Below are 105,281 nucleotides of genomic sequence, written 5' to 3' on the forward strand. Positions count from 1 at the left end.
TAATAGAAAAAGATATGTCTAGTAATATAAGATAACATATATTAAATATTTCATTCTGACTCTGATTCTAACTTTCCATTTGTTGCTTCTTCACAAATAGGTTGCATTGATTGTAAACGAGAAGGTTGAAAGTCTATCTTTTCTATCATTTTTTGTAACAATTGGTTATTCAATTGAATATCTGTCTCAGTATTTGCCACCCTAGTATGAAGGTCATCCCTTTTAGTTTGAATTTCTTCTAATTTCTTTTTCAATTCTTGAAGTTTCTCTCTTCGTACCTACTCGGATGATGAAGAACTTGAACCATGATAAAAAGGTCTCCCATCTACCATAATGGACTCCAATCAAAGGCCATATACTCTTCCCTTTTTTGTTCCAGCTACCTCACACCACACATCTAACTCATTTTGTAGAGGAGTTCCTTGAAAATATGATATTTGTCTTGCTTCCCCTTATGTGCATGTAAATTTTTCCTGTTAGAAACAATAATAAAATAAAAGCCTTAAAATTGTACATTAAAAATAATTTTGAATTACACAAAAGTGTGACTTACATTTATATGCACAGATTTCTTATCCACCTACGTCTTATCCTTCTTATGTTAGTGTGTGTGACGAAATAACTTTAATGTAGTAGGGACATTTCCAGTTAACTTTGTCTAAGACAAATACAATAACATATTAATACAAAGTGTGTATAGAGATAAAATACAAATTACTACATGATATAAAACAAATTTTATAATAAAGTTTAAAAGTATAAAGACAAAACGTAACCAAATTAGCTCTATGTTGAGAAGGCGTAATGGAACCACTAGTGACCCTCCAAATCCTCCACAATCAGATGCACGATTTATTTTTGCTTGTGTGCTTTTTTCTTAAATTGTTCACTTCTCCAATGTTCGTGTAGTTTATCCCAAACATGATCTCTAAGCCAATTTGGTTTATTCATATTAGCACAAATCTTGTTAAGAGAATTTTTCAATAATACTACACTTCACATTTCAAAATTTCTTCGTGCCCATGTGCCATCTAGCGTACAAATAGAAATTTTTCTCTATAATAATAAAATGTGAATAACGAATTAGAACAAATACAAACATTAAATTTAAAACATAGCAATTCATATAAGATCATTACCATAAACTCTGCAGACCACATGTCTCTTATCAAAGATGGCACCTTCTTCCATGATGGCCATAGATCAGTGTAATGACTTTTGAAGATATCAGTTATACCATTAGCTGCAGGGTGTGAAGATAAGAATCTTCAACAAATATTGTATAAAAATAGTTACAAGTTTATTCAACATATTAGAATAACTTAAAATATTATATAATTATTTTTAATTTTTATTTTAATAAATCATCTTTCAGTCTCTAAATTTGTCACTACTAGTGATTGATAAATCAGTTGCTAATTATATAAGAAAATCGATCACTAAATTAGTTACTATATCGATTAATAAAATTTTGGTATAATGAATCATAAATTAGTTATTAAATTACTTATTAATAATGACAAAAAAAATCAATCATTAATTAAAAAAAGTCACTAAGTCGTTAATACTATTATTTTTTTATTTTACTATTTAAAAAATTAGTTACTAACTGGATACTCCAACTTGTAATTTTTTAAGAAAATTGGTCACTAATTTAGTCACTAAATTAATTAATAAATATTTTTAACATGTATATTAAATCAGTCTTTAAATTAGTCACTAATAGAGACAGATAAATCGGTTGCTAAATTTTAAAAAAAATTAGTCTCTATTTCAGTCACTAAAAAATAAAACATCATTATTATTATTAATAATATTTTCGGTCTTTAAAATAGTCACTATAGTGACTAAAAATTTTTGTTACTAAAAACAGTCACTAAATGATGATTTTGTTATAGTATTTGAAAAATAGAAAAAATGCAAAAAGTGAAAGGGACCTTAACAACGAAGCAATAAGTCTAGGACATAATTTAATTGTGATCCATCCAATTGATCTATTTTAAAATGGTTGTCCTATAAAACATATTCTTTTTTCTTTATCAGGTAGGCCAAAGAAGTGGCGGGTTGTTTGGTTAAGTGGAGAATTAATGAATGATTAAAAGCAAATAATATTTTTTAATTGATCCATGCACTATGATGAGATGATAGAACACATTAATATGTAATATTATCGCCAAGCATGTCAACAAATTTGTTCAAAAATGCCTTCTGTTGTATTTTCTAGTTTTTGGTATACCTTGGATATCTAGGTTGAGTTTGCATAGAATTTTTAAATAGAAAGCCCAAATGTGAATGCCTTTTATTATGTTATCTTTTTGTTAATCATAAAGTATTTTCAAGAGAAAAAAGAAAGTAAAGTATTTTACTTGGTAACCAAAAGTCCAAAAGATGCAAAGGGTTATATCACCAACTATGATTTAAATACATCATCGCTATTCTAAAAAGTTTACTTATTAAAACAAATTATATTTAGTTTAATAAAATTTAATATGATATCCCTTCATTCTTTTGTATTACTTTAACTTTTTCTTGTTCATACAACAATTGCATACAATAATTGAGAGAAGTTTGTGTTGCTAGAAGGATATACTATGTCATGTTGTTATATGAATTAAGAGAAAATTATATAGGATAAAAGAAAGTAAAAGTATAGAATAAAATTTTATTAAATTTCAAGGGGTTTATTCTACTTATTATAATCAAACTGATGTTTAAATCAGTTAATAGAATAATATACATGATTAAAAGAGAAATTTTAAATGACATCAAGTTATTTGAAGTCAAATTCCAATATACCTTAATTGTGTTTTTCTCGCACTTTACTGTCTCTAGTTCTCCCATTTTGTATGGGAAAAAAATGCATCAATTAAAATTCAAAACAAACATTGCTTTGCTTAAAATGTGGGCCTAACAGAAAGGTCAAGGCCACTGCTATCTATAGGACTTCTTTGTAAACACAAATCATGGTCCCAATAACTAAAGTCCCTTAATTATTTTGCCTTTTCCTATTTGACCAAAATACTTTGTTGATAGAATTTGATCAACAAAGCTCTTAAAAAAATATTTTCAACTTTTATAAGTAATAAATTATAGAACTCACTTTTAAAAATGAAATTATTTCTATAACTATTTTTCTTCCTACCTTGCCACATGTCCTTTTTCATTTTATTTATATCTCATGAACTTTCATGTCAAATTAATTAAAATAATATTTTTTTGTAGTTTCTTTAATTATCACTCAAAATTCCTCATCCAAAAAATATCTTGTACATGGTACAAGTATTTATAAACATCCATGAAACATGATAAAATTTATACATTTTAAAAATATTTAAGTGTGCTATATGGGTATTATTATTTTAAAATATTAAATATAATTTTAATTATAAGATAAAATGTAAGAAAATTTAAAATAAAAATATCCACATAATGCATAATATATAATATTTAAATATAAAAGAAAAATTTAGCAGCAAAGATGATTATAAAATTTGTTATATACTATAAAGGATATTAGTGACTCTAAGATTGATTAAGTCAAGAACAAAATTAGTAGTTTATTAGTTGACAAACTTTATTATTTTCTGTTTTAGTATTAGGTAACTATATATATTTGTGTCCTTGCATCTGATTAATTAATCAATAATAATTTCTTCTTGAGTTAGTTTCTCCATATGGTATCAGCATAGCCTTTCGAACCTTCGAGTTATGGCAATAGCTTCCGTATCACAACCCTTTCTTTTTCAAACATTTTCTTCTTCCATCTCCACCAAATTGAGCGATGATAACTTCCTTACCTGGTTCGAACATGCCAAATCAACGGTTAAGGGCCACAAATTGAAGCAACACATCATCGGTGTAGATGAGATTCCTTAAGAATTCCTATCGAATGAGGATAAAATCAACAACAGGGTTAATCCTCTCTTTGAGAACTTTGAACAACAAGATTATCTTCTCAAATCATGGATGTTAGAATCCATGGAATCCTCATTCAAGATTCAGGTAGTAGGGTACACCTGGTGTTACCAGATTTGGAGTGTTCTGAAAATGTATTTTGCTTCCCAGACGAAGACAGGGTCAAATATATCAAGATTTAGCTTCACAATGTTTGTAAAACTGGAACAATGAGTCAATACTTATCACAGATAAAGTAATTGACGAAAACATTGGCTATGATTAGCTCTCCGATGTCTTCGAAAAAGTACATCGATTTTATTTTTGATGGATTGCCAGGAAGAGTATGACCTTTTTGAAGCCTCGTGCTTAACGGGGAGTGAACCTTATACAGTTCCTGATATTGAAGCTCCCCTTCTTCATCAAGAAGAGAGGCTTGAATGTCGCAAACAGAGAGAATATGAAATGATTCAGTCAAATCTTGCCCAAAATTCCAGAATGACAAAGAGGGGAGGTCAAACTCTCTAAGAGAAAGAGGCTCTGGTCGAGGACAAAATCGAGGAAGGGGTTGTTTTGGAAAGTCCAGATACAACAATGGAGGACGTGGTTCCAAGATTCAGTGTTAATTATGTGGCAAGAATGGGCACTTGACTTTTCACTGTTGGAGATAATTTGATGAGGATCTTTCTGATCCAGCCACACAACAAAACAAAGCAACAACTCACAACAATGCAGAGAGTCAATAACAAGCTACGTTGGCCTCTTTTCTTCATGTTCAAGCAGATGATGACATGTGGTATCCAAATTCAAGAGCATCCAATCACTTGACAAATGACATTTCCAACCTGATTACAAAGCAGGAGTACCAAGGTAAGTAACAAGTTCTTGTAGGTGATGATCATAGCCTTTTAATCTCTCGTATAGGACATTCTAAAATGCATGCTGTCAATTCAAATGTTGTTTTCTCATTGCACAACATCATGTATGTTCCTAACATAGCAAAGAATTTGCTTAGCATATCAAAATTCACTAAAGATAACAAGGTATTTGTAGAATTTCATCCTAATGAATGCATTGTAAAATCTCAGCAAACAAATATGGTGCTTCTCAAAGGGTATCTTAAAGATGGATTATATGTTTTTGATGATCTTTAGCCTGTTCTCGCACACACAGCACCTGTAAAACCATCAGGCACTGTCACTGCTCTCTATAGTACTGTATCCTGTAATGATGTGTCAATCAGACACTCTAGATTAGCACATTGTTCCTTTAAAATGTTAAAACGTGTAATGACATCTTGTAATATTTCTATTTTTGAAAATAAAATACCTTTTTTTTGCTCATCTTGTTGTATTGGTAAATCTCATAAATTACCTTTTCAATATCAAACATTGTTTACAAAGAGCCTCTTGAAATGATCTATTTTGATATCTAGGGCCCTTCCCCAACACCAAGTAGAGATGGATTCAGGTATTATATCATATTTGTCGATGCTTTTTCGAGATTTACATGGCTTTATTTCTTGCATCTTATGTCCGAAGCTCTAAATTGTTTTATTCAGTTTAAGAATATGGTTGAACTATTGAAAAATAAAAGCCTTATAAACTGATGAAGACAAAGAGTACATTGTTTTTTCTAAATTTCTCAAGCAAAATGGTATTCAACATAGGTTTAGCTCATACACTCATGAACAAAATGGTTCAGCTGAGAGAAAACATAGGCATTTGATTGAATTTGAGCTCACATTATTAACTGATTCTGCTTTGCCTTTCCAATTTTGGAGTGATGCCTTTGCTACAACTATGTTTGTAATAAATATAATACCTTTATCTGTAATAATATGAAAATTCCCTTTTAAAATGTTGTTTCATAAACCTCCTGATTATACTCTCTTTAAGCCATTTAGTTGTTTGTTTCCCACATTTAAGACCATACAATAAGATAAAATTGGATCCTAGATCTTAATTGTGTATTTTTCTAGGGTATAGTACAACTCATAAGGGTTATAAGTGCATGACATCATCTGAAAAGATTTATGTCTTTAGACATGTGATTTTTTATGAACAAATTTTTCCTGCGAAATAATTTTTTTTTTTCAAAAAGAAGCATGTAATCATAACCCTATGAATACATCTTAGCCAACTATACTTGTTGTACATAGTGTTCCTCATCTTGTTAATGACATAATTGTTATGGCTTAAAATTAGGCCACCGTACCTAAAAATAGTAACAACAATCAGCTAGCAAGTGAACCTACTCATACTAAAACTAGTAGCCCTTATCCACATCCTAACATATCTAATAGTACAGGTCAACATACAATTGAAAACACATATCATATGATAACTAGGTCTAAGTCTGGTATATTCAAACCTAGAGCCATCATTGTTGAAACTGAACCTAGTACTGTTGCTTTAGCTATTCAAGATCCAAAATGGTTTAATGCTATGAAAGAAGAGTACTTGGCTCTAACTAAAAATCAAACATGGGATTTAGTCCCTCTACCACCACATCGAAAAGCCATAGGATCCAAGTGGATATTCAAACTAAAATACAAATATGATGGAACAATATCTAAACACAAAGCTAAACTTGTGGCTAAGGGTTTTAGTCAACAAGAAGGCTTAGATTATACAAAAACTTTTAGTCTGATTATCAAACTTGAAACTATAAGAATAATTCTCTCTATTGCTCTCACAAAATGATGGCTAATAAGATAAATTGATGTCAATAATGCTTTTCTAAATGGTTCATTAAAAGAGGATATATATATATATATATATATATATATATATATATATATATATATATATATATGAAACAACTTAAGGGGGTTCAATAATCAACATCCTACTCTTATCTGCAGGCTTAAAAAGGTCATATATGACCTTAAACAGGCCCTAGAGCTTGGTTTGCCAAGCTAGCCTCTACTCTAATCACTTTTGGTTTTCAACCAAAAAAGTGTGATACTTCTCTCTTTATTCTTATTAATATTGTTCACACAATATATATATATATATATGTATATATATATATATATATATATATGGGATATGATTCATTGACACAAGGTGTACACTAAATCACAACCGTACAAATCAAATAATCTAACGGTTAAAAAATTACATCTTTTTACGCATTTGTACTTTATTGTTTTGGTTAAATAAGGTAACTTTTCAACCGTTAGATTATTTGATTTGTACAATTGAGATCTGGTATAAGTATTTTAGACTTACACGTGGTGTCAATGGATTTTATATATATATATATATATATATATATATATATATATATATATATATATATATATTAGTCTATGTGAATGACATTTTGATTACAAGGAGCTCTCAAGTATTCTTATAGAATCTCATTAACAAATTGAATACTATGTTCCTCCTAAAAGATTTGTCAAGGTTACATTATTTTTTGGGACTACAAGTTCACCATGACACACAAGGAAGTATGCTTCTAACTCAATCAACATATATAAATAACTTGCTGACTAGAGTTAACATACAGGATTCAAAACCAATAAAGACTCCTCTACCTCCTAGCTACAGAATGCCACCTGATTCAACAAAATTTTTTGACAATCGTAGTCTATACAGAAGTGTTATTGGAGCTCTATAATATACTACTGTGACACGACCAGACACAGCCTACTTAATGAACAAATTGTGCCATTTCATGCACAAACCCCTGGAATTTCACCAGAGATATGTAAAAAAACTGCTACCATACTTGAATGGCACAAAAAAAATCAAGGATTACACTTCTAGAAATCACCCAGTTTGACAATAATTGGGTTTGCAGACTCTGATTGGGCAGCAGACAGGACAGACATGAGATCTACATCATGATACTGTGTGTATTTGGGAAAAAAAATCTTATATCATGGATGGCTAAGAAGCAACACATAGTTTCAAGGTTAAGTATAAAAGCAAAGTGTAGGAGCTTGGCTGCAACAGTAGTTGAAATCACGTGGATTCGGTCTTTATTAACAGAGTTGCATGCAAAACATATCAAGCTACCATTAATCTGGTGCGACAACTTAGGTGTTGTCCTCTTTACTGTAAATCATGTGCTTCATTCCAATTCAAAACATTTTGAACTTGACTTGTGGTTTGTCAGAGAAAGAGCAGCTCAAGGTCTCATTCAAGTCAAACATATACCCTCACAATTTCAAGTGACTGATTTACTAACAAAGTCACCTTCAACAATCATTTTTCATAGCTTAAAACTCAAACTAAATATTGTTTCCACAGACAAGTTTAGTTTGAGGGGGAGTATACAAGATATTAGTGACTCCAAGATTGCTTAAGTCAAGATCAAGATTAATAGTTTATTAGTTGGCATTTTTGTTATAACAAATTTTATTATTTTTTATTTCTATATTAAGTAGCTATATATATTTGTATCTTGTATAATTAATCAATAATTTTTTCTTGAGTTAGTTTCTCCACATACACTTATAATTCATTATAATTTTCTCTTTCCTTCTCTATATGACAATGGAATCTCACAAAAGTAGCGAATGTTTATTCATGGATGCTTCTGTGCTAGAGCAGCAAACTCCAATCAAGAATAAAGTTTGGCACATGAGCATTATCATCAAGAGTCAAAACAAATAAATTGAAACTGAATTACACTCCAATATCAAGTTATCAACTTATCATTAACGAAGAAAGTTTGCTTTCTCAATTAATTATTTTGCCTTTGCAGCCATTTTTTTTCATATATCTCTTAATTACTGGTTGTGATTAAGACTTAGTTTAGGAATATGATTCAAGGACAAGGGAAATAAAAGGAAAGATTTTTTTTTAAAAAAAAAAACCTTCAAATCTCCTCTCACATGTAAAATTTTAAGTTTCCTATTCTATTCTGAGAGATGTTTTGTCAAGTAATTAATATTAAAACAAAATGGAGATTTAGGATATGTTTGTTAGCATTTTTAAAAAAGAGTTTTTTTTTTCCTTTTTCTTATCTTCCTTTTTTATATAACTTTTAAACCAGTAACTTTTTTTTTAAATCTTTAAACTCTTATTTAAGGAAATTATAAAAATGTATGAAATAAAATATATTTATCTTCAAGAACTATATTTATGTTTATATTTATCGGGTTTTTTTTTTTCAGTATAGTAGGCCAATACACCTCAAAACCCAATTATGTGGTAATTCTATTGCATTTGCTTTATCCATTGTTTTTGGCAATTGTTTATTATATTTTTAAGGAGGTTTTCAATTGACTTCAGCAACTTATTTGTTTTCTAGATTCGCTTTGTGATCCTCCAAAATGGTACTCTTTAAATGCTACGGTTTAACATTTTTAAGTGCGCATATACGTATCCATCTAGAAGCAATTCAGATGGAAAAATCCAGCAATTCAGCAAGCATACTATCTCTTCTCAGTCTTCCTCCATATCTAGCCCCACTCCCCTAAAATTAAAAGAAAAAAAGACTCAAGCAAAGTTTTATCAGGTTCCTCGTCAAACTTTGAAGAACTTTACAACTCTAACTCAACTTTGAATTGTTTTCATTTAAAACGAGAAGAGTTTGGAAAAATTTTATTATCGAAGGACATTCAATACCAAACTTGGTTTTGTCTTCCTATCGATACTGTACAAAACCCCCCCCCAACAACACGAAAAACAAAGATGGGTTCAATGTAAACACTTTTCTTTGGTCAAGATTTCAAACCACGTGAAACAATCGTGGCAACCTTCTACTTTCTATTCCTCGATCAAGACATGTATCCCGCACTTATATTTTATTTTAAATCTTCAATATTAACAACTCTTTCTTGATCTTTTGGCAAGAAAAGAATTAAAAATTACAAAGAATCATGCTTTGACATGTTGGCCAAGAACATGCCATTTTTTAAAATATTAAAAATGTCGTAAGTTAATTTGAAAATAAACCTAAGTAGAAGTTTTAAAAATCAAAGACTTAACAGGTCCTAAACAATTCATAAAGGGGAAAATAAAGTTAGATAATAAAAAATAGAAACAAAAGAAAGTGGGGTGAAAAGTCAAAAACAAAGACTGGTATAGGACTTCTAGCAACTGTGGGACCCAGCAGCTTCATCAACATCCGATCTCATCGGATCGTGACGTCAAATACAAAGGAATTCTTAACAATGTTCCAAAGAGCTTACGTCATCTCAAGAGAAAGTGTCTACGGTGATGGCCTGGATGACGTCACTTCCAAATATGCATGAGCCAGCCAGCTGCTGAGCTGTCATGTTCCCTCACGTTTGCCATCCGATTTCCCCACTAATTACAAAATTATCCCCTTCTCATGTATATTTTTCATATTCGTACAAATAAAATTAATAAATCCATGTCATTTCCATTTTTTTAAAACTGTTTTCCATCTTGCTTGTAAACTTAAAAAAGTATTTTAATATCTTAAAAATTAAAGAGTATTTATATTTTTAAGATAAATTATTAATTCTCATAATATATTATATTTAATATAATATTAAAAATATAATTATTTTATATATGAAAGATATTAAATGTCTTTTTTAATTTTTAAAGGACTTCAGAAATTACTTTTTGTAATTACAAAATATGGTGTTGGGAGAATTTTGTTCTCTTCAATGAATTTATCTAACTCAACTTCAAGTAGGAGTAAATTACTTTCAATGAATTTTGATTTTAACTTATCTAACGTAAATATTTATTTTATGACTATTAAATACGTGCAGTTGGCTTTGCAGATGAGAGAAAGAGGATCGAAATAAATAAAAAAAACTAGGTTTTGGGTGAGTGACTCGACCGTGTGTACTAAAGATATTTAATTGACAGCTAAAATTATTTTTTAAAATAAAAAAATTGTAAATATAGGTACATTTTCTTTTAATGGAGCTTAACAAAAAAAATATTTTAATGGAATTGTTTTCAGAATTAAATTTTGATTATCATATTTGAAAGGATAATTATTTACTGATTATGTCGATTTTTATTGTGAATGATTGTAGTAATATTGCTCCAAAGATTTTTCTATGCCATTTCATTCAAAATTTGTTATTAGTCAAATCCCTTTTACACATTAGTGCGTCAATGATGTGTTAGATCCTTTTCCCATCAGTTACGCCGTGAAGGAAACAATCTAATTACGTCTCTCCACACTTTGTACAATCCTAAATTTTTAGCGCCTATTTAATAATTAAGATAAAAACATGATATATTTATTATCTAAATTAAATATTATTTTGTTTATTTAAATTTTTAGACCCACTCATACAATAAATTTTATATTAAAGAGAAAAATAAAATATGTATTGTTTACAAGAAAAAGTGTGGATGGTATTCCATTTTCTGGTAAGAAAAGTTGTTAGATTCAAAAAGTGATAATACAGATTTTATATTCGCCTAACTCTAGAAAGATGAGTGAAAAATTAAACCTGCTACTTGTGAAATGCAATCTTGTACTTTTATAACTTAATAGTTATATAAAAATAAAATAAAATAAATTGTCCTATTTTAAATGACAATCCTGCTTATATAACACTGTCGCATATCGCTTAAAGAGAGTTTGACTGATTCTCAATACAACCGAGTCCATATTTGAATTTAAGTTAAAAATCATCATAAATTTATGTTTATTTTCAGGTTATTGATTATAACCTATACAATAAAATAAAGATGCAAAATTCAACATTTTAAAAGTTACTTAAAACCTTTAACTTTTGATAAATAAAAACACGTTCTAATCAATAAATATTCAACAATATAAAATTAATTATACTTGACTTTAATCATCAAAACAAATCAATTTTAATTTGAGTTTTTATTACTTGAAATTTACTATTATTTTGTCTCTGTGTCCTGTTTGTGATCTGGCTTTCTTTGTATCATTTCCAGCTCAGGTGGCACGCCTAAACCCCAGCAAATGAAAAAGTATGAGCCACGTCACACTATGTTGTCTATTCATTCATTTTAGAGAATCCTTGATTAATCCTCTATACAAGATTTTGTGTTCCTTTAAAGCTGGGTTCCCAAATATTGTGAACCTATTTTGACACAAACAAATTTCATAATAGATGACGTGTCCTTTCGATTTCAAAATTCCACAATCAAGTGGACATCAACATGTTCCTTGTCATTTTCTTCCTAATTGATTAGTATAACAATCTAAACTTAATTGATTTTTCAAATTTATTTTACATTCTTCGTGAAAAGCATGTACAGATATAATTGCGATTGTTAAGGTCGTGTACACAGATCACCAATTATCACAGCTAATTATCTCTATTTGTCTTCTTTTTACTTAGTGTGTCTAATGTCTTTTTTAATTGTTTTTCCTCACTTTTTATTTAGATGGTTTTTATCATTTTTATAATTGTCAATAATAATAAAAATTACATGATTTTTATATAAAAAATTTGATACATGAAAATAGCAGCAAACATTTTCATCCTTTTAATAACAGTTTGGAACAAAATTAATTTCAATTGAATTACTTCAGGGTATTACTCATTCTGGTTTAAAATAATAGGCTTTTAAACACAAGAATCAAGAAACATACTTAATAGTTTTGTTTTCATAAACAAAAATACCATTTTTTTTTTATTTTAGCTTCTTTCTATTATAGTTATTATTAAATATTAATTAAAATTTCAAATTGAATATTATTTCAAAAGAATTAAATTTGCTAGAGTAACTATTATTTTGATTCAGAAGAAGAAGTAGTGTTGTCTAGTGTTATTCATTTTAAGAAAACTAAAAGAAAAAGAAAAGAAAGGCAGATTTATGAATGAGTAAACAAATAAAATGATAATTTGATCTTTAAAATTTATATTATAAAGTTACTTAATTTTTAATTCCACTAAAATAATAATTTGGCCTCTAAAACTGATATTATAAGTTAGAATTGAAAAAGATTTGAGTGGAGTCAAAACTCAACTCCAGCTATACTTTAATTTGACTCATTTAATCAACAAACTAAATTTTAAATTTGAGTTCGACTCATTTAATTCATGAGCTCAAATTAATCGATGAATCAAAGTATTAAAATAGGCTTTTACATTATGAAAACGTAAATTTAATTCATAAATTCAGCAATTATTAGATAATTTAATCATTAAAGTTAGGGTATGTCAATTACTTAGTCTTCTAGATTATGTCACAGTGGATTAAATTAATTTATCTTTCTATAGTAATAAAAGTTATATTGATCAAATTGACTCACATTTTTAAAATATAACTGACTGGTTTTTCTTTTTGATAATCTCAACAATCAAATTGGCAAATACTTATATTGACAAATTATCGTCTCCATATGTAGTATTTGATCTAATATGTTTCAAAAGCATAATTTTTTTTTTTCACTTTGTTTATAAAAGAACTTAGAAGAAATAAAAATTTTGGCAAATAATCTTTATCCAAATAAGCTTAGAGTTTTATGAACCACAGAAAGTGCAATATTGTAAATATGAGGAAAAGTGAAGACAAATATAAAACTAGCCCACCAAACAGCAAATAGGAAAGTGAAGTCCACTCTTCCCTCCGTGTCCCAAAAACCATTCATCTCTGCCACAAAATATTCTGTGACCCCACGTTTGCCCATTTACTCCATAGATATATGCCAAGTCCAACACCACTTAACACACCCTTCGCAACTTGCAAAACCAAAGAGAGAGACCCTCACGGAAAAAACAGAGCAAGCAACAAAAACTGAGAAGAAGAGGAAGAAAGAAGAAGAAGAAGAAGAAGAAGAAGCCATGGTTTTATTTTCCCAATCCCAAACAGATTTACCCTTTAACGAGAATGACTCACAGGACATGGTCATATACCAAGTTCTCAACGAAGCCAATGCTCTCACCAACACATTTCTACCACAGAGGCTCCACCAACCACAGCACGGCTTAGAAGCCACAAGAAACATAGCCAAGAAGCACTATAGAGGGGTTCGGCGCCGCCCGTGGGGGAAGTACGCCGCCGAGATTCGCGACTCGGCGCGCCACGGAGCCAGAATATGGCTTGGCACATTCCAAACGGCTGAAGAAGCCGCCATGGCTTACGACCGAGCCGCTTTCAAAATGAGGGGTGCTAAGGCCTTGCTGAATTTCCCAGCTGATGTTGTTGCTGCAGCTTCCAAGGAGATGGAGCTATCTTCTAAGCTCGATATGAATAATCACGATTCTGTTTCTGATTCAAGTGCTAGTAGCTCTTGCACAAATTCCACTCAGGTAAACAAGTCACAGTTAGAAAGCACAAGTAGCACAAGCTAGGAAATGGGTCTTTGGGACACTGCACAATTGTAGAGAGATCTTTTTCCTGAAATGGGTTCGTTCATTTGTATCTGTATGACAAACAGGAGAACCAAAAATAATCAATTGAATGTGTTAAAATGGTTGGTGATTTTTTTTATTTTCTATTTGTTAAATCCTTTTTGGTTTAATGTTAAGTGCTATTTGTTTTCTCGTCTTTTATGGGTCCCCAGAGCCTGTATATAAAGATAGGCTATAGTTGTTCAAAGTAATGGGAAAAGTGACCATAGTATCGCCAATCCAATAATTGCAAGTTAATCTCCGTTTTCGGAATGGTTGGTTTGATTGATAGTGCGGCCTGGAATGGGGGCCATAATCAATTCAGAATAAGTCACCAATTTTGCATTCATTGAGGGTAGTGTTATTAAACATAAAGTCAATGTTTGATTCTATTGCAAGAATGAAAGCCATTATTATCTAATCCAACAGTCAAATTTGATCAATTGAAAATTTTGTTTTCCATTTGTCCTTGTCAAGCACATGTTTTGAATTGTAGGTTTTTCTTTTCTATATTTTGTTAAAAATTACCACACTTCTCTCTCAAATTTTCATTTGTTGGTGAAAAGTAAAATAATATAATAAAATAAGCATTCACCATTATCATTTTATATTCATAAATGCACGGGCAAAGCTTTAAGGGGCGGTTCTTAGGTGAGTTGGTGCGAGGATTATAAAAAATAAGAAGGTAACGGGCAATGTATTAAACTAGAACTTGGCGTCAATTTCACCGATGGGCCTTTCTCATCTGTTCACTGTTACTACATGTTATAAAGCTAATATGCCACACTTATTTCTCCCATTAGGTCTCTCACTATTTTAATAGAAGATTAATTCATGTTCTGGCATTTGATAGTTTGACATTAATCATGACAATCAATGTGCGTTCAATAAGATTTAAACCCCTGCAGTATACGTAAAGCCAATTCAAATGACAGTTTATATTATATATCAACGAAGGAGCTCTTTGTTTTATCTTCAAATTTAGATTCTCCCACCGCTTCAACACAAATTTTATGATTGAGATTAATTTAGTACACATTTCAATTATGATGAATGATTCAAAATTAAATTTATTAAAAATTTAATTCTATATAACATTGTGTAAAAACTTTATTTTATATAACAAATTGCAAAAAGGTAAAGATCTTAAGCTCTTAATATGATCAAAATAATAATAATTAAAATGCCCAAAAAAATTAAAATAGCCTTTCAGCATAAATGATTCCTGATTAATTTTATCCGTTCATCTTAAATATCTCACAAAATTCTTAAAACAACATTAAAGCTATAAAATATTATTTAGGAAAGTAATATATTCCGAGTATTCACAAAATTGTATTCATTTTTATAAGAAGTATACACACAATTGAAAAGGAAATAACATTAATAGTGGATGAATCGATGATATGTGCCGTGAACATATGTGCATATTGACATGGACACAATTGATTAAATCAAAGGCAAACAAGATTGGCCTAACTCAGAGCAACTTGGATGGTCCCGAAAATAATCATCAGTCACATTGACAATTTTATTCACACAACTGTTAGACGAAATAACAAAGATTATTTTGAAGTCTTTCTTCGCATTGAAGGCTCTTTGAAGAGAGCTCGCTCCTAATAAGCTGGCAATAGAGACAAGTTTGCCCCCCAAATGAGAAAAATCAGATAGTATGAAGCAACAATGGGGAAACGAGTATAATAGTCTCACCCTCTGAGACTTTAGAAAGATCAAAGAGCTTTAGAATCAAACAAGGAATTAATTATATAAAATGTGAAATAGTGGCTCCACCATTTAACAAATCAAAAGAGTAAAATGTGCGTTTTATTAAAAAATATTAAAAATAATTTTCTAGTTTTAAACCAAAAAACTCCTAAATTCTCTTGGATAAATTATATTTTAACACCCTAAACATCCTATACAATTACAAGATAACTAATTTTTAATTTGTACATGGTATATATCTAAATATAAACACTAAAATTAGATGATAATATTCTAACTAGTATATAGAACTAGGGCCATTCCTGGTGTTGCTTGGTTTAAATTAAAAATCCTGCAACAATCTTGACACCAGTCCAATCCCAAAGATACGCAGGATTGGAGATGATGGAACCGCCTTGAGTTAGAGTTCTAGGAGGACAAGCAATATTGGTCCCGCCAATTGTTCTTTGTCGTTATATTAATTTCTTCTCCCTTCGTTTACGATTTTCCCACTGTATATGAATATTTCATAATAATTGACTTTGCAAAATAACTGTGCTTGAAAAAAATATTTTCATTCTTAATTGTAATATTTTAAGATAAGATAAGATGTGCATAACTGCTGACGTGACTGCGATTAAGTTTGATAATAATGATCATTGAGAGTCTTTATACTTGTATGAAACCAACTAGTTTGTAGATATCTTATAAAACCCTGAAAATAATTAGAAAAAAGTTATGAGCTAAGAAGTAATAAGGGAAAAAAAACATAAATGATAAAACTCTATATTCAGAAATTCGATTGTACACATTAATCATGATATTAGAGACTTAGTTCTGCCAAACCATTAACTCCGCAGTTGGATAACAGATATACACATATAAGATAAATGGCTATAAAATTTCTACACATGGTCACCTTCTAAGTCTAATCAACTAATGCAGTGAGCACAATGTCAAAAGGAAGACAACAAATTGTCCAAGTAATCACTTCCTAGGTCCTGAAACACAAAAGCATTTACTTCATTTTCTAGCATGTGTTCCAAGCCAACCATCTTTTTTGCCGCAGGTTGTTCATTCATCGTATCAACGAACACTTCCACATCACGTGATCTTCTCTTGCGGGAGTTGAAGAAACTTTCTTCTTTCTCAATGCGTGAGCAAGCATGGCAATACATGTCACAAGTTGTAGAAGCACATGCAGCAAGATCAGTTCCTTTGTTGTCACATACAAAAGTGTTTGTGACCCTCTCAAGTGGGAAATTGAGGTATGCCTTTGGACCTCTAATTCTCAAAGCAGCTTTGTCATAAGCTAAAGCTGCTTCTTCAGCTGTATCAAATGTACCAAGCCAAAGTCTAGCACCTTTCTTGGATGAGTCTCTTATCTCTGCTGCATATTTACCCCATGGCCTTCTCCTTACACCCCGATAGTGTTTTGCATCTGCTTTCTCTCTTCTCACACCACTTTCTACCTTATTATTGGATTTACTAGCACTTCCAAGTTCCAAGTTGTTATTGCTAGAATCTTCTGTATTGCTTGTGTAAGGTACAATACCTTCTAAAACTTCTTCCCAAAAATCAGCTCCCATTGATATCCACCTCCCTAAACTTGGAAGTCTTTGTAGAATATCGGTGGACCCATCTCGTCCATCAAGATTAGGAAGTTCCTCCCAAGAATTAGAAGACTTTGCTCTATCACTACTGATAATTTTAGCCCATACATTCTCAAGAATCCCATCAGAAGTTGCATGATGAATACCCATGTTGGGTAGTCACATAAATGAAGGGGGAGGGGGGAGAAGGGATTATGATGAGTGAAGATATATAAAGATATATATCATACAGTGTGAAGGCTGTTTGACAGCTCATTAGCTTTGCTTTAGTTTGATATAAATGAATGTGAACCCAGTTGGAAATTTGTGCATTAATATTTAATACACTGATCAACTAGGTTTATGGAGGATTTCAGGATTTTCAACACAAAGACACGTTTAAAAAAAAAAAAATGGGGTACTTTTTAAATGCTTCCCTCTTGACTTGTGTACTTGATCAATCATTTGGGACTTTATCCCATGTTGATTTTGCATGCTCTATGCGTTGTATTCGAATACGTTTCTTAAATTCATGGATAAAAACATTACGAAACAGAGAGGCAGAAGCATTTGAAAGCTGGCAAGGGTGGACTTTGATGCCTTTTATTGGTGTTGGAACCATTGCAAGTTTGGCACAACTAATTAAATTTCATAAGTCAAACCAAAACCTATAGCCCAAATATAATGTACAAGAGATGCTAGTTAAATAAAATTTAGTTGCTTTGCTCGTTCACCCTCCTTAGGATTGGATTACTAGGCTCAATGTGGTATAATAATAAGTCCTTGTACGAAACCATGACATCATTTGCCTCGAGTATACAGAAAATTACTTGAGTATCAGCAAAAAAAAGTAAAGGAGTGAAAGGATAGTTAAACTACCACTTGTATATTTATTTCTTACAAAATTGATGACATAACCATATATTACTAAATCCTTGGTGATAAAACAGGTAAATTAATTAATAGGAGTTGTTTTAATTTAATCAAGAATTCAAGTTTGACTTCTTACGACTACTTAAAAACTTGAAAAAAAGGGGTTTTTTTTACGGTTCATAATAATCTTCCAAAGTTCAGATTACATATGGCATTTAAATATCGTAGTCATAGACTAAAAATATTAAAAATCCTTGGTCTTTGTAAATTTTCCAAATCTAAGAAAAAAAGTGATAACGTTGCTTTTATTTTCTGTTTCCCTTTATTCTCCCTGGTGAGGTAATTCTAAAGTATAGCTCATAAATAAATGTCTGAGCTTAGTTAATTTCAGTTCCAAAATGAAATAAAATAAAAAGAAAGCCGTCATATAACACTAATGTGAACAGAGTCCAAATCAAAATATGGTGGCGTGAAGGAATCCGCAAAGGAGAATTTCTTGGAGCGCAAGAATGGCGGGTTTGACGAAGGAAATGATGGATTAATAGAACGATGATTACAAAAAACAAATAAAAGAAATAAAGAAAACTGAGCCACACGATTGGGCCTTAAAAAAATATGAATATGTGCAATTGAACGCCGCAACCGTAGGGCTTGGAGGCTTCTTAGCATCGAAGCAAAATGGTGGTGCATGCAAATGCGGCGCTACGCTCTTGATTCGATGAACTAAGCGCACGGGCGTTGGGGAAACTTATCTAATTGGTCAATAAGGGTGAGTACGATTTAATTTTTGGTTTATGAATATTTTATTTAATTTTGCTTTCTCTATAGCTATACAATTTAAATTCGGTTGTCATCAAATATTTAATTAAAATATAATTTTTTATTTTTTTATAAATTATGTTTTTAATTTTTTGAGTTAACATAGACTACCAAAAAATTGTCACTTAATAGTACTTTGATAGATCACATCAGTTAAAATAAATAAAAAATAGATATTATATTATAACAAAATATATTAAAAAATTAAATTCAAATTATACAACTTTTATAAAAATTAAATACTTAATTAAACATTTTTTATAATATTTCCTTACAACATATCTTAGATTCTATGTTTTGGTTCGACGTCAAAATTCTTGTGGCATGTACTTTTAGAATTCATTTAATTAACATGATAGCATAGAAAATAATAAAATAGAAAGATAGATAAAGATAGAAGATAATAAAAGAACGATAAATCCTTAATGATAGATTAAATTAGTAAGATAAAATATCATTTTTTATTAAACAATAAACATCGAAAATAAGACAGGATAACAGTATAATCTATAAAGAAAAACATGAATAACACATTTATATACATATATATATATATATATGTATATATATAAATGTTTAGCTATTAATTAAAATTTATTAAAAATTATATCACTAATAACTGAAAGTGTGTTTATAAAAGTTAATGTTTGTAACATTTCTCTTTATAAAAATATCAAAAAAGTATCATCACTTATTTATCTCGTTTTATCATTCATCATATTTATTATTTTTCACTCTTTAATTTTCTTTTTCTATTTATTTTTACCATGGATGATTGATAAAATAAGGTCAAACAATACGTAGAGAATCCAAAACGTTAAAATACAATAATATTACAACAATGCATAACAGATAAAAAAAAAAAAGCATGCATGTTGAACTGTAAATAAAAATTAACATTTTTAATAGTCTAATGTTAAACTCAATAACAAATCCTATAATCTCATATTTCTCTTATAAGATAATCTAAAAAGAATCTTAAGAGAAAAAACTTTTCTTCTCTTCTCATTTTTTTAATTCCTTTTTAAATCTTATAACACATTTGTGGTCAAACTCTAGGTGTACAGAAACATTTTCCCAATTCTAGTGGGCTTGGGCTTTGTCTGTTTTGTGTCGGCCCGGCCCCTTGTTTTACCAATGGACAACGATATGAATAAATCCTCAACAAAAAAGAGACATCAGTATGTCTCTCCCTCCAAAAAGAAGAAAGAGAGACCAGTGTCCCTTTTGCAAATCTCCAAATTAAAATTAATGTTATTTTTCGGCCCATAAATCACAAATATGTTTGGGGACCATTTCATGATTAGACTGGTCAGAAGATATGACATGCTCTCATCCTATCAACAACATTGCCCATAAGTTTGACATAAAACCAGGGGTCTCAAAATAATGTGAATCAAATAAGCAACTTCGAATATGTTGATAGAGAACCAAAAAAAGAAAAAGAAAAAGAATAATTAAATAGAGGTTAAAATATTTTAAATTTTATTTTTCAGTTTTCGAGAATTTAGTATTTAGTTTGGAGATTTTGTTTTAAACGTTACGATAAATACTAAATTGATTAAGGATGATTCAACTTGCTCAATATTGACATGTGTTAATCACTAAAGATATGATTGGTAGTTACAATTTTAACACAATCACGAATATAGCTTCTTTCTATGACAGAAAAATCATGCTTTATTTATATTAAATCCATTGATTCCAAGATAATGAGACATCATTATCTCAGAAAGTAAAATACAACGACTAATTTAAGTCACGTAATACAACCAAGCAAACAAACATTCTTAGCTAAAACAATACAACTGTATGGTTTTTCCTCTTATGAATTACTTAAGAAAGATTGAAAAGTATTAAAATTAAATGGCAAGTAATAAAAATTAATATAATGTCATGCAACAATTATAAGTACAACATTTTGACTCGAATGATTGTTTTGAAGGTTGACCGGTGAATCTCAAATGAATGATAAGATTTAGAGATAGTATTTAAATGTAATTAAAAGTCTCATTCACAAATAGTGTGAAAAGTAATATATAGTGCTTGAATCAGTAACAACATAGGAGAATTGTAATTTTCAATTTTCTTATATAATGTTAAATTAGAATGAGAAAAAATTATTATTATTGTGAAAATAAGAGAGATAGAGTGTTGTGTTTTAGTAATTATACTATCTTAAAAATATTTTGTTGTCGAACTTTCAAAGGTTAATATGTGCTCATAAACTCCTGTACTTGAAACTAAAAATACAATAAAACTTCACAATTAATTATTCAAAAAGAAAGAAGAAGAGGAACATGATAAGAAGTAGACACAGAAGAGAGATTTTGTTGTATATCTCAAATATTTATGCTGGCATCTCTTTTGTAGTGGGAAGGCATATATACATCCATTGAATACAATCTATTTAAAAAGAGTAATATATTATAAAAATCTTAAACAAATTAATTAAAAAAATTAACGGTTACAAGCTTAAATAAGAAAATAAAGATAATAATAAAAGTAATATATTTGAATAAATCAATATACTTTTATAATAATAATAATAATAATAATTTTTATTTATCTTAAAATAAAAAAAAAAGAAAAGAATACTCTTGAATAACATTGTTTTAAACAATTACAAAAGGGATGAACGTGAGACAACTTAAGATAAGTAAACTACAACCTTTAAGGCTTTAGAGTTGAGTTTAACAACTAATAATAGTACAATTTTGTTAATAAAATTCAGCTTGAAAAAATAAAGGTATGAACAGATAAGAAAAGTAAATGCAGAATCTCATCTTTGACAAAGGAAAAATATGTTTGCTAATATATATTTCTTTGAAACAAAGCACGTGGAAAAATTGTAGGAGATGGGCTACAACAATGAATTCATCTCGTGCTGGCAATGGGCTACAATAACAGCCTTAGCCTATCTACCATACCATTCTTTTAATTAAAACTTTAGAATGTAAGATTGAATCCAAGCCACGTCTCCTTTATTTATTTCTCCATACTCTTGTACATAGATGGACTTCTCTGCCTTCCACCTTACTTCCTTGCAATCCAACTTAATTAGTCTAATGAATTAGAATTTTGAAAAATTCTAAAGTACTAGCATATTTGTTACAATTTATAGATTGAACATTGCTTCTGAAGCTATTATTAAAAAAATTCATTTTTAACAAACAACAAATATTAGGTATCAGGATAGTTTTTATCAATATATTCTTTGTTTCATAAATTAAACTATTTGTAGATATTTAAAAAAAATTTCACCTATAAAAATACATTATATTAACATTTAATGTGTTGCTATTATTTCTTAATATTTTATATCAACAAAATTATTTGTTAATGCAATACTATTATACTAAAATGTGTTGAGATATCAAGCTTCACCTTGGTAAGTTAACAACAAAATAAAAATTATACAAGGAAGAGGACTTTACTCTAAAGTAGCCTAAGATATTTTAAACAAGTGTGTTGCTCAAACTTAAGCCTTAGCTCTCTACTTCATCCATGGATTGGACCCACATATTAAAATTCTAATACAGTATTAAAAGCTCATATTAAAAAAAATGAAGGTAAAAAATAAAAAGAGTCAAACAAAAATGACAATTAGATTTGTGTTATTAATTTTAAAATTCTAAAATAATATATAGTGTCTATATCAATAATTTAATTAAAAAAAAACTAATAGAAGTTAATTTAATATTAAGTTGTTAGTGAAACTTTTAGTTTACTTAAGATATTCTCTTATAGTAAAGAAAAGAAAATCCAACTTAAACTTTCTATTTTTATTTTTTGTCTTTCTTATTCAAAAAACTTGAGAAAAAAGGCAAGAGTTTAAAAGAAAGAAAAAGACATAACGTAACGAAGTTTCATGACTAAAATTACTCCAATACCAACCGAGCCTAACTTCCCCTTGTTTTTTAAGTTGTTTCGCAAAATAAAGTTCGTACAGTTTAGCATTAAGTAATTAATCAAATGACATGTTCATACATATAAAAAGATAGGATTACTCTAAAGGTTCTTTACTCATATAATTTGGGTACAGATATATTATACTATAGGACTCAACTTTGATAATGCAACATCCTTATCATATTGATGTGGATCCAATCTGTCCGGATTAATGAAATACCACATGCAGTTTGACACTTGTCAGATTGGGCCATTGTTTTTTAAGAATTGGTGCAATATAGCTAAAAACTTCACTTAAAGAATATATGGCCGAAAAGCTGAATCGTGACCTTTTATCAATAAAAGAACCTAACGTACTATAATCACGTTATATGTGCAGGTGTATTTTTGGGGATACACAGCGCTAATATTTGGTCGTGCTCTTTAAGATCAAGTGCATTATGGTGCCTTTTCTAATGCACTTCGCATCTTTTGCTGCATCGCTGGACTAACTCGTACGCGGAGCAGTAATTGATTTGATGAGCAAAGTGTTTAATGTATATATCATCTTTGCAGGCAAGAATTCAGCGGTTTTATTACCGTTGTCAGGTTGGGACGGACCACTAAGATTTGTCAAACCTTTACTTCTCTGTAAGTGCTGTGAAGCGTAAAGTAAAATGAAAGTTTAGCTATTACTGCAATTAATTTGAAGTAATTATATTTATAGATTATTTAAATTTTAATACATGATAAATAAAATTTATTATTTGAATTTTACAGATTTTCTCATCTTGGTAAAAATGTGAATAGCTCGTGGGTTGAGGTGCACACTCACATTATCACCTAATCTCACCAGATTTGTCAAGCCAACGCGCAGTACCGTTATGCCAGTCCAACTACCAAATTGTCACACTATGCTCCACCACCTTTCATTTACTTCCGAAACAACTCCGGTCTGTTGTATGAAAATGAGAAGCCAACTCGCTATCGATGTTGAGTCAGTGAGGGGCTCCTAAATCTTGTACTCGTGATTAAAGCTTTAATTGTTTGTTGTTTATATAGTTGAAAGCTTTAATAATGGAGATAGCCAATAAAATTTTTTAATGAAAATTTATCTCATAATTTTTTTAAAAATAAATTAAAAATATTTATTCTAATAAATTATGCTGAAATTTTTACTAAAGTAAATAAAAAATTATGTAAATTATAAATTACTTTTACAAAAACTTCTCATAAACTTTTTCAAACACTTTGGCCGTCAAACGTAAAGAATCTAAATTTAGTCAATAAAAAATGACGTGACTAATGCAGTAAAAAATTGATCTTTTATATTTATATAAATTAAATATAATATAACACAGACACCAATTTTAGTCTTTTGCATTTGATTGATGTAAAGGTGAAGATCAATCCTTTTCCTTTTACGGCACTGATTGCATTTTTTTAGCTGCATCAAATCCGGATTTGAAACGAAAGCTGATGCTTTTATACCTTCCCCTATATATGTGTCATTTCTGAAAAAGCAGTTTAGCTGAGTGATGCATCATTTTCTTTTCAAGGCAGAACACGATATACTAATCTAATCCTACCTAAACATTATCGAAATAAAGTTCATGCTCTACATTACATTTTATTCATGTTATATTATATGTGATTTGTCGCTACCGTATTATATATCCATATGATTAATAATAATATATAACAGGTAGTTAAGAGGCTGTGACATAGAAGGAAATGTTAGATTTAATTTCCCAAGTAAAGCACACCCTAAATTCATATTAAAAAAGTTATGGATGAAACATCATAATTCATAGGGTTATTTTAGTCATGAACATTAGCCCTGTACTTGACCTATAACTCTATATAAAGAGGCATTCATCATTTCTCTGCTCCAATGAGGTTCATCCTTCAAGCACATCCTCATCAGCAAACTTGATTCTCATTTCGAACCTCGTTCAGTTAGCATGGGGACTTGTGATAAACACTCGATTCTTTATCTTATGCGGATTTTCATTCTTTGCTTGTTATGTTTCATGGCCAAAGTTGAAGGTTTAAACAAAAAGGTCTCAGGCTTTTATGTGTTTGGAGACTCCACGGTAGACCCAGGAAACAATAACTATATAAATACAGCTTTCAGGAGCAATTTTCCACCGTATGGCAGGGATTTTTCCAACCAAGTTCCTACAGGCAGATTTACTAATGGGAAGCTTCCCACTGATTATATTGGTAATTAATTAACATGCTTTTACATGCATATATGATTCAGGAAAGTTCAAGACTAGATTAATTAATTAATTAATAACTTGCTTTGAACAACCATGTGTACATGCACCACAGCTTCATATGTAGGTCTCAAAAAAGTTCTTCCAGCTTATTTGGATCCAAGTCTCAGCAATAATATTGAAGAGCTAACAACAGGAGTTAGTTTTGCTTCTGCTGGTTCTGGGTTTGACCCACTTACATCAAGCATCCCTGTATTGCTCTCTCTTTCTTTTCATTTAAGACTATGAGTATGTTTGTTTTAGTTTATTTTAAATAAATATTTTTTGAAAAATAAATAATTATCTTTGCAGAAATAAATAATTCCAAACACTCATTATACAGTGCATGCATGGGCAATAATAGCCTGCGACGTGAACTTAGTTTGGATAATTTTTTCAATAAAAATATAAGAAAAAATATTAAATTAAGAGTAAAAAATAGTACTTACATAGTTTTTTTTTTTATAATAAAAGAGTGTGTTTTGCTAGTATTTCTCTCACTTATATACTATTATTTATTTACTGAAGAGGAAATAAAAGTAATATACACAATGTAATGTGAATTCTGTATTTATTTCAGAATGTAATTCCAATAGCAAGACAGGTAAAATATTTCAGAGAATGCAAACAGAAGATGGAAGATGCGGTGGGTAAGCAAAGAACTGAAAATCATGTTAAGAAGGCTGCGTTTTTCATCAGTGCTGGCACGAATGATTTCGTTCTAAATTACTTTGCTCTACCAATTCGAAGCAAGAATTATACTATCTTAGCCTACCAGCAGTTCTTAATCCAACGCGTGAAAGAATTTATACAGGTTTGCTTCAATTACTCCCACGTGATACATCATTTCTTCATCAAATAAATTCCTTTTTCTTGTTTATAGCTTTAGCCTCCATGTTATTTATAAGTTTGAACATTCTTCCAAACGTGTGGTTATAATGAAGTGCCAGGTTAAATGACTATTTACTTTACTTATATGGTATTATAATTAGACTCAAATCTATGTGTCAAACTTAAATATTTATATTTTTTACTAATTTTCTGTGGAATACAAGATTAACCCATTCAAAATATTTCTTAATTAAATTGCTCACTTTTTTTTATGGTTATAGAAATATATCCGATACTTAACTTTTAAAAAACACCAAAGCAAGTTATTTCCTAAATCCGTTCCCTGCTAAGATAAAACGTGTTTTTTCTAACGCATGGTTTGGATGAGAGAAAGTGTAGGGAAAGAAATTAGGAGAAATTTTGTGTAGAAAAACAATTTTTTTCTTGTTTAGATGTTTTTTTTTTTAATAAAAAAAATATATATATATATAAATAAAAAAAATCTTTTCACACTAATATAAATTTAAAAACTCTTATATTCTTAATAAAAAAATATATATATATATAATTAGATTAAAAACTCCTATATTCTTAATAAAAGAAAAAATATATAATTAGAGACATTATTTTCTCACATTAATATAAATATAAAAACTCTTAAATTTAATCTAAGTTTTTCATTTAATAAATTATAGTTTATTATTACACTAATCATTAGATATAAATTAAATAAAAAGTTCAGATTAAGTATAAATTTTTTTAAACTTATACTAATATAAAAAAATTATTTTTCATGTAAATAAGTAGAGTTCATAATTTTTCTTTCTCTTAATCTTAGCCATAATTTGTACAGTACAAGGGGCCTTCGTTTTCATTTTATTTTACTGTTAAATATATATTTTTAAAATAATAAATATTTTAAAAATAGAAAGGCATAGAAAAAAAGAGCATATTAAATTTTTTATTAAAATAAATTTATTAATGTTATTATAAAATATATTTTATATAATATACATATTTTACTCATCTAAATAATATAGTTTTTTTATTCTCCTAATTTTTTTTCTTTTATTTCATTTATTCTTTCAAACAAACCGTAAATGTGAGAATAACTTGTACGTAATGTGCAAAATGAAACGATCGAATGCAAGGAAAGAAGTGAAGATGTTTTGATTGATGAAAAGTGGAGTGAAAATGAATTGCCCTTCGTCCTCATTCCTCAATCACCCTGTATTTTTTTTTTAAACGTTTGGTTCATATTAAATGTTTCTTACCCGTCTTTGTATCTCACGTAAATGCAAATCACGTAAAAGATATATTAGAAAGTTCATTAAATTATTTTAATAAAATGACTAAATTTCTTAAACTATATAATTTATTTTTTTAGATAGATAAATAAAAATAGTAAAAAATAATCAACTTATAAGATAAATATTTAAAAATTTAATCGATCATAAAAAATGTATTAAAAAATATGTTATTGACATTTTTTATTTTAAAAAAGCTTAGAAAACTTTTCGATACTTAGTGTGACAGGTGTTATTCCCTTGTCTTTTTTTATAACACCCACTTATACAAAAATCATGGCCCTTAATATAAGATTGTTCTTAAAACTTTAGAAATATTTATTATTTTAAATTTTCAATAATTAGTACGAAAGTAGAGTTTGATTTTCAATAATATTATTTTCAAAAAGTAATACATTTACTATTTTTAACAACTCTTTTGAATTTTATAAAAGGATCGTATAAATATGAAAAATACTAATTAGTATTCTAAATAAATCATATATATATATATAAATTTAAAAATATAACAATAAATTCGTTTTATAAATTTTATTATTTTCTACCGAAAACCATACATAGAATTATTATCCCTTAGTGGCTTGAAATGCTATTTACTAACTATATTATCAACTTAAATTATACTTCACATTTTTTGACAGTTTGTTTTCAACGACTGAATTGCGATTTCGACATTATAAAATGCCCAAAGAAAAATATACTCAACAACCTGCTTATATCAATGAAATTTTTTACAGTAATTTTTTTTCACAATTTTCTTTTGTTGATCACATCACCCTTTTTACAAAATTTAAAAAAATTTAACATACTTTGAAATTAATTTAAAAAAAATGATTTAACTTTTTTTATTAAAATAACAGACATTTTAAAAAGAATAGCGAAAAAAGTAGTTAGGCTGAGGTGGAAGTATAACTGTGCTAAGAGAGTGCGCAACGTGTGAAAGACAGAAATTAAAAAGAAGAGTAAAGACAGTTCGATGGTGGCCAATAATGAAGAGGGGGCAATACGAGTGGGTAGCGTGGTTGAGGGTAGATAACATCACTATTAAAGATCCAACCAATCTTCACCTCAATCAAAACGCAAAATCGCCCTCAAACGCACGCCTTAGCATGGCAAGATATAAATAATAATGTTATTTTATTCACATTTTTTATTTCTATGTCATTCAATCCCATCATTGAAATTATTGTGAGAATAGCATTACTCTACATATATGATCTTAAACATAACATGTGATACTAATGTAGACTGCAACGTAATAAGTAGCAGTACACTTGGACATTAATTACAATGGAAAATAGCACAAAAACATTGATCAAATTAAGAAATACTTTTGACGTTATTCCTCAGGTTATTCAATAGAAAGGGTTTACTTAGAAATAATTCAATTTAAAAAAAAAAAAAACGAAGCAGTTGTTTGAAACTAGTTGTTGCAACTCACTTACCAAGATTATCCACTTACCTCGGAACCCGGAGACCTATGAATGATATCAACAGTAGAATGTCTGTATTTAATGGTTAATAAATAATTAACTGGACCACAAGCAATAACGTGCCTTGCCATGGACTATCCTGTGTTACTTTTTCCTTTTTAAAAAATAAAAATATATTTTAATAAATAATGAAAACTGTGTTAAAAAATATTTTATTAGTATTATTCTTTAAAAACAATCTATAAAAAGTGTTTTTATAATATACTTTAAATTTTTATCAATTTCCATCTCATCATTTATCTTATCTTGTATTAATTTTATCACTCTATGTTGTAGGATTTTTTATATGAATAGATATATATTTTATAAACTATATGGCTGCAGATGGGAGGCAAGAACAAACTAGCTAGGTCCGACCTGCCACTAATTAAATCGTGGTCCTACATACTTATCAAAGTTGAGGTTTAAACATCGATACTGTTAAAAAAAAAAATGTAATTACTAAAAAATATTTATTCTATAAAAAATTTAATATATATATATATATATATATTGTAATAATTAAAATTATTAATAACATACACTAAATTTTTAATCAATATTCTTATTATAATCATTAATATAGTTTAAATATACATTAAACTTATCCATAAAAGTTAGTAGAATTATCAAAATCATTATAAAAATATATTTTCTTGTAGTGTGTTCCCTTGATGCGACAGTAATGTCATTCATGAACGTTAGTAATATACTATTTTAAATATATTTTTAATTATTATATTAAAAAATTATTTTTAAAAATAATTAATTCATGAGATAAATATTTTAATATTTTAAAAAGATTAATAATAAAAAATATATTAAAACATGTATTGTTAATTTTTCTTTAATATTATGAGTACTGTCGGTAACATTACCAAATAAATTAGTTTGAAGTTAATAAACTAGTTGAAAAATGAAAACTGATGATTTAATTGATTAAAAGTTTTCATAAATTAGATGTTGAATTAACCAATAAATTTTATTTTTAATTTAATTTATAAATATTTTTATTAGTAAATAATACAAATAAATTAATATAATTATTTTAATAATTCTGTGGCACAAAGAATGATTTTTCTAATGCATGCCTTTGGCACACAATAAAACTTAGAAACAGTAAACTTGTATTAAAAATCATAGAATGTAAAGTGTGGATAATATATTAGTGACACACATTTGGGCTTGTCGAAGGAGCCATATGGGCATTGAACAGGCTTTGGGAAAACTTTTCACAAAGGCCAAGAAACGCAAGAGTATTAGGCCGAAAAAACAAAAAACTTGAAGAGTGAAGTTAATTAACCAAATTTAATATCAGATGGAAAATGAATCCTTCCACGTTTAATTTTAATAATGATAAAATTGTGTTGATATTTTATACCTTTTCAAGTCTTGATAAATCTGTGTATTTGTATACTGCATTGTTTGGTTGTTGAATAAGACAACACAATTTCAATTTCCATGCAATGACCAAGGTTTTTTAATTGAAAAAAAATGCTCAGGATTTATTGGTAGAAGGTGCTCGAAAAATTGCAATAGCTGGAGTTCCTCCACTGGGATGCTTACCGCTTATGATCACCTTGAAATCTCCTAATGCCTTTCTCCAGCGTGATTGTATTGACAAATATTCCTCCGTTGCAAGAGATTTCAATCTACTCCTTCAACATGAATTACAGTCAATGCAATTGCAGCTCAATATGTCTAATCCAGATGCTAAGATCTATTACGTTGACATATATGGACCTATAGCCGATATGATTCAAGCGCATAAAAAATTTCGTATGTAAATAAATTTATAACTTGCCTGAGACAATATGTTTTCATTCTGAGCAAAAATTACAAAATAGTTTTTCTCCTAACATTTTTTTTTCTGTGCTAGGATTTGAAGATGTTGACAGTGGCTGCTGTGGAAGTGGGTACATGGAAGCATCATTTTTGTGTAATAAGATTTCAAATGTGTGCACTGATCCATCCAAATATGTATTCTGGGATTCAGTTCACCCAACAGAGAAGGCATACCATAACCTCTTCTTGGCTAGCCTACCCATCATTAATTTCATCATCAACAACTAGAAAAGTTCCTATAGACACATTCCTTCTTTTTCCTTTTTTCGATCTTGGCCTCCCAATATGTGATTTGTCAATAGGATATTTATGCGAGTGGCATATGCAAAACAAAATGCAAATATTATTTGTAACTATTGTGATAAATGTGATCGGAAATGTTTTAATTTGGATAAAATTAATATTAGAGTTATATCAACAAAATCACAAAATCTTTCAATTACCCTTGGCAGGATTCTTGATGATTGAAATTTTAGTAATTAGTTAAATTAATCCCTGAAAGATATTGAGTCTGTCATATTTTTTTCTTAGAATATGATAGTCTAAACTAATTAATCTGTGTTATAAACGTTGGTCACCCAATTTATAGCCTCCACGCAATAAATAACATTTAATTGCACCTCAAGTTTGTTGCTCCACATCACAAATAACATCTACTACCACAAGCCCATAAAAATTTCCTTACCTTAGCCACTTAACCCATGAAATCACCATTACTCAACCTACTGCGTGACCATTGTGAGTAAAGGTGGTCATTGATTGTGAATCAATTAATTTGTTTAAAGGTGGGATTTGTATTAAAGAATGTTGTATCTAGGATAGGAGAATCTAAATAGAAGAAACAATTAAACGTACCAAAAGTACATACACACTTATATAGAATAGGATCAAATGATATACCAAGTAAAATGTAAAATGATATATTCATTAATTTTTTTTTATAAAGATGAGTTTTTATTAATTCAAGGGTTGAATATTAAGTTTTCTTCAAATATAAAATATACGACATCTGTAAAATTTTACATAATTTAAAAATTAAGGGATACTTTATAGTCTCATTTTATTTTAACATATATTTAAAACATCGCTAAATAATTATTATTAAATACATATTCATAAATATTTTCTCTACAAGTATGTTATCTCCTGACACTACCAAACAAGATGATGTTTAATATCTTGGTCATTATTCAATGGTTAAAAATTTGTTTTAGTACCTATTAGCATATTATGATGATTTTTCTTAGGCATATTGCTCCCATAGACAGTAAATGCTCAGGAAACTAATGTTATGAAGATGTTCTAAAGTGCTCACCTTAAAGAAAGAAGTCATGAGACATTTGTTTAGACAGTAAATGCTCAGGAAACTAATGTTATGAGAGCAGTATGCCTAAAGAATTGGAGAAATCATGAGAGTGAGATAATAGATAGTAAGGCAAATTTTTAGGCATAATCTCAAATTTTTTTAAAGTTTATATCAAAATAGTATATATAGAATAAAGAAAAAAAAATAACATTTTATTATTATAACTAGAACGTAGTACATGAAAATTTTAAGTCTTACATACACATTTATTTCCAACAATATATATATATATATATATATATATATATATATATTATGTGTGTGTGATATTTTTATGATTTTGAGTCATAAATTTAAATGTTCTTATCACTATAAATAATAATAAAATAGTAAATAAAAGTTAATTAAATCAGATAAAAAGGAATAATGTTAAAAATTAAAATATTTCTTAGAATTTGTCTGATATTTTTTTTTGTTGCTATGTTGTTTAACTGTACACCTCTTATTTATCTATTAATGTTTTTATTGTTGCCATTGTTTTACTCATATACAAAGTGAATATAATTTGATGTACATTCTTATATAAATTCTTTATTCTATGAATGGTAAATTATATTTCATTTTAAAATTGTATAACAATAAATAAATGAAGTATTTGCAATAACTTATAACATGATGTATAACTTCTTTATCGTCGTGCATTATAAATAAATAATACTTATGTGTACCTATGTTATCTTAGGTCTTATTTTAAATACATTTATCACATAATAAATTTAATTAATTAAGTAGCTATTTTATTTACTAACCAAATATGTTTCATTAAAAAAAATGTAATCAAATTAGTTAATTTAAATTAAAATCATTTACTAATGCAACATTTAATAACGTCTTTGTATAGCAACTCTACTGTTATGTGTTATAAATTATTGAGACCTATGAGTATTTATGCTATTTTAAGTTTCAAGTAATATATAAATATTTTTAAAAGTTAAAAACATAGTTTATTCTTTAGACACCTTGTATCAACCAAAATATATTATTTTAAATATTTTCTTTCTTTAGTTATAAATAAGTTTATTTTAAATTAAATCTTAAACTCATTTTTAAATTATCCAACAAATAATTCACTAATTCATTAACTAAAATAAAGTCATTTCACTAAATTAATTTACAGGAATTTATAATGCTAACAACAATTTATAATGCGTTATAAATCGTAAAAATTTTTGTCTACCAACATTATTGGGTCTGATTATGCTTAGGATTAGAAGAATTATGTAACAATGTCATTTTGGATGCACGTCCTATTTGACTATCATGAAAATTCTAGTTAGGGTTTGACCTTTTCTTGATGCTTCACATCTAGTAAATTTTTTACTATTATGGTCAACATAAGATATTAAATTTTAACTCTAATAGCCTTTTAGGATTACAAGCTACCTTTACATGTAAAAGAGAGCACTAGACCTTTAGGTTAGACCCTTAGGTGACTCAAAATAAGACACAAAGGGAGTATTTTTTATTATTTCCTCTTTAAAAAATCATATAAATCATTAACACTTTAAAGTTTAAAAAAAAAATAAATTTTGTTGTAGCTTGAAATAATGTTAAGAATTAGTAATTCACATGATTCTCTATGTTAATTTTCTTTATATCATTATCATTTTAGATATTATTGCATATCATAAATCCAAAGATCATGCTTATTGTCATTTCAATAACATTTGTTATAACTATAAAATTAGTTTTTAAAAAAGGTTAATAATAACAATTGATATATTTTTTGCATCATTACACTGTCATTTGAAGTATTATCCTTCTAAGCATCAATTTATATATATAAAAAAGTAAACAATAATTTTTAAAAATATGTTAAAGAAGATAATTTTCAAACTGTTCTTTTATTATCATCTATCATCACATATTTATGAAAAATACAGGGAATATTTTTCCGATGTTGAAACAAAGGAATTGACATACAAGCATCATAACATATTAAATTAGTGGTGCTATAAACTGAGTTCTTTAGTTATAGATTCGATGACCTCATCAGCTATGATCTCATACATCTTCTGCGTTGGATGAACAGCATCCCAGAAAACGTATTTGTCTGGATCTGAACAAGTATTCATCCCTTTGCACGAAGCCCCATATTCTATTACCCCTGTCCCACAACAACCTGTTGAACCTTGGATAAACCCTGCCATCAACCCAAATGAGGATAGTACATTAAAAATAAAATAAAACTTAAACATGTTGGTGATTGATTTGAACGAACAAAAGCATTTTATAAGTTGTAGTAATTTGGAGTAATATTTTTCTCTTCTTTATTTAGTACAAAATTTTAAAAATTTCTCGTGAGCAGTGGCTTGTTTGTTGCTAGAAAACTCTTGGACAAAGTTAGACAAACCTCTTACGTTAAAATTTATCTCAAATTTTAAAGAAATTAGATGAAAATATTTTTAAAAACGTTAAACTATATAAGTTAGCTTTAATTTATTATTTTTTTATATTTTATGAGTTCTTAAATTAAAAAATAATCTAAATTAAGCCTATATATCAAGAAAAAAATTTGAAAGAAAACTATTTTTTTTAACTAAAACACCCGTAAATAATTGTATTTTATATATCTATTCATATTTGTTTTTTTTATCTTTTCTTTTTTGCAAACAGTGTGGCATAAACAAATATTCATGAGTCACAAAAGTTGCTACCAAGTTTTCTTACAAAATGATCACAAAAGTATACTGTGCACACAATTGTCATAAATAACCCCATCAACAACAAAACAATAAAACAACGAAGCATGGATGCTTAGTTGACATACTAACCGTATTTACGAGGGTTCAACACTGCACTTTGGATCATATCGTAAATATCAACATGAACAGCAATCTGTAAGCCCAGCTTTGTCTTCAAATTGTGTAGTCTTTGCAATACTTTTGCATTGAATGAGTAAGCTACGTTGTTTAAACTTCTCACGCAGCTTTGCTGGTTGTTCATTGCCTTCATAAGTGGAATGCATCCCATGCGTGGGACCCCTACAATAACCAAGTTCTTGCAACCAAGTCTCTGCATTGCCTGTTACCAGTAAAATATTTAATGTGTATTTAGTTTAATTTATTTTTAAAATAAATATTTTTTAAAAATTAGCAATTTATCTAAATGATCATTTTCAAACAAGCATTTAGTAATATTTTATATCTTAGAGAAAAAGGAAAAGAAATAGTTTAAAGACTAAGCAAGAAGTATAGAAGGAAAAAAACAAAAATTAATAAAAAAATTCTTCAAATTAAAAAAATTAAAAAGCATGAGTTTAAGAAAATTTTAGAAAGTTTATAAATTTTACTATTCTCATTTAAAAACTCTTAAACAAGAGTTGTCACTAAATAAACCTTAAAATTTCTTCATTTGTTTCCTCTAAAAATTAACTCACAAATAAAGCTTAAAGTAACAAGACACATATTAACTACAAAAGAAATACAATTAATATATTTATTCACATTAACATTATATTTTAATTTTCTAATTTTAGTTAATATGTCGTTTCACTTTTAAACTATATTTATTATTGGTGTGTTAAAATATTCAAAATTTGAGGAATTATAAATAAATGTTTGATGATAGTAGAAGAGTTCATAATTAAGAAGATAAGATATATTTAATGTTATCTTAAAGTTTAAACAACAAATTAATTAAAAATTTTGTTTTAAAAAATCAATTAAAAAAGAGTGGAAGGAGTATATTTTTTTAAATAAATAAAAGCCACCCTGATTGGTCGATTTGTGAGAGAAAAAATAATTTTTTTTTGTGAGATCAGATTTATATTTCATTCCCATCGTTGAAAAGAGTATTAGAAAAAATAAAATGGGAGGAACACTGGTATAGGTTTCTTAACAAGATATTTATCGAAAAGGAACAAATATTGTTAACATATTTGAGGCAGGATGAGTACTGAAAATCGAAAGGTAAAATCAACTTAGTAATGTAATGTATGATTTGAATTATCTCTAGTTTGTACGAGGGCTTAGGTAAATTTTTAAACTCTCACTTAAGTAAGATAAAATAACTTAAATGAATTTTGCTTAAGTGAACCTTAAATATTTTAAACAAAATTAGATAAAGAGCACCTTTTATTAGACATATTAACTCACTTAAGCGAATGATTGTCTGCTCAAATAAGCCACAACTCGTTTAAATAAATAACAACTTACTTAAGTAAAAATTAGACAAATAGCACCATTTTACAGACATATCAATTCACTTAAGCGAGACTTAATTAGTTTAAGTAAAAGTGAATTAAAAATAACTTAAGCAAAAAATGAATAAAGAGTCCCATTTTTTAAACATATCAACTAGCTTATGTGAGGCTTAATTAACTTAAGCATATGATGTGCGCTGAAGCGAATGTTAGTCCGCTTAAGCGAATGATGCTGAACTTTGAAAAAAAATAGAAAATAATTATATTAGATTACAAAACAAAAATTCCATTTACAATGTTTACATGATTACAATGAACATTAAACAAAAAGTAAATAAGGTACAAAATTTATTAAGGTTAATTAAGGATTGATGAGTTGTGTCATCCAAAGGTTCCTACAGAAAAAGGTTAATTAGCATAAAATATTATTCAATAAAGTAAGAAAATATAACTTTGTAATTTTATGTTTTATGAATTTACCATCAATAATATAGTAAAACTAAATTGATTGTTGAAAGTATTTGGAGGATGATAAGATAGAGATGTCATACAATGGATGTCACAGGGTTTAGAAGGTGTATGTTGATATTCCTAAAATATTCACAAATTAATACATACATGATTAATGAAAATAGAGAAATTGACTTATTTTTTGGTAAATACATTAAGTAATGTACTTCTAAATGTTAGCTTTGTAGTTGACCTCTTATTGGACCATTCTTTTTCGTTATAACTCAACTCAACTGTCTGAATCGTGTATATCAATTCTTCTTTATGCTTGAATGATGCTCAAATCCCTTTTGGTTATGTACCTTCATAAATGACCAATGTATCATCATCATTGTAACTCTCCATATTATGTTCTTTTAATCAAAATTGTGCTTTTTAACAAGACACCATAGTTTTATATTCATCAACCAAGTGAGCTAGTTGTTGATATCGTTGTGTGCTAACAAGTTTAGAATTTCTTTTAACAACTATTTCTTTAATATTGTGTATAATTCCATAATGATATTCTTTTGTCCATTCCTTAATGATAAATTTTTCAGGCACAACATTGACATTGTTTTCTTCAAAAATCATTAATGCAGGGGAACAAAGTATCCAAATGTTTCAAATTTGTTACAACTGCAACGTATAAACTTTAAGACATGATTAAATAATACTTTTGATGATGTGTCTCACTATAGTAATGACATATTCAAACAAAGGAAAAAATTCATTCCTTTCTGACATGCAGCAGCAGGTAAAAAATTAAGCAAACTGTTGTTAGAATAGGTTAAAAATAATGTGCGTATAATTTCTTCACTTTTATTAACCATGTGTGCATTAATTTATCAATATTTTAAGAATATCAACCCAATTCTTCTTAACCCTATGACATTTATTGTTTGACACTTCTACCTTTTATTCTCCTAACACTTTCAACAATCATTTTAATTTTACTATATTATTGATGATAAATTTATAAAGGGGAAGGATCTTCTTATAACAGTGTAAGTCTGAAAACTCTTACACATAATCTGAACCTTTCATTTAACTTACATCTAACGGTTAATAAAGTAATAAATTATAACACATTAGATGTAAATTAAATAAAAGGTTCAGATTTTGTGTAAGAGTTTTTAGACTTACACAGAAGATTTTGTTCTATTTATAAAATATAAAATTATGAAGTTATATTCTTTTTACTTTATTGAATAATATTTTATTCTAATTAACTTTCTTTTTGTAAGAACCTTTAGATAACACAACTTGTTTAATCCTTATTAATTTTATACTTTATTTACTTTTTGTTTAATGATAATTGTAATAATCTAAACATTGTAAATATAATTTCTATTTTGTAATCTAATGTAATTTTGCTCTATGTTTTTTCAAGATTATATGTACCAAAATTTGTTTAAGGTGCACATTATTAGCTTAAGCTAATTCACTTTCACTTTAGCTAGTTAATATGTTTAAGAATGATGTTTCTGTGTTTATTTTTGTTTAAGTTAATTCACTTTCACTTAAGCGAGTTGATATGTATACAAAATGGGTGTTCTTTGTCCAATTTTTTGTTTAAGCTACTTCTTATTCACTTAAACAAGTTTGATATGTCTAATAAAGAATGCTTTCTGGCTAATTTTTGCTTAAAATGTTTAAGGTTTGCTTGAGCTATTTTCTCTCGCTTAAGTGATAGTTTAAAAAGTTCCTTAAGCTAGCCAATTTTTCTTTAGAAAAGAATTAGATGTTCAATTCTTGGGCAATTGGAGAGAATCCGAATCCTGTAATGTTATACCTCAAAATTAGATAGGTTACTCCTATAGGCCCGCGCTGATGCAAGAAAAAAGGAAGTCCACGTACAAAATTAAATTTAGTGAAGTAGGAGAGGCTTTTAAAGTGAATGGAATATAATTCACCAGCAGAAAAATACTAAAAAAGCTAAGAATATAAATGTAACAATTTATAGGTGGTGAAAGAAGGAACCTCAATGTCCTCAGAGAAACGGGAGAGTAAGAAATTCTGGAATTGTTGCAAGCTGAATTGCTTTGGACGAGTCGGTTCCAAGAAATAATTCTGCAGGAAATCATTTGTGCCTATACTAACAATGTATAAGGCATTACTTATGATGAAATCTGCTTTTGCTTTACCCAAAATTTTTCTCATGTGGATCTTATAATGCTCAAAATACTCCAGCTGTTTGGAAACTCGCAAAACATTCTGTTTCATCAAATAGACCACAATTAGTGGGAGAAAAACATTTAAATACTTCTTTCACTTCTATGTATGTTGGATAAAAGGTCATAGAATGTACCGAAACTTCAGCAGTGTAATCATCCACACCTGTAGCTGCTGATGCAAAACTAACCCCATATGGCAGATCTTCAACCTTCAAATGTGGGTCAAGAAATGCTGGAATCATTTTTCTGTACCCCAATGCTTCAGCTGCACGTATGTTTGGAAATGCTGAGATTCAGTTAACAGTCAATAGGATGGTTTTCTTTTAAGGAAAATGATCATCATTTCACACCCACAAAAATAGGTGTGAAATAAGTGTAGGGAAGTGAAAAATGAAAAGAAAGAAAGGATGAAAAACGGGTGCAAGAGAACCCTGAGTGTGTAAATATAACAACAGTGTGTTTAATGTGTATAACGAGACATGTTAAAAAATTAATAAATAATAAATTTTTATTAGAATAATAGTATTTAACATGTTATTAATGTATTCAATATTATAATATTCTGAAATTTTTAATAAAAAATTTAATATATTAGTTTTTATTGTATGTTTTTAAACACGTTAGAAAATTTGATATACCAGTTAGTATTCTGATATGAGCAGAAAAAAAGTGTTGTCTCAATCCATGTGACCTCTATTTGAAGGTTGAATTTCAACACAAGGTAAGCGAGTATGTACATTATCTTCACCTAATAGCTTACACTTTGCATATTAGAATGTGAAAAGAAAGGAAAAGCAGGATTGGATGTTTTTTACCATCAAAGTCCGTGGCAAGTCTCCCATTACTAAACCTTCCTGTTGAGCTGCTGTTGAAGAAGTCCTTCCCATAAGGAGGAAAGTTGCTTTTCATTGTGGTGTTAAGAGCATTGTTGTTGCCAGGATCAACACTTGAATCTCCAAAAACTAGGATGCATGTCACATTATACTTAGCTGCCAATTGCCTCACGAGATGAATGTCCACAGCAAGTGAATACCATGGCACTATTGCCAGTGCTAGTATCATTTTCACCATTGAGTACTCCATTATGGCCTTGCAACTAACAAGCACCTGTTAGGCCTCCAAGGAGTTCAAAATTCAAGTCTCTCTTTCCCAAGTGATTGCTAGTAAAAGTGTGATTGAACAATCCCATTCACGTGCCGGTCTTTAAATACACCCCATAAAGAGGGTGGTTGCTGAAGCATTTAAAATAGGGTTCCTTGCATTAATTACAACATTTATAGTTTAAAACTACTACACCCTGCCCTTCAACTTAAACTGATATATCGATCTTGCTGATATACTTGGAATAAGTAAAAATTGACACTTGCTGTTGTTTTATTTTTTAAAATATATTAATCTCAACACTTGAGGACTGAGTTTTTTGCTACTATTAATAATAAAATTTCATTAAAAAATTATAACACTTTATAACTTTAATGCATGAATATAGTTTTTAATAAAAATCTACAATTTTTATGTGTTTAAATTTAGTCCTAAAAATTATTGTTAATAAAACTTTATATCTTTTTTTTTTTTTTGTATTTGTACGTTTCTAAAATATTTTCAGAAGGGAAAGAAGATAACTAAATATTATTCTGCAAACGGATATCTTTCAGAATTTTTTAGAGAACATTTCTCAAAAGAAAAATCCAGCACGAAGCTATACGAACTGCAGTTCCATAACTCCACTATAATTCTCACTGAGACTTATAAATGCCACATGAACATTGGTTGAGTTGTGTTTGACTGTTAGAAAATGGAATCTTGATGGATTTTTATGAGGCCCCATTTGACTGTTTTGTTTACTGCATTTTTCTTTTCCTTTATAAATACTTACTGCATCTGTTGTCTCTTGTGACAAGTAAATTGAAATTATACATTATTTATATTGATAAGATATTAAATATAATTGTATAAATAAATATATTTTTTTACGTATAACAACAAAACTATATCGATAAAGTTGAAAAAAATTATGAAAATTATTTGAATTTTTATGATTTTACTTTCATAATATAAGTGTATAAAAACATGAACAATTAATGTTATACACTTTTCTTTGTATAATTCAATGAAACTGACGTATATAATTTTTTATTTTTCATTTAATAAAGAACTATTTTAAATTATTTGTTTTTGTTGAAATAAAAACGCAAATTTTATGAGTAAAAAATATCAATATTAAATCACTCCTACGAAACTACATGCATAAATTTGTCCCATTTGGTAAATTGCTTGTATTGATGCACAACATAATATGTTGGAAGCATGAAATTAAAGGGTTTCTTTTTTATATATATAAATATCAATGCACTATAAATAAATATTCTAGCAATATTTTAAAAATAAGAAAAAAGTTAAAAAAAGTTTACAAAGACATTAAACTAACATATAAATTATTGAAAATATTAGAATGATTGACACAAATATGCTTAAAAATTAAAATAATTTAAAAAAGTTATGTGAATAATCAAAATAAGTAAGTAAAATAATTTTCTACAAAAGCATTACAACTTGTTGCATAAAAAGAAAAACACATAAAAAAATTAAGGACGCTCACGCTCAATGTTTAGTCTTTTTTTCCGCATTAAAGGACAAAAAATAGTCTAAGCTAATTCACACATGAAATGAAATATTTTAGTGTAGGAATACTTAAACTTGTGTATGAGCCAATGCAATTCAATCATTGATTAGAATTTAATAAAGTAGTATAGGTAAAGCTATATAATATTCTAGAGGATAATCTATTTGATTGCAAAACTGTAATAGGCCTTAGAAAAGATTAACGTCAATGTAAGATAAGCCATAAATTAATACATAAAGATATAAGAGTAAAAATAGAAAAGAAACTCTTCCAATATTTCTTTCTACTTAAAGAATACTATTTCATTTTCAATGTACAAAAGTAAAACAAATCAAATTTTTTTAATCATACTCAACTCCATTTTCATCAAGATTTTATAATTTTTACAAAAAAAAATATCGATATAAAAAAAGAAAACATTTACTAGTAAAAAAAAAGACTTTTTACAATAAATTTTTATATCAATAAATAATTAATTAACTTAACAAAAAGTGTAGTGACATTTTTAAAAAATTAACATTAATTATTAAAATAACCTATGTAAAAAAATAATTTTTATATGAGTTTAATTTAGATTGAAATAAAAAATACTTTTAAATATTTAAAATAAAATGATGAAGAAAAAGTTAAAAAAAAAAAAAATGAGTAATTAAAATTGAGATGGGTGAAAATTAAAATATCCTGTGTGAATATCAACTTCAGGAATATTAAATGATAACCATATGGTTTGTTAACATGTTTTAAAAAGATATTTTTGTTAAATTTATAAAACAGATTGTAATATGCTTTTATAATTTTAATTATATAAACTTTATATACAACATTCCAAACGCTCCTGTATATCATATAATGTATTATATATGTTTGATTTCTATTTAACTTGTTATTATACTTAGAATAACAACAAAATTTTATGATTAATTTAATTATATTGATTAATAATTAACTGTTCTAATAAAATATGTGGTAAATTTTTTTAAAATCACAGAAACTTTTTAACATTTATGATCAAAATAACTAATTAGAAAGTACTTTTAAAATTTTTTAAAAAAATAAACAAAAAATATAAAAAAGTAAAAAAAATTAGAAAAAATGTTGAAATTTTAAAATATAAAATCCAAACTCCTTTTGAATGTTAGGGGTTAAATAGTTATCAAAAAGTGGTATAAATCAAAATTTTGTACTAAAAGTCGTATTGTTAAAAGTTTATAATTATACAGTGAGAAATTGTATAATTTTAAACATCAGTTACTAAATAATCAATGTAAAAATTATTTTTTAAATTAATTATTTTTAGAACTGATATAAAAAGTAATTTAAATATAATTTTCATATAAGTTACTTTTAAAACTAATGTAAAATATTATTTTCTAGATCAGTCCTTTCATAACTTATGTATAATTAATTCAAAATAAAAAAATTTAAAGACGTGCACAAGTGAAATAGTATAAAGTAAAGACAAAGAATATGAACTATTATCTTCAAGCTTCTATTAGCACTTTTGTTACTCTGTTAGAGAATATGAAGTCTTAGATTCTCAAACTAACTACCTTATTAACAAACACAAATTCTTATATTTTTTTCATTCTATATTTTCTTCTTCATAATCCACTGGTATACAATATTGGTTAACATTGCATATTTTTTATTTACATATTTAATAAAAATTAAATCTTAAATAAATATTTATAAACATTAAACATGTATATTGCATATTTTTCATTTACAAATTTAATAAATATGAAATCTTGAATAAATATTAACAAATATTGAAACTAAACAATAATATTATTTACATTAATAAATATTGATATTATTAAAAAAATTATTTATTAAAATATTGAAAGAAACAAACATTAATAAAAAAAATATTTTTTGTAATAAATAAAATTAGAATGTTTCTTAAGATTCTTAAGAAGATCAAATTCATTAGATTTTTTTACATATTAAGAAAAAACTAACCAATGTACTAACTAGTTAGCTAAATTAGGTAATGATATAAGTTCATGTACATCTATTTTGATTAAGCTCCCTTTTTTTAAAAACTTTTGTTAAGGTTGGATTTTCTTAACTTATTGTGATCTAAGTTGTTTGGTTAGGATCTTTTGTTGTGTTTTTTTTTTTAATTTTTTAAAACTCTATTTATTAAAAAAAATATTATTTATTGATTGTTTAGATGTATAAAGTGACAAGTTTTTATATAAGTTATTATACAACTTTTTACGTCGCTTGTATTTACATCAATTTTTTAACGTATATTAAATATCATTTTAACCAATATTAAAAGTAATTTTTATACATTGTTTATATTGTTATTATTTAAGCTAATTGAAAATGTTGTTTCATATATTTGAATAATTAGACGTTTTTCTTTTTATTTCCATCCAAATCATATATATATATATATATATATATATATATATATATATATATATATATATATATATAAACACATTACACACGAATGTTAAGAGGATACTAGATCATATGGAAATAAAGAACAATCAGTTCATATTACACTTTTTATTTCCATTCAATAACAATTCTGCATCAACCATTCGATAGAAAATGTGAAACAAAATTTTTCCAGCTTTCATAAAATTGATGTACTACAATTAATTTTCAAGGTCAATTTTTTTTTTTAATTACAATCACACTCATGATGAACAATAATTAATAATTTCTTCCATTCACTTAGTCAGACAAATAGGTAGCGTCAAGATTTGAAATGATGTTTAGAGCTAATCCTTTTCGGTCTTTGGTTAGTTTTAATCAAACCCTTAAGCTATTTTTATGATATAAATAATATAATTACACAATGTTATTATTGTTATATATATATATTGAAAAATACAATCCTCACATAAGTCTATATCTAATTAAGTTCAACTTAATTGCATGTAAATACTATCCATTTTCTAAATAAGGATGACAATTAAATCTACACTCAACATATATTTACAAAAAATAAAAATAAAAATCTAAGGATAAAAGAAGAATTACCCCAAAATATGTCAAAGATGTTGTATGGGTATTTAGGGTTTACATGGAAAAGCAAAATTATAAGAATGAATGTGAGTCTAAATATTATATTATTCGTTGGTGAAATCACAATTAATCTATTCCTTAGTTTTATTTTGCTATCTTTTAGAGGTTACTTTACTAAAATTCACTTAAATTATTTGTAAAATTTGTAAAATAATAAGTAGGTGAAATTTTTGTTTAATTTATTATTTTTTATTCTTAAGTAAATTATAATAAATATGAATTAATTTATGCTTTTTGTTGTTTATAAGACTATTTGCAATGGAGAAAATACTTAAAGGAGTCAAGAAAGACAAAGTTTTAGAGTTGGAAAGCTGAAAGTGAATTTTTCAACACTCAAATACACAACAACACTTCAAAAAGCAACCGAGTGTTACTTGGTATAAACATTCTAACACTTACTTATCAGAGAAAAATCATTGTGCTTTAAAATTATGGACATTCTAATGCTCAAGCTTTAAACTGTCAAAGAGTTGTGCACATTTTAACATTAAGTGTTGGGACATTAGCTTCCAACTTTTGAAATATTGAGTAAATGCTTCCAAGAGTTTTAAACATCCAACATGACTCAAAATTTTATAAATAGATGTTACACATGTCATTTTTTAAATATAGAGTCTTTTTTAAGTTTCTAATTTTTTAAGTTAGAGTTTAGAAATTTTCTTTCTTTTCTCTCATTTTTACTTTTTTGCCAAAAGTTTAGAAGAATTTTTTATGTTTTTTCAAATTATCTATTGAGTTTTATTCTAACAAAAAAATTGTTTATTTTCTTATATTATTAAAATTTAATTTTTATTTTTTTTTTCTTTTGCAAATTGATTGAATAGTTTTAAGTTTAATGTTTTCTTTTGTTTAACCACCTAGTCACTCTAATCCTGGTGTACAAATGCGTATATATTTAGAAGCGTTAACTATAAGTAAAATATATTATACTCGGAAGTAAATGGTTTAAACAAATAAAACTTTGAGCCCAACTAATTTAATAAATAAGTAAAAATTTCTACTCAAACTCTATTCTTCAACTCGGGAACCCTAATGGTCGATACCTTGAAATGAGGCGAAGGGGAAAAAAAAAAACGTTGAAAATATTTTTTTGTTGTTTCAATCAAATACAAGTAACACCACGATCTCACAGTTAAACGATAAAGTTCACGTCAATCTCTAGATTGGAGAAGTGGTATATTCAAAGATAAGCATAGTAATTATAATAATAACGAGAATAAGAATAATAAAAATAAATAAAAAAATAACATGATTCTGAGAATGTAAATGCCCTTTGAATGGATAAGTACACAAAGTTTAAGCAATTCTCCGTTGTAGTCTAGTTGGTTAGGATACTCGGCTCTCACCCGAGAGACCCGGGTTCAAGTCCCGGCAACGGAAGTGTTTTTTTTAACATTCAGATAAGCTCTAAGGAGCTTCTTGACATCAGCAGTGATTATTTTCAGCATCTTTCTGAACTTAGCTCTTCTTTTTCTTTGCCTTATACTGTTGCACCAGTTATGCCGGCTTCTATAGCTCTTGGTGGAGGGCATGCTCATGCTCCTCAAGTTATCGTCCCTAGTTGCAAAGAATGAGGATTAATTGTCTGAATATTATCTTACCAGTACATTCGACCCTCATAAAAGCTGCCAACAGCAGAAAAGTAGAGAAAAAGAAGGATAAAGTTAAGATATTAAACAATTTTTTCAAAAACTCATTGATAATACGTAAGTTATTGACGAGCCATATTGATAGGTGATTAATAAATTATATTTATTTAAAATTCTTAAAATAAATTATTGGCGAGATCTTTTCTATTGGTAATCTGCAAATTTCTGAAAGTGTTTATCTTTAAAAAAAGAAAAATATAAAAATAAAGAAATTTATTAAAATTTATCAATTAAAAAATATATTTACTTACTAAATGATTCATAGATTAAATTTACACATGAATATTAAATGTATTTAACTCAATAAAAACTTAGTAATCTTAATTTTTTATTTTTTAATTCATAGCTAATATTTTTATATTTTATTAAATAAAATATATAAATATATTTATAACATAAAATTTTACTATTTTTCTCAAATATACTCAATGAATAAAAAAATAAAATACTTTAATATAATTATGATTTTTTTAGTTATAAATAACTATACTAACACATAAAGAAACAAGATAAGTCAATCTATTTTAATGGTAAGGCATATCAACTATATATATGTAAAAAAAATATAAAAATAATTATTTTCTTATCTTATAAATGGACTTTGTAAGAAAATAATGTTCTATATATCTACAAATATATTTTACTTAAATTTTAAAAAAGTAATAAAAAAGAGCCATAAAAAATAATGAAAAGATTATAAAAAATGATATATTTATATAAGTAAGGTTTTTCTTTTTGGGCAAAACTCCTTTGTAAGTTAAGAAATTTCGCTCATGGGATATAGAATAAGGATATGCACATAATTGATATGAAAGAAAATAAATTTCAAATTTTCTTTTTTCCCCTTTTTAAAGGTGATGACTAACATAAATTAACGTGTCATATAATTTATTTATAAGTTAACAAAATAACTTGTTATAACAGGTTTGTAAGTTGTAATATTTTATTTTTATCTTTTGCCTATTTTACAAGTTAAGAATATGAATTTATTAAAAATTTATAATAGATTCTTTAACTAGAACATATTCTTTTATTTAGATATCAAATTAAATATTATATGTTTTTTAATTATTCAAACTTAATTCATTATCTTTCATTATGGACGCTGCTTTAAAAATTAAAGAGAAAAGTTCAATGTTGCAATACTATCTGAGTACCAGTGGCTGTAATGGGATGAAGCACATATCAATTATCACAATATACTAAACAAAAAAACTATTTTAAGATTGCATCCAAAGATCAAAGCATTGAAAGCTTTAAAAATAAAAACTTTATTCATAGTTTATTTTTAAATATATTTAACGATACTTTACTTAACAACATTAGCTGTGAGGAACTTCCGCACTTGCCCGAGCTTAAATCCACCGAAACATTATAAAGAGTATTGACGATCGAAATTAATTTGACAATATCAGTTGTGTGATACTTTTTGTTGCGGTGTTCCTGTTTATTATTCGTTGAGAATTGAGAAGTATCCTTCCAAGGTAGTAAGAAGAATTTCGTGACAGACGTATGTTTATTTCAATGTTAGATTTATATTTGTCTTTAAACGTAAATTAAAACACACTATATTGAGTTGGCTTATAAGAGGATGATCGATTTGTTTTGCTATAGTAATTTCCTTTTACACAAGTTATTTCACTAGTAATTGTGGATTGCTCCTCCAAAAATTTCAAGTTCAAAAGAAATCGCAAATTAATTTTTTACCGGATCGCATTTTCCCTCTCCTTCCAGGTGCATTTACCTTCGGTATATCTCCAAAGGAAAAAGGGCACTCCCCATCTTTCAGGTTACTTTTCTGTTCTGATTAAAAGTTACATTGGTCAATTTGAGAGAACTATTTATTTAAAGGCCATAATTTCTCTAATATTTTAGAGAATAAATAATATTTATATATTTTTTAAATAAATTACTAACTTTATTATCAATATAAAATTAATAATAATCATTATTTTTTGTGTAAAAAATCATAAAATATCATCTTAATTTATAAGATACCATGATTTTTTTTTAAAAAAATTCAAAATATCTTTGTTTTTTTTAACTAACTTTTAATTTGTTTGATTAATTACACAACTTATTGGAACCCACGTAGAAGCATTTGGTAAATAAGTTTATCAAATTAACTTATAGCATTTTTTACAAATGCTTCTCGAAGTAGCATTTATACTGTTATTATTTAATTAACTTACTATTATTCTTTTCATTTTACCTTTAACACTTAAATAAATTTTTTCATTTACTGTTTCATTAAGAATTACGCTATTTAAAATAAAAATTAATAAAACACTTAATTTTTAAACAAAAAATAATAGTTCAAAACTAACTGAAAGAGGTAAAATCATAGTTACCGAAACACATTTTTGTCTACACAATAGAATATATAAATCATATTAATGTATCATTTAATGTTATTTTATATGTTGCTACTAATATATCGACTAATTTTACAAGCCTTTCCTTTCACTTTCTTCCCAAATGCGACCAGACTGAAATTTGAGTAGGACCCAGATAGCAGAGCGGACACGATTTGAGATCCCAACGTTTGTTATCCATTTCCACACAGCTAATCACAGACAATAACATTTTTATTCGATTTGATAAAAAAGGAATGAAAAGGAAAGAAGAAAAAGAAAGAAAGATGCAGAAGAGTACATTGGTTAACTCATCATTCATGATCACAATCAGGCACTCATGCTAGGAAAAGAAAATCATGGAGAGAAGAAAGAACTTCTTTTACTACAAAATTGGGGTCTACATTAAATATGGTGGTGGTGGTGTGGGGGGGGGGGGGGATTCCAACAGGTTTTCCCAGTGGAACCAGTTAAAATATAACTTGGCATGTGGCCACTAGAACTTCAGACAAGGCAACAGCTGCCCAGATTAGTAGCCATCCGGTATTAGTTTGGCCAAAAAGGATTCAAACACTATTCCCAGATCGCAGAACGGAGAGGGACAATCTTAGACATTCTTTCAACTGAATAGTGTTACAAAATGGTGTTACTACATGGAGGAAGAAACACTTCAACTAAAATGAACAAGACAAAAATGTCTTACATTTGGTCTTGCTGACAGAAGAGGTACTTGAATTCAAGCTCATTTTTATCAGGCTAGATCAATCCCTGATCATGATTCTGCTGCATCCACTGTATTCCTGAATGATTTGAATTGTCAACGATATTCTTATAAAGGAAAAAAATAAACATGTTCATTCAAAAGTAATACATGAACTCACTTGGGTGATTGTGAATCAAGCTGCATGGTAACTGGTCCATCATTAACCAAATTTACCTGCTCGTCATCAGAAAGTGTGAGGATTGTTAACATTGACACTGCTAGAAATTGGCACACAATAAAGGCACCCTACATAGAAAATGGGTTACATAATTTACCTTCATCATTGCTCCAAAAACACCATCTGCATAAGGAATTGAAAGCAGCTTAAAAGTAAGGTTCCAACAGAAATTAAAAATGAATCAATACAAATCAACACAAATACAACTAAGACTCCTCAAAGGACATCTGTTTTGACAAGTATCATAGCACTACTAATGTATTTCAAAGGCCATGAGAGAATAATTGATCGGTCATCATGTATTCATGATCAAAAGCATTCTCAAATTCTCAAGATTGTGATTTTATAATTTAACTAGCGCATTCTCAAATTCTCAAGATTGGTATAAAGGACTATAGACACAGGAAATTGCATGCCAAACAAATTTTTGAACTAACAAGTTGACTTGATACATCGCATGAAAAGATTGCACAGGCATTCGGCTTGTTGACCACAATACAACATCCAGTGAAAAGATAAAAGTGAAAGAATTTGATCGCAGTTTCACAAAGGAAAAAGGCTCCAATTCTCCAATCCAATTCACTATATATCCATATTCTATAGAATAAGAATAATACTCCAAGTTCTAGCTACATCAAATGCTTAAAGTATAATCGGTTCTCTTAATATATGAATGGGACAAAAATGCATAGCTATTCCAATTTGCTATTACTCAAAGATGAGACAAAACAAAAATAAAAATATGCTTCTATATCTGTGAAACAGTATATAATTATAGAAACAGAAATGAAAGGTGAAACATAAGATCTCTCACCCTTGATTGCATCAGAATTATAAGCGTTCCTAAACCTGTCAACTAAAGAAGCATAGAAGGGCTTGGCTCTCTGAGGCCCCATTGCAACGTGAAAATCTGGCTTCTTACCCTTCAGGAATCCATACAACGTAAATTGACTCACTGAAAAATCCACAACAAAAACAAATAAATTATTGAAAAAAAAAAACTAAATGAATTACATATATGTTTTTTGCTTCCAAAATAAAGGTTCGAAATGAATAAATACCAAACTTGCCTAATAAAACTTGATAATTTTTTTGCATTACATTGTGGTCCCACGCTTTGCCTGTGTTTTCATTAGCGAACAACCTCATATTCAAGACCTTTCGACATCTGTTAAGTGTTAAAGAAAGAAATGATTAAGTATGGCGAAGTTGAAATTGGAGTAAAAAGAGTAAAGAGACGGAGATGACATGTAATCGGCGTCGGCGTCGGAATCGGAATCGTGGATTCCGACCAGGACGAGAAGGCCAGGGCCGATCTCGGAGACGACGCGGCCTTCGACTTCGACGGATGCAGAGGCCACGCGCTGAACCACGGCTCGCATGGCTCTCACAGTGGCAGTCCCAATTCGCTTTGTTCTGCGTATGCGTACCAATGCCGCTCCTCCTCCCACACGTGGAACTGCAACCCTACACGGCCACACACATTGCAATTGCATCTTTATCCTCGTGTTAGTTACTTTTGTAAGGGTTAAATATTTTTTTAGTTATATTAAATCGTATACTTTATAAATGTTATATGGTTATTTTAAAGTTTAAAAATTTTATAAATTTCAAATATGTAAATATTATAATAAGTAATAAAAAATGTTTTATTATATTAAATTAAATAAAGGATAAATTATAAAAATTATAAAAATTATAAAAATTAACATTAATTAAAAATAAGACAATCTAGATTTCTAATATAGCTACTTTCTACATTAAATGACTAATTTTTCACATGTTTTCTTTAAGCATAGTAATTTTTAGGCCACGTCAAATTTTCGTTTGTAACGTAAAAGGTTAATAAGCTATATTATAACACTTATTAATAACAACGATTGTTCCTGTTAAGGTAACACAGGTCTTCAAGTCTCTGCTCTGACGTGCTGACGTTTCTCTAACCGTTGCTGACGTGAGAGGGTACCTGCAAAAGACACTCCGATGCTGAAGTCAGGATTCGGTTCTGAGCAATAAATGTTATTTAATAATGAAAAGTCAACCCTTTACCTGTATTTTTACCTTCCTTATATAGGCACTATAATGGGCCAGTGGGCTTGTCAAGCCAGTCTTCATTTTAGCCATTTATTTAAAGTAAATAATATCTTGATTATTACCCCTAATTGAAGTAATTAACTTATAATCCTGACAATGGATATCCAGCCACCTAGGCCGAATAGGTACTCGATTTCTTTTCACTATAAGTAGGACCGAGTTGGTTTTTATCTAGTACACTAGCCCCCAAGCCCGAAGAGGTACGAAGCGAGGGCTTTAACTAGAGTTAGGTCGTGGATTTGAACAAGGCCGAGGGGGGGGGGAGTACTCAGTTAGAGTAAACTTGAACAAGACCTAGGGGGAGTACTCGGTTAGAGTAAACTTGAACAAGACCGAGGGGGGAGTACTCAGTTAGAGGGGAGGTCTTGGTATTGAGTGGAGGAGTGATGGTAGTATTTAAACTTGATTGATGTGTATTGGGTTTACACTAAGAGGTATTCAGTTTAGTAATAAAACGATACAGACCGAGATAGGAGATAGGAAATCATAAAAAATAAATAATTTGCGAAGGAATATTCTAGAATGTTGGTTCTTAGGGTTTCCTCAGTGAGTGTATGAAACGAAAGGGTGCCCAACCTCATCTATTGATCTGAAAGGGATCTGACGGTTCATAGGGGGGTGACCTTTCGTTTGCTCGAAACCAGATCTCCTATAAATATGTGGTGGTCCCTGCACTCACTTTCTGTTCTTTTGCTCTGTACTGAAACGTGCATATTGTTGCTCCAAACCGAAGGGTATTCAGAGATCTTCTCTTTTTCTTGCATACCGACTACTTGTAAGGTGCGTTTTAATTTCTCACTTTTCTTTCTTTCTTCATGGCCGACCCTATTAAGTGGAAGGATTCTCTGTCTGATGTCTCGGGACCGAGTACTGTCGAAGTGGACATAATGAACGAAACAGAGGAGAGTGGCGAGGTTTTATCCACACCGAACCAGAGGGCTGAAGAAGCACAAGTTAGGGAATGCGGCAACGAGGCTGAATCGTCTACTTCTAGTGATACTGACACCTCTGAACCCCTACCGAGTATGAGCCCCCCAAGGGAAAGGCATATGTTTCCTCCTTGTACAATACCCGAATATGAGTGGGTGCACGGTGAAGTGGCCGCATACTTTTCTCGTTTCACAAGAAATAAAAGTCTCCAGTCTTTTGTAGATAATTGTGATATTTCTTTGTGGGAAGCCTCTGACCCGTATCCAATACACCTCAACCCCTGTAAAGGGGATGAGACCGAGAACCCAAAGTTTGTTTTCCTGGGAGGTGTCGGAATGACCGACACCTTCTTTATGTACGAATAGATGTTTATAGAGTTAGGTATCAGGCTACCTTTTGATGACTTCCAAATGGGAGTTTTGAGGGTTTTGAATGTAGCGCCGACATAACTGCACCCGAACGGGTGGGCGACAATATAGACCTTTAGGATACTTTGTAAATTCCATTATATAGAACCTAGTGTAGGCCTATTTCTTCATCTCTTTTGTACACGCCCATCTGACTTAGCAAGGTGGGTGTCTCTAATAAGGCAACTCGAGTTGCCTTTGTTTAAACCATATGCTTCGTCTTTTAAGGGTTTCAAGACCGGTTACTTTAAGATGACCGTGGACCCTGTAGGTAGAAATTATTTTTTTGATAGCGAGAATAATCCTCTCTTCCCTTTTCACTGGACTCGGGTGCCTCGCCGATACGACATATACCCCGAGGATATGTTATCGGCTAAGGAGTTGTCGGATTTAGAATTTTTGAAGTCTCTTCCCCGAGAACTACCTGCCCGACACGTAATCCTCGTACTCAAGTCTTCGCGTCCTCGCTGGGATATGGAGGGTATGTATCGTCTCGTTTTTAACTTAATATTTGGAATCAAGTTGTATTGATTTGACTTGTTATTTTTAATGCAGGCTTAATGGCTCAGCGCGGTGTTGATGTACCGACCTTCCGTTGTACTCTGAAGTAGAAAATACCGGAAGGTACACCACTTGAGGAACATCGTCATCCTCAAATTGATCAACTTCCTGAAGTACCAGAGCCTCACCCTCCTCCTCGAGACCTTGTTCTTGCTGAAGGCCAATCCAAGAAACGCAAGGACAAGGGCAAAGGCAAAGAGCCCGAGAGGGAGAGAAAGAGAAAACATGCCCATTCGAGTGGGCTGAGCGGTGTAGAGGAGGCGCGCAAGCAAACCCGAGTTGCGACTACCGAGGGGGGAAACAGTTCCTCCAACCCTGTAATTCCTCTGGAAATGCTTGTCAAGGGCTTCCTGGAAACCGAAACTCATAGCGGCCAGCTGGCTGTTCCCAACTTGTTGTCTGATTCGAGGAAAGAACTGATCAACAACATAGAATATGAATCGCTCTGACGCTGCTATGCAGAACTTCATGTACGATCAACAGCGATACTCTGAAAGCTAGTTGTGGATCCAATTCTTGAAGTTAAGAAGTTAAAAACTGCCTATTCGGCTTCTAAAGAAGCTTTGGCAGAGAGTAGAGAAATTCAAGCCAGTCTTAACGAGACCATTCAATCCCTACAGGGTCAGGTTAATCAATATAAAGAGCACTTCCGGATAGTGGAAGACTGGGTTCAAGCGGCCGAGGAGACTTTGAGGGTCAAGGAGGAGGAAATAGAGGCGTTAAGGGTGAAGTCTTGTCAGATGGAGGAGGCCCTACGGGCCAAATCTACCGAGATGGAGGAAGCCTTGGCATTTGAAAAGCAAAGGGCTGAAACTGAGATGAAAACCTTTGCCGAGAAGTGTTCTTAGCAAGTCGCTTATGAACATGAGTCTGGTTTTAACCATGCTATTCGCCAATGCCATGGATTTTGCCAGGTTCTGACCGATTTTCATTTTGACATCACGAAGGACTTCTTTGGCGGCAGGTTTATTCCTTACAATGAGGTTGATGATGATGTGGAGCCTGACGCCGAAGCCCCAAGACGAATCACCGATAATGAAAATGCTACTAATCCAGAGGTAGCCGGTCCTGATGCCAAGGAAGCGGAAGAAAATTAGATTTGTTTTCTTTGTATTCATGAGCCATTAGTGCTCAAATTTTGTAGCCATTAATTTTGACATAGAATCTCTTTTTTCTCCTTCTCTTGTACTTTTTGTTGAAAACTTGGTCATAAGCGATTTAACCTTGACCGAGTAGGGGTGCGCGGGAGGGAATTTAACTACTTCATCTTTAGCGAAGTAAAAAATATTTGAGTAAATTTTAATAGCGATTCAACCTTAACCAAATAGGGGTACTCGGGAGGTGATTTAAATAGCGATTCAACCTTAACCGAGTAGGGGTACTCGGGAGGGAATTAATTAATTCAAGCTTGGCCAACTAGAAATACTTGGGAGGGAATTTTAATAATGATCCAACCTTGGCCGAGTAGGGGTACTCGGGAGGGATTAAATTAATGCGACCTTAGCCAAGTAGAAATACTTGGGAGGAAATTTTTATAATGATTCAACCTTGGCCGAGTAGAGGTACTCGGGAGGGATTAAATTAATTCGACCTTAGCCAAGTAAAAATACCTGGGAGGGAATTTTAATAATGATTCAACCTTGGCCGAGTAGGGGTACTCGGGAGGGATTAAATTAATTCGACCTTAGCCAAGTAGAAATACTTGGAAGGGAATTTTAAACATGATTCAACCTTGGCTGAGTAGTGGTACTCAGGAGGGATTAAATTAATTCAACCTTAGCCAAGTAAAAATACTTGGGAGAGAATTTTAATAATGATTCAACCTTAATCGAGTAGGGGTACTCAGGAGGGATTTATTAATTCAACCAGGTGCTTGAAAGAAATATTGATGCATTAAAAACCGGATAATGGAGAAGAAGTATTTTATTGATTAGGTGCCTCGTTAAAAACCTTCTCAAGAAAACCCCTTCTCACTTTCTTTTAAGAGGACAAAACCTAGGGGAGGAAAAGAGTGCACCGATTACAAATTACAAGCAAGTCTTCAACTATAGTAATGCTTCAAATGTGTAACATTCCAAGTTCTCGGTACAAGATTTCCTTCCAAAGTTTCCAACTTGTACGCTCCATTGTCTAATCTTGCTACTACCCGAAAGGGGCCTTCCCAGTTAGCTGCTAATTTCCCTTCTCGCCGATCTCTTCGTGCATCTCCGGCTACCTGCCATACTAAATCATTCTCATAAAATTGTCACGGTTAATTTTGGAGTTAAATTTTCTTGCCATCATTCTTCTGCTAGCCTCGGTCATGATGGCTGCCTTGCCACGCACCTCATCTATCAAATCTAGGTTGACGGCCAGAGTCTTGTTATTAGCTGATTCCTCGAAATTCTCCCTTCGAAATGAAGGTTCTCCAATTTCTACCGGCACCATGGCATCAGTACCATAGGTAAGCCAAAAAGGAGTTTCCTTTGTTATGGTTTGCGGCGTGCACCGATAAGCCCATAATATCTCGGGCAGCTTCTTTGCCCATTCTCCCTTTGCCAAACCCAATCTCCTTTTTAATTCATGTAAGATCACCTTGTTTGCGGCCTAAGCCTGGCCATTAGTCTGAGGGTGTTCAACAAACGTAACTTTATGTTTGATATGCAGGCCTTCCAAAAACTCATTGAATTGCCGATCTGTAAATTGAAGCCCATTATCTGTAATTAATGCATGAGGGAGGCTGAAACATGTAATGATTTTTTTCCAGGTGAATTTCTGTACGTTGTTGGTCGTGATGGTGGCAAGGAGTTCAGCTTCAATCCATTTGGTGAAGTAGTCCACAGTGACAAGGAGAAATTTACATTGTCCTTTTGCTAAAGGGAAAAGACCGAGGAGGTCCATTCCCCAAATGGCAAAAGGCCAAGGAGAGCTAATAGGGCGAAGGGTATCGACATGTTGGTGGAGATGAGGACCATGTTGTTGACAGGGAATGCATTTCTTCACAAACAAGTGGCAATCTTGAGTGAGTGTCGGCCAATAGTATCCGGCTCTGAGTATTTTCGCTGCCATAGTTTGTCTGCCCGAATGGGTACCACAAATACCTTAATGGATTCCTTTATGACGTAGCTAGCTTGGTCGTCGTCTAGGCATTTAAGCATAGGTGTTGAAATTCCTCTTCTGTACAAGTCCTTGCCGAGAGGAAGGTACTTAGCTGCATGCATTTTTATTTTCTTAGCTGAAGTTGGATCCTCTGGTAAGCTGCCATCGATGAGGTACTGGATGATTGGGGTCATCCAATTATGAGATTTATTTTCTATGTCCATGCATTCTTGTTTGGTGATGCTGGGTTGGAGGATTTCTTAATGAACCATGCTTTGCAATTGCCCCGATTTTCTTTGGCTAGCCAGCCTAGCAAGCCTATCGGCTCGCTCGTTCATGTTTCTTGGCGTGTGCCGAACACATACCTCATCAAATTTATCTTTTATTTTCTTGAATTCTTGGTAATATTTAAGCATAACCGAGTCCCTAACCTGATATGTATCATTAACCTGTTCGGCCATAATTTTTGAATCACTCCAACCAGTAATGCGTTTAACTCCCATCTCCTTTGCTAATCTGAGACCAGCAAGTAAAGCCTCATATTCAGCTTGATTGTTGGATGCTTTGAATCCAAACTGAATGGATTGTTCAATAGCAAATGCGTTCGACCCTTCAAGTATGACCCCAGCTCCACTACCTAGTCGGTTTGATGATCTGTCAACATGCAGATTCCACATGTCCGAAGTAGTTTGTCGTTGTACAGTAAATTCATTGACGAAGTCGGCTAACACCTGAGCTTTAAGGGGGCATCGGTTCTCAAAATGAATGTCGAATTGAGATAGTTCAATTGTCCATGCTACCAGCCGACCAACCAACTCTGGTTTCCTCATAATTTTGGCCATTGGACAATCTGTACGTATGAGTACCCGATGACTTTGAAAATAGTGTCTTAACTGATGAGCTGTATGGAGTAAAGCTAGTACTACCTTCTCCATCAACTGGTAGCGGGATTCAGGGCCTTGAAGTGTTCGACTAACGAAATACACGGGGGCCGGTTCAGGTGTTTCTTGCAGTAGAACCGAGCTGATGGCATTATCAGATACGACCAAATAGACAATCATCTCTTGTTCAGGATTCGGTTTTGTCAGCACAGGCGGCGTTGATAGCATATGCTTGAATTGAATGAAGGCAGCCTCACACTCGTTGGACCAAGCAAATTTTTGAGATTTTTTGAGCAGTTCGATGAAAGGCTGAGACCTTTCTGCCATTAGTGGTAGAAATCAAACGAGGGCTGCAATCCGACTGGCCAGTCTCTGAACTTCCTTAACATTCTGAGGGCTAACCATTTCGATGATGGCTTGGCATTTGTCAGGGTTAGCCTGGATTCCCCTTTCAGATAACATAAATCCAAGAAACTTGCCCCCAGTTACCCCAAATGTGCACTTCTCGGGGTTAAACCTCATACCATGCTTCCTAGCCTTCCCGAATACCTCTTCCAAATGAGTAAGATGTTGCTTCAATATGGTGGACTTAACCAACATGTCATCCACATACACCTCCAAGCATTTACCCACTTGCTTCTCAAAAATTTTATTCATGAGTCGCTGGTATGTCGCCCCTGCATTCTTCAAACCGAATGGCATCACTTGGTAACAAAAATTTGCTGAATTTGTGATGAATGCCATTTTCTCCTCATCTAGGGAATACATTCGTATTTGATTATATCCAGAATAAGCATCCAAAAAGCTCAGTATCTTGTGACCGGCTGCACCATCGACCAGGGTATCAATGTTTGGTAGGGGGTACACGTCCTTTAGGCATGCTTTGTTGAGGTCCGTGAAGTCCATGCACATTCGTTATTTACCATTGGCTTTTTTAACCATGACGACATTGGCTAACCACGTTGAATACCTTACTTCTCTGATAAAGCCAGCCTGTAGTAGCTTGCCAGTTTCTTCTTCTACTGCCTTTGGTCTATCGCCACCAATTTTCCTCTTCTTCTGAGCTATCGGTTTGGCCCCCTTATAAACCGATAAGCGGTGACAAAGAAATGCCAGATCGATGCCAGGTATGTCTGAGGCTGACCAAACAAACAAATCGACGTTATTCAGCAACATTTCTTGAAAAATTTGCTTTTTTTGTGCATTTAAACTGACCCCCAAATAAGTAACTTGTTGTGGCTTTGATCCAAGTTGGAAAGATTGCTTGTTTTCATTAGGATCAACCCGATATCCCTCATCCATTCTAGGATCAAGTTCAACATCTAATTCCTCTCCCAACCGAGGGGATACAATATTGACATCTCAGCTATTCCCATGAAAGGGTCTAAGACGTAAGCTTGCAAAGTAGCATTCCCTGGCTGTTTTCTGGTCAACATGGACTGTAACGATTCGGCCCCTTTCAGATGGAAACTTCATGACCAAGTGCGGAGTAGACACTATGGCCTTCAATTTATTCAGGGATGGTCTGCCGAGTAGTATATTATAAGAGGTGTTCGCATGTACTGCAAGATAAGTGACTTTTATATGTTTTCCCTCATGCTCTGATCCAAACGAGGTATACAAGTCAATACAACCCCTAGTCTCCACTCATTCCCCAGAAAAACTGACCAACAGTTCGTGATATTCTCTGAGCTCTTCTTCAGGGATGCCTAATTGCTTAAATGTACTCAAATACAGGATGTCAACCGAGCTCCCTTGGTCAATTAGTATTTTCTGAACAGTGCAATTAAGAATGTCTACACTAATGACCATGGGATCATCCTGCACCGGATCAACTCCTTGAAAGTCATCGTTAGTGAACGTAATAGGTGAGATCCAGATTTTGCTGCCCAATGAAACATTATTAACAGAACGAACATGTCTGAGATGCCTCTTTCTGGCCAAATGGGTAGGTCCTCCACCGGCAAACCCTCTAGCTATGGTGTTAATGACCCTTTTGGGATACTTCTCTCGTTCATTATATCTTCTAGTTGGGGGTTCTCTGGACTTACTCCTATGTCGTTCAAATATTTTGTCATCAGATCTTCTCGGTGGTTCAGGGTAACAGTCTCTTCCTCTGTTAGGTTGCCCCATGGGATTTGTCTATACAAAATCTTTTAAATGTCCTTCCTTGATTAATTCTTCAATTTTATCTTTTAGCGCTGTGCATTCCTCGGTGGTGTGACCCCTGTTCTAATGATATCGGCAAGACTTGCTTTTATCTGCCCGAGGAGGGGTATTGGTGCGTCTAGGTATTCTCAATATTTCTGTGGCCAATGCCTGATCAAGTACTCTAGACCGATTAGTGTTGAGCATAGTGTAGGAAGGATACTTAGGTCCCCGGGGCGGGCTTTCAAGTTCATTTCTTCTCTCATTTCCCTGCCTAGCCTTGAAAGCTTCTTTCCTGTTTGTATTTTTTGAATTGGACCCTTGGTCCATCCGTACCTGGTTTTGGTATTCGGACAATTCTTCCATCTGCATATACTTTGCGGCCTAACTTCTTAACTCGTCTAGGTCGACAAGTGGTTTTTTACAGATGTTATTAACGAAAGGTCCTGGCTTTAAGGCCGTTGTGAGGTGGTGCATGGCCACTGCTGGCTCCAAATTATGGATCGAAAGGGTCACTTTGCCAAAGCGTTCCATGAACGCTCTAAGTGACTCTCCCTTTTCTTGGCAAATGTTGACTAGTGTCAAGGATGTTAAGGGATGATGTCGGCTTGTAGCGAACTGCAAGTTAAACCGTCTTGCGAGTGTTGCAAAAGAGTCGATGGATGAAGGGGGGAGTCGGGTGAACCAACTGAGTGCAGGCCCTCGGAGTGAGGTGGGAAAAATCCTACACCATAAAGAATCATTCTCGGTGTACAGACCGACTTGGGTTGTAAAGACATCCAAATGTTCCCCAAGGTCCAATGTGCCATCATATTTATCTATTGTTAAGCCTCTCCAATTATCAGGCAGCTTAGCCTCCAATATATGGTGAACAAATGGGCTTCGGCTTATGAGATCGTCTCGGTCATTTTTAGCTTCAGATTGATAAACCTGCTTTGATTTCTCTTGCAGCGCCGAGGATTCCCCCTGATCCTGGATGATAGGTGTATTTTAAGAAGGGATGTGTGTTCTGATCTCTCCTCTCAAGCTAGCATTTTCCCTTCTCAGAGCCGAGAGCTCTAATGCATCCTTCTCTCTCTCCCTTTTCATCTCTTCCATTTCTGCTTTGAGCTGTCTTAGTATAGCTAAAAGGCTCTCATCGGTCCCTCCTTGCATCACTACTTCAGGTGTCGGTTCATCTGGTGTAACATTCTCCAACTGTTGCCGAGAGGTTCCTCCCTGTTGAACATGTCCTTCCTGCTGGCTTCTCATTAGTACCATTTTTAATTCTGAAAAATGAGGCTAATCGTGCCTCATGGTGGGCGCCAAAATGTTCCTGTTAAGGTAACACAGGTCTTTAAAATGCTCTGACGTACTGACGTTTCTCTAACCGTTGTTGACGTGGGAGGGTACCTGTAAAAGGCACTCCGATGCTGAAGTCAGGATTCGGTTCTGAGCAATAAATGCTATTTAATAATGAAAAGTCAACCTTTTACCTGTACTTTTACCTTCCTTATATAGGCACTGTAATGGGCCAGTGGACTTGTTAAGTCAGTCTTCATTTTAGCCCTTTATTTAAAGTAAATAATATCTTGATTATTACCCCTAATTGGAGTAATTAACTTATAATCCTGACAATGGGTATCCGACCACCTAGGTCGAATAGGTACTCGGTTTCCTTTCACTACAAGTAGTACCGAGTTGGTCTTTATCTAGTACAATGATTAAGTTTAATTGTTTTATAATGAAGAATTTATAAATATTTATATAAAAATAATATTAAATATATGAACTAAAAATATATTTAACTATTTTTAAAATATTGAGATTGACGTATTATATGCGCTTAATCCCACCTCTGGGTTGACTATGGTTTGCTTGCTCAGACTTTTTTTTCTTGGTAAAAATTCACACCGGGAAACTTTGCTTATTCAAACATGCTTTTGGTGTTCACACAGGAAACTTCAAAGGAAATTTCGTAAGTGTATCGAGGAAACAGGTGCTTTGATTCTGTGATTCACAGACCCTTCTTCACATCTATCTATAAAATTTATATTATGTAACCAGGAACCATCACCGCTATCGAAACCAACACCTGATGAAAATTATGGCTCCCAAATCATTCCCATTTGCCTTCATCCTTGTGCTTGCCTTGTTACTTTCGTATTTTAGTTTCATTAGCTACGCTTCTAATTCTGTTGTAGTTCATGGGACATTCTTGGATTCTCCTCAAAAGCTCATCGAGACAATGAAACGCAGAATGCCGTCGCCTCCACCGCCCCCGGCACCGAACAGAGCCGTGAACTGGAAAATTGCAGTGCCGCCACCGCCGCCAAATTAGATAGCACCAGCATGAGCACGCCCATTTGCTGCACCTCGCCACATATTCTATTTTTAACCATGTTTTTATTCTTTTTATAATTTCATTGGTTGTCATTTTCTCATGAAAAGAAAGAAGAAATCGAAGCCTCTTCCATATTCGAAAAAATTGTTTAGTGCATAAAATTAAAATTGTAATTAAGAATTATAATTTTGTCGTAATTTAAGTTAATTTAAAATTATAATTTCTAAGTTTGAGTGGTGTAAATAATTAGAATGTAAAATTATTAATTTTAACTTTTAAAACTAAGTTTAAGTAATTAATTTGTTGAATAGAAATAAAAATTTCTCAAGTTATAATGACTTTATTTTGTTTGAAATAAGTTTTTATTTTGGGTAAGGTTCATATAGGTTTTTTTTTTGGGTCAAAAATTAGCTTATAAAGATTAAAATTTATTATTTCTTCTCAAAAAATCTTATCTTGAGTCAATAAATTATGACCTTGATTTTTAGTTGAAATACATATTTTAACATAATTTTACATAACATAACATAGTAAGATTTCAACAAAAAATAAAAGGTAATATTTTGACAAATTTTTTTTACAAAATATGGTTAAGAAAATATTAAATTTTTAAACAAGTTTTTGTAAAATTTGGTATGGATTAACTCCCATTAATTAAAAGTTTGTTAAAAAAAGCATTAAATTTAAGCTCATTTTAAAAGTGTAAGAATATGTTGAAGAATTTTTGTCAAGATATTAGTTCAAGCTATTTTTAAAGGTAGAATTTTTAAAATTCAAAAGTTTCCAAGATAATTGAAGAATCTGTAAAAAAATAAAATGTTCTCAATGTGTAAAAATATATTAAATTTTTTTTGTTAAGATATTAGTTTAAACTATTTCTAAAGGTAGTGTTTTTAAAATTCAAAAGTTTTCAAAGATGATAGATGAATTGCCAAAAAAAAAAAAATGCTCTTAATGTGTAACTATTAGATATGCTAAAAGTAGTTATTAATAGTTATACATTACAATATATAGCAAAATTATGTAAAATATACAATAAGAGTTAGACATGTGTTCTTACTTAATTATTTTTTATAAATTAAGATAAAAGACTTCTTTACGTATTAGATACTTCCTATGTTGAAAATTGCAAAATATTTCACGCCAAGTTAAATTATAACGAAAAGAGATTAATAATTATGTTGTCTCAATTAAAGTTATACTCTCTTGTAGTTGTAATTATTTCATCAAGAATTGTTCTTAGTATTTTTTTATTTTCTTTTTATTATTTCTTTACAATTTTTTTTCTTTTTTTCTTTTATTAACTTCCTTCTCTACATTTTATTTTTATTCGTTCATTCGTTAATTTCATTAAAAACATATTAATAAGAACTTATTAAAAGGATCTTAAAATTCAATTACACATTATTCTTGAATTTATTTATTTGCTAAAAGAAATTTATAGTAAATATAGTTACAATAAATTTTTAATAAAAATTATTACATTTTGTATTCTTAGTTAATATTTTTTAAATAAAATTTATTATTTTTGAATAATTAAATTTTAAAAATTTAAGTTAACAAAATTGACATAAATTTAAATTTGGGTTCAATTATTTTAATACGTTTAATGACAAGAATTTTTTACAATAAAATTTATTAATAAAATAGGATAAATTATGATATATTATTGTTTATCAATCGAATCTTCAACATTTGTTTGATAAATAGAATGGAATAAAAATAAAATAAAATATATGAGTTGAATAAAGATAAGATAAAACAAAAAAATAATTTTTTTATCATATCTTATATTTAATATATATATATATATATATATATATATATCATAAATTTGAACTATTAAGATAGAATACGATAATTTAAGAGAATAAACTATTAAAATTTATTATTTAATAAATATTAAAAATAAAATAACTTATTCTATTTTGTCCTTCTTGGTGAACCCTAAAAATCAATGATTTTAAAGGTTGCAGTGATAATAGCCAACAGGGGTTACAACAGTGAACAACGGTGATAGAGCCAAGCATGGGTAATACTACTCGTGAGAAGGTTATCCACTTTTAATTTGAGAGGTTGATCGAGACTTGTAATTTGAGAGGTTGATATCATGCCTTCTTGGGGTACCTCTATGATAAAATTTAAAAGACTTAGGACTGTTCCGGCATTTACAGAGCATTGTCACTTTATATATATTTTATTTATTTTATAAGAAACTTTTATTTAAATTACATAAATTAACAAAATATAATTCAAGTTAATTAATTTTTTAAAAATTATTGTAACAATATTTTTATCTTTAATTAATATAATTGAATCTAATTTTATTAGTTAAGACAATTGAATTCTTTACTATTTTTATATATTATAACATATTAAATTTATTCTTAGTTAATATCATTGAGTTTAATTCCATTACAAATATTTATTTTAATTTAAATTCTATCTAACTCCACGAAAAGCAAATAAAAAGAGAATAATAAATAATTCATAAAAATTGTTAAACATAAATAATTATAATAATAAGAGAGATTTATCTTTGTAATTATGTTAATTCAATAAGTAAATATTTTATAAATATTTTGTAATTATTACAATTATAAATATGAATATAAATAAATGTTTCATTGTACAATTAAAATACATAAATTCATTTGTGAGGTTTGTATTATATATATATATATATATGTGTGTGTGTGTGTGTGTATTTTCTTTTAAAGATGATGTTATGATCATTTAATTATGATATTTTTGTATTTTGAATACGATGTTTTATGTTAATAAAAGTATAATTTGGCTTGGATTTATGTATGTGTGAGCTATATAGTTGCTAAGTATAGAGCTTATGCAAATTGTGTGGATTGAATAGGTCTAATTTGTGTAAACTGCAGGATGTCTCGCTCAAGTTGTCCAGAAATAGGCTTTTTGGAGCTCTCTTACTGTAGCAAAAAATTCTTGTCGCAACAAAAAGTGGATAAGGTTGACTCAATTAATACTCTCGCTGAAGTGAAAAATTCTTACTATAGCAAAAATGACAGATAACAGAAAGGATCTATTATATTGTATATCTCACTGTAGCAAGAGTTGCTCGTTGTAGCGAGAAAGTCGCGAGTTTAGGAGTATTTAAGGGGATTTTGAACTCTCACCAACCCACCTTTCTCTCTCATTTTCTCTTTATTCTCTCACCTTTCCTTCTCAGAGAAAGACTTTCTCGAACCCAAACTTCTTCTCGATCCAAGTGTGAATGCCTATATCATACAAGATTTAGGTTAATTTTTGGAACTTAGTTCTCCATCTTTACTCCTTATTTTCTTGATTTCTCTTCTTAAGAGCTTTATGTTTTGAAATGATAATGAGATCTAAGTTCTTTGGGCATTATATATCTTTTTGGGGGCTTACAAAAGGAGTGATATAGGAAAACATCTATTTCTAGGTAAGGAGAGCTTATTCTAAGTTCTTATGATTACCTATAGAAATATTTATATGCAAACCTTGATATAGCTGAGAATAAATCACTTATGGGTAAACCCTAAGGTAGAACAATAAGTATATACATATATGGATGATTTGTGAAAATTGAATTGTTGAGCTAAGATATTATATGCTAAAATTAACTGATAAATGATAATATCTTATGTTAGTTATATTGTAATACAAGTTGTAAATAATGAGCGATTGTTGTATACAGCTGATTGTTGTTGAAAACACATTGATACTGGGTCGTACAACTATGATTTGTATGAAATATCATCATACTAGAGCCGAGTCACATATTTAAGGGGCGTAGGCATGTAAGGTTAGAAAACATGTCGAGTTTAGTTGTGCTGTATATCTAGATTTAGGTACTGGGATGGATCGCTCCCAAACTGTAAAATTGTAGGTTCCTTCTGGGGTTGTGAAACCAGTTGGAACTAAGATGTTGCATTTTGTATTAGATAGATTGGGAATGGGTTACATTGCTGCGTTATGTGCTGAAAAATTATTTAAATAATAAGTATAAATATTTACGTTCACAATCTGCCATTTATGTTCGTGATTATCATTTTGTAAGCTCGCCCTTACATATTGTCTGTGTTAATGTGTGTATTGCAATGATTGTACAGTAGTGCGTGAGCAGATGTGACAGATAATGCAGTTACTTCTCATGCTGGAAGGTTTGGATGAGGAATGTCGGAGTCAGTATGCTTTTTGGAAAAATTGTAGTTTTAATTATTTTGTTAGTCTAGGTCTTAGCAATAGGTCTAGATAATTTAGCTACAATTTTCAAGGAATGCAAATGTATCTTGAATTCCATATAGAGTAACTATTGTAAATACATATACTTATATAAATTCTTGGGTTGTATGAAAAGTATATTAAGGCTCTGTTATTTTGTTGAGATGTTGAAGTTTAATTTTTGAAAAGTATATCTTTTGTACCATATGTGTATTTTATCTCATAAATAAATCTACATTAGGAGCAGTGAAGTATGATGTCATTGATCCTTTATAAAAAGGGTTCGTAACATTATTCACATGCTTATTTACTTTTTTCCCTTTCAATATGTTATTTACATGAGAGACTAATTTTAATCCTACATTTTTGGCGAGTCCATTACCCATTAGTTTCTCTTACTTTTTGACTATCTCATGACTTAGGCAATTTCATTTGTTTCTTTTGAGTTTAGGACTTTTATTGTACCACTTCTATTGTACCCACAACTTTTGCTCATTCTCTCACCTATAATGACTTCCTTTGATGGTACAAGGAGTGTAAGATCTCTAGTTTCATTGCCTATATTGCGTACATCAGTAATTCTTTCACTGATATCTCTTACTCTCCCTCTTTTGTTTTATGGGTCCTTGATTCTAGATTTATTGATCACGTCATTGGTAAAAAGTCTTTTTTTTTCTTTTCTTTCTATTTCTAGTTATTTATCATCAATTACTATGACTAATGGATCTCAAATGCAATCTCAAGATCTTGATACATTCACCTTTTTCCATCATAATCCATTAATAGTGTCCTTTATATTTTTGGGTCTCAGTTTAATTTGCTATCCATGAGTCATCTAACTCGTTCTATTTATTACATTGTATCTTTTACTGAAGACTCTATTTTCTACAAGATTGAAGTTCAAGGTAGATTATTGATATTAGATTTAAGTCACAAAAACTTTATCATCTATATTCTACTATTCAAGTTGGCTCAATGGTGGACTCTCCACTCCTAATTCATGCTTAATTAAATCATCTCAAAGTCTTTAAAAGTTATAGCAAATGGTACTAAGTCCCTCCAAACTATCCACTTTGTCTTGTAAGTTATATCAATTAGACAAACATATTTATAATTTTTTTTTCTATTCATATTAATTGTCAAGCTTCGCATCCTTTTTGTTTTATTCATTCTGATGTTTGAGGTTAAGTCATACTTGTCTATCTTAGAATTTAGATTTTTTTTATTACTTTTATTTATTATTATTATAGTTGTACTTGGTTATATTTAATGAAAAGTTGATTAAAGTTATTTTCTATATTTCAGTCTTTCAAAATTTTATGACTTCTAATAATATTATTTATTGAACTTCTTGTGCCTATGTCCTTGAAGAAAATGAAACTGATGAAATAAAAAAAGATACGTTATTGAAACTACTAACACTTTCTTTTTAATGATGATATTTCTCATCATTTTTGGGATGATGTTGTCCTTACAACTTGCTATCTTATTAATTAGATGTCTTCTTCCATCCTTAACAATCATGTACTATATTGTGTTTTGTTTCCTCATCAATCTTCATCTTAACTTTCTTTGTATCTTTGGATTCACTTATTTTGTTTAAAATCTTAGTTGAGGGATTGACAAGTTATTTGCTGGTGCTTACAAATGCATCTTTCTTGGTTACACTTAATCTTAGAAAAGTTATAAGTGTTACTATCTAACTCGTTCTTGTCTTGGTTGATGCTACCTTTTTTGAGTCGATTTTGTTTTTGTTTTTGTTTTTGTTTTTTTTTTTTTTGTCTTCTCCTCCTTTTGAGTTTGAGTTTAACACACTTTTTCATCTCTTTCTTCTGTTCCTATTATTTTTCAACTACTTAAGATATCATCTCTTCTAGATAGTCCTCTTTAATATTCTTTTACAGGTATACCATAGATGGAATCATATATCCTCTTTGCTATCACATGCTAGTAACAAGCCTCTTTTTGTCCTACCTTTGGTATTAACTCCTTCGCCTCTAACTTTATCTCTTGAGTTTAATCTTCCTATTATTTTTCAAAAAGATATATGTTTCACTCGTAATCTTTATCCTTGTTATGTTGTTTTGACATATCATTGTTTGTCCTCTTCTAATTATACTCGTATTTCCTCATTGTCTTATGTTTCTATTCCTAAAATACAAGTGATGTTCTCTCCCATCCTAGTCAGTGACAGGTCATAATTAATGAGATGCGTACACTTCAAAGCAATGTTACTTGAGATCTTGTTCTCTTCCTTCAGGAAAGTCTTTTGTTGGATGAAGATAAATTTACACCACCAAGGTTGGCCTTAATGGCCATATTGATTATGTTAAGACTCATCTAGTGGGCAAATGCTATACTCAAGATTTTGGTTTAAATTATGGTGATATATTCTCTCTAGTAATAATGACTTTCTCCATGGTAATCACATGAAAGAAGTATATATAGAGCAACCTCTTGGATTTGTTGCTCATGGGGAGTCTTTTAGATTATTCTATCATCTTCAAAAATCATTGTATGGCCTTAAACAATCTCTTAGGACATGATTTGGTTACTTCAATAATGTAATACAAGAATTTAGAATGACTTATTTTTCTATCAACATTCTGCCTTAAGATACATTTGTTTGTTTGTTTATGTCGATAATATTGTTATTATTGGTAGAAATCACCATTATATTACATAGATCAGGCAACATTTATGTCATCATTTCTAGACAAAAGATCTTGATAGACCATAATTTCAATATTCTAGCAAGTCAGGGTGATGCTCTTTTTGATCTAGAGAAGTATTGGAGGCTTGTTGGATAGTTAAATTATCTCACCAGCCATTGTTTGTATATCTCTTTTACAGTTAGTGTGATAAGTTAAACTTTTAACTCCCTTTGTGAACGATATTGGGATGCTATAATTCACATTTTAAAATACATTAAAGAAGTTCCAAGAAAAAGACTCTTCTATAATGATAACTGATAACATGCCTTTCTATATACTTTTGTGCCAATTCCTCTTAATTAAACAAATTAAATACTATTAAGATCTTAATGTTATATTCTATGTTTTACAGGATAAGCTGAAGTGTTGGACAAAAAAAGAAGAATAATGCAAATATTTTAAGTAAATTTAGGAAAATCAAGTCATGGTATCACTATACCATTCTGTTAGAGTTATTGAAGCAACAATATGCCCACACCATTACCCACAATAAGCAAGGCAAGATTCACTTTTATACATTAAGTTAATCAGAGGATTGTGGGCCATTTTTTTTTAAAGATGCACTAAATTAGAGATATGTTCTATGTAGATATATAAATTAAATTCTTAGGATATTATCTTTTTATTTTTTTTACTTTTAGAATTTTTAATCACCTTATCCTGTTCACAATTTTTCTAATTAGATAATTTGGTTAGATCTATTTAAGGGAAATTTTAAGAATTATGAGACTTGTTTGGATTATTTCTTTCTTTATTCTTTGATATTTATATGCCTTCAAAACCTCTTCAACTATTTCTATTTTGTTGATTGATGCAAAAAGGCCTATTGCAGCGTTAATAAAGTAGAATATCCTAATTGAGACTTTAGATCCATAATTATCTAAAGGTTTCTGATAAATGCTTTCTATACTTGGTCCTACATTGTAATTCATAAATGATAATTGAGACTTTTGAACTATTCATTAAAATAATTTACTATTATTAAGTTCATTTTATTCATATTTCAAGAAAATGATCAAAAAGTGAAAGCTTAAAAGATGTTGGGAATTGAAGGAAGAAAGGAAGCAGAGATATACACGGGCAGGTACATGCCCGTGTATATAAGCGTGTATCTCACTGGATTCATAAACCAAGCATACATTCAAGCTAGAGATATACACGGGCAAATACATGCCCGTGTATATGAACGTGTATATCACTGGTCGCATCAATTGATAGGTATCCCCTAAACCAGAGATGTACACGGTCAAAGTACATGACCGTGTACATAGGCGTGTACTTTTCAGAAAAGCTTTGAAGGACAATTGTTGGAAATCAGAGATGTACACGGCCAAGGTATACGGCCGTGTACTTGAGCGTTTACTTTCAATGTGCGTCAAAATTCAAATTGTGCGTGAAGATAAACCCTTGGACGATTGATATAAAAGGGAGTTTGACACAGAAACCTAAAAAAGAAGTTCGAGGGAAAGACGAAGTCGGTGACAACTGAAGAATGAAATCAAGTTCTCTAATTTCTCCCTTTTGTAATTTTAGTTTCAAGATGTTTAGGTTCTAATTTTCCTTCGAGTATCTAGACGTAATGAATCCTATATGACCAAACTTTCTGATATTCTTCTTAATGTTATTTCATATTTTCTTCTCTTGGGTTTAATTGAATAGTATCAATTGTCTTCCACCTTATTTTTTTGTTTGAATTTGAGTAAAATTCATGTATGAACTTAACATTGCTCAATTAAAAAGACATGAATGTATTTCTAGAGATAGAAAGATGTAAGTTTTTTGTATTAGGATTAACTCTAATTATGGAATTCATAATGAATTTAATGTAACCTAAGAGTATTAATTAAGGAAGAGATTCTGATTGATCAACCGAGAGTTACGAATTATTATCCTTGAGAAAGGTATTAGTTTAATTCAAAATTTTCTGCAGCAATAAAGGTTTAGAACTAAATAGTTGAAGGAAAATTTCAGTTATTTGGCCACTTAGGAAGATTTACAGTCTAGATACTCGCCCATTTCTGTTGAATACCTTTAGTCATACTTTTCTATAATTTATTTTCATAAGAAATATGTTCCTTTTAAGTTATTATTCTTCTATTTTTAGCAATTTTATCAACAAAATTTATTTCTCATATTCATTAACAATTGCGCAATTAAGGAAGTAATTTTTAATAACAATCCCTGTGGATACGACACTTGGTACTCTATTTTTCATAATATTACTCTGACAACGGGTACACTTGCCCAGTTATCGATTTTTACACACCATGTTTTTAGCGCCGTTGCAGGGAACTGATTAATTAGGATTCTCTTAATTATGTATTTACTAATTTTCTTTATTTCTTTAGTCTTGAATTAACTTTTCTATTTTGCTTTCATTCTTTTTAGGAGCTGATTTTTCTGGTGTGTGATCAGAACTCGATCTGCTGCACTGTTTGAAGAACTATTTGAATTTGACCCAGAGATAGAAAGAATTGTGCAAAAAATTTAGAAAGAGAGGCGACTGCTAGTACAGAGGGAAAACGCACAAACCCACATGGAAGGAATGACAAACAATGAAGAGCAACTAAGGACCATTTCCGATTATGCTCGTCCATCATTAACTGGGACAGAATCTAGCATTGTCCGTCCGAATGTGCAGGAAAATTTTGAAATAAACCCCAATGTTATTTAGATGGTTCAGCAGTTTGTTCAATTTGATGGGCTACAAGATGAAGACCCCTACGCTCACATCGCCAATTTTCTGGAGATTTGTGATACGTTCAAGATAAATAGAGCTACTGATGATGCAATCCGCTTAAGGCTATTTCCATTCTCTCTCAGGAACAGAGCAAAACAATGGTTGAACTTTCTCCCGCAAAGATCTATCACTTCATGGGAGGCCTTGGCAGAAAAGTTCTTAGCAAAATATTTCCCTCCTACAAAAACTGCCAAGATGCGGAATGATATCTCTTCCTTCTACCAGTTAGAGTCAGAGACTTTATATGATACGTGAGAGAGGTTTAAGAAGTTGCTACGAAAGTGCCCACATCATGGGATTCTGGACTGGCTTCAAGTGCAAACCTTCTACAATGGGTTGAACCCCGCCATATGACAAATGATTGATGCTGCAGCTGGGGACGCTTTGAATAGCAAGACACCAAGGGCTGCATAATAACTGTTTGAAGAAATGGTAATGAACAACTATCAATGGAGCTTCACTCGATCCAAACTTGCGAAATCTGCTGGGATCTATAGTCTTGATGCAGTAACATCCTTGGCAATGCAAGTTGAAGCGTTAAGGAAGAAGATTGATGGTTTATCTGATATTTGTGGAGGAGGCCAACCTAATCATGAGTGTCAAGCTACTCAAGAAGAGCATGCCAATGTGATAGAAAATAGACTACCTTACCAAAATTATAATGGCATGAATAATTCAGGCTGGAGGAGTTATGCAACCCCACCATGGAACAACAACCAACAGCCAATGCAGAACAAAACACTCCCAGGATTTCAACAAACTTCACATCCACCACTGCCTCCAGCTGAAAAGAAATCAAATCTTGAGGAATTAATGACCAAATTCATTCAAACTTCAGAATCTCGGTTCCAATCCACCGAGATAGCACTAAGAAATCAACAAGCCTCTATCCATAATCTAGAGAATCAGTTAGGTCAAATTTCTAGACTCCTTTCAGAAAGACTCCACGGGAGCTTACCTAGCAATACTGAGACTAATCGTAAGGAGCAAGTCAAGGCAGTAACATTAAGGAGTGGCAAAACATTACAAGAGAAGGCGAAACAAGAAGTAGAGAAAGCTGCAGTTGAAGAGGAGGATAAAGGTCAAGAGGAGACTGTGGAAAAACCTCCTGCTGTGAAATAATTCATACCTCCATTCCCTTACCCAGCAAGATTGAAGAAAGATAAGGATGATGAACAATTTGGTAAATTTCTGTCTTATTTCGTCAACTTCATATCAATTTACCGTTTGTTGATGCTTTAGCACAGATGCTCAAATACGCAAATTTTCTGAAGGATCTACTGTCCAACAAGAAGAAGCTGGAAGAGTTAGCCACGGTAACTCTAAATGAAGAATGCTCAGCAATTCTGCAAAACAAAATGTCTGGAAAATTGAAGGATCCAGGGAGTTTTACTCTTCCTTTTCTCATTGGTAAATTGATAGTTGATAGAGCTTTGGTTGATCTAGGTGCTAACATTAATTTGATGCCATATTCTATTTTTAAGAAATTAGGTTTGGAAGAACCTAGGCCAACTAGGATGAGTATTCAATTAACTGATAGGTCAGTTATATATCCTAGGGGTATCATTGAAGACGTGCTTGTAAAAGTAGACAATTTTATTTTTTTCTGTTGATTTTGTGATTCTTGATATGGATGAGGACACATAAGTCCCCTTGATCTTAGGTTGTCCCTTTTTAGCTATTGCAAAAGCCATAATTGATGTGAGTGATGGAAAGTTAATTTTGAGAGTAGGGGATGAAAAAGTCACTTTCAAAATTCCTGAAGTAATGAAAAAGTCCTTAAAGCAAGACGATTCTTGTTTCTTCCTTAATGTAATTGATGACTTTGTTTCTGACTGTGCACAAGAATTCTTTATGTCAGATCCATTGGAAAAGAGCTTAGTTCATGAAGAAGGAAAAGATGACATGAGCATGCTAAGTCGAGAACAGTGGTGTCATTTAGAATCCATGGGGCCCTTATTGAGAAGGAGGAACTTTGAAGTTCTGGAGCAGAATTCAGATAAGCAACCCAACCCATCCACTGATGAATCACCAGATGTAGAATTGAAAGTCCTATCCGAACATCTGAAATACGCCTTTTTGGAAGATGGTTGCAAGCTACCGATTATCATTGCTTCAGATTTAACACAAGAGCAAAAAACCCAGCTGCTGAATGTACTTCAGGAGTACAAGAAAGCAATAGCATTGAAGATCTTTGACATAAGAGGGATTAGTCCTTTTTGCAGTCAAAAGATTTTGATATAGTCTGATTTTAAGGCTGTCGTGCAACCACAAAAAAGGCTGAACCCAAACATGAAAGAGGTGGTGAAAGCAGAAATGATTAAGTTACTCAATGCCGGAATGATCTATCCTATCTCGGATAGTCCTTGGGTGAGTCCGGTGCAAGTTGTTCCAAAGAAAGGTGGAATAACTATGGTGCCCAATGAGAAGAATGAGCTAGTGCCTACTAGGACTGTTACGGGATGGAGGGTTTGTATTGACTACTGAAAATTGAATGATGCAACAAGGAAAGACCACTTCCCTCTCCCATTCATTGACCAAATACTGGAGCGTCTTTCAAGCCACATGTTTTACTGTTTCTTGGATGGGCTCTCAGGATACTTTCAAATTCCAATAGCACTGGAAGATCGAGAGAAAACTACCTTCACATGCCCATATGGAACATTTGCTTACCGTCGGATGCCGTTCGGATTATGCAATGCACCGACAACTTTTCAGCGGTGTATGATGGCCATTTCTTATGAAATGGTAGAAGATATAATGGAGATATTCATGGGCGACTTCTCAGTCTTCGGTGACTCATTCTCTCATTGCCTAAAGAATTTGTCAAGAGTTCTTCAAAGATGTAAAGAAACTAATTTGGTGCTTAATTGGGATAAGTGCTATTTTATGGTGCAAGAAGACATTGTACTTGGTTATAAGATTTCCTGTAAGGGAATTGAGGTGGATAAGGAAAAAATTGACACAATCGAAAAGGTACCGCCTCTTACTTTTGTCAAGGCAGTTCAGAGCTTCTTAGGCCATGCAGGATTCTACAAGAGATTTATCAAAGCTTTCTCCAAGATCACCAAACCCCTGACCAGACTTTTGGAAAAGGAAAATTCCTTTGTTTTTTATGAGGAGTGTTTGATTGCTTTTGAGTTACTAAAAGGAAAACTAACCCAAGCCCCTATCTTGTGTGGTTTAAATTGGAACTATCCATTTGAATTTATGTGCGATGCAAGTGACTATGCTGTGGGAGCTGTACTTGGTCAGAGAAAAGACAAGCATTTTCAGCCTATTTATTACGTCAACAAGACCCTAACAAGTGCCCAAGAGAATTACACTACAACAGAGAAAGAATTATTGACTGTGGTGTTTGCGTTTGATAAATTTCGCCAATATTTAATTCTTTCTAAAGTGATAGTGTATACTGATCACTCCGCATTACATTATTTGCTAACCAAAAGTGATGCAAAGCCTAGACTAATGAGATGAGTCTTGTTACTGCAGGAATTCGACTTGGAAATTAAGGATAAAAAAGGTTCAAAAAATTTGGCTACTGATCACTTGTCAAGGTTGGAGAATCCCAGTATGGAGGAATTGGGCGAAAGGAGCATTAATGACAAATTTCTAGAAGAACACCTGTACAATGTGGTAACTGCTTCTGATTTTTATTTATCATGGTTTGTGGATTTTGCTAACTATTTGGTTCCTAAGGTTTTACCACAAGAGTTTTCAAGTCAACAAAAGAAGAAATTCTTTTTCGATTTGAAATACTATTTTTGGGAGGACCTATATTTGTTTTGAATTTGTGCAAACCAGGTTATTAGAAGGTGTGTATCACACTCTGAAGGGTGGAAAATTCTAGGACATTGTCATACTGGCCTTGCTGGAAGACATCATTCTGGGAGTAGGACAGCTAAAAAGGTGCTAGAATCTGGATTTTATTGGCCTGCTATCTTTAAAGATGCTCACAAGTATGTTGAGTTATGCGATAATTGCTAGAGGTCAGGTAATATCTCCCAAAGAAATGAAATGCCCCAAAATTACATCCTAACTTGTGAAATTTTTTATGTTTAGGGGATAGATTTTATGGGACCCTTTCCTAGTTCAAAAGGGAATAAATACATTTTAGTTGCTATTGATTATTTGTCCAAATAGGTAGAGGAACAAACTTTACCTACTAATGATGCAAGGGTAGTCACTAGGTTCCTCAAAAAGTTATTTTCACGATTTGGCACACCGAGAGCCTTAATTATTCATAAGGGTACACATTTTTGCAATACACAACTAGAAAAAGTTTTGAATAAATATGGAGTCATCCATAGAATTGCTAACCCATATCACCCTTAAACTAGTGGCCAAGTTGAAGTAGCTAATAGGGAGCTGAAAAGAGTGTTAGAAAAGACAGTAGAGAAGAATAGGAAGGATTGGGCTGATAAATTAGATGATGTCTTGTGGGCTATCAGGACAACTTTTAAAACTCCTATAGGCACTACACCATATAGACTTGTGTTTGGTAAAGCCTGTCATCTTCCAGTTGAATTTGAACATAAGGCATTTTGGGCAATTAAATCCCTAAATATGGATCCTAATCATGCAGGTAACAAGCGGTTGATGCAATTGAATGAATTGGAAGAATGACGCATAGAAGTCTATAAAAATTTCAGGATATACGAAGAGAGGATGAAAGTCTACCATGATAAAAAAAATCAAGGGAGGTAAACTATTTCAAAAAGGTGATTTAGTACTGTTATACAACTCTCCCTCAAATTATTCCCAGGTAAACTCAAATCCCGTTGGTTTAGACCATTTACTGTGCACAAAGTGTTCCCTTATGGTATAATTGAATTAACTCATCCAAAAAAAGAAAACTTTAAGGTAAATGGATATAGGCTAAAATTATACCAGGGGTTCAAATTCAAACTTTTGAGAATGAGAAGCTCAAGCTCCTCCATGTTGAATGATAAATTACTGTGCATAGTCTAGATTAGGTAGGTTTAGTTTGTTTTAATTTGGTTAATTATTTGCTTAGGTTAGATAGTTTTAGTTTATTACAATTTAATTATTCATTGGCTCATTTATTTTCATTTATTCATAATCATAATAAAAATAAAAAAAGAAAAGAAAAAATATATAGAGAGAGAAGGCAGTAAGATACACGGACATGTACATAGCCGTGTACTTTTGTTTCATGGTATTTCTGCTAGGCAGAGATGTACACGGCCAGATACACAGCTGTGTACCTTCATTTTGCTTAGACGAGATTTGGGCAGGGATGTACACGCCCATGTAGTTTTATTTTCTGTTGTACAGAGATATACACGGTCAGATACACAGCCGTGTATCCAACCGTGTACATGCCCAGTTCGTGTTCTGTTTTAAAATTCCATTGTCGTGATTTACACGCTCAGATACACGGGCGTGTACCTGGCGCGATGAATTTAAAATACCCCATCCCCTGTTTCTAATCCTGCGTTGTGCCTCTGTTTGTATAAACCCTCCAATACCCCCTTCCTTTTCTTTGGTTCTTCTTCTTCACCCTCTCCACTCTCTTAAACCTCAAATTTTCCAGCAACCCCCACGCTCGACTTTTATCTTTCCTCTCTACGCAGAAAATATTTTGCACCCCTTCTCCTCTCTCTCCACGCCCAGTTTTTCTACAACCCACCATGACTGATGGGTCTTCTTCCAGAGCGCCCAGAAGGGGCAAGGAACCAGTGAGGAAGCGCCCTCGCTCCTTGCATGAACGTCTACCGCACCCTCCTTCATCCCAGCTGCTTTGGTTCAACGCCCCTGCCCACTTCACAAGGTATGATAAGCTGAAAAACAGGGTTTGGGGCCAGAGCAAATTTATTGAATGGGACGTTTTACAACATTATAATTTAGTTGATGAAGTAAAGGAATTGGTAGGAGTAGGGCATTGGGAAGTTCTGTCTTCTATTATTGAGCCTACCTATAGAGAACTTATATTAGAATTCCTCACTACCCTAGTTATTGAAAAGAAATTTTCTGGTTGGGATTCTGAAGACTCCATTCAATTTTGGATGGTGAACAACATGTACAAGATGAGTTACTCTAAATTTTCTTTCCGAATGGGGCTTTACACATCTGATTTTGTACTCACTGAAGAGTATCGAAACCTAGCCCATATCCCTCTTTTGGGTTGCTCCAATAAAGATTTTTGGAAAAGGATTAGCGCTGTCGATAAGGATTGGAATCCTACTCGATCCAAGGCATCCACATTGAAGAAACTGACTTGGAGATATGTATATGCTCTGTTAGCCCACACTCTTACTGGGAGAGGCCACAGCTTTGGGTTGTGGGTACAAAGGACCTAGAATATCTGCTTAGCATGATTGATAAGATCCCCATCCACCTCGGTATTTGTCTGGCATTCTGTTCTCTCAAGCCAGCGATGATCAGGTTAGGAGTATTTGTGCGGGTCTATATGTCACTCGCCTGGCTAAGGGATTAGGAATTCTGAATGACGTTTCTGGTTTAACACTGGTTAATCACATGGCCCTTATCCTGCACGACACAATGAAGGCCATGCACTTTGAACCAATAGCCAATACCCTCGCTGATGCCTAAGATGACCCCTTTGATGAGCTACCCTCTCACCCATTCAGGGTCGACAGTCCCCCTACAACCCCTGAAGATCCCAGCCCCATTCACCATCAGCTGCAGCAGATCGTTGCATCCCAACGGTCTTTCAGGAGCAGCCACTGAGACTGCATTCACTGTTTGGCTAGACTGGAATCCACAATCGAAGCCAACTTTGTTGCTCTGTTCACACATTTTGGTATCTCAGCACCGACAGTCCTCCATCCAAACCCATCTCCTTCTGACCACTTCCTGAGTACAGATGATGAAGACTCAAGTGATGTTAGTGCAGCAGTTTAGTTGAAATTAGGATAGTTTAGTTGTCAGACATCTCTTACCTATGTTATCATCAAATTTTACATTGCTTCTATTTTTTTTATTGGTTTTGTTTCTTTATTATGTTATTTTGATAGTTCTATTCCTCTTGTCACTTTGAACTGAGTTAAATGTCCTTATACATCAATTTTGATCAGGTTTCTTCTTGAATTGAATCTCAGATTAGCTTTGCCTCCCACGACTCTTTGCTCATTTCTTTGCTTTTCAGGGAAGTTCAGTTGCACTTTAATTCTTATATTTGATTGAGGACAATGCAAATCTTACAATGTGGGGTGAATAATTATAGATGTTTTAACTGAATTGTTGTTTTATGCTTGAGAAATATTGAGTCAATTTTACTGTTGCTTTAGAGATGATATTCCTGAATAATCTATTAAATAAATATATATATATATATATATATAATAAATAAATAAAGATCATATGCAGTTATTCTGATTATTTGAACTTTGTTTTTGATTATTTCTCAATTGAAGCATCATTAGACTTTTCTGAATTAAGGACCTTGAATCTATTGTTTAAAAATATTTGCCATTAATAGAATCAAGAAAATCTAAAAAAATTGGGGCTCTACTCAAAAAATAAAAAGAGCATGCCATAGAAGCATATCTAGTTGAATGTGGATTGCAGGCAATGTCCGGATACCACATCCTAGAACCCCAAAATTATTTGAGGTACCGATGTGGAAAGCAAGGGATGAAATTTTCATTAATACCTTGTGCTAATTGGGATGGAGCATAAAATGCACCCTGTTAGTCGATCATGGCTCAAAGTGAAGAAAATTAAACAACACCCCATGAAATAATTCAAAGTTTTGAGTTGATTTTTAAGAGTTAATGGTAGAGAGGTCCTTATTCAGTTCTGTCTGAAGTTACAAAGGTTGAGAGCAAAAGAAGGCACAATTTGAAGTTTAAAAATTATTGTCCCTCTAAAAATTTGAAAAATAAAATAAAAATAACAATAATTAAAATTTAGGAATTTGATTCTTTGTTGTCAAGGGTAAAATTGATCCATTTCTTTGCTTGGGACAAGCAATCGTTCAAGTTTGGGGAAATTTGATAAATGTTTTCTATACTTGATCCTACATTGTAATTCATGAATAATAATTGAGACTTTTGAACTATTCATTGAGAGAATTTAATATTATTAAGTTTATTTTATTCATATTTCAGGAAAAAGATCAAGAAGTGAAAGCTTAAAAGATATTGGGAATTGAAGGAAGAAAGGAAGTAGAGATATACACGGGCAAGTACATGCCTGTGTATATAAGCGTGTATCTCACTGGATTCATAAACCAAGCATACATTCAAGCCAGATATATACACGGGTAAATACACACTGTGTATATGAACGTGTATATCACTGGTCGCATCAATTGAAAGGTATCTCGTAAACTAGAGATGTACACAGCCAAGGTACATAGTTGTGTACTTGAGCGTGTACTTTTAACATGCGTCAAAATTCAAATTGTGTGCGAAGATAAACCCTTGGACGACTGATATAAGAGGGAGCTTGAAACAGAAACCTAAAAAAGAAGTTCGAGGGAAAGACAAAGTCGGTGACAGCTGGAGAATGGAATCAAGTTCTTTAATTTCTCTCTTTTGTAATTTTAGTTTCAAGATGTTTAGGTTCTAATTTTCCTTTGAGTATCTAGACGTAATGAATGCTATGTGACCAAACTTCTAAAATTCTTCTTAATGTTATTTCATGTTTTCTTCTCTTGGGTTTAATTGAGTAGTATCAATTGTCTTCCACCTTGTTTTCTTGTTTGAATTTGAGTAAAATTCCTGCATGAATTTAACATTGCTCAATTAAAAAGACTTGAATGTATTTCTAGAGATAGAAAGACGTAAGTTTTTTGTATTAGGATTAACCCTAATTATGAAATTTATAATGAATTTAATGCAACCTAGGGTTATTAATAAGAGATTCCGATTGATCCACCGAGGGTTAAGAATCATTATCCTTGAGAAATGTATTGGTTTAATTCAGAATTTCCTGCAGCGATAAGGGTTTAGAACTAATTAGTTGAAGGAGAATTTCAGTTATTTGGCCACTTAGGATGATTTACAGTCTAGATACTCGCCCATTTTCCTTAAATACCTTTAGTCATACTTTTCTATAATTTATTTTCATAAGAAATCTGTTTCTTTTAAGTTATTATTCTTCTATTTTTAGCAATTTTATCAACAAAATTTATTTCTTATATTCATTAACAATTGCGCAATTAAGGAAGTAATTCTTAATAACAGTCCTTGTGGATACGATACGTGGTACTCTATTTTTCATAATATTACTCTGATAACAGGTACACTTGCCCAGTAATTAATTTTTACACACTAGTTTCAATAATTAGTAGTAAAATAGTAAGGTTCAACATAAAGTATTTGCTCTATTGTTATGTGAGCATATAATGTAGTCTAAATGAACCTAACTTGTGAGTTTATTGGCTAGATTGGATTTATATGAATCTTAATGCCATTAATAGATTAAATTTGTAAAATGCTTCAAGGTTTATTTATTGATAAGGAAAATAATTAAAGAGTTTACTTTGGTTATCAAGAAAGAAACTAGAATTTGGTTGCTAGAGTTTGTTAATAGTTATAACTAATTTATCAAGAGAGAATCAATCCTTGGGCTAGACATTTATTTATTAATTCTCTTACTCTTTTATTTACTTATTTTTTTTATTTCGATTCAGTTCCTACAAAAACTCCTTTTTCACTTTTGCCAAAGAAGTAAATTTTACCAATCCCTATGAATTTGACCTACTTATTACAATTTATAAATCTCTTAAAAAGTAGGATCAAATTTGTTAGATTTGACACCCACCAATAAGGGTCACATTCGAATTATTATTTTGATGCAGATCAAGTAGACTCCCCTATCTATAGGAGATCCACTCCTAACTATTGCTACTTATTGGTGACAATTTAATTTTTTGGAAGAGTAATTTATCAAAATATAGTTGCTCATTCAAGTATAAAGAAACAAAATATCTAATCATAACCATAGGTACACGTAAATTTATTTGATGAAAATAACTCCTTAAAGAACTAATATTTTGAGAGACTGTGAATATGACATTCCATTGGACATCTTTATATATTGTCTCAAATATAATATTTCACAAAAAAAAAGTAAAATAAAGTATATTGAGATAAATTGAGAAAATCTTATTTGACATTGTTAGCTTTATCAATTTTGAATTATCTATTAATAAATATTTTTACCAAATTATTGAGAGGTCTTTGTATTAATTATATATATGAACAAACTTTATGTATATAACTTATATACTCCAACTTAGTGAGTGTTACATATATGTAATTATACTAATAAAACAAATTTATTTTTGTAATTATGTTATAAGTAACTAACTATTATGTAATTTTTGTTATTATAAAATAAAGATATAATGTGTTGTGAAGTTGAAACATACAAATTCATTTACATATTCTCTCACTTTCTCTTTTTCAACAAAAATTATAACATTTTATATTTTTTTTAATACACTATTAGTGCAAACGATTTTTTTATAGAAAAATATTAAAAGAATAAATATACATAGATAGACCCAGTCTCAATATATTTACTTAACTAGAACTGTTTCCTGTATAAGTTCAGAATTCGTGTCCCTAGAGACTGAATCCTAACCTGTGTTTTGTCTAAATAGCCAAATTTTTTGGAACTGAATTTCAGTCAGGTTTTTTTTTTTTGTTTTAATATTTGGTTTTTAGTTTTTATATAATAAAATAATTTTATGTATTTTTTTTATGTTTATATATTTATATATTGTGAAGTTTTTAATAAATATTTATAAATATTATGTTAATTTTAAATAATAAAACAAGTTTTATTATTTGAATTATATTTATATTTTTATATTATGTGAAAATGAATATTTATATTACGTTAATTTGTGTGAAATAATATTTATATATTTATATTATGTAAAATAATAAAGAATATTGTGTTGATATATTTTATTGAATATGTAAATTTGTGTTATGAATTTTTAATATTAATATGATAATATTATTTTGAATAAGTATTTGATTTTAAAAAAATAAAATTTGTATATCAACTGAATAAAAATAATAAAGAATATAAGGGTATATATTTTTTTGAATATGTAAATATGTGTTATGAATTTTGAATATTAATATAATAATATTATTTTGAATAAGTATTTTATTTTAAGTGTAACGTGAAAATTTTTAATATTAATATGCAAAAGTGATTGAAGGAGTGGTAGTGTGGGAAGTAAAACTATGACATATATTAATGTAATGTCCTCTCAAGTTAGATTTTTCTTTTTCTTTATAATCCGTTACAATAAAAGAAATCAATGGTGATAACTATATGCATGACCAATGTTTGGACATGTCTTCTTTGTGTGACTAGGGATATGACAATAGGAACAATTTTTTACACAATTTTGTTATTCTCTAATGTCCATTTCTGTTTTTATCCTGTTGGACTTGAGTCGACCATTTGAAGTTCTTTTCAGTTCTGGATTTGGACACAAAGTTGGGCCAGTGTAAGTTGGTCAATAGTCTTCATATCTGAGTTCTCCAAACTGACCTTCGTATACCTTAGAAACTTGTTGTAAGGTATACACATAAGATATGTAGATGTCAAAGTTGTGGTGTGTGTGTAAGCATGAGCAAGTACATGCGAGCATGAGATGTAAACTTTTTGAAACTTGCCACAATCACACCACATTTCATATAATCGTACTGTAAATCTCCTTACAGGTCGAACTTGTCTTGAATGTTACATTTCTTCGACTAAAAATCTAGTGCTTGTTTTGTCAAAAGTGATGACTCTATGAGTGTTTGCCTTTGATTGTGCATCTTGAATTGCTTTAGTTACAACCTCCGAGTATACATGTTCAGTATTAATCATTGCATCTACTTCCTTACCTCTCTCAATGAAGAACTTGTTGCAACAGGTGTATGTTGCCATGACCATAGAGTAAATTGGCAGGTTTCTGGTTTTGTTGTTAATAACTGCAGGAAATTGAAAACATGATCTCATTTTTTTGTCATTCAATGCCAGAAGCCAATCCCATAATTATTCCTATTCTTGAACAGCTTGGTTTTGCTGGAGTTGCAAAGCTAAGACATCTTAAAGTGGATCAAGCGCTAGTGACTACTTTAGTCGAGAGGTGGAAACCTGAAACTCACACATTCTATTTTTCAACTGGGAAGTGCAACATAACCTTGGAGGATGTTGCACTTCAACTCAGGCTAAGAGTTGATGGATTACCAGTCATTGGTCCAACAATGTTTGACTGGGGGACGTGTGAGACACATATCTCAGCATTGTGTTAGTCAAGGGAGAGACACTTATTGGTTCTATGGTGAAACTGAAGTGGTTGAGTGACAACATGTTGCCATTACCAGATGAACCATCTGAAGAGCAAGTTCATGTCCATGTTAGAGCATATATATTAGGTTTGATTGGAGGTGTTTTGATGCCTGACAAAAAAGTCAACAAAGTTCATCTTATGTATTTAACTTTATTAACTAATCTTAGAAGAATTAGAAGATATAGTTGGGGGTCTGCTTGTTTAGCTATGTTGTACAGGAAAATGTGCAAGATCACGGAAGTCAGGAGAAAAACAATGGGTAGTTGTGCATCACTGTTAATGTCCTAGACATGGTATTGTATGCCATATATTGCACCAATTTCTAGTAATCCACCAACGTACCCTCTGATGTGTAGATGGAGCGGGGGTAGAGTCTTCAACTTCCGGAATAAACCTCACAATGAGGTTTTAGGGTACAGATCAATGTTTGACCACATTCAGGCTAATCAGGTAAATCTTCATAACTAAAATTTTAATTTTTTTCTTGTTTTATTTTGTTTTACATATTATCTTAATTAACAATGATAACGTCGTAACAATGAAATCTAGCACGTAACAAACGTCGCTCTCGTTGTGAAACTGGACATCATTGTAAAGATAGTGACAGTAAAAATCACTAATGAATGTTGTTATCAATATTGTGTTAAGTGTTATTTTTTATTAAATATTTAATGAATTATGATTTCTTTTATATATATATATATATATATATATATATATATATCTACATCATATTCTTTATTCATTTTATTAATGTTAATAACAAATTTTATATCCAAATATTATAACTAGTAATTTTAAAAATTAATTAATTATATATTTTAATAAACATTAAACAAAATATTATTCATTATTTTTATTCACTTTATATACAAATTTTATGTTTTTAAAATCAAATACTTATTCAAAATAATATTATCATATTAATATTAAAAATTCATAACACAAATTTACATATTCAATAAAATATATCAACATAATATTCTTTATTATTTCACACAAATTAACATAATATAAATATTCATTTTCACATAATATAAAAATATAAATATAATTCAAATAATAAAATTTATTTTATTATTTAAAATTAACTAAATATTTATAAATATTTATTAAATTTCACAATATATAAATATATTATTATAAAAAAATACATAAAAATTATTTTATTATATAAAAATAAAAAACTAAATTTTAAAATGAAAAAAAAAAATCTTGACCGAAAAATTAAATTTCGACAGAAAAAATTTGGTTATTTAGACAAAACACAGGTTAAAATTTGATCCCTAAGAACAGAAATTCTAAACCTATAGGAAATATGTCTAGTTGGATAAATATATTAGGATTGAGTTTATCTGTGTATATATTTATTTTTTAATATTTTTTCTATAAAAAATTCTAATGCAAACATTTTTACACTATTAATTAATTAGAATATATCATGAATATAATTATGTAACAAGTTTTTACATTCTCAATATATATATATATATATATATATATATATATATAAAAAAGGAAAAATAACACTTTCTAAAGATTGATTTATAACACGTGTATAAAACTTGACAAGTGTGTCTTATACTGGAACTACTTGGAAGTGTGAGTGATTCCTAAATCATGTGTTGTCAACTGTACCTCTGGTGGTGGAGAAGAGAGCATTAAAATTGCAGGTACCGAAGAAGCCATATCCAACTGATACTCAGGGGAATCAGTCATACTCGCATGATCCGATCTCGAAGAACAATCAGTTACAACCTGTGTCTCACTTGAATTATTGAGCTTTTTCCTACAAATATTCTTCGCATGTGTTATCACCTTCCAAACACTGGTAGCGGCATAGCCTTCTGGTGCTATTTCTTGACATTGCTTATTGGATAATAGACATTGGATGGTTGGAAGTAGCAGACAAATAGTGGAAGTGGCACCAGAGATGACATAGAGAATCCATAAGCTTTTGAGATTCAAACTTTCTGTATTGTTGGAGTTCATGTTGTTGGAACAGTCATGTGAGGTAATCAACCATTTTTCTTCCAATCTTTTCAATTCTGCATTTTCTGAGAGATGTAATATAGCTTTTGACACGTCTCTGGTCACTGGTGAGCCTTTTTGGAACATCTGCGATAAATTATTTGAAAATTCTTTGTCACAAGTGAAAGAGTAATACTATATATCCATAAAAATTTACTCTAAATTTTGACTGAGTTAAATGGTTACAAAGGTAGCTATTTAAAATTCATCCATCCTAGATATGAATGTGAACCTGTTTGTCAAAAAATCTAATGGAAACGAAGTCCAATTTCCTAACATTTTTCAAATAGAAAATCATAGCCCAAATAAATAAGAAAAACTCTGCAAACACATATTGGATTTGAATTTATTTAACTTATGGCCAGAGCTTTAGATATATCGAATGATGGGTAGAATGGAATGAAATGAAATAAAATTATTATTCTTTTGTTTTTTTTTATGGAATGAAATTAAAAAAAAAAAAAAAAACTGTTCCCTGATGAATATTATATGGAGGAACTTTGGAATATAATGCATTTCATCAGGTTCCATTTCATTCTTCCTGTTTTAAACAATCCAAGCAATGAAAATTAGTTTCATTCCACTCCATTATGTTTATCCCCATCATTATGTCTATCTCCGTCAATCCAAACATTATTTTATTATCTAGTAAAAGAAGATATAGAATGATCAAGTCTTTATTAGGTGAACTTATATATAAAGTAAGAAACCAAGAGTGCATCCACCCTCAATTTAATTTAAACTGTATCCTGATCATAACCTTCTAAACATCAAAGATAAATAAACCCTTATTTGTTCACTTTAAAAACAAAACTCACTTTAGATGTGCTTTTTCCATTCATAATATGTTCCATTATTCCTCTATATTTTGGTAAAGGAAGAAGGGCATTAATATGCCAAATTATATTATCACTTACAAAGCCCAGTCCTCCAAATCTTGTTCTGGGAGTGGAACCAGTGTATCTGTTGCAGTATTCACTAATGAATACTTTCTCATATGGGAGTTCAAGAAAGGCAGCTGCTATTGTGTTATTTTCGAATGCATCAACATACTTGTATTCATCATTAACGTTTATGATGTTCTCAGGCTTGAACTTTTCTACTTTTTCTAGGAACAACCTAACGAATGAGTCACCATCACACCCAATTTTCATGTTATTCCTCTTCAACCACTGAATGTCTGTGATATTTGGTTGCAGTTGTTTGACTGTGAGCATTGAAGAAAGACTAGCAGTGTAGCTGGAGTTGAGAATCAGAACCAGAAAAAGCCATGAGACCATCACCACGCGAGTTAAGTTGCTATGCATTTTTTCCCCTGCATGGTGAAAATCATTACTTGAAGTTTAATTCACATTTTCCATTCAGGAATTTCTTTAACGGGTTTGCATAATTTTATTTAAAATAAAAACTGCTAGGAATTTTGAGATAGATACTCACTATGAGCGAAGAAAAGAGAGGAGAAGGTAAACCAAAGAGCTGTGCTGATCTGGCTCTTCCAATTGCCGTGAAACTCAGGATTGGATTCTCTTTCAAGATACCAAACTACTAGCATTGTGTAAATCAAAATGGCACCTGTAACCACCCACAATTCCCAGGTAAAAGGCTTTGTGAACATCCATGCTGACTCTTCAGACTTCGCTGGAACAATCATTGACAATCCAGATTCTGCATATGGCACAGTAAAATCCACATACTGCAATCTTTCCTCTAGTATGGTCATGTCCCCAACAACAGCATCATGAGTCTTCCATCATTATTTAATCACAAGACAATGGGGAAAAAATGTCCAAATCAATTATTAGTATAAAATTAGAGAGATCTTCCTGATAGCTAGCTATTGTTGAGAGAGGGGAGCCTACAAGTGTAGGACACCACAATGCAACCCAAACCTTAAGGCAATGGGTGCATGGGTCTTTCTCTTTATAGACCTCTATTTGGTCCATGTTCCATCCTATATGGGACTTTTTCCTTTATTCACACTTGATTCCAACAGCTATAAGTGAACATTGTCATACATAATATGGCTTCTCTATGAAGACATTGTCACTGAAAGGGCTAGCTGTTGTTATACTAACAAGTATCAACCAACCAAGTCTTGAATTGAAAGGGGGGATGATCAAATAGAGAGCAATATCTTATTTCACCAAATGATAGGTATTTCACTTCAAAGTAATATAAGAAAACTAAAGATGATAAAATAACGTTAAGCTGCCTATTGGAGTGGGTGAAAAGAACAAGAAAGAGATTTGATACCTTGTTATTGACTAGCTGAACCAAATCATTATAGGTTCCGCTGATAGGATAATACTGATAAGGCAAGTCATACCCTAAAAGGTTAACAACACTCTGAAAAATATCAATGCAGAATCCAGTATACTTTGCAGAATTTTGCTTTTGATCATAATCAACCTTGACAAACTTGGAAAATGAGGTTCTGCTTCGGACGGCAATTTTCAATGGATTTTTTTTAGTAGGCATATTCCAACCCTTTGGATCCTGCTGCAAACTCCCAGGCCAATGTACACCACTCAAACATTTTGTATTGGCAGCAACATTTTTCCGACCCTGTCCTGTAGGGAGGTTTGTGGTGAACCCATGTTGTCGAGTCCAAAAGCATAATTCCTTGTAACTCTTCCCAACCACATTTACTATCCTTAAGATAGGATTCTGATAGAGTTGCCCAGCTTCAAATTGAATTTGGCCACTTAAACCAAGGAAACTGCTAGAGCATATTTCACCTAGTAAAGTATTTGGAAGACTACTTTTGTGTTTACTGCTCATTCTGTCTAATGCTTGAGTGACAATGCTAATGCTATCATATGCTTGCAAAGCGTAAAATCCTGGGTAGCGGTGATCTTCCTCGGCATTCTTGAGCCTAAAAGTTCTTCGGAACTGCGCCTCAAAATGTTGATACTCGGTGCTTCTTTCAGAGTAGTAGGTCTTGATTCCTAAAGCTCCTTCCATATAGGAAATAACAGACTTATTGACAGACTCTAGCAAATTAGTTATGCTCTCTGGGATTATCCATGCTGATTCTCTGTCCACAAGTCCCAATTTTGAGGCTTCTTTAAACAAATGAATCACCATTTCTAATGAAGATTGCAGCACAATGAACACCCGAGATTGTGTTTGCATTAGCTTCAGTAGCTCTTCATGTACAAACTCTCCTGGATCATGTAGAGAAGAAATAGGTGGAAGTGCTAAGTGGTAATCAATCATTGAACCCATATCCTGAAGGGCCTCAGATAGCAGTGCTAGCATGCCATAATCTCCCCCGTATGCATCATCTTCATATATGGCAACTACTCTTTGCCAACCATAAGTTTGCACTATACCTGCAATGCATTCTATATATGCTGCAACACTGTTAGCCAGTCTCACCAAAAAAGGCCATCTAACTTTCATCAATCGTGGGGTAATGGCAGGTTCTACAAATGCTATGGTAGGAACTTGAGCTCGGCTTCCTATTTCAGCAACTAGAGCTGCTTCTGGCCATGTGTGCATCCCTATAATCACTTGCACCTTCTGCATATTAATCATCTCTTCAGCTGCAAGAAAGGTTGTTATACTCTTACTCTTACATTTCCAATTTACACATTACACAAGGCATGCAAACTTGAAATTTTTTTGTTAGCAAATGCTAGATATACTAACCAAGAGTTCTGGCTCTGAGGGGATCCTTGGTGGAGTTCTGAAAATAGAGAGCCAATTTGTAGGTCTTTGAAGTGCTGTTGTAACGTTGAGTTGCAATATCCATGGCAACTTGCTGTTCTTTCCCAATGCGAGAATCAACATCAATGATTGCTCCAATGGATATAACTTTATTGTCTGTGTTTGTAGCTTCATTTGGGTAGCCACTAATGAGAACAGGAGAGATGTGTAAATAGAAGAAGAGCCAAATCATTGCTAGTGCTTGAGGAATAGTTGAAAGGAAATGCATTTTGCTTCAATATGTTTTGATCATATAACCTATTAGTATTAGCCTTTGCTGGAAAATTTGAGTTCACTTATTATATGTCACATGAATAAACTTTCGAGGAAAAAGAAGGCAATTGAAAGAGAAATTAAGGCCAAGGATTCTGGTGGGGACGTGAAACTTGAATCTTTGGTCAATTGTGAAGATTTTAAATCCATACTTAAGCTTGAATCTTTGGACAGTTGGGAATCAGAAGGTGATTAGTGAGTGGCAACACGGACGGTCAACTCTTGTCACAAAAATGAGGGAAGGTATATTCTTGTAGTTTGAACTTGCGGGAAAGCAATTGTGAGATAACAAGTGCAGTCACATGTGAGAATAACTGAGAACCTTTGGTCAGACATCAATTTTTGTTGTGGGGTAGCGATTAGTGAGAGCTTCAAATCAAAACATAGGAGGGACAGATAAAATTCTACGTTCAGCTTATAAGACTTACACCCAAACTCATTTTATTAAGAAACTTGTTCGTTTTCACACATATTAGTCAATAAATTTAGAGGAAAGAAAAGATAGCCGGTCTCCAACTAGAGAAAGAAAAATGTCTATGTAATCCAGGAATATTTGAGTTAGATAAACTATCATTTAAGGACTTATTTGGAAAGATCAACTTATTTCAATAAATTTATTGACATAACATATACAAAAATTGTTTTCAATTTATTTCAATAAATTTTCTTGTTAAATTTATGAGATAAGTTACTGTATAAAAAAAATATTTAATGAGTATTTAAATAAGTTTCATATTCAAACGATTCTTAAATCTAAATAATATTTATATTTAATTGAATGGTGCACACATACATATGACTTAAGTGTAGTGCTATTCTTCTAAATTTCATAAAAACTTGTGGTGAGTCTTAATTAACACTCTAATATAAAAGATAAGGTTTTCTTTGTTTTTTCTATTAAAAAAATTCTATGCAACAATTCCTTTTGTCGAGAAGTGTGCAGCTTAACTTATGGTTTTGAAGCATAGGCTTTGGAGCAATGTGTCGAAAGTAACTGCTGCGGTATTAGGTTGACAAATTTGGATGGACGACTTTTATGTGATGCTCAACAATTCTTGATTTTGAACTGTCCAACACGGCAGATACACCAACTACTCAGACAGAGCATCCATGTCCACAAGTTCATAAGAGAAAACTCCCAATAAGTATTCATGGTTGTGATTTCCTAAAGCTTCACATCTTATGTTTAAGGAGATCTTTAGCAAGACATGTTGGTGTTCAACTTTCGTTTAATATACTAGAAGCTTGTGCTACAAAATATAACACGTATTAATGGTATAAATGAAAATAAGTATGTGTCAGTCAGCAACTTCTGCTTATTACTACTGATCAAGACACTCCCCAATATACGTATTGGTCATCATACACTGAATCAAACAACCCTTTACAACTACTTTGCATATTATAAACAATAATTTTGAGGCTTAAATATGTTTTAAATTTTTTAAAATATGAGAGTTTGTAATTTTAATTTTGATGAAAAAGTTTAACTGTAATACATTATTGGTGTAAATATTTTTATATTATTAATAAATGATAAATCATTTTAGATATAATTTTTAAAGTATTTATTTTTTAATTATATAGAAATTTATAATTGAATGAAATGTAAAAAAATCTTTACATTATCAATTTGTGACTGCTGCTGGCCTGAAAAGTTTTGTTTTATATTTAACTTGCATTTATTTTCAATTAATCTGTAATATTTAGAGACTCAATAGATTTAATTTTTTTTTTATTGGAACTAAGTTGGGACCTATGATATGAATAAAACCAAGGACAGTTAGTAGATAACTATGTCCTTTAAATATGTTAATAAGAATTCAACTCCTAATTGCCCCTGTAAAAAAGACAATTTCGAGAGACAAAACACACTTTGATCATATCATTAGTATACTCCAAAAAAAAGTTTTAGACCCACCACAAGAAGATAACCAGACAAGTTGACCCCAAACTACAGTATGGCCTTCATCCCAGTCGACACACCAGACAAAAACAGGATGTCAGATTTCGCATACGCGTAGGAAATTGAGTATATAACATTTGTCCAATTTGAATACATTTTTAGAATTTTTTTTATAAAAATTAATGATATTTATTTATTTTTTTCTATGATAAACTCTTATTTAACTTTTCTAAAATTAAAGTAAATAAGATATTTTTAATGTATGAAAGAAAATTTATTTATTTTAAATTTTTTTTCTAAAAGTTCATCTAAAGAGGGCATAGATTTGAAGCTGTATGGAAATTTTGTTATGAAAATTTATATTGGCCGACGTACCGTGACTATGATCAAGATAAACAGTGTTATAATTCCTGCCTCAATTTTGAAAGCACGTATCCTTATATCGTGGATGGAGGAACCGATTATAAATAATTGACTTTGTGTGTTACGTGGGACTTATGTGCAAGAACAAGAAACACGTAAAGATTTTTTCTCCATGGACTTTATCATGGTACCTAGAGACTAAAGACTGAAAATTTTCACGACGTAAAAATTAAACTGTAAAATTCTCATTGAACATCAAAGTTGACGGCTAAAAAGGGTTGAAGAATTTAGACAAGATCAAGTTATTAAAAACTCAGATGAATACTGAAGTCTATTAAAAATTGGATTAAGTGAATTAAGTAAGTATTATATACGTTTTTTCTTTTATTGGTTCAATAATATTATTATGAAAGTTGAAAAAAGATTTAGAACGCAGGATTGAAAGAGATGTCTAAGCACCATAATAGTTTTTCTTTATGATATCATATTAGATGGTTGGTGTATTACAAATCATAAAATAATATTATTCAATTTCTGAGACGATCGAATATTTGATCGAGTTAAAATTTATGAGTTTTAAACATTCAAAAAACTTTATTCAGAATATAAAAAATAAAATAAAATTTATTCAGAGCTGAGAATTTTGGTGTATTCTCATTATAAATAATAATCTTTTGCAAAAATACAACATTTTTATCTCATATAACTTTTATAAAAATTCCTTAACATAAGTCATAATCTAAAATATTTTCATTTACATTTAAATTAAGTTATGATTAATTTTATTGAGATAACATTTTAGAAAGCACAACAAACTTTTTTTACTTAAAATTAAGCTAATTCATGTGATATAATATATATATATATATATATATATATATATATATATATTCAAACAAATAACCATTTTGATGGTACGACTTTTTCATATAAAATTAATAAATAATTTTTTAATAAAAAATAACATAGGTATACTAAAAATGACAGTATGATGTATCAGCAATATTTTTACAAAAAAAATTATTTTAAAAAAATATTTTAAAAAAATTGTTAAAAAACAATACCACAAAATACAATTTCTTTTTTATATAATAAGTTAAAAGGTGTGGGTTTGGGCCAACTATAATTGGGCTCAATGGAGCAAGATGATCCAAGAGGAGAATTTCGGAAGGGTGGGGGCTCCTCTAGCGTTGGGGAAGGATGTCGCAGTTCTGGAAACCAGGGACGGAGAGGCCACAGGGTCGGGTGGTGGATGATGAAGAAGGCGGTGTTCTCTTCTTGTCTTCTTCTCACTCTTCCTCTTCTTCTGGATTTGGTTACGCCAGCATCGAGAAACAACGCCAGCGATTGCCTGTGTACAAGTACCGCACCGCCATTCTCTACCTCGTCGAGACTCATGCCACCACCATCATCGTCGGTGAGACCGGAAGTGGCAAGACCACTCAAATTCCTCAGGTCACGTTCTTTATAATTATTCTCCTCGCAAATTCAAATTCGAATTCGAATTCAAAATCTCGTTGCTAATAGTTGGCATTGCACTTAACTGCAGTACCTGAAAGAGGCAGGTTGGGCCACCGGTGGTCGACTCATTGCTTGCACTCAACCTAGACGACTAGCTGTTCAGGTTAGTTCAGTTATTTTGATTCGTCATCATTCAGAATTCTCTCTCATAACTCGTCTCTTTGATTTTCATAGGCTGTTGCTGCCAGAGTTGCCGAAGAGATGGGAGTGAATCTCGGTGATGAAGTTGGATACACCATTAGGTTTGAAGATATTACCAAACCAGTGAGCATCTCTCTACAATTATGGCAGTTCTGCATCTTACATTTACACACACACACACACACACACACGTATTCACAGACAAGAAAAAAATTGTGGAAAAGGGAAGTTGGTTGGTTAATGACGGATGCTTACGACAATTTTTCTGTTTTTCGGCAGCACAGGATGTAACGGTGCTAAAATTTTTAACCGATGGAGTGCTCCTGAGGGAGATGATGGACGATCCTCTTTTGACCAAATATAGGTACTTGTTACTAACTTCAAATTTTACACATGTACTTTCCCTATATACTTAATAAAATGGCATATTATGTGTACACAAATTGTGAATTAGACGTCAAGGTGCCTGGATGAGCATGAACTATGGATACTGTGGTGATATGCAAGCAGTTTAGCATCCTCATGTTTTGTTATGTTCTATTTTAAAACTTGAAGGTGAGCGGCATTTTTTGCCTCCATTATGAAGTTGCTTGCAGCTTTGGATTGGAGAACCTTTCTTCTTCCGTCCACTATTTTTTTTTTCAATTAAAAAAAAATTGAAAGTTGTATAGCTATGCAGCAGAGCTTTTCAGTGGAAATTAGTCTAGCTCTTATATAAAACAAATGTTCATGAGTCATGACTATGGAGACTTTATGTGTTGTCCATGCATATGCTAATTTTAAAATTGTGATACAAATAGTGTTCCATATATTGAATTTTACACATTTTGGCTGTGTGAAGTGGCAAGGACTATATATATGTTTCTATGGAGGAGATGCCACTCCATTTTCCTGTTCTGAACTCCTTTTACCCTGACACCATATATACTTGTTGCAGTGTAATAATGGTGGATGAGGCTCATGAAAGGTCAATTTCAACTGACATTTTGCTTGGACTATTGAAAAAGGTTTTAATGGCTAGACAATACATATATATGGGAATAAAATGCTGTCATTATTTTCAAAATTTTTAATCTTTTAGTTTTTCCTTTTGCTAATTTTCTAGATTCAACGGCGTAGACCAGAGTTGCGGTTGATTATCTCATCTGCTACTATTGAAGCAAAATCGATGTCTGACTTTTTTCAAACAAGGTTTTCTAATTTCTTCTGCTCTTTCTATGATTCAATTGTTCATGCTATTTTTTTTATTTTTTTTTGCACATTAACACTGCAGAAGCTCTATTTATATAACTTATCGTCATGAAAATGTCACAAGATTTTATCAGGAAAATATCCTAAACTGCAAATATCTGATATTAAGATTCACCTAGATAATATTTAGACAGCTACAAAAAGTAACTTGCAAAACCCAAGGTTTCTTTATTAGAGTCCAAATTCATCATCAGTGAAGGACATGTTTATCCACAAACCTATATCTGTTGGCATTTAATTGTTTGCAATGTGAATATTTTCTCATAGAAATAACCTTCTGATGCTAGGTTATTGTCCGACTGGTAGTTTTAAACTGACATCTTTCAATGTTCGTCCTCTCTGCTGCACTCCTGCACCCACAGAAGCACAATGGAAAAAAAAAAAAATATAACCTCTGCATTATCATATTTAATCCAGTTTGTTTGTTACTGTATTCTTTATATTATGGGCAAAAGTCATCAGTATTTCTGTTTAGTATTATCTTTGTTAATTTAATTGCTTGCTTTTCTCATTTGGTCGTATAATTCTTCTGTTATTCACTGACAAACTGACTATTTCTATACTAGTTGTACTTAGTTATAACCGTTAGGATTATGTCCAATTCACTATACCTGTTTGGAGCTGGTATAAAGGTTATACACCACATTATTAATGGCTTATTCAAAATTTTTGGGGGCTTTCTTGTCGAGTATTCAGATTTTGATTGTCAATGTTAAGGCTGTCACTTATTTATCAATTTGTGCATTATTATTATTAACAGAAAAAAGCGCAGAGAACCTCAAAATGAGGACCATGGGCTACAAGTGGAACCTGCAATTTTATCAGTTGAGGTACTATTTTTGGAAGTACAACCCATGCTTGTATGTCTTCTGTTTTCTAGGTGCATTTGTTTAAAGTGAAACACATGCTTATTTAATGTTAATTGGATAGTTCTGAGCCAATGATTGTTCTAACAGTGTATCCGATCTGCAAAGGAACTGGGCTGCTACTGCATTCCTAGCTTCCTTAGTTATCTTTTGTTTTCAATCTTTTATTTTTCCTGCTCTTGAGAATACTGTATCCTTGCTGTGGTGTATATCTTCTCTTCCATTTAATATTGAATTTTAAAGAAACAAGCACCTCATTTTTCTGAACCTAAACTGCAATATAATTTGGAAATGTTTTAATTGAGGCATCACTATGGTTTTTCCTTAGTTATCTTTTGTTTTTAATCTTTTAAATTTTCCTGCGCTTGAGAATACTATATCCTTGCTGTGGTTTATGTCTTCTCTTCCATTTAATATTAATTTTTTAACAAAACAAGCCCCTCATTTTTCTGAACCTAAACTGCAATATAATTTGGAAATGTTTTAATTGAGGCATCACATTTCCAGGTTAAAATTTTCAGTATATGAAATCTAATAGAATATGATTTATGATTTTCAGGGCAGAGGCTTCAATGTACAAATTAATTATGCTGAGGAACCTGTCCAAGACTATGTTCAGGCTGCTGTTTCAACTGTTCTCTTGATCAATGAGCGGGTATTTTACCTTCTATTGAGATAGGATAACTTCAACTAATGCATTCCATTTTTGAGGCATTTAATTTGGTGTAGTATAATACTATTATTACAGGTTTTGTATGGTGCTTGCATTAGGCTTGATCATGGACACCAAAATATGAGTGTTCATTTTGATATATACTGTAATAGAAATCACGCTGTTGATAGAAGTAGAAAGTCTGATTTATCTAAGTAGTTAAAACAAAATGGATTGAAAATGGTGGTTTTGGTCTTATCTCTCTCCTTAGGAGCCCACAGGAGATGTTCTAGTGTTCCTTACTGGTCAAGATGATATTGATGCTGCTGTTCAATTACTCACTGATGAAATTCAAACTAATGGAAAACACTCTTCAGGTATACACTCTGAACACTTCTTATTTGGACTGTCAGCTATTGATGTCTTTAACTACTGGCAAGTGACAACTTACAGTAGATGAGTAAAATGTATATAGAATTTTTGCCTTTTGAACATAATGGAAAGTTCTTTCATATTTTACATTTTGCACATAGTTATGCTTATCAATGAGATATTGCTAATGCATGGAATTTTCTTTTGTTCCAGGATTGATTGTTTTGCCTCTGTATTCTGGACTTCCACGTGCTGAACAGGTTGGAGATACTTCTGTGGATTTAATTGTCAATAAATTGTTTGAATATTTATTTAAATTTTTGAGTGTAGTGATATGTGCTTTACTCTCTCTCAGGAGTTAGTGTTTTCTCCAACTCCTCGAGGAAAGAGGAAAATAGTAATTTCTACTAATATAGCTGAAACATCATTAACATTGGAGGTAACCTCTATTTAAAGATAAGTCTGACTATAGTTATAGGCAACAAGGCCTTATCCATTCTTACTTTTTCAATCATGCAGGGAATAGTCTATGTTGTGGACAGTGGATTCTCAAAACAGCGGTTCTACAATCCGGTATTTCCATTATGTTGTTTTTTAAATTTTCAGTATATTAGGATGCCAGTTTCCCAGTTATGGTACACTATTGAGTATTGAATTTTAAATTAACAGTGTTTCTGTATTCTCTTTATTCAGCTTATTAGAACTTATCCACTAAATTTTTATTTGTTTTTGCTGGCATGTCAGTAACTTCATCTTTTAGAAGTCATCTCTTTTCCACTCTTTTTCTCTCCTTTAGATGTTTTGATGTCACCAAGTCTAATTTTCTGCGGTCCTTTGTTACAGATTTCTGATATTGAAAATCTGGTTGTGGCACCAATATCTAGGGCTTCTGCTAGACAAAGAGCTGGTAGGGCTGGACGAGTTCGACCAGGAAAGTGTTACAGGTCTGACTAAAAGTAGTTATTTTCTTTCAGCTGGTTCAGGGACATTTTTCACTTATCAAATATGGTTTTTCCCCCTAAAATCTGCTAATACTTTCAAGTTTCAACAAAAGGAAATATTTACCTTCACCAAAAAACAATAACATTCTTTAAAATATTACCTTAATTTTTCTTATTGTGTATGAACTTAATTGCACTGCTTAGAACAAGTATGCCCCCTCCACTTTGGAGTATTTCCCTTAGTTCATTTTAACAAATTTAGGGAGAATTAAAGAGGCAAACTTTCACAGCAATGCCTAATAAAAAAGTTGGCAGTGTTGTGTGTGTATCAGGCCTCTGCTTTTATTCTCTATCATTTACTTTATCTAATTGACTTACTGCTTCTGATATAGTCTATTATTAAGTATTCTGTTCACAAAGTTAGTGTTGCTTCTTCAATTTCATATTGTAATATTGTTCATTGTGTTTTTGTGATGCATTTGTTTATGTATGGTTTTACTATTCTGTTTTGTGTTCCGGTTTCCCTGTCAACATCTCAAATTGTAACTTGTATTTTGTAATGATGTTAACTGTCTTGTCATTCATTGTGTACATGACTGCAACCAGGCTATATACAGAAGAATATTTTCTTAACCACATGTCTAATGAGGGAATTCCAGAGATACAGAGGTCAAATCTGGTCTCCTGTGTAATCCAGGTTAGTAATTGTTATTGAATAATTTGAAAGTGACAAAACTACAAAAGCTTTTTAAGCATGGTTTGTACCATCATTGGTTTTTTCTTTTTCTCTGGGCATGGTACTTTGACTGAGATTATATTTTTATGATCAGTATGAATGACAACTAATTATCAGCTGCATCATAACTATTCTGATTAATCATTAATTTCTTTTAATTTATTAACTTAATAAATATTAATTGAACAGTGTATGTGCTGTCCATATGATAGTTTTTAATTAAATTAAAACATTAGCTGGAGAAAGAGAAAGGTGAAGTTGTATTTGTAACTTCACTGTTTTTTGATAGTTCATTTTACTAAGTTTTTTGTGCAATGAATTCAATGTGATCTTATTTTTCCTGGTCAGATATTTTTACCTTCATAATAGAAATCCTATGCGCCAAAGCCATTCAGATAAAAGAATTTTGAAAGGAAGTCATAGTACCACAAAATATCACTATTCCTCTACATTTGTTTAGGGATATTATTATGTTTATTACTTCTCTCTGTTACTATTACTATGGTTATGGTTATTTTTAAGGAGGTGGTTTCCACTTGTAATATGGAATAGATTGAGCAACTGTGTTGCATTATTTAGCCTCTGCTCCCTAGTCGTGCACTACTTTTCTCGAATAAAATATCTCCTTATAAGGACAAAAGAAAAATCATAGTAGTAGTAGTTTAGTGTGTAATGAGAAGGATTATACAATTGTCACCTTTACCTTTTCTGATATCATTCCATTTGAGTGCTATTACCAGATTATTGCTTGCTGGAATAGTGTGTGTGTGTGTATTCTAGATCAAGTTAATGGTTGATCCTAAAGTTAGTTATTCAATCCCTTTTTTGATGATTTCCAGTTAAAGGCCTTGGGGATTGATAATATCTTGGGCTTTGACTGGCCAGCATCTCCATCTCCTGAAGCAATGATCCGAGCACTAGAAGTTCTCTACTCACTTGGGGTTTTGGATGATGATGCTAAGCTGACTGCACCAACTGGATTTCAAGTTGCTGAGATTCCACTTGTATATTTTCGTTGCCACCAAAATCATGTTTTTTCATTCATTTCTTAGATGCTTCATCTTTATTTTGTGAAAAATAGAGATTTGTTTTATTCACCATGGCTACAGGGTTAGTCCTAAGTGCACGAGACATGTTGAAGATAAAATAAAGAATAGCAGACGAGAAAGTAAAGAATGGAAAATTTTGAACTTGGAAGCATTTCTATAACTTTATTTTGGAATTTTGTCTTTAAAAGATAAATTAGGAATCCAGTCATTTCCTTAAGATCTGCCAGATTTCTTCCAGCCTGAGAAGTAAACTGACCTTCCACATCATTTATTTGGCTTTGTTCTGCAGTGAATCTGGTTCCAGTATATAGTGCATGGTTTTCTTTGCTCTAAAGTATTTTCTTAGCTGTTCATTTTTCTTCATGTTTTCTGTTATGTATAGATGCAGATGTGGATTCATTAATAAACCTACTGAAAGGGTCATATGAGAATCCACTCTTGCTTTCTTGTTAATGTATTCCTTAAATTGATATTACAATTACAAATATTGCCATTATGCTCTTGTTGAGGAGCTTTTGTTTTGTCTTCCCATTTTTAGTTGCGTTTCTTACCTTTCCAAAATTAGCTGTCCAGATGCATTTCTTAGAAATTTGCCAATGGCCATTTAATGGAACGTAATACTTGGCAGGATCCAATGGTCTCAAAAATGATAATAGCTTCTAGTGAACTTGGGTGTTCAGAGGAGATAATCACAATTGCAGCTGTTCTTTCTGTCCAAGTAAAGTTTTTTGCTTTAGTCAAGATTAATTGCTTTGGAAACAAAAGTCAATAAATTGCTGTATGTTGACATCAATTTTCATGCTGAGGTTTGAAAATATAACATGAAATATATCTGTAAGACCACACAAAAATATACTTAAGCGTAATGTATAGAGAAGTATATCTTAATTTCAAATTATCTATGTATACAGTCTATCTGGATCTCAGGGAGAGGGATACAAAAGGAATCAGATGAAGCAAAGTTGAGATTTGCTGCCGCTGAGGTACTCTAGTTTAATTTTTTTGTTGCCCCACACAGTCTCACTCTCTATTTATACTCATAATTTCTTCTACATTATTTCGGTGTTAAACTTCCAATGATTCTTCACTTAACAACTCTTCCACTGTGTAATACAATCATTTTTCTTTAGCAATGTGATGACTGAAATCTTTTTTATTCATAAATTTGTTCTTTTGATTTTTTATACAATTCCAGGGTGACCATGTAACCTTCCTTAATGTATATAAGGGGTTTCTTCAGTCTGGTAAATCTTCACAGTGGTGTCACAAGAACTATGTAAATTACCATGCCATGGTATGTATATGTTCAGCATTTTTGCACAATGTAGGCATTTCAATTTGTCCTTTTCACTGATTCATGTTGACATGGCTGCTTAAATTTCTCAGAGAAAGGTTCTTGAAGTTAGAGAACAACTCAAAAGAACTGCACAGAGGATAGGCTTAGTCTTAAAATCTTGTGAAAGTGATATGCAGGTTGGTTTTTCTCATACTTCTACTGGTTTAGAAAAAGCTTTTTCAAAATTGCATTCAATTATCTCCTGATTTATTCTTTGTTATATATGCCTAAATAGTTGTGTTAGGTAAAAATCTGCCCTAGTGTAATTTTTATTATTTACTGGTCCTGCCCCATTCTTTGGTTTTTCACCCTGCTACATGTTTTCACTTCAAGTTCCTTGGTTTTTAATTAGTAAGGTGATTTAATTATATATAAAGGTTGTACTTTTTCCAGGTGGTTAGAAAGGCAGTTACTACTGGCTTTTTTGCTAATGCGTGCCATTTAGAGGTGAGATTCTTTTTATTTTTCATTTTTCACGCATATTACAATGTTTTTTGCCACAAATTTTGTGGTAAAGTAAATGATTTGACTTCAATTTTATTTGTTTCTGTTCCTTGTTAAAAGGCATACAGTCATAATGGGATGTATAAGACGTTACGAGGCTCACAAGAAGTTTATATTCACCCATCATCAGTGCTATTCAGGTTAGTCAAAACTGTGTTTGAGAAACTTTTATGTATTATGTGCTGGTTTTACTACTATATGCATGATTGGTTTACAAACAAAATCAATTTTACATACTTTGACACAAATTCCAATGTAAAATTGGTTGTTAAGATTAATTTAGGCATTTATTCTAATTATGTTCTAAATTAATTCTATCGAAAACAATTTTACCAAAGTCTAACGCAAGCAGGTATTATTCTGCTTTAGAAGACTGTAAAGCCTGGAATGTCTAAATGCCGTTTGTATTTTAATTCTTTTATTTATTTATTTATTTTTGGGGAACACATTGGCATACTTTGACGTATGATTTCTGCATCTAAAGTCGGTTAAAAATTTTAAATTTTGTTCTTTTGCAGAGTAAATCCAAAGTGGGTTATTTACAGCTCTCTCGTCTCAACTGATCGACAATACATGCGTAATGTCATAACCGTAGATCCTTCATGGCTATTGGAGGCTGCTCCCCACTTCTACCAACTACAGCAACCTAATCTTCACTGATTTGCCTTGGCATATTAACCGAGTCCAAGGCGAAGGAAAGAAATTGATATATCAATTATCAAATCTTAGTTCTAATAGAGCAGATTAACCGTGATGTGAGTATATATGATGATAGAAACTTATTTCCCATGTAAATTGGATACTTTCTGTATCGGAATTTTTTTTGTTCCATCATACTCCTCACAGCTAATTGCTAGATACAGGTCTCAATGTTTTATAGCTACTGTCAAAAGGTTTATTTTTGTTTGAGGATCGGGAACAAAAAGGTTTATTTTTTATTAAAACCTTTTAAATAGAATGTTTTCTTGTTTGTACCCTTTGAAAGCATTTGTGGGTTGTGGCTTGAAAAATGGAAATAGTTCTTCCTTTTTAACCGGAAAAGAAAGTTGGGCTCATGTTTAATGGTCATGGTGCATCTCAAAATTTGGTGCACCGGCGGACCATGAACTTAGTAACCCTTGATTTATGGATTTAAAGTAACGACGGTTGAGATGGAAAGTTTAATATGTTCTGGCTCTTGCTTAAAATTAGCTTTTGAAGTCCTTAAACACTCTGCTCACTGTTGTTAAATGGCGGTCACGGGGCCATGGGACATATGCTTTCATTTAATGTTTAATCTTTAAGAATTTGAGGGAGAAGAAGATGAGAGATATGTCTTAGTTGATGAAAAAGAATGGGTTGAAGATGAGTATTAGATAATTAATTTTTATTATTTTCCTTTTAGGTTGTTTGGTTTTGACATATGTAATTATTTTTTTGGTTTTGTCACATTCTGCAGTACTTTTTTTTTTATATATATTTTTGTAAATATATATTATATTATTTTATAATGACTCTCATGCTTTTGCCACAAGCTGCCATGACATCCGCCATAATTTTATGGCATATAATGCATATCCAAACTCAACATTTTTCAACGATTTTGATTAAACATTCTTCTTTTTATTTTGTCAAATGATCTTCATATATAAATATTAAATGACACTTGTTAGATTTTTTTTTATAATAGCCTACATATTTTATTAATTATGTATTATATGTTATTTATAAAGTTTTATCTTTATTGTATTAGATAAGATACTATTCGGTCATTATGGTGAAAAAAGAAATCTGAATACTTTTTCAGTCAGATTAAAATAAATAATAATGAATGATTAAAACAATTAAAATAGATAATTATTAATTATTTGTTTAATCAAAAAGCTAAAATCAGGACTCAGTCATAAAGCTCATTAATCCAATATATTGTCTATAAAAAGAAAGGAAGAAGTACAAGTAAAATGATTGACTTTGAATAGAAAAGAACATTTATTATCTAAACTGACACCTGATTTTATCATCAGAGTGCCTTTTGTAGATACCCTCCTTGCACCACATAAGAAGAATCTGGAATATCCATGAAAACATTATAGGCCAGAACAAAAGAAGAGATCATTGAAGATCATTGTATCCTTAATGGGAACATTTTGGCGCCCATCGTGAGACACGAATCGCCTCAACTTCAATCAATCATAGTGTTAACAAGAAGCCAACATGAAGGACAGAGTTAGCAATTGGGAGTTTTTCATCAGTAGGAAGTGACCATGCCTAATCAACCTATACCTGAGGTTTTGGCTGAGAAGGGAGGATGAGAACCTCTCTTCGGTGGTAAAACAATTAAGGGCTGAAATGATGGAGATACAACGGTTAAGAGAGAAAGACGCTCTTGAGCTATCGGCTTTAAGGAGAAAAAACGCTAATCTGAGGAGTGAAATCAGGACATATCTACCCTCTCAAGATATATCGCCCGCTTAGGAACAAGGCGAGTCATAAGCCTTACAAGAAAAACTAAGAATAGTTCAGCAGCTAACAAGGACTAACACTTCAGGTGAACGAGAAAGGATGATTGGCCGAAGCCCTTTTATCCAGTCTATCATGGAAGCAAAGTTACCGGATACCTGGAAGGGCATAACTTTAGAAAAGTGCGACAGAACCACTGATCCCGAGGAACATGAGGATATATTCAGCACACAGGTGGGACTATATACCGATGATGATAACTTGTTATGCCAAATATTTCTAACATTGTTACAGGGACCAGCCCTCAATTGGTTCACCAAGTTACCCTTTGCGTCTATATACCTTTTGGCCACACTCACCACACGCTTCAATCTATAATTTGTTACTAGTCGGTCTCATCAATTGACATAATTAGCACTAGTTGACATTAGGCAAGAGAAAAAGGAAACTCTTTGGGCTTTCATGGAATGATTTGGGCAAGTAGCCCTGTCTATTGGAACTTAGAACCATTAGTTGTCATGCACCATCTCACAACCACCCTCAAACCAGGACCATTTGTCAATAGCATTTGCAAGAAACCACTTGCTAATTTGGATGACTTAAGAAGCCAAGCTACTAAATATATGCAAATGGAGGAACTTGCTGAGTTTTGTAACCACATAAGAATGAAACAGGGACCAAGTCAGAGGGACATTGATGGGAATGAACACACAAGAACATGCAAGAAAGAAAAGACAGAAGAAGTGGGGCTAAGCGACCTCCAAGAGGACCAAAGTATACCTCTTATACTATTTTAAATACTAATCGGACAAGGGTACTCAAGCAAGCATTGACAACCGAGATACTAACCATCCCTAAGTGTGCAAATACCTCCTCTCAGGCAAACAAGTCAAAATCATGCCATTACCACAGAAACAGGGAACATACCATTAAGGAATGTACAACCCTTAAATACCGCATTGAGGGCTTGATTAAAGCTGGGCATCTGTAGGGATTCGTCACACACCAAGAGGGGCAGGAATTACCAATCTGAGCCTTCAAGGAGATATGTTGAGAGAAGAGTAGAACGACAACGTATTAGGTCAAGAGAACCACCTATTAAGCATCATGATGAGCACGAGAAATACCCTCACCGAATTATTAATACCATAGCAAGAGGATGGTCCACTAACTCGGCCAGGAAAAGACATTTGAGACATATTCAGTCCGTAAATCATATATCATTAGGAAGCGAGATCTGG

General features: G+C 31.3%; 8 protein-coding genes and 2 non-coding genes across 16 annotated transcripts; 5 read left to right on the top strand and 5 right to left on the bottom strand.

Annotated features, from left to right (window-relative positions):
• The first annotated feature begins 13,424 nt into the window (after positions 1-13,424).
• Positions 13,425-14,587, top strand: LOC113852708 (pathogenesis-related genes transcriptional activator PTI5-like). Its single transcript, XM_027483054.1, has one exon. It carries the CDS (start codon positions 13,622-13,624, stop codon positions 14,129-14,131), a length of 510 nt encoding a protein of 169 aa, XP_027338855.1. The 5' UTR covers positions 13,425-13,621; the 3' UTR covers positions 14,132-14,587.
• A 2,053-nt stretch (positions 14,588-16,640) lies between these two features.
• Positions 16,641-17,778, bottom strand: LOC113853180 (ethylene-responsive transcription factor ERF091). Its single transcript, XM_027483677.1, has one exon. It carries the CDS (start codon positions 17,635-17,637, stop codon positions 16,831-16,833), a length of 807 nt encoding a protein of 268 aa, XP_027339478.1. The 5' UTR covers positions 17,638-17,778; the 3' UTR covers positions 16,641-16,830.
• A 7,189-nt stretch (positions 17,779-24,967) lies between these two features.
• On the top strand, positions 24,968-30,993 carry LOC113853084 (GDSL esterase/lipase At5g45960-like). The gene is made up of 5 exons (XM_027483536.1): positions 24,968-25,275; positions 25,387-25,523; positions 25,891-26,124; positions 30,423-30,699; positions 30,800-30,993. Exons 1-5 carry the CDS (start codon positions 25,014-25,016, stop codon positions 30,991-30,993), a joined length of 1,104 nt encoding a protein of 367 aa, XP_027339337.1. The 5' UTR covers positions 24,968-25,013.
• A 3,090-nt stretch (positions 30,994-34,083) lies between these two features.
• On the bottom strand, positions 34,084-40,024 carry LOC113853155 (GDSL esterase/lipase At5g45950). The gene is made up of 5 exons (XM_027483633.1): positions 39,757-40,024; positions 39,076-39,206; positions 38,748-38,981; positions 34,906-35,155; positions 34,084-34,274 (listed from the first exon to the last, which is right to left on the bottom strand). The coding sequence occupies exons 1-5, from the start codon at positions 40,022-40,024 to the stop codon at positions 34,084-34,086; spliced, it is 1,074 nt and encodes a 357-aa protein (XP_027339434.1).
• A 5,895-nt stretch (positions 40,025-45,919) lies between these two features.
• TRNAE-CUC lies at positions 45,920-45,992 on the top strand. Its single transcript has one exon. It is a non-coding gene; the product is annotated as a tRNA-Glu (tRNA).
• A 2,866-nt stretch (positions 45,993-48,858) lies between these two features.
• LOC113850312 (D-aminoacyl-tRNA deacylase) lies at positions 48,859-61,988 on the bottom strand. Of its 3 annotated transcripts, none has more exons than XR_003502187.1 (7): positions 50,805-51,063; positions 50,627-50,724; positions 50,371-50,511; positions 49,654-49,679; positions 49,497-49,552; positions 49,319-49,415; positions 48,859-49,238 (listed from the first exon to the last, which is right to left on the bottom strand). XR_003502187.1 is itself a non-coding variant. In XM_027480809.1 (7 exons), exons 1-7 carry the CDS (start codon positions 61,810-61,812, stop codon positions 49,388-49,390), a joined length of 651 nt encoding a protein of 216 aa, XP_027336610.1. In that variant the 5' UTR covers positions 61,813-61,988; the 3' UTR covers positions 48,980-49,387. The 3 variants fall into 3 exon arrangements, 1 of the variants encoding a protein (XP_027336610.1); XM_027480809.1 differs by adding an exon at positions 61,730-61,988 and having other exon boundaries at positions 48,980-49,415; positions 50,805-51,023; XR_003502186.1 differs by adding an exon at positions 61,730-61,988 and having other exon boundaries at positions 48,859-49,415; positions 49,654-50,511; positions 50,805-51,023.
• Positions 61,989-71,839: 9,851 nt separating this feature from the next.
• On the bottom strand, positions 71,840-71,946 carry LOC113853389. Its single transcript, XR_003502561.1, has one exon. It is a non-coding gene; the product is annotated as a small nucleolar RNA R71 (small nucleolar RNA).
• Positions 71,947-72,894: 948 nt separating this feature from the next.
• On the top strand, positions 72,895-73,891 carry LOC113852084. Its single transcript, XM_027482339.1, has 2 exons — positions 72,895-73,207; positions 73,311-73,891. Exons 1-2 carry the CDS (start codon positions 72,895-72,897, stop codon positions 73,889-73,891), a joined length of 894 nt encoding a protein of 297 aa, XP_027338140.1.
• An 11,647-nt stretch (positions 73,892-85,538) lies between these two features.
• LOC113852085 (glutamate receptor 2.7-like) lies at positions 85,539-89,919 on the bottom strand. Its single transcript, XM_027482340.1, has 5 exons — positions 89,634-89,919; positions 88,233-89,527; positions 87,392-87,723; positions 86,897-87,314; positions 85,539-86,066 (listed from the first exon to the last, which is right to left on the bottom strand). Exons 1-5 carry the CDS (start codon positions 89,917-89,919, stop codon positions 85,539-85,541), a joined length of 2,859 nt encoding a protein of 952 aa, XP_027338141.1.
• Positions 89,920-93,350: 3,431 nt separating this feature from the next.
• LOC113864666 (probable pre-mRNA-splicing factor ATP-dependent RNA helicase DEAH9) lies at positions 93,351-104,163 on the top strand. 5 transcript variants are annotated; one of them, XR_003504899.1, is made up of 23 exons: positions 93,384-93,687; positions 93,782-93,856; positions 93,928-94,017; positions 94,179-94,258; positions 94,832-94,901; positions 95,000-95,085; positions 95,906-95,975; positions 96,571-96,666; positions 96,935-97,040; positions 97,249-97,295; positions 97,391-97,474; positions 97,555-97,608; positions 97,879-97,979; positions 98,583-98,673; positions 99,552-99,716; positions 100,390-100,479; positions 100,673-100,744; positions 100,957-101,055; positions 101,148-101,234; positions 101,491-101,544; positions 101,662-101,741; positions 102,120-102,356; positions 103,605-104,163. XR_003504899.1 is itself a non-coding variant. In XM_027498649.1 (22 exons), exons 1-22 carry the CDS (start codon positions 93,433-93,435, stop codon positions 102,259-102,261), a joined length of 2,094 nt encoding a protein of 697 aa, XP_027354450.1. In that variant the 5' UTR covers positions 93,351-93,432; the 3' UTR covers positions 102,262-102,580. The 5 variants fall into 5 exon arrangements, 4 of the variants coding, with proteins under 4 accessions (XP_027354450.1, XP_027354478.1, XP_027354462.1 ...); XM_027498649.1 differs by lacking the exon at positions 103,605-104,163 and having other exon boundaries at positions 93,351-93,687; positions 102,120-102,580; XM_027498661.1 differs by lacking the exon at positions 103,605-104,163 and having other exon boundaries at positions 93,400-93,687; positions 99,552-99,698; positions 102,120-102,345.
• The last annotated feature ends 1,118 nt before the right edge of the window (positions 104,164-105,281 follow it).

This window comes from Abrus precatorius, unplaced genomic scaffold, assembly GCF_003935025.1.
Source record: "Abrus precatorius isolate BTA unplaced genomic scaffold, Abrus_2018 Scaffold10, whole genome shotgun sequence".
In the NCBI taxonomy this organism is placed as follows: domain Eukaryota; kingdom Viridiplantae; phylum Streptophyta; class Magnoliopsida; order Fabales; family Fabaceae; genus Abrus; species Abrus precatorius.

What these genes read in the sequence shown, in the direction of transcription:
- LOC113852708 (XM_027483054.1), top strand. Translation starts at nt 13,622, where the DNA reads ATGGTTTTATTTTCCCAATCCCAAACAGATTTACCCTTTAACGAGAAT.
- LOC113853180 (XM_027483677.1), bottom strand. Translation starts at nt 17,637, where the DNA reads ATGGGTATTCATCATGCAACTTCTGATGGGATTCTTGAGAATGTATGG.
- LOC113853084 (XM_027483536.1), top strand. Translation starts at nt 25,014, where the DNA reads ATGGGGACTTGTGATAAACACTCGATTCTTTATCTTATGCGGATTTTC. An exon ending in GCTTCCCACTGATTATATTG is followed by an intron (nt 25,276 to 25,386) that starts GTAATTAATTAA and finishes CATGCACCACAG; the next exon opens with CTTCATATGTAGGTCTCAAA. An exon ending in CACTTACATCAAGCATCCCT is followed by an intron (nt 25,524 to 25,890) that starts GTATTGCTCTCT and finishes TATTTATTTCAG; the next exon opens with AATGTAATTCCAATAGCAAG.
- LOC113853155 (XM_027483633.1), bottom strand. Translation starts at nt 40,024, where the DNA reads ATGGAGTACTCAATGGTGAAAATGATACTAGCACTGGCAATAGTGCCA. An exon ending in GTTTCTCTGAGGACATTGAG is followed by an intron (nt 35,156 to 38,747) that starts GTTCCTTCTTTC and finishes TACTGGTAACAG; the next exon opens with GCAATGCAGAGACTTGGTTG. An exon ending in GTTGAACCCTCGTAAATACG is followed by an intron (nt 34,275 to 34,905) that starts GTTAGTATGTCA and finishes GGTTGATGGCAG; the next exon opens with GGTTTATCCAAGGTTCAACA.
- LOC113850312 (XM_027480809.1), bottom strand. Translation starts at nt 61,812, where the DNA reads ATGAAACTAAAATACGAAAGTAACAAGGCAAGCACAAGGATGAAGGCA. An exon ending in TAATTCTGATGCAATCAAGG is followed by an intron (nt 49,680 to 50,370) that starts GTGAGAGATCTT and finishes TTCCTTATGCAG; the next exon opens with ATGGTGTTTTTGGAGCAATG. An exon ending in TTTTTGGAGCAATGATGAAG is followed by an intron (nt 49,553 to 49,653) that starts GTAAATTATGTA and finishes GATGACGAGCAG; the next exon opens with GTAAATTTGGTTAATGATGG.
- LOC113852084 (XM_027482339.1), top strand. Translation starts at nt 72,895, where the DNA reads ATGCTCAAATACGCAAATTTTCTGAAGGATCTACTGTCCAACAAGAAG. An exon ending in GTCAGTTATATATCCTAGGG is followed by an intron (nt 73,208 to 73,310) that starts GTATCATTGAAG and finishes CCTTGATCTTAG; the next exon opens with GTTGTCCCTTTTTAGCTATT.
- LOC113852085 (XM_027482340.1), bottom strand. Translation starts at nt 89,919, where the DNA reads ATGCATTTCCTTTCAACTATTCCTCAAGCACTAGCAATGATTTGGCTC. An exon ending in CCTCAGAGCCAGAACTCTTG is followed by an intron (nt 89,528 to 89,633) that starts GTTAGTATATCT and finishes CCTTTCTTGCAG; the next exon opens with CTGAAGAGATGATTAATATG. An exon ending in TTCAGCTAGTCAATAACAAG is followed by an intron (nt 87,724 to 88,232) that starts GTATCAAATCTC and finishes TAATGATGGAAG; the next exon opens with ACTCATGATGCTGTTGTTGG.
- LOC113864666 (XM_027498649.1), top strand. Translation starts at nt 93,433, where the DNA reads ATGTCGCAGTTCTGGAAACCAGGGACGGAGAGGCCACAGGGTCGGGTG. An exon ending in GACTTCCACGTGCTGAACAG is followed by an intron (nt 97,296 to 97,390) that starts GTTGGAGATACT and finishes ACTCTCTCTCAG; the next exon opens with GAGTTAGTGTTTTCTCCAAC. An exon ending in AACAGCGGTTCTACAATCCG is followed by an intron (nt 97,609 to 97,878) that starts GTATTTCCATTA and finishes CCTTTGTTACAG; the next exon opens with ATTTCTGATATTGAAAATCT.